A 144,179-nucleotide genomic window follows, 5' to 3' on the forward strand; every position below is an offset into this window, starting at 1 on the left:
ATCGTGCAAAAGTCAATTTATTTCAGTAAAGCAAATTAAAAGGAATTGCATTAATGCAGCTTAAATTTAGAATTTTGTGAAAAGGTTCAATATTCTAGGCTCAAAGTGTCACACTATAGTCGGCTAACTAATCCATACCCCCTGAGCAAAGGGGACCTGAGATTGGGACTTTGGGGTTTCATAAGCTGTAAGCCGTAATCATCCACATTATACCAAATAAAGGCCTGAAATGTCTCGCTTTGCATGTAATGGGTCTATCTCATATGTTAGTCTCACCTTTTAAGTTGCATTACTGAAATAAAGGAACTTTGTCCGAAATTCTAATTTGTCGCGTTTCACCTGTAAGCACCACAAAGTGACTGGTCCTTAAAAGGTGGGTTTTGGAAATTTTCCTCAAAACTTTAAGAATTACTTCTAAAATTCTAAGCCTTCTAACGTCCTAAAAAATAAAATGCTATTTTCAAAATGATGCCAACATAAAGTAGACATATGGGGAATGTTAAGTAATAAATATTTTATAAGGTATCACTTTGTTTTAAAAGCAGATAAAATTCAAACTTTGAAAATTGTGACTATTTCTGGTAAATTAAATTTTTTTCATAAATAAAGGTGAAATATATTTACTAAAATTTATGACTACCATGAAATACAATGTGTCACGAGAAAACATTCTCAGAATCGCTTGGATAAGTAAGTGTTCCAAAGTTATTACCACATAAAGTGACACATGTCAGATTTGCAAAAATGGCCTGGGCAGAAAGGTGTAAACTGACAGGGTTAATTCATAGATAAGGACTATACATTGCAACATGATGGCTCAGTGTAAAACAGAAACTAAAATACTCTGCAGCAAGGTTGGAATTTAACCCCATAGAACAAAAACTGCTGAACATTTCTGATAAAGACCAATTGAAATAAATTTTAGCAAACATTTAAAAAAAAAACTTGCCCCAAAGGTGTTTATTGATACAGTAATTTTAAGATTATTGCTAAGAGCTCAATGGCGGCAAAACGTCCATATCCAGGTGACAAGGGTCCTTGATAAAAATGTCACTAGGTGTGAAATGGATGTAGGCTGGGAGGACTTGTCTTGCGCCGTTTCCTTGCATTTGTGGGACACAATTGAAAAGCATTACCGAAAAGTGATATATACATAATTTCATAATTTAATGTCCCCGAATTTTAAAGTGATGTGGAATAGGTTACTGCTGTACAAACATTTTTATATGGTAGGTGTGAACCCTACAGCTGATGTTATGTCAAGTTGGTTTAGTCACAGTCCTGACATACAGTGAGGACTTGCTCTATTCCCTTTGCATATGAGGAAAATACATTTTCGGGTACATCCATTTTTGTTTTTGGAACATACGCCTCTCAAATATTAGCCTTTTCTTCCAATTTGATCAAATGAGAAGCATAAAAAATTAAAATAAAAAACACACAGCTTAAAATACACCCAAAACATAAGTGAATTAGGCCTCATTCAAAAGTCCACCAACAGTTTATTAATAAAGAACAGATTGATCCAGAAAAAAACAACATGACATTTCTACACCAGCAGCCGCCAGATATTCTGTAACAGTCTGAGATCTGCACAGCGCAGTGATTGAGGTCTCTTTAAACATAAAAGAATACAAAAGAGTAAAATATCTCCTTGGGGGGAACTCTCATGGCAGATTTGTTGCAAAAGGTATTTGGGACTGTCCCATACATCTGAATAGGGTTTGTAAAAATTACATCAGAGATATTTTAGCACGTGTGAATAGACTCTTAGATGTGTTCTCCTTTCAGGAGCCATTCCTGGCTTTGGCTATGGACAATATATTACAAACTACACAAAGCTGTGCTGAACTGTCCGTGCTGAAGCTTCTCTCATAACCACGGGATAGGACAGGTTTGTTTGTTTTTTAGAAGTTTGTTGTGAAGCAATTTAGGATGCAAGACTCTCAGAATCTGGGGCTAGTGCACATTGTGTGTACAACACGACTGTGGTGCGTTGGTCTATTTACAGGTGTAATACTTACGTCTATACAAGCCTAGCACACAAGGGCATTTATTATACAGGCGCACTGTGCGAGTGGTGTGCCCGTATCTCCTCGCCATGCAGCAAGTGCAAACCGTAGCCTGAACATGGTGTCCAGAGAAAGCTGCTATTGTTTTCTGCCACTTTTCTACTTCTAAAAATGGTGGAAAAAGCTTCTAAATAAGTCATAGTCAGTGCAACTCAAAGCCATGCTTACTTTTACCAGCAACACGCGTTTGGCCCAAGAAACCCAGAGTAAAAGCCCCTTTCCTTTGCTTCTTTTTCCCAGCATATTCTGTGCTATGCCACAGACTTCATCACCAAAGGGTTATGTGCACAGCACAATATCAGAAAGACATAAGGAAGACAAATGCCATACAGTACACTGCCAGATTTCACATTCAAATGAACAAAGATCCAACGGCCCAAACAGGCCAACATGTCAGGAAGCAGTTCTGTATGGAGCAGCACCTCCTATGACTCAGGAGTTAGGGGTTGTCTACAGATTGGACAGCGCAGATATCTGGAATCAGTTCAGATTAGCCTCCTCATGCTCCAGCCATCAGCCTGAGATGATGTGGAAGTCACAGTGAATTGTAGCGGATATGAAAGAGGCATCCATTGTCATTAAGCAACCAAATTTTCAATCTTCATCAGTAATACAGCTTCAGATTCTGCAAAGCAGAAAAGTATTTGGGATCAATTTCAGTACAATTCATTCAGTCCAAAACTAAATGTCCTCAGCCTCATATGCGCAATCTGCCCCATGCTGTAGGAGAGGAGTCCCAGACTCATCTCCAGTAAACCCTCTCCTCTTTTTCTACTTAACCCCAAAACAGAAGAAAGTGACCTCAGCTGCGTATTAGTATGCTGGGGACTTAGTGGTCCCAAAGCTGGCAACCAACTTCCTGTACTGTTTTCTGCCATACTTCAAAGTCATAGTAACTGGTTCCTATAAAGTAGATATACTGTGTTTGGGATGGAAAAATTTGATTTCAAAAGGTAATCTGTCACGTATGTGAGGGCAGTGTGACGTGGTAACAAATGCTCAGCTGTCTGCCAGTTTTGTAAAACTTACAGTCTATATGTAGGCTGCGGCGAAATGCAAGCGCAGTGACCTAATAGTCTGGTGATTCATGAGCTGCAGGCGCCCCTCACAAAACTGAAACTGCGCCTTCCCCCCAATGCCAATTTCTTAACCCAACCCCTTCCCTTCAGCCCTACTTGTAAAACATTACATACAGAGCTACAAATAATACAGGGTAATACAGCGCACCATGACAACTACTTTTCCATCCTCCCCAACTTCTGAACACCCCATCCTACCACCTCTAATACTGTGCCCACTGTGCTTTCCAATACTATACTGGAGAAACAGATAATCCCCCTATACAGTCCCACCAATAGTACTAATAGTAATAACCAATAGTAATAATTCTCTGTCAGAGTGCAACCAATAGTAACAATGTCCCTTATTTTGCCCCCAGAAGTAATAATGCCCCCAGTCGTAATAATTCCCCCTATGATGTGCGCCTGTACAAAAATATACCCTCTTATGTGTGCCAATACAATAAATGCTCCCTTATAACTTATGTCAGTACAAAAAAACTACCCCCTTTTAGTACCCCCAGTACAACGAATGTCCCCATAGTGGTCCCCTTATAATGTGTGCCAGTCCAAAAATGCTAATTTTTACAGCCGCAATGTCCCCATAGTGCTTTCTCCAATTACAAAATAATTAATCCCAAGACACACTGCTGAAATGAGTACGCCTGTTACGACTGCATGCTGCACCCAGCAGTAGATAAGTGGGGACAGATTCCCTTTAAGCCCTACTGCCTGAAAGAGGTGTGACGGGTATTCAGAGTATCATGGGTGCAGCTACAGCAATAGCATTGGCCGGTGCAATAACATTGTAAATTTTTATGGGGAAAAACTATTCAGCAGCTTTTTGTTATAATGTGGGTTTTCTAAAATATATTGGGGGACATTTATCTAGCCCTATACACCACAATTTTGACATAAAAAAGTCACATATTAAAGGAAACCTGTCACCGGGATTTTGGGTATAGAGCTGAGGACATGGGCTGCTAGATGGCCGCTAGCACATCCGCAATTCCCAGTCCCCATAGCTCTGTGTGCTTTTATTGTGTATTGTGTAAAAAAATGCGATTTGATCCATATGCAAATTAACGTGAGATGAGTCCTGTCCCTGAGATGAGTCCTGTCCCTGAGAGGAGTCCTGTACGTGAGGTGAGTCAGGGACAGGACTCATCTCAGGTTAATTTGCATATGGATCAAATAGGTTTTTTTTCCACAATAGAAGCACACAGAGCTATGGGGGCTGGGTATTGCGGATGTGCTAGTGGCCATCTAGCAACCCATGTCCTCGGCTCTATACCCAAAATCCTGGTGACAGGTTCCCTTTAAGGCACATGGCATCTGTGCACAACAATGTGCGACTTTTTGAGCTTTTCTGCACTTTCCCAAAGTGCCAAGAAAAAGGGGCATGGTTTAGCGGAAGGGGCATGGGGCCACGCAGCCGCCCGATTTACTATAACTTTCACCAGAAAGTGGCGGAAGTTATAGCTGAAGTCTAGGCCAGCCTGTAGCTGGCATAGACTTCCCTTTCTGGCACACAGCAGGGCTTCTGCCTCTTAACAAATCAGGCGCATCTCACGCCGGTGCAGGAAGATCAAGACTGGTGGATGGATCCGCCATTCTTGATATAGCTCCCCCATTGTGTTATTATACATGCCTATATTTTTATGATACTTATGCTGCTGTCTTTATTTAATTACACTAAGCAGTGGGTGCCCCCCATCTTATTTTGCTATAGGGCCCTATGAATTATAGTTACACCACTGCTGTGTATAGTACTTTGGAATATGAGGTTATAGGAATAGTTCTAGATGGACATTACACAACCTTCATATTTGTGGAAACTGACAAGACATCAATTTTCTTAAACCCTTTCACTGCGACAACACATGGTTGTGAAAACAGAAGAATTATACCATAGGTGAAAAGATCATACCTTCTTCTTCTCTTTTTCTAAAACACGCTCTAAATAAAAAGAAAAGAAAAGAAAAAAAGATATCAATAAAAGAATCACCCAGATCTACAATATAACCACATTAATTACAAGAGTAATACATGGAGGTAAGAGTTTCCTAGTGCCCAGAAAACTTCATCTTCTTTGTAACACCTCCAGCGGGAGCTGATATATAGTACGGTAGCCTGAATGTATGAGCTCAAGGAGAGCCGAGTACATTCATATGCAGTGAGCTTCCTCTGGTGGCATATCGTATCATACCCCTCTATACCTGGGGGTTGGGACTCGGAGCTATTAATGGGAAAACCAAACCTCCAACCCCTACAAACATTGGGACATATTTATCCTGAGCATAGGTCATCAATAAATATAACTTGGACAACGTTGTGAATGAAATATAAATACACTAATATGTTTTCATGATCTGAAATAGTATATGTTTTAACTGGAATAATAAAAAAAATATTGACAACATTGGACACATTAGGCAATAAGAAAAAACAGACACACAACAGGGCACTATATGTATGTAACAGCTTTTTTTCTTCAATGATTTCACTTATTTTCTTTATGTTGTAATTAACCCCTTCAAGACACAGCCTTATTTCACCTTAAGGACCAGGCCATTTTTTGCAAATCTGACCAGTGTCACTTTAAGTGCTGATAACTTTAAAACGCTTTAACTTATCCAGGCCGTTCTGAGATTGTTTTTTCGTCACATATTGTACTTCATGACACTGGAAAAATTAAGTCCCAAAATTAATTTTTTTTGCATAAAAAAATACCAAATTTACCCCAAATTTGGAAAAATTAGCAAATTTCAAAGTTTCAGTTTCTCTACTTCTGTAATACATAGTAATACCCCCAAAAATTGTGATGAATTTACATTCCCCATATGTGTACTTCATGTTTGAATTATTTTGGGAATGATATTTTATTTTTTGGGGATGTTACAAGGCTTAGAAGTTTAGAAGCAAATCTTGAAATTTTTCAGAAATCCAATTTTTAGGGACCACTACAGGTCTGAAGTCACTTTGCGAGGATTACAGAAACCACCCAAAAATGACCCTATTCTATAAACTACACCCCTCAAGGTATTCAAAACTGATTTTACAAACTTTGTTAACCCTTTAGGTGTTGCACAAGAGTTATTGGCAAATGGGGATGAAATTTGAGAATTTCATTTTTTTGCCTAATTTTCCATTTTAACCAATTTTTTCCACTAACAAAGCAAGGGTTAACAGCCAAACAAGACTGTATCTTTATTGCCCTGACTCTGCCGTTTACAGAAACACCCCATATGTGGTCGTAAACTACTGTACGGCCACACAGTGGGGCGTAGAGTGAAAGGTGCGCCGTATGGTTTTTGGAAGGCAGGTTTTGCTGGACTGGTTTATTTACACCATGTGCCATTTGAAGCCCCCTGATGCACCCCTAGAGTAGAAACTCCCTAAAAGTGACCCCATCTAAGAAAGTACACCCCTCAAGGTATTCAAAACTGATTTTACAAACTTCGTTAACCCTTTAGGTGTTGCACAAGAGTTATTGGAAAATGGGATGAAATTTGAGAATTTCATTTTTTTGCCTAATTTTCCATTTTAACCAATTTTTTCCACTAACAAAGCAAGGGTTAACAGCCAAACAAGACTGTATCTTTATTGCCCTGACTCTGCCGTTTACAGAAACACCCCATATGTGGTCGTAAACTACTGTACGGCCACACAGTGGGGCGTAGAGTGAAAGGTGCGCCGTATGGTTTTTGGAAGGCAGGTTTTGCTGGACTGGTTTATTTACACCATGTGCCATTTGAAGCCCCCTGATGCACCCCTAGAGTAGAAACTCCCTAAAAGTGACCCCATCTAAGAAAGTACACCACTCAAGGTATTCAAAACTGATTTTACAAACTTCGTTAACCCTTTAGGTGTTGCACAAGAGTTATTGGAAAATGGGATGAAATTTGAGAATTTCATTTTTTTGCCTAATTTTCCATTTTAACCAATTTTTTCCACTAACAAAGCAAGGGTTAACAGCCAAACAAGACTGTATCTTTATTGCCCTGACTCTGCCGTTTACAGAAACACCCCATATGTGGTCGTAAACTACTGTACGGCCACACAGCGGGGCGTAGAGTGAAAGGTGCTCCGTATGGTTTTTGGAAGGCAGATTTTGCTGGACTGGTTTTTTGACACCATGTCCCATTTGAAGCCCCCCTGATGCACCCCTAGAGTAGAAACTCCAAAAAAGTTACCCCATTTTAGAAACTACGGGATAGGGTGGCAGTTTTGTTGGTACTAGTTTAGGGTACATATGATTTTTGGTTGCTCTATATTACACTTTTTGTGCGTCAAGGTAACAAGAAATTGCTTTTTTGGCATCGTTTTTTTTATTGTTATTTACAACATTCATCTGACAGGTTAGATCATGTGGTAATTTTATAGAGCAGGTTGTCACGGACGCGGCGATACCTAATATGTATAATTTTTTTTTTATTTATGTAAGTTTTACACAATGATTTCATTTTTAAAACAAAAAAATTTTTTAGTTTCTCCATAGTCTAAGAGCCATAGTTTTTACAGTTTTGGGGCGATTATCTTAAGTAGGGTCTCATTTTTTGCGAGATGAGATGACGGTTTGATTGGCACTATGTTGGAATGTATATGACTTTTTGATCGCTTGCTATTACACTTTTTGTGACGTAAGATGACAAAAAATTGCTTTTTCTACACCGTTTTTATTTTTATTTTTTTACGGTGGTCACCTGAGGGGTTAGGTCATGTGATATTTTTATAGAGCCGGTCGATACGGACGCGGCAATACCTAATATGTATACTCTTTTTATTTATATAAGTTTTACACAATGATTTCATTTTTGAAACAAAAAAAATGATGTTTTAGTGTTTTCATAGTCTAAGAGCCATAGTTTTTTCAGTTTTTGGGCGATTATCTTAAGTAGGGTCTCATTTTTTGCGGGATGAGATGACGGTTTGATTGTTACAATTTTGGCGTACATGCGACTTTTTTGATCACTTTTATTACCTTTTTTGGGGAAGTAAGGTGGGCAAAATTTCAATTTCATCATAGTTTTTTATTTTTTATTTTTTTAGTCGTTCACCGTTCGGGAAAAGTAACATGACCGTTTTATAGATCAGGTTGTTACGGACGCGGCGATACCAAACATGTGTAGGGAATTTTATTTTTCTCATGTTTAATCAGTGATAAATGTGTTTTTTGATTTTTACTTTTTTTTCACTTTTTTCACTTTTTTTTTTGACCCAGACCCATATGGTTCTTGAAGATCCAGTGGGTCTGATGTCTGTATAATACAGTACAGTACAATATATATTGCACTGTACTATATTTTACTTACACTGAACAGATCTATGCTTTCAGCACAGATCTGTTCAGCACCATGGACAGCAGGACGCCTGAGAGGCGTCCTGTTGCCATGGGAACCTTCCCCGTCTGCTCAGTTATGTTCAGAACTGCGCAGACGGGGAAGGGTAAGGACGGGGCTCTGGGGGGGCTGTCTGGGAGCTCTCTCCCTCTCCATTCGGGGGGCTGCAAAGGCACAGCAGCCCCCCGATGGGAGAGGGAGGGAGCTCCCTGAGCTGTTAACCTTTTCCATATGGAAAAGGGTTAAACGGCTGACATCGCATCACCGATGTCAGCCGTTTATACCAGGGTGTCAGCAATGTGCTGGCACCCTGGTATACCACTGTACACCAACGATTATTATAATGGGAGGCGGGCGGGGGATCGCGATCCCGCCTGCCGCACCGCCCGCCTCCCGCAACTGCCGCACCGCCCCGCACCGACCACATACCGCCCCCCTGCACCCCGCCACATAAATGAATTCAGGGGTGCAGGGGGGGTTAAAAAAATAGATTTTTGCCAATTTTTAGGTTTCTGATCCCTGCGGTCAGGGACCGCAGGGATCAGAAACTACATAAAGCGCTGCAAACCGCAGGTCTGAATTGACCTGCGGTTTGCAGCGATCGCCGATATGGGGGGGTCACAGGACCCCCCTCGGCATTGAGCCTGAGTGCCTGGCTGTGTGTAACAGCCGGCACTCAGCGCTGTCACCATGTCTGCAGACATGGTGACAGTTAAATGCGATGAGGAGTATACTAGTCATGGAGCGCTAAGTAGCAGTGCTCCATGACTAGTATACATGTGATAGGTATAGTAGATTGTCACTCTCTCCTTCTCTGATCGCTTCCCTGACAGGAATGGGGACGATCAGAGAAGGAGAGGCACACAGTCCCTCCCTAACCCCCCTTACCTGCCCCGATGCGCTGCGATTGGTCCCTCTGCAGTATTGGACCAATCACAGCGATCGTGGGCGGGTCAGTGGGCCAATACAGCTCCTTCCGGCTTCTCTGGTTGCCTAGCAACCCCAGCACGCCGGCTTCACTGAATCTTCAGCGCTTCGGTCCCTGCGCTGACAGTGAAAGCCGATCACGTACATGCACGTGGGGATGCGGTGAGGCACCACATTCCCCCACGTACATGTACGTGATATTGCGTGAAGGGGTTAAGGGGCATTATTCTAGCCCTCCACCTCCTTACAGTAGCCTAAAAAAAATAAAAATAAAGTGTTGCACAGGTCTCCTGTGCAGAGTAGAGCAGGAGCCTGGTTCTCGCATTACAGCTGGGCTCCTGCTCTAATGGCCAAGACTAGCAGAATTGACGATTTCTGGCGTTTACAGGGGTTGTCTCACTTCAGCAAGTGACATTTAGCATGTAGACAAAGTTACAAGTCACAATGTATTGTGATTGTCCATACTGCCTTGTTTTCTGGCTAGATTCATTTTTCCATCACATTATACACCGCTCATATCCAGGAGTTACGGTCAGCCCAGATACGAGATGGCTGGACCGGGACCATGCTACTCCTATGGTCCCGGCCACCAGAAAGGACGTCTTTTACCGTCCAGGAATACCCATTGAAGAAAGCAAAAAATATAAAAATATAAAAATTTCTGGAGTGCTGCCCTTTTTTACAATATATATATATTTATTGTAAGAAGGTATAAGGAATCATCGTGGATGATAGGTACATGTCACCGAGGTTCCTGCCTCGGTGGAGTAAGAGCCGGCTTTTATGTTTCAGCAGCAGTTGCTGTTTGAAACCTTGATACTTAGCATGGCTGTTATAGCTTAACCGGGACGGCTCTTACTGGGAGTAGTCAAATTGCTGGGTGGGTGACTTCTCCCCATGTTCCAGGCCGGGTTTTGCCAGGCATAAAAGCCAGCCAGCACTGCCAGGTATGGTGGATTTACCTCCGTCTGACAGTGGAGCTCAGGAGGTCTGTGTGCTGTGATCTGAGGGCTATGTTGGGATCCGCGGCTTGAGCCGGGCTGGAGGGCTCAGACCCCTGTGAGGGCGAACAGGCCGTCTAATGCCTGCCTGTGGACTTGTCAAGGCAAAACTTCCAACAGTGTGTGAAGTAACACCAAGGAGAAAAAGGTGACCGTTTTGTATACAAACTTTTCATGTGTGTGAACAATCACCAAGCAACTTGCGTTTTTCTTTTTGCTTTCACTTGTGAACAAACACTGATGTTTTAAACCAAGAACTTGTACTTTGCCTCTGTGCTGCACCCGCTAATCCTAACTACCAGAGCGAATCCCCACAATAATATAATTTTATATATATATATATATATATATATACATACATATACATATACACACATATATACACACATATACATACATACATACACACACGCATGGACATACACTCACATACCTTCCACTACTTACCTCTGCATAAAAAAAGCCCATATTATGTGAATAAGAGCTACAACATCCGCTATTATCCAGATGATTAAATAATTATCAGGGTCCTATAAAGACAAGACAAGATTGTGACTTCCATAAGCCGCCACATGGTAAAAACTACGGTCAGTTTTATTCAAAATTGTCACAGTTTTGCAATTGGGTTTGTGCCTGTACAACCAGTGGAGTACATAGAGAAATAAGGGACCCATAGCAAGGATCAAACCAGGCCCCACCAGGGGACAGAAGGGTTTCTGCCTAAACCCTTTCCAATGACCCTTGGGACATTTTTCCACTTCCTCATTTGCTAAAAGTTGTTCCTTTACGCTGGGTTCACACCTGTAAAACGCACAACAGGCAAGAACCAATGATTCCCTATGGGAATGGTTCTCACCTGGGCGTTTTACAGCGCGTACAATCGCGCTGTAAAACGCCCGACGCTCAAACAAGTGCTTGAGCTTTTTTTTGGGCGTTTGTCGCGCGTTCCCGCACATAGAAATTCGGGAACGCGCGACAAAGTGTGAACGCCAATCTCTGTATGCGCGATTGTAAACGCCCGTACAATCGCGCATACAGAGCGCTCGTTTCCGAACGCTCAGGTCTGAACCCAGCGTAAGGGCTTGTTCACACGACCGTATGGCTTTTTCATTGTTTTGTGGTCTGTTTTTCACGGATCCGTTGTTCCGTTTTTTTGTTTCCGTTGTGTTTACGTTTATGTTCCGTTTTTCCGTATGGCATTAACAGTATACAGTAATTACATAGAAAAAATTGGGCTGGGCATAACATTTTCAATAGATGGTTTTGCAAAAACGAAACGGATACGGAAGACATATGGATTCATTTCCGTATTTGTTCTTTTTTTTTGCGGACCCATTGACTTGAATGGAGCCACAGAACGTGATTTGCGGACAATAAGAGGATAAGACTCAAAATGTAGCGGAACGGAAATGCGGACATACAGAAACAGAATGCTCACGGAATACTTTTTTTTTTTTTTGTGGACCCATACAAACGAATGGTTCCATATACGGAACTGAAAAAACGGCCCGTATACTGAACGCAAAAAACGTTTGTGTGAACAAGCCCTTAGAGGGTGGAGTCCTGACCAAGTTTTCAACTCCAGTAGAAGAGGCGATAATCCCAACTAAGACTGGGCCCCCTCTTGACTTGCGCCCCATAGCAGTCGCATGGTCTGCCGCTATGGTAGTTATGCCCTCGTGTACAGGGCATAGACTCAATATGTTTTATCTGTACAAGAAACATGGGCAAAACCCACATTGCAAAACTGAGGCAATTTGCTGTAAAAGAGCTATAAGTACAGGCACCTTAAAAATGCATGGAAATGTTTTCCTTACTATTTTCATTTACGTATAACTTATTTTACTGTGGAAGCAATGGAAACAGTACCACAATAGGGATTGAATATGTTGTTTTATATACTGTTTAGTTGTTTAGATTGTGATGGCAGCTCAGAAACATTGTGCTCTCCCAAAAACTCAATAATTAGCATAATAAAAGAGTAAATAATATCTTAACTCTTGAAATGTCTGTTGCCTTACAGGGCTTTCTAGCTCTAGGGGTAAGGCCACAAGGCTAGATTTCTGCATTCAGTTTTGGAACCAAAATCCGGAGTGAATTCAAAAGAGAGAAGTTGCATCTGTCCTGTATGCTTTCTCTCCTTTTATGATCCACTCATGATTTTGGCTTCTAGAACTTCATCAGGAAACTTGACCGTGTGGCTGTACTCAAGTTGTAATTTTTTGGCCTTTCCTGGAGAGACATGTTCAAGCAGGCTCGGACTGGCCCAGGGGAATCCTAGTCTCCCACCCCCTGCACAAGTGGCATATAACACAGTAGACTTACTGTACTACATACATACAGTGCTGCCCATAATTATTCATACCCCAGGCAAATTTTTACTTAAAGTTACTTTTATTCAACCAGCAAGTAGTTTTTTGACGGGAAATGACATAGGTGTCTCCCAAAAGATAAAAGACGATACACAAGAGGCATTATTGTGGGAAAAAAACATTTCTCAGCTTTTATTTACATTTGAGCAAAAAGTGTCTAGTCCAAAATGATTCATACCCTTCTCAATAATCAATAGAAAAGCCTTTATTGGTTATTACAGCAATCTTCCTATAATTGCAGACCAGCTTTTGCATGTCTCCACAGGTATTTTTGCCCATTCATCTTTAGCAATGAGCTCCAAATCTTTCAGGTTGGAGGGTCTTCTTGCCATCACCCTGATCTTTAGCTCCCTCCACAGATTCTCAATTGGATTCAAGTCTGAACTCCAAAACGTTAATGTTGCTGTCTGCTAACCATTTCTTCACCACTTTTGCTGTGTGTTTTGGGTCATTGTCATGCTGAAATGTCCACTGGTGCCCAAGGCCAAGTTTCTCTGCAGACTGCCTCATGTTGTCGTTGAGAATCCTCATGTATTGCACTTTTTTCATGGTGTCGTTTACTGTGATTAGGTTCCCTGGTCCATTGGCTGAAAAACACCCCCAAAGCATTAGGTTCCCACCACCATGTTTGACAGTGGGGATGGTGTTTTTTGGGTTGAAGTCTTCTCCTTTTTTTACACCAAATGAAGGAAACATCATTGTGACCAAACAGTTAAATTTCATCTGACCATAACACAGACCAGAAGTCTTCTTCTTTGTCTTCTCTGTCCAGATGAGCTTTTGCAAAGGTCAAAAAATTACTTGCTGGTTGAATAAAAGTAACTTTAAGTCAAAATTTGCCTGGGGTATGAATAATTATGGGCAGCACTGTATATTCAATGTATAGCACCTCAGCCAGCCTATGTTCCGGGCGTCCTACTGCCATCCCCTGCGGCCAATGAGGATGTCGGTAGTTGCTTTGAATGCTCTTGGTTTTGCTGACGAGACCCAGAGCATTCATGCTGCAATTATTATTTCGGCCACCAGATGGCAAACCAACATAAGAAATAAGCAATAGACAGTAAAAAAACTCATTTTAAAAATACATGATTGTTCAGAAAAAAAAATAAAAAAAATTGTATAGGCTCATATATGAGATTCAAAATCCTTACAAAAACTTTTAAAGTAAATATGTAAAAAAAAAAAAAAAAATATTACATTTTAAATCAAATATAAACATTATGGCTATCACTGCAACCAAAAACACCCGTACTATTAAAATATAAAAATATTTTTACAATACGGGGAATAGCGTAAAAGGAAAAAAGGGTAAAAATGGCAAATTTGCCATTTTTTCGTTGCTTCTCTTACCCCCCAAAAATGTAATAAAACGTGATCAAAAAGTCACAAAATTGTATCAATAAAACCTACCGATTTTCCCGCCAAAAATGAGCCCCCACACAGCCAGTAGATATAGCTATAAACATAGGGGTCAGAATATGGTGATGTAAATTTTTTTTTTTTTACACTATTTAGACATAATACTGACCCAGAGAAAGGGCGTGGGTCAGTTTTGCCGCAAACTATACACCGTGGGAATAAAACCCGTAAAAGGGTGGAGGAATTATGTTTTTTTTCCAATTCCAGACCATTTTGAAAAAAAATTACCACTTCCCACTACATTGTATGCCATAATTAATGGTGGCATTAGAAAGTTCAACTTGTCCAACAAAAAATAAGCCCTCATACAGCTATGTGAATAGAAATATAAAAAAGTTATGGCTCAAGGAAGATGGGGGAAGAAAAATGAAAACGCAAAAACTTCCGGTAGTGAAAGGGTTAAGGACAATGTATGTGGTGTGGATTGTGGGTCTATATATATATATATATATATATATATATATATGTATATATATATATATATATATATATTTGTAGAATAGCTGTGGAGATCATGCAAAGCAATTTTCTGGTCCCTCGATCACGCAATGTTGTTGCTTAAAGGGGTTGTCTCACTTCAGCAAATAGCATATATTATGTAGAGGACGCTAATACAATACTAATGCATTGTTATTATCCATATTGCTTCCTTTGCTGGCTTGATTCATTTTTCCATCACATTATACACTGCTAGTTTCCATTGTTACGACGTTTCATCACCCGTTCTTATATTAAATTGCAAGTTTTTTCAATAAGAGCCTATCATGCATACTTTGGTGGAATATAAACAGTGCATAAAGTTGCATGTTATATTAGCACAGGTGATATGGTATACCAGAAGGCATATTTTTAGTCTCCAGAAAGCGATATATAACTTTGCATGAGTTGAGGATATCCACACATCCACTGATACGAAATGGAGGATATCATACATTGTACAGTCCTGGTCAAAATCATATTTTACATTGTTGGATCTTAACAAGTAGAGCTTCAACATGCAACAAGAAGAAATGAGAGTGAGACAAAACATTTTTTGAGCATTCAATTTATTGAAAATAACGGTTAAACTGAAACAGGCTGTTTTTCAGCTGATCCAAAGTTTAGGACCACATGCCTTTAAAAGGCCAAATCTGTGCAAAGATGTGGATTCATTGTCATTTTCTGTCAGGTAGTCACACGTTGTGATGGCAAAGGCAAAAAAACTCTCCTTTTTGAACGTGGTCGGGTTGTTGAACTGCATAAGCAGGGTTTCTCACAGCGCGCCATCGCTGCTGAGGTGGGACGCAGTAAGACAGTCAATTGGAATTTCTTAAATGATCGTGAGGGTTATGGAACAAAATAGTCAAGTGGAAGACCCAAAAAAAATTCATCAGCACTGAGCTGGAGGATCCATTTGGCTGTCCGTCAAGACACTGGATGATCCTCGACCCAAATTAAGGCCCTTACTGGTGCTGACTGCAGCCCCATAACCATCAGACGGCACCTGAGACTAAAGGGCTTCAATAACAAAAAAACGTCTTCAAAGACCTCGTCTCCTTGGACGACACAGAACTGCTCGTTTGGACTTTGCAAGAGAGCACCAAACATGGAACATTCAAAAGGTGGAAGAAGGTTTTATTCTCTGATGAGAAAAAATTAACCTTGATGGTCCTGATGGTTTCCAACGTTACTGGCATGACAAGCAGATCCCACCTGAGATGTTTTCTACGTGCCACAGTGGAGGGGGCGCCATAATGGTCTGGGTGCTTTTTCCTTCAGTGGAACAATGGAGCTTCAGGAAGTGAAGGGGCGTCAAACAGCCGCTGGCTATGTCCAGATGTTGCAGAGAGCATTCCTCATGACTGAGGGCCCTCGTCTCTGTGGTAACGACTGGGTTTTTCAACAGGACAACGCTACAGTACACAATGCCCGCAGGACAAGGGACTTCTTCCAGGAGAATAACATCACTCTTTTGGCCCATCCTGCGTGTTCCCCTGATCTAAATCCAATTGAGAACCTTTGGGGATGGATGGCAAGGGAAGTTTACAAAAATGGACAACAGTTCCAGACAGTAGATGGCCTTCGTGCGGCCGTCTTCACCACTTGGAGAAATGTTCCCACTCACCTCATGGAAACGCTTACATCAAGCATGCCGAAACAAATTTTTGAAGTGATAAACAATAACGGCGGAGCTACCCATTACTGAGTTCATGTTTGGAAGCTGGATTTCTGTTTTGGGGGGCGGGTTTATTAATTTTTTTGGAGGTGTGGTCCTAAACTTCTGATCAGCTGAAAAACTGCCTGTTTAAGTTTATTTGTTGTTTTCATTAAATTGAATTCTCAAAAAATTATTTGTCTCACTCCCATTTGTTCTTGTTGCATGTTGAAGCTCTACTTGGAACCTTGTTAAGATCCAGCCATGCTAAATATGATTTTTTGACATTTTTCAAGTGGTGTTAAACTTTTGATCAGGACTTGTATGATGCTTTTGACAGCGTCCTTTGCTGCATCATTTTGCTGGAGTGTAAGAAATGTGTAAGAAATAAAGTCATTTAGACCTAGAGGTTTCAACGTTTGTTAGGTGAACGTCTAATGTCCTTCCTTGCACAAAAGCTTAATCTTGATGTTTTCCCCCTTGGAGGGGATCTCACGTGTTCCATACCCTGGAAACTGATACATGACATCTGCTGCATGGTGCTTCCATAAATGCTGTGAGATGGGGGTATCTTTCTTCTTATTTATGTCCGACAGGTGTTTTCCTATGCGCCTTCTGAACTACTATTTGGTTTGGCCACATATTGCTTGGTATATGCACACGTTGCTACGTACACAAGCCCTACGGTTTTACAGTTGATAAAATAACTTATTTTATAGGTCTGTCCAGTAGTGGAGCTTTTCACTTTGCTCCCTTTCCTTATTACCTTACACACAATGAAGCCTCCACACTTGAAGCTGCCATGTGGTCTTTTAGGGATCAAAGTTTCTTCAGTGGGAGTCCTGTACATGCTGTGAGCAAGTCTGCCCCTTAGATTCCTCCCCTGTCGGTATGTGATTGATGGATAATCTTCGACAAGGTGTCCAATATCCGGGTCCAATCTCAGGATGCCCCAATGGTTTTAGAGGACATGGCGTATTACTTTATTTGCTATATCGCATGTCCCAATAATACATATTTTTGTTATCCTCAGTGGCACGTTCTTTTGGATGCAGTGGGGCTTCTTTATTGCATGCTGCAGCAAGGTGGTTTGTGGGTAGCCCCTTTGCTCAAATCTCCTTTGGTGATCGGTTGCGCTTGTTTAAAGTCTACCCACTCTGAACAATTTTGTCGGGCCCTAAGGTATTGAACCTTAGGGATCCCATGTTTTAGTACTTTTTGGATGCCCACTTTCCCATCTTAACAGAGTTTCTGTCACTGTAGGTTTAAAAAACATATTCATCACTATCTTTCTAGATTGATTAATACGGATATAGATGTACAGAAAAAATGTAAAGAAAAAACACATATTGTTGTTTAGTGTTGAGAAAAATTTATCAAAACCATTTTTAGTGCTATTCACGGTACAATGGATGATGTGCATTGTTCCATGCCTTCCCCAAACACAACCTCTTTTTCCCACCAGCCCAGGTAGAGATTGGAAAAAGTGGAGGCGCAAGGACTCCCCCATCGACACTCCCCTGAACTGGTGGAAGATGCGACCATCAAATAAAAACACATTGTACTCCAAAATATATTGGAGTAAGATAATAACGAACTCTTTATGTTCTGATAGATGTGAACCTCTTTCTGCCAGGAAGGCTCTTACAGCTTCACATCCTTTGTTGTGTGGGATGGAGCTGTATAGAGCTTCCACATCAAGGCTAGCTAAGAGGGTGTTCCGTGAGGCCTCCAATACAAAATACTATGGGTCTGCCCTTTAGGGGTTTAATCCCTTTGTAAATTTTGGGCAGACTATAGAATGATGGTGTAACCGGGTATTGTGGCAGCAAAAATGTTATCTCCATCTTGCTAATGAGAAAGGGGACAGCCCTGACATGTCCCTCAAGATCAATTGGGAGGGTGTTATTACCACTAACTGTTCATACAGTGTTAGCTCATTCGTTAAGTGACTGCACCTAAGAGGTGGGTAGGGAACCAAAGTTTCACCAGGACAAAGATACATAGAGAAAAGGCTAAGAGACCTTGTCAAATGCCTTTTCCACATTCAAGCTGGGAACCATGGAAGGAGGCCAAGGCATAGTAAGGGCCAAAAGCATGGCTGCCACTGCTGTTTTGTAGGAAGCCCTGATGAGATTCATTGAGAATTGCAGGTAAAATCAACTGTAATCTGCTTGCCAGAATCTTGGATAAAAGCTTCTAATCCTGATTTAAGAGTGCAAAGAATCAGATCTCTGCCACGTTAAGTAGCAGTATTATATGAGCATCTTCAAAGTCTAGAGGCACTGTTTAATCCTTATACGCCAATATAGTAAAATTAGGAAAATGTTTTTGTGAGAGAAGCTTCTAATATTTATTGCATAAACCATTGGGGGCTGGGGCCTTGTTATTTGTGAAGGATCTTATAGCTTGTCTAACATCCTCCTGTAACTTTACTTTGGAGTGTCGTGACCGAGCAAGTTAAAAGCCCATCCTGTTCCCACAGGGATAGTCCTTGCTCTTTATGGCCGTACAATGCCACTGTTCCTGGCCCTGACTCTAGAGGGTGTGGTAAGTGAATGAGCACCTGTTGAAAGAGTGGTACTAATCCTTCCTAGAGTGAACATTCTGGTGGAGTTAGGATGAGCAGGTGTTAGGATAGTCCACATCCATCCCAGTGAGCGGCTGGATCTACCAAGATAAGTGAGCAACCATTGGTGCTGGAAAAAGAAGGGCTAAGAGGAAACAAAAATAAATTAAAAACAAAAGCATGATATATAATAACTCAAGTGAAATCTGTGAAATCACAATCTGCAATGACAAAATGCCATAACGGCAAACATCCCGCATTCAAAGAACACAAGAAAATGTGCAGAAGAGAACAGAAATAAAATAATGACGAAGAGCCACACCAAGTAAATAAAAATGAGGAAGATGTTCCATCAGTGAGAAGAGATTTCTATTGTTGTCTCACAGGGTGTAGTAGGCGCAGCTTAGAGGATCCGAAATCTGGAGATGCCATTGGGTTTCCCCTAGGTCATCCCAGGTGAGGATGTGATTGGCCACAGTGACCCAAAGCTTCACTGGGTACTGAAGCTTAAATTTATAGTTGTTGGGGCAGTGACAAAGGCAGGTGCAAACAATCGTCACCTTCGATTATTATACTAACTTATATAGCGCTGACATATTCCACAGCACTTTACAAACATTAGCATCAACCTGTCTCCAGTGGGGCTCACAATCTAAGTTCCCTATCAGTATGTCTTTGGAGTGTAGGAGGAAACCCACACAAACACAGGGAGAACATACAAATTCCAAAGTGCTGCCCACTTTGATACACTGAAGCAGAGTAATCTTGGAAAATAAGAATGGAGTAGACCTCTATTGGACTCTAAGCCTTGCATGCACAGTGGCATGAAGAATATTTTCCTTCATCTGGAAACGAAAAAAAAATCTTGCTATGACCTGACATGGGCACGTCTGTTAATCTCCCCCATTAGAACCTATTCTATAGATTCTCAGTTGTCAGAGGTAGAAGTTCTAATGTAAGGCTGCCCAGCATAGCAAGTATGAATGTTGCAATACATTTTGGCAGTTCATCTCCTTTTATGGTTTCTGGAATACCCAGGTATTATTTCTTCTATATCTGTTCTCCAGGCTGTCTAAGCGATCAACTCTTGGGAGGTGATCCTCTCAGTTAGTGTAGAAATTGTGTTTTTCCTCTCAAAAGCATGCATCTCCACCTCCATGATTTTCTGTGCACTGGTGACCTGGGCCAACGCTGTAGTTATGGAAGTATAAAGAAGACCCAGACGTTTGTCTAGTAATGGCATGAGAAGTCAAAATTCCTCCTGTGCCATGGTTGTGGCAGATGTGCCCTCCTCCATTAAGGGAATAATAGACTCTTGTCAGCATTGGTTAGGAGATTCCGGTGTATCATCCAAGTCAGATTCCAATAATTGTGGGGAGCTTGGACTTGGAGGAGCTGGAGAGGATGGATGTAGAGTGCCATATTTTCTAGTTGAAGATCTGGGTAGTAGCCCAGTTTGTGATGAGGTAGGCATTATAGAGGCTTTTTCTTTTTTAACCATACCAGAGGAGCAATTGAGCAAATATTTGTCTGTTGCAGGGAGGAATTAAACCAGGAGCAAAAGTGAGAGGCAAAGTTTGCTGACTGTAGAAGCTGAATTCAATATTACCTCAGGGTTACATTAGGTCAGACGTTGTGACTTGTAGCATCTCATACTGCACAAGGACCTAGTGTGCAAATTTTCAGAAGACATTTAACTAAATGAATTGGGTTTAATGGTTATTACACACATTGACCACTTGGTGGCACTATTAGCTCAATTATCTAGTTATGGAGCCAGGTGCCAAGATTGAAGTATAAGGTCAATATTGTAGTAGGAGCTCTGTAAGTAAGAGCTTTGAAAACTGCTTGTATACCTTGCAGAGAATGGTGCCAAGTGTGATGTATACAGAACTAATCTGCAGTGCACTCAGTGCTGCAGCAGAATGATATGGTGCATTCCAAGAACACCACCTCTGGGACTCGCTCCTATCTCCAGAACGGGCCACCCGAAGTGAAGGTGGAGCAGCCACTCTCCATTCACTGCTATGGGAGTTCCAAAAATAGCTGGGCGCTGGCAGTACCATAGCAGTGAACGGAGAGGAGACCGTGCATGCACGGTGCTCTCCCTATTCATGCTCAGTTGGCCATTTTCAGAACTCTCATAGCAGTTATAACAGGGGAGGGGCCCGTTTTGGAGATAGGGTTCCAGATGGAGATAGTTGCAGAGAGGAAGTGTGCTCAGCTATTTTTGTAAGTTCCATAGCGTCGATTGGAGTGCGTACCGCACATGCACGGCCACCTCTCTGTTCATCACTATGGAACTGCCAGTGCTCGGCTATTTTGGAACTCTCATAGTGGTGAATGGAGGATGGCTGCACATGTATGGTTGTTCTCCATTTACTTTGGGTAGTCCATTCGAGAGACAAGAGCAGGTACTACAGGTGGAACCCGCACCTACCTGATAATGACATATCCTAGCCAATAACGGAGATTAGAATACCCCATTAAGGAGTTACTACAGTCAGAGGAACGGATTGTGATAAGTTCTGCAGAGGCAAAACGGGGGATGTTCCCAGCATCATCAGGGTTTGAGAAGGTCAGTATCAGAAGTGCTTTCAGTAAGGAACTGTAAACCCCATCACTATTTTCAATTCCACAAGATGTCCAGCTCACCGGCTAGTTTTATAGCCACTGCAGATTAGGTGGACTAGGAGTAGAGGGATTGTGCTTCTCCAAGGTAGGTTTGCTGGTGACCAATCCTTGAACCTTGGGATGTAGATCACCACTGAAAGCCAGGAGAAGAATGCAAGAGGACTTCCAGACTTTAGTTTGCACTCTCTTCACCAGGACCCCTGAGAAATAAAAATGGCAGCTCCCCCAGATAATAGGGGAGAGTAGTGACACCTATTTGTACCGTGGGAGGTTTCAGCCCCAGATGGCTCCTTTCTTGAATGGATTCTTTACAGTGGGGAGTGAGAGCTCATGTATGATTCAGCCACATACAGATGCTCTGCCTCACAAGTCCTCCAAACAATGCAAACGTTTTCCAAAGTACACTGCCACTTTAAGTGTGACAACCAGTATATGACTGAAATTTCTGTTGTCACTTTGCAAAAATTGGCCACAAGTCCATCTAGTCTTCCCCTATATAATTTCCTTGTTTTTAATCTGAGAGTAGATGTATGTATCTGAAGGACGTTCAATTAAAATCACTCACAATAAAGTAGAAAAAATAAAAAATCTCTCAATCTTTTGATGCAAATCACTGATTTACAAGCATGTGGCCATTTAAAGTTTTGGAGAACAGTCTTATTTAAATCTGATGCTGATAGGAAAGGATCAGCTGAATGGATAGATATACAAATATCTTCTAAGGTTGTAGTAACAGTACAATCACTTACCAGCAGCCATATTGGTTGCTTGAGATCCTTAAGAAGATGGAATGTGTTAGAGGTGACAGACGTGGCTCCAGCACACCATACATGGGAGAACAACCACGGTTTGTTAACCACAAATAGATTCACTGAAATATTATCCTGACGATACGACCTTGGAGAGATGAAACATAAAAAGGAGCTCAAATGTATCTGTTAATAACGACAAGCAATTTCACAAGCTCAGCATACACTATATGGAGAAAAGTATTGGGATTCAGGCCTTTCATAAAATCCAGCCTCTATCCATGCAGTCAGCCTTTACAAACATTTCTGAAAGAATGGGTGGTTCTAAAGAGCTCACTGAATTCCAGTGTGGTGCTATAATAGGATGCCATGACTGTATCAAGTGGGTTCATGAAATTTCTTCCCTCCCAAATATTCCACAATCAGTTGCGAGTGATAATTTTGAAAAAAATGGAAGCATTTAGGAACCACAGCAACTCGTCAACAAAGTGGTAGACCACGTAAAGTTACCCCCAGCAACCCCCACTTCTGTGGCTTGTCATGATTGCTCTCTCAGACTAGTGCAGGCAGCAGCTCTGTCCGTTCCTATACGTATATTACATTTGTCATGTCAACGTATTTACGGTCATTGTATAATACTGTTGAGGGGGCCCGGACAATAAAAATCTTTTATTTTTCCTCCTCCTAGACGGGCCCCTTGTTAGTTCAGGCCCCATAACATCTGCTTCACCTGCATCCACTTTAGCTATGCCCCTTCTCCTCTGGCATTAACATGATCACAAAAACTATGCAGGAAGCTTCATGGCCTTACCTCACCAAGCACAATGCTAAGTATCAGATGGAGGGGTGTAAAGCACACCACCACAGAACTCTGGAGAAGTGGAAACATGATCTGTGGAGTAACTAATCACACTTTTTTAGCTGGCAGTGTCATGGATGGTTCTGGATTTGGCGGATGCCTGGAGAACGTTACTGGTCTGACTGCATTGTGTCAACTTTAACGTTTGTTGGAGGAGGGATAATGTTATGCAGTTGAATTTCAGAGGTTGGCCAAGGCACCTTAGTTCCAGTGAAGGGAAATCTTATCAAGTGAAGATTATGCACCCTTGTATTTTTTATTTTACTACATTTCTTAATTAGAAAAAAAATCTAGGAGGACATGATCTTCACATGATCCAGCAAACCTTAATGCTTCAACATACCTAAGCATTTTGAACAGCTGCATGCTTCCAACTTTGTGGGAACAGTTTGGGGAAGGCTTTTTTCTCTTAGACCAAGCAAGGTCCTTCAAGGCATGGTTGGGTGAGTTTAGCATGGAAGAATTTGACTGGGATTAAAGGAATTTTCCATTATTATTTTTTTTACTGAGAACCTATGAATACCAAGCACAGCCACTATACAATGTATGACAGACACCGTGCTTGGTAAGAAGAGAGAAGGCTGCATTGCTACTGTGAGAGTCGCTGCCTTCTCAATCTGCTGACCCCCACCAATCAGATACTGATTATCTATCCAGGGGAAAGGTCATCATAAAAAAAACACTTGGAAAATCCCCTGAGGAATTAAAGGGGATAAGTATGTATATGCTCCACAAAAACACTATTTCACTGCCTGAACATATCAAAATCAGGCTTAGGCCTAGTTCACACGAACATGTGTGACCCGTGCTCGTGCTGGGGCCAGCAAATAGCGGGCCGCAATGCGCAATCGCCGGCCGTAGGTCAGCCGCATTGGATCGTGGACCCATTCACCTTAATGGATCCGCGATCAGCCCGTTCCGCTAAAAGATGTTCTATCTTTTTGCGGAACGGAGGTACGGGACGTAACCCCACGGAAGCACTCCAGAGTGCTTCCGAGGGGTCCCGTCCCGTGTGGCCGCTCCGCGATTCCGGATTTGTGGACCCATTGAAGTGAATGGGTCCGCATCCGTGATGCAGAATGCACACGGAACTGTGGCCGTGTATTGCGGCCCGCGATTTGCGGGCCGCAATACGGCCACAGATCACACACGTTCATGTGAACTAAGCCTTAGAGGGAAGGGTGTGGAGAAGGACGACCAAAAAGATATGCACCATCTTCTATCCTCCAAAGAAAGTGTGAACAAAGTACCGTAGCTCATTCCGTAATGCCATATTTCAGGAGCTGCCTGGTCTGTGTAATTATACTCTGATTGTTCTGTGGCTGCCAGTACACCATTCAAGATCACTGCCTGAAATAAGGAGATGTCACAGACCTGATTTCCTCGCTATGTGCACCCTAGTGATAAGCTGTGTAGATTGTACAGAAGAGCGAACATGTAATGCCTATGTGCTGTAATGCTGCCATGTCTACTGACTGAGTTACTATAACCGATAGACCCCCTCATAGTGATCAACGTGTTTCCATGCCAGTGTATGTATACTGGCATTTCTTTAGAAGTGCTTGCTAGAACAGAAAACATAACAGTATTGTGCAGTCAGCTAAGCCAGCACCGCTGTGACTGCCAAGAATGGCCAACCCTGGATATTTATTGCGCACCCTACCTCCCCTGGGCATGCCTAATGTACGAGCAGCAAGTCAGGAAGGTAGGCATGTGAAATCATGGCCCCCCGACCCTTTCCTCTGCAAATACATTGGAATAGCCATGTGGAGGGACACAATGATGCATCACCAGTAACCAGGGGGTTCATAATGCCCTACATAAACGTCATTGACTAGTTTACCTCTATTAAAATGCCCAGTATGCAGGAACAATAAAGGAATATGACACATAGCAATCAATGGTAACTAGATCCCTATAGTTTGGTGATCAGAACACTATGGATAGGAAGTGGAGACACTGTAGGAGAGTATCTATGTAATTTGGTTTAAAGGGGGGGTATGGATAAATGTAAGATAAAAATAATGGATGGTATCTTATCACGTGAATTTTAAATTTCAGACCAAGTTGCAACTCAAGGAGCGTTGATATGGTTTCTTAAGGACCTCTTGTGGGTAATGCCTTTCTGAGAAACGGACATTAAAAACGTCCCTCTTCAACTGTATGGAGGATGTTGGTCTATGAGACAGACAAAATAGAACAGGTTTTATTTTTTCACAACCGTTAGTCACTGGCCGGATACTTATCCGCTTTAATTTCTGTTGTAACTACTTGCATCCCCCATGTAACAACAATTCTGAAACATCTATTCTTATAACTAGGTTGTCCCACACTGTCACTGGTAACACCCAGCAGTACCTTTACTGCAGACTGCAGTAAACTTATAGGAGCGATAATATAGGAACAGCAACAACATAGAGTTATGAGAATAGATGCTCCAGAATTGGTATTAGATGGGGAACGCAAGCAGTTACTAAAACCGACAGGTTAGGAGAGGCAACGCGTCCTCTTTATTAGAGATGTGTGATAGCCGTTAAAAAAAAAACATTCATCACATGTCCATTTTTCACGGTCGTATAAATGTATCCTAAATCTCTCTCCAAAGTCCTGTGCTGCATTTTGAAGTCTGAGGAACTTAGGTCTGTGACATCTCCTTATTTCAGGTGGTGATCTTGAATGGTGTACTGGCAGCCACAGAACAATCAATATAATTACATAGACCAGGCAGCTGAAATATGACATTACTCAATGAGCTTTCTTGTTCACACTTTCTTTGGAGGAACATGGTACATATATTTTTAGTCATCATCCTCTACTACACCTTTCCCTTTATGCCAGATTCTGATATTACCAGGGCACAAGGCCCAAAACATATATATTTTAGATTCTATACTAATCAGCAGTGATTTTCCTTTTAATATTCCGTTCAGGCAGTGAAATAAGAATAAGACCGGTCCTGACATCAACCTCATCGAACTCTGGAATAAACCAGTAACATAGTAACATAGTATAGGGCAGAAAAAAAGACATTTGTCCATCCAGTTCAGCCTCTTATCCTGCAAGTTGATCCAGAGGAAGGCAAAAATAAAACTGAGGTACATGCACGAAGATTGTAAGTCAGGCCTTCTCGTCCAACATCAGTGTCTGATTTGACCTCACAGATGCTTTTGTAGACGAATGGGCAAAAATTCCCAAACACACGTGGCAAAATCTTGCAGAATGCCTTCTGAGAAGATTAGAAGTTGTTTTAGATGGAAATGGGGAGACCAACTCCAAATTATTGTCTGTGTATTTAGAATGGTATGTCATAAAGCTCCTGTACATGTAACGTGTAGGTGCCCCCATACTTTTGTCCATGTAGCGTACCTAAAAATGCATCTAAGTCCTTGACTGTCATTATTGTCCACAGTAAAGAAGAAACTATAATACAACAAAATCTGTGAAAAGCACTGTACATGATTTCTTACCTGATTTCGCTCACACTTATATTTGTATAAGATAGATTCACAGCATCAAAGGTGTCGGTGTCATTTTTTTCCCTCTTTCTACCATAAATCTGTTTGAAACCTGGAGCTGTCTTTATAACCTGCTCCCGCTCATCATCTGGGAGCCAGAGTATCTGAAGGAAGCAGGTGACAAGTAAATTTTTTTACAATATTAGAATCTGTATATTTTATTTAATGTTGGCAACATTAGGGACCGTAAAGCTGTATTTAATTTAATACAGAGGAACCTCCTTATTGGTCCCAAGACATTGCAGAGCACAGAAGTCAACTCACCAGATCCTGGCGTATAGAAACGTTCAGAATTGTATTAAGAGTTACATTCACAAAGCTCTCTTTATATGGGTGTCCTGAAGGTGGCTCACGCAAGTCAAATATTATAGAGATGTTGAGGTCCTTGCATGCAATCAAAACATCCTCAAGAGAAGGAATTTTCTGCAGCTTAACCTCTTCACGTTCAGCTGGTGTCACTGATCCATCTGTTCCAAAAGGGTTTTTCTAAAAAGAAACAGAGATGGTTAAATACAAAAAAAATGTGTATAAGACTAAAAGGTAAGGAGCTTGGAAAAAGCATCATTTATAAAGACAGTAATACCCTATTTATTACCTGCAGAAACCATTCACCAGCATTCAGCTTCTGGAGTTCAGAAAAGGTAAAATTTGAGCTGTTTTGACTTGAACGGAATGGAAAAACTTCTCTCACGTTGGTTGTCCTCAGCAGAGTTTCATCATGCATTAGGAAGGGGATGCCATCCCAACTGAATGGTTGGAGTAAGGGAAGACTATTGATATCTGCAGCACTAGTGGTTGTTAGAGAGGAAAAAAATATATGTTCTCCTACCTCACCATGACATCAGTTTCAAACACCTTTCCTCCAGAATTCACCATCCTGTCAAATGACATCATTGTATTTTCTGGAGCAAGCTGGAAGAGAAAAGCCAGTGACTGATATCAACAACCAGTCAAATAATAGAACAATCTTGTTCTAAACTGGCCAGATAGTGTACCATTGGTGCCCCACGATGACCCATGATCCTTGGTTTGGGAGGAAGTTCTGATGCCTTCATGATACAGGGTGAGGAAATGAAGAGAGGACTCACAAACAGAGCACAAACGAGGATGATGTATACCAATGGAAGTAGACATTTCAACACTGCAAGGACAAAAAGAGGATGATAATACCAAACCTATATACATACACAAAAACTATAATACAAGTATCTCTCTTTAATCCCCCTCCAGCCCCCAAGTGGTGAAGAAATGCCAGCTGATTACCTTTACTCTTTGTTTCCCAAAAATAACGAGCAAGCACCCAGGCCAGTACAGACACACCGATCACAGCTCCTATGTGCAGAAAGGGACTTGTTGCCTAAAATAAAGACAATAAATATATGAAAAAACAAACAAAAAAAACAGTATGACTCCTCTAAGGGTACAGCTGTAATAACATGCATACACATGAACAATATTACACACCCAATATACATTTAACAGCAGAGAACATGCACAAGCATCACACATATACAGCAAAACCTCTATATGCTGACCAGCCACCCAAATTTACTGAGAAATGGGAATGGTCCTCAAAGAAGAAAGTATACAAAATAATGATCGGCGTGCAAAACCCCTTTTCCCACTGCTTGGAAACAGCCCAACTTTACATGACTCTAGCCTGTTTTTGTGCCCACCCATCCACTAGGACAACTGTGAAAATAGTACCTGGTACATATTTTTGTAAGCGAGCCGAGTCAGTACCATGAAGATATTGCTTGTTAGTGATTGGTCTGACATAATCATCACTATGTATATGTTCGGCATCACATCAGAATATCACACAGAACCACACCCATACTAGGACTAATAAAACAGGTGTGGTACTGTACACAAGTCACCCCAGTGCACACATATAATCACAGGTTGCCCCATTTGTATGGCAATCTCCATGGTGACACCTCCCTTTCCAACTTCAAGATAGCCCCATTATAATTGATCCCTAGAAATGCACCCCTCTAATTCTTGGTCCACCCACTAAATCCTGGTCTCCAACATGGCTCCCCTTTCATTCCTAGCTCTAAACATAGCTCACTTCTCTTTCCTAGTCCTAAGCATGGCTTCCCCCGCTTTCTCAATACAGATCATTCATTATGTCTATTAAGTAGGCAATATGGTTTATTTTTTTCAGATGCATAGACTTTTGCTTAAAAAGTACCAAGACACAATTCTGTTACATATTTTCATAATATACATGGATTATCCATGCAAGTTGCATATTAGTTAATTAAACCCCATTCCTTTACATAAAGCAATGGCATGACACGTTGGGCTCACAAGAGTGAGGAAGACCACACACAAAGCACATGTCACAAGTGAAGGGACCATTCTACTTAGTATATTTTTCTCATTCACATTTGCATATAGAAAGACAAGCAAAATTTGTGTATTCACAGACTATGCTACATGGAAAGATCAACAATCCTAGATATGCAAGTGTGACTAAGGTCTAAATTCATCCGTAACATCAGTGATATATGCCACAAAAATGAGAAGAAATGCAGTACAAACTTCATGCACATCTGTGTTTTTTCCCCATTGACTGTGGTTGTGTTGTTAAATGCACAAAGTGTCTTCTAGGCCTAAACTTCAAGAGTGCTCTAACATGGTGCAGACAAAATATCAAGGAAAGTATTCTGAAAGCGGTTCTGCAGGATCAACTCAAGCTTCCCAAAACACTATTCCTAACTAAAGCCCATCCACAATACATCTCACGCAACTCTCCCTCAACCTCTGCCACATTTTTCACATTTTGTTATGTTGCGGCCTTGTGCTAAAATAAAAACAAATTAAAGTTTTCAACATCATTCTGTACTACCGTAAATACCCGATAATGACAAAGTGAAAACAGAATTTTTGAAATATTTGCTAACTTATTAAGCACTTCACATCCATCCATAGGATATAAACGTCCTATGGGTGAATGTTTATCTCTGAATGGACGTTCTGGAACGTCCATTCAGAGATCATGGCTGCACGCTAATTGTGCAGCTGACGAGCGGGGGGCCCACTGTCAGTGACAGCAGGGCAACCCAGAGAGAAGGCAGGGATAGTTCCCAGGTGTCCCTGCCTTCTAAATCGCTGTATACACAGAACTCAGCTGTGAAATTAAATATCCCCCAGAGGTCTTGTATGACCTTATGGGGGACGCAAAGTGTAAAATAAAAAAACTAATAAAAGGTTTTAAAAAAAATTAAAAATAAAGGTTTAACATGTATTTGGTATTGTCGCGTCCGTAACAGCTGCCTCTATAAATATATATCACATGATCCACCCCGTCCGATAAACACCATAAAATAAATAAATAAAAACTGTGTCAAAAAAGCCATTTTATGGTACTAATAAAACTGTCACCTCATCCCGCATAAAATGAGCCCCTATGTAAGAAAATCGCTAAAAAATAAAAAAAACTATAGCTCTCAGAAAATGGAGACATTAAAACATCACTTTTTTTGTTACAAAAATGCTATTGTGTTCAAGTCAAATAAAAAAAAAAGTATACATGTTAGGTATTGCCGTGTCCATAGCAACCAGCGCTATAAAAATATCACTTTACCGTCAGGTGAACACTGTAAAAAAAAAAACTGTGCCAAAAAAGCAATTTTTTTGTCACCTTACATCACAAAAATTGCAACACCAAGTGATCAAAAAGGTGTATGCCCCCAAAATAGTACCAATATAACTGCAAAGAATGAGACCCTAACTAAAACAATCGGTAAAAAAATAAAAAAGCTATGGCTCTCAGACTATGGAAACATTAAGAAATCATTTTTTTTGTTTCAAAAATGCTATTATTGTGTAAAACTTAAATAAATAAGAAAAAGTATACATATTTGGTATTGCCACGTCCGTAATGATATGCTCTATAAAAATGTCACATGACTTAACCCCTCAGGTGAATGCTGTAAAATAAAAAAATAAAAAAAAACTGTGCTAAAAGAACCAATTTTTTTGTCACCTTGCCCCATAAAGTGTAATAATGAATGATCAAAAAATCATATGTACCTAAAAATGGTACCAATAAAAGCATCAACTCTTCCTGCAAAAAACAAGCCCCTGCACAAGACAATCGGCAGAAAAAAAAAATATGACATTCAGAAAATGGAGACACAAAAACATAATTTTTTCAAAAATGCTTTATTATGTAAAACTGAAACAAACAAACAAAGTAGACTATTTGATATCATTGTGTCCGTAACAACCTGCTCTATAAAAATAGCACATGATCTACCCTGTCAAATGAATGTTGTAAAAAATAAAAAAACTGTGCCAAAATAGCCATTTTTGGGTTACCTTGCCTCACAAAAAACGTAATATAGAGCAATTAAAAATCATATGTATCAAATAGTACCAATAAAACTGGCCACCTTATCTCCTAGTTTCCAAAATGGGGTCACTTTTTGAGAGTTTCTACTGTAAGGGTGCATCAGGGGGGCTTCAAATAGGACATTTACTTTATTTACATTTGACCCCCTAACGCGTGTTGAGACGTAACAATCGAATTATTTACAATTGGTCACTAGGACCATTAATTGTCTCTGGATTGACACATGTTATTGAAGTGCTAAAATTTTACATTTATTACTTGTCCATAAAATTAACTAGAACTGACGTGATCAGCTGTGCCTGCCCTGTCACTGGTAGTAATCTGAATATAGTCTGAATATTATGGTGAAACCACTAGAGGGCAAACTTCACTTTTAACTGCCTAGCTATCTCCACTACTTCCACATGGCATCTTCCGTGCTCTATTTGGTGCACACTGTTTGTTTCACAGTGCGCTACCTGCTGACAGCGAGTGCCCTCCTAGTGTTCACTTTACTACTTGTAAATGTATCAGAACTCCTTGCTTGGCATGGCACTTGCTGGCTAAAACACAAATATATCACCCTCTGCCCCCCGACATGTTTCGCCAAACACTTGGCGTCATCAGGGGTATGGGCAATGAATGTGTTGGGGGCGGGACCGGGCTTTTGAAACCTCCCTGCACGCATCAAAGTTACGCTGGCTAATGTGTATCTCTTTTACTGTTAGATACGGCATTCGGCCAATCCATATTCGCTTCTCAAGGAGCGCTTGATAAGTGGGTCCTCCCACTCATCTCTTTACCAATAAACATTTGGCTGCGCCTTACATGCTTGCGCTCAGACATAGTGCTGATCGCAAGTGTCGTCTGTTATTGCGCATGTCTGGGCACTTATTTTCTGATTTCACTCTCTCCCAATATAGATGCGCATGCGTCCGGTCTTAGATTGAATGAACTCTTCCTATCCACAGCGCGTACTAGTTCTTATACTTGTACGCCAGCTGAGTGCCTCTCATCAGCGCGCATGTCTGGATACTTAGTGTTATTCTCTTCTAGATGTCATGGTTTACTGCGCCTGCTCAGAGCGATAGAGCAGGCTAGTATGATCTACTATTGCACATGTGCTGGGACTTCGTCGCTGTCCCTGCTGTACATGACAGGGCTGTAGACCTGATGGATGCTTGATTGCAGAACTGTGCCTGCTTTCCTATGGCGACCTGATAGAATGGCCCCCTTCTACGCGCATTTGGGACATCCGATCCTCATCAACTAGTGATGAGTTGATGCTGAATATTCTTTGCCGTTCAACTGCCCAGTCCCATGGGCGCATGCGCGCTCATTGGGGCATGAAACCATATATTTTCCAGGATCCCTCATCTGTATATTTACTCAACAATCATAGGGTGCCCAGAGGTTTTACCTTACTAGTGTGTGTCTACATAATTGGTATAGCTATGGGATCTTCCTAATTATTTATATCTTGCATGCCATATCATAACCCTAATGGGGATAGATTAGATATTATTGTTCCCTCTCCCATCATTGCTGATCTTATTATTTCACGCTTAATGTGGGTAATGACATGCATCTACTGCTCAGCATAAATCCATGCTCTCTTCTATATTTTTGGCAGATACCCTGAAGTACCCAACCTCACTATATCCCATCTGTAGCCCACCAGGTATGTATATATATTTTACTATATTTTATTTTATACCATAGTAGGATTTTGGATTTTTCAAGATTTTTAAGAGGGATCCCTCTTGTGTCATATGGTTTCACTTACAATATAGAGATACATGTTTACTTAGTCATATTGCAGGTTTTACAGGACTGGTTGGCCGCCCTGCTGTTGGTCATCATGTAGTTCTATAGATAATTTATCTCTAATGTATTTTATCATTTTAAAAAAAGGTTATTGGAGGTTATTATATGTCTTGAAAGGGGTGTATCACTGATGGTATTTATGGTGCTGAGATGTTTGGAGATGCGCCGTCTAAGTTCTTGTGTGGTTTTGCCCACATAGATTTTCGGACACATTGTATGGCATATACTACTCCCATAGATTTACAGTTTATATATTCTTATATATTATATATCAACTGGATTTAAAAATTCCTTTTTTTGGTATCATTTTTCCGCAGAAACTGCAGTCGCCACATGGGTATGATCCTACCGTCCGGAGCCAGGTAGGTTTATCTTGTTTTTTGCCCTGGGTAAAGTGACTATGCACCAATTTTTACTTTATATTCTGCCCCCTCCTATATGTAATAGCTGGTCTAGGGGTAATGATCTCTTTCAGTTCATCATCTGAGAGTAGTATATGCCAATGTCGTCTTAAGATATTACGTATCTTTTCGTGTTGCCCATCGTAGTTGCCTATGCATCGTACTACTTTCTCATTTTGATTTCCAGGTTGTTTGCTGCCGAGAAGTAAAGTGGTTCTGTTGCATTTTTTGTCCCGATTATATGCATAATGCAAGGTCTTTTTCGAATATCCTCTTAACAGAAATCTATCATATAGGAGCCTACACTCTTCCTCAAACCCTTCAATTGTGAAGCAATTTGCCCTAAGGTATTGCCCAATTGGAATTCCTTTTTTAAGGGTGGTAGGATGATGACTTTGCCAGTGTAATAGGCTGTTTGTAGAGGTAGGCTTCCTATATATAGTAGTTTTAACGCTGCCGTCATCCTCCAGGGTAATCGTGAGGTCTAAGAAATTAATAGTTCTCTTGTCTATTTCAGCTGTAAACTTAAGGCCTAGTGAATTGTCATTAAGTTCCTTGACAAACTCAAGAAAATGTGTGCTAGTGCTATCCCATAAAATTAAAATGTCGTCTATAAAACGACCCCAGTATAGTATGTGATTTGTGAATTAATAATTATCTTCTGTGAAGACTGTGCGTTCCTCCCACCACCCTAAAAATACATTTGCAAAGCTAGGTGCACAAATCGTCCCCATAGCTGTCCTGGTGATCTGTAAATAAAACTTAACACATAATTATTTTATATTTAATGGTAACAGAAATTGTAATAGTGATAAAACTAAATTATTGTGCTCTTGAAACTGTGTGCCTTTGGTGTTTAAATAATATCTAATTGCTTCTAGGCCCAGATCGTGTTTAATGCTGGTGTAGAGGGCCTCTACATCCAGACTCGCTATCAAGGTGGTTTTGTTGACCTGGATGCCCTGGAGCTTGGTCAGCGTGTCCTTGGTATCTTTCAGGTATGAGTATAAACTGGATACAAAAGGGGATATCATCTGGTCCACATAGCTGCTGATCCCCTCACACAGACTTTGATTACCTGACACTATGGGCCTCCCTGGATAGGGTCACGTTTTTTATGCACCTTGGGAATAGCATAGAAAGTAGCTATGGTTGGATGGGGGTTGTAGAGAACTTTCAGTTCTTCTTTGGTGATGAGATCTCTCTCTTTCGCTTGATCTAGAATAGCTTTCAGATCTTGTTTGAATTTCTCTGTGGGATTTTCTTTCAATAATCGATATTTATTAGTATCCTCCAAGAGGGCCATCACCATATATACATAGTACTCTTTATTAAGGAGTACTATGTTACCACCCTTGTCTGAGGGTTTAATTTCTAGATTATTGTCTTTCATCAGACTGTCCAAAGCTACTTTCTCTTGTGGAGTTAGATTTGATCCCAAGAGTGCTCTTCTAGTTTTTATTTTTTGAAGATCCCTGGTGACTAGGTCTACAAATGACTCTATTTTCCCATATTTCGTGAATGGTGGGGTAAATCTTGATTGTGGAGTTAAAGTACTATGTGGTGCCCTTAGTGGCACTATTTCTCCTCTATGTTCTCTCTGTAAGTCTTCTAAAATTTGTATTGCTTGTACTTCTTTGGCACTTTGTTTAATTGGATCTCTCTCTCTCTTTTATGTTCTTTGTGTAGGGTCAGTTTCCTCGCAAACAAATTGATGTCCTTAACTCAACTAAAACAATCGAAATAGGGTATTGGTGTAAAGGATAGACCTTTACATAGCACGGTTTCGTGTTCTGGTGTTAGTGTCAGTTCGGTAAGATTTATGATTTGCATTTCTTTATTAACACGTGTTAATCCAGAGACAATTAATAGTCCTAGTGACCAATTGTAAATAATCAAATGAGACATGGCATCTAAAAACCAGTTCAGCAAAATCTGCCTTCCAAAAACCATACGGCGCTCCTTTTCTTCTGCGCCCTGCCGTGTGCCCTTACATCAGTTTATGACCACATGTGGGTTTTTTCTGTAAACCGCAGAATCAGGGTAATAAATATTGAGTTTTGTTTGGCTGTTAACCCTCCATGTGTTAAAGAAAAAAATTGATTAAAATGAAAAATCTGCCAAAAAAGTGAAATTTAGAAATCTCATCTCCATATATGTTTAATACTTGTGGAACACATAAAGTGTTAACAAAGTTTGTAAAATCAGTTTTGAGTAACTTGAGGGGTGTAGTTTCTACAATGGGGTCATTTATGGGGGGTTTCCACTATGTAAGCCCCACAAAGTGACTTCAAACCTGAACTGATCCTTAAAAAGTGGGTTTTGGAAGAAAAAAAAAATGACATTTACAAAATGATGCCAACATAAAGTAGACATATGGGGAATGTTAAGTAATAAATATTTTATGAGGTATCACTTTCTGTTTTAAAAGCAGAGAAATAGAAATGTTGAAAATTGCAAATTTTTTAAAATTTTTGGTAAATTTGGGACTATTTTATAAATAAAAGGTGAAATACATTGACTCAAATTTATCATGAATTGTCATGAAGTACAATGTGTCACGAGAAAACAATATCTGAATGGCTTGGATAAGTAAAAGCTATTACCACAAAATTAGGCCTGGTCAGGAAGGGGGTAAATGTCCTGGATGTGAAGTGGTTAAAAAGGAAAAGCTAAAATCTTCCAGTGTTTGGCGTCCCCTGCCAGCACTGCTATTGGCTGGAACAATGCTCCAGCCAATGGCAGCGCTATAGCTGCACAGGAAAGGGCTGAACTTCCCTGCATGCAGCCATTCTAGCTGGTAACTGCATGCAGAGAGGTTCTGTGCCCCTCTGTTCTGCTGGTTGACTTGCTGGGATTTGTGATGCACCAACACTGCGACTTCAACTGTTCCTGTAAAGAAGAAGAAAAGAAAAACATATGGAACTGCTGCAGTGATTTTTTTTTTCCATTTGCAGCAGTTTCTAGATCCCTAAACCGTCCCTGTCCCTTCCCGCCCTCCCCCTGTCCTTTTTTTTTACGGACGCCATTTAGTCCGTGGGTTTTTTCTTTTTTTTATATTCCAACTCTGCACAACTTTTTCTCTGTGCGAGCTGTAACCGCCAAGTGCTGTTCAGTGCATACCTGCCTAATCAGCACCTGGGGATTATTCTTTGCGCTTTTTTTTTTTCCACATCTGTGTTCATTTTTTGCCAATTTTTCTGTGTGCGTGTGTGCTGAAGCCCCAATAAATAGTTTGCTCATTTTTTTTGTTTTTTAAAAAAAAATAATTGGTGGGGAAAAAAAAAGTTGCAGTTAATGGTAGGTAGTTAGTTTTATATATATCTCAATTTCAGTTAGTGTCAGTTTAGGATTTTGCATGAATGCACCATCTGCGTGCGTGCATTTTGCAACCATTACTGATCGCGTCTGCTCAGTTTTCTCCTCTTTTTTTTGTGCAGAGAATCATTTATTTATTTTTGCTACTTTTTGTTCTATTTTTTTCTCCTAAATTTATTTTCCAATTTATTACAAGCCCCTTCACGTGTGAAAGCACCTCATACACACCCCACACTAAATAAAGTTTTACATATTTCACACATTACACCCCAATTAAATAAAAATGTTCCGTCCGTCCCAACGAGTTTACTCAGCTGAAGAGGCATACGCGTATCTTGCCTCTGATACTGAGTCGGCCAGTGAGGGAGAAGAGGATGCCACTTTCCTCTACTCCTCTATCCCCTCATCATCATCATCCGGTGATGAGGGACCCTCTAGAATGTGCCCCAGGGTAGCAGCGGAGACAGCCCCCCAGAGTGACCCCATATGGACCCCACCCACTCAGAATTATCACCCCCAAATTCCTGAGTTTGTGGGCAGCTCAGGAATTCAGATAGATTGTGTGGGCTTTACTGAAATTGAATTTTTTTAAATCTTTTTCTCTGAAGATTTAATACATTTGATGGTTACCCAAAGAAATTTATGCGCCCAGCAATTTATTTCCCAGAACCCCACATCGCCCTATGCTAGACCCCTAGGTTGGACCCCAGTAAATGCAGCAGAGATGATGACCTTTTGGGGGCTCTTGCTGCATATGGCCGTTGTTAAAAAAAGAATAATAATTACTCAATATTGAAGTGTGCACGTTTTTTACCACACTCCAATTTACAGTAGTGCCATGGCCCGTAATCGATTCCAAGCAATCCTGAAATGTTTGCATTACAACGATAAATGCACAGTGCCCACCCCAGAATGACCCCACATCTGTACAAAATTAGGCCCGTCCTTGACCACTTCAACGCAAAGTTTTCAGAAGTGTACACCCCATAAAAAAATGTCTGCGTAGACAAATCCCTATTACTTTTAAAAGGGAGGATGAGATTCCGCCAGTACCTGCCCAGCAAGCAGGCAAGGTATGGCATAAAAATTTAGAAAATCTGAAAGAGTAGCTCTGGGTTTACGAAGGGAGGGACACCTGGATTGAACCCCCAGAATGCCCCCGTCCCCGTCCTAGGAGTTAGTAAGAAGAAAGCGTGGGACTTACTGCACCCACTGCAGGATAAGGGTTACCATCTCTACGTGGATTATTACTACTCGAGTCTACCACTGTTCCGGTCACTAAGTTCCAGAGGTACTGTGATGTGCGGCACAGTACGCAAAGATCAGAGATTCCTCCCTATATCCCTGGTAGGGAAACCACTAAGAAAAGGACAAAGCCGTGCTCTCCTCAATGAGAACACGTTGGTGGTTAAGTACAAGGACAAGAGAGATGTCCTTTTACTGACCACCATTCACGCAAATACCAGCTCCCCCCCTGCAGCTGTACGATATACCACAACCACTGTCCCCAAGCCAGACTGCATCCTGGACTACAATAAACACATGAGGAGGTTGATCTTTCAGATCAACTTCTGAAGCCCTACAATGCCACACGAAAAACAAAAGTGTGGTACAAGAAGCTGGCCGTGGCCCCTTGTATAGATGGCGCTGTACAATGGGTTTGTGCTTCTAGAGAGCATCCAAGAACATTTCTACAGTTTCTAGAGGTGGTGATAAAGGCCCTTATTTTTTTTCTAGTCAAGCAATCGAGGGCCCCAGTACTTCTGCAAGTTACGGTGCCCGAGTTGCACCAGGACAACATTTTCCTGGTGAACTCCCCCAAACAGCAAAAAAGGGAAGGACCCAAAAAAGATGCAGGGTGTGTTCCAAAAGTGGGATAAGGAAAGATACCATCCACCATTGTGAAACCTGCCCTGAAAAAATGTATTTATTGCGACATGGCACCTAAAATCCATGTCTGCCAATTCAGGCCTGTTTTTTGCAGTTTGCCTGCTGTGCACCCATACAACAGGCTACAAGCACACGTGGGGTGTCTGCAAAAAGGGGAGAAAATAGGGAAACATATACTGGGGTGCATTTTCTGCTTTAAACCCTTGTGAAAGTGAAAAATTGGGGTCTGCTAGTAATTTTTCATTTTTACAAATGTGTGCTTTGAAATGCCTTCTCTAGTATTTCTGCCTTCTGTGAGTCACTTGTTTGCTGAAAAGTGCCCTTTCCACCACTTAAAATATTCGTACGGCGCTGCTCTTTCCGAAATGGGGTCACTTGCTGGGGTTTTTCATTTCTGGGGACTGGGGACCGGGGAATTTATTGAATGCGACATGGCACCTAAAATAAATGTCTGCCAATTAAGGTCAGCAAAATCCATATTTAACTACCTACAAGGAAATGCCAAACCGCTTACAAATCAATATGAATGTTATTACATAATCCAATACATCAATAAAAACATTAGTGCAGAGAAAGGCGACATCAACTGGTACCGTGTATGAAATACATACAAAGGACCAAGAACCGTTACCCATACTGTGTCTCCACCAGGATGGCGCCAGTACCGACGTGCATTTCGGCGAACCTTCGTCTAGGGGACTAAGTCTACTGTCACACTCGCGTTCTGGCTTTCAGTTTGAGAGATCCGTTCAGGGCTCTCACAAGCGGTCCAAAACGGATCAGTTTGCAATCTAATGCATTCTGAATGGAAAAGGATCAGCTCAGAATGCATCAGTTTGCCTCCGTTCAGTCTCCATTCCGCTTTGGAGACGAACACCAAAATGCTGCTTGCAGGCCCCATAGCAATGAATGAGGTTGCGTGAAAATCGCAAGCATCCGCAAGCAAGCGTGGATGCGGTGCGATTTCCACGCACGATTGCTAAGAGACGATCGGGATGGAGACCCGATCATTATTATTTTCCCTTATAACATGGTTATAAGGGAAAATAATAGCATTCTGAATACAGAATGCATAGTAAAATAGCGCTGGAGGGGTTAAAAAAAAAATAAACTCCGGTCATCACATGATCTTTTACCATGGTGATGGATCATGTGATGACCGGAGTGATGTCACCACAGGTCCTGTTCCTCCACACAGCACAGAAGACAGACAGAAGAGATGCCGTGATGCGTGAAAAACACGGCTCATGTACACAGCCCCATAGAAATGAATGGGTCGGGATTCAGTGCGGGTGCAATGCGTTCAACTCACGCATCGCATCCGCGCGGAATACTCGCCCGTGTGAAAGGGGCCTTATGTATAGCTTTGTGTGTCCAACATTAGCGCAGTTGTACAAGCGCCTGTATGACAGAACAGAGCACCACTGTATGGAGAAAGGTTCACAAGTATAAGATTTCGGACGTTTGTCGGAAATCCACATGCTAGACAACAGCCTCTGTATATTAGGCTGAGGAGTCTGGAGACCATGCAGTGTCCATCTACCGTGAGGCTACAGACTTACCTGCAAAGAGATGCCAACTACTTTCCACTCTATTTTCCACTTCACATTAAGGCCAATAATTCCAAGGGACACCAAAACAGCACAGAAGCAGAGGAGGATCTAAAAAGGTATGGAAAAAACATTACCCGTGTAAGGAAAGTGATCAAATGCAGGAGGATTGAAGAAAAGAACATGAGTGGACAAGGAGATCTCACCTTATGAAGCCAGTGCAGATTAAGAGGTTGAGAGCTCACTACCAGACACATCGAGATTAACTGCAGAAACAGAGCACAAAGGTCATGTAGATGATACAAAGCATTCATTACAGACGTTCAATCTCCTACATGACCAGCAGATGGCAGCAGGACAACATCAGGGTTTCCCAAACTTTTTCTCCTCGTTACCCATAACTGCTCATCAGAAAGTTCTTTGTATCCTAAAGCTAAAGCACAGAAAAGCATATACAGGTCCTTCTAAAAAAAATAGCATATTGTGATAAAGTTCATTATTTTCTGTAATGTACTGATAAACATTAGACTTTCATATATTTTAGATTCATTACACACCAACTGAAGTAGTTCAAGCCTTTTATTGTTTTAATATTGATGATTTTGGCATACAGCTCATGAAAACCCAAAATTCCTATCTCAAAAAATTAGCATATCATGAAAAGGTTCTCTAAACGAGCTATTAACCTAATCATCTGAATCAACTAATTAACTCTAAACACCTGCAAAAGATTCCTGAGGCTTTTAAAAACTCCCAGCCTGGTTCATTACTCAAAACTGCAATCATGGGTAAGACTGCCGACCTGACTGCTGTCCAGAAGGCCATCATTGACACCCTCAAGCAAGAGGGTAAGACACAGAAAGAAATTTCTGAACGAATAGGCTGTTCCCAGAGTGCTGTATCAAGGCACCTCAGTGGGAAGTCTGTGGGAAGGAAAAAGTTGGCAGAAAACGCTGCACACCGAGAAGAGGTGACCGGACCCTGAGGAAGATTGTGGAGAAGGACCGATTCCAGACCTTGGGGGACCTGTGGAAGCAGTGGTCTGAGTCTGGAGTAGAAACATCCAGAGCCACCGTGTACAGGCGTGTGCAGGAAATGGACTACAGGTGACGCATTCCCCAGGTCAAGCCACTTTTGAACCAGAAACAGCGGCAGAAGCGCCTGACCTGGGCTACAGAGAAGCAGCACTGGACTGTTGCATGTCATTCGGAAATCAAGGTGCCAGAGTCTGGAGGAAGACTGGGGAGAGGGAAATGCCAAAATGCCTGAAGTCCAGTGTCAAGTACCCACAGTCAGTGATGGTCTGGGGTGCCATGTCAGCTGCTGGTGTTGGTCCACTGTGTTTTATCAAGGGCAGGGTCAATGCAGCTAGCTATCAGGAGATTTTGGAGCACTTCATGCTTCCATCTGCTGAAAAGCTTTATGGAGATGAAGATTTCATTTTTCAGCATGACCTGGCACCTGCTCACAGTGCCAAAACCACTGGTAAATGGTTTACTGACCATGGTATTACTGTGCTCAATTGGCCTGCCAACTCTCCTGACCTGAACCCCATAGAGAATCTGTGGGATATTGGGAAGAGAAAGTTGAGAGACGCAAGACCCAACACTCTGGATGAGCTTAAGGCCGCTATCGAAGCATCCTGGGCCTCCATAACACCTCAGCAGTGCCACCGGCTGATTGCCTCCATGCCACGCCGCATTGAAGCAGTCATTTCTGCAAAAGGATTCCCGACCAAGTATTGAGGGCATAACTGAACATAATTATTTGAAGGTTGACTTTTTTTGTATTAAAAACACTTTTCTTTTATTGGTCGGATGAAATATGCTAATTTTTTTAGATATGAAATTTGGGTTTTCATGAGCTGTATGCCAAAATCATCAATATTAAAACAATAAAAGGCTTGAACTACTTCAGTTGGTGTGTAATGAATCTAAAATATATGAAAGTCTAATGTTTATCAGTACATTACAGAAAATAATTAACTTTATCACAATATGCTAATTTTTTTAGAAGGACCTGTATAAAACAGAAGTGATTTGAACACTTCTATATCAGCACATGGTTTCTCATTTTCATCTATCAAAATAATCTTTATTATTTTTTTAAATGATGGACATCTGGGGTGCACACAGATCTCATAGGACCCCACGGCAAAACTTAGCATGGCGCCCGTCCCACTCAGTTTCCCAGAATTCGTGTCAATCAGTCCCAGGCAATGCCCCAGATTTCTGATTAACTTATTACTAATATTGACTTCTGCGTTGTAGGCTCTGTTCAAGGCCTCAATCACGGCTTTTGTCAAAAAAAGCTGAACGAAAAGTCCCTACTTTTTCCTCTGCTTAAAAAAGTGTCAGAAACTGAATGGATCTTATTATAGTGAAGGGGATGTTTGGCTTAGTTCATCAGTTATGTGCCAAATCTGGATTTTGCATAATTTCTGCATATATATATATGAAGAAACACACCGCAGCACTTCCAGGAGGTGAAAAAATGTGGGATCCTTTTCAAGCTTGAAAATGGTCCCAGCAAGTGGACCAAAATGTTGCACGGGTGAATAAAGGATCCCACATTTTTTCACCTACTGGAAGTGCTGCGGTGTGTTTCTTCTTTTATTGATTGAACCGCTGGCACCCCCTCTGTTTACATGTTTGCTAGGTGTGCTGCCCTGGACTTTTGTATATCTATAGCCCTAAGCAGAAGAAATTTTAATTAAAAAAATTTAAATAAAAGAAAAACACTCTCGGCCGCACCCACATTATCCGACATTCATGTCAGAAAAAGAAATCCACATGCTTTATAAATATGGACCTCATTATGACGACCATATTTCTCAACGTATATTACCCCAGAAAACTGGCACAAATACATTGATAAATCTCCTACTTCCCTATTACAAAGCTGCCTGCAGCCACCACTAGGGGAGCTCTGCACATATGAATTATGAGAGACGCCCCAGACGAGGCAGGTGCCAAACCCAGGTCGGGCAGCATTTTATATGTATATACGATTGTGAAAGAGGAAACTCTGAGTATAATAAAAGATTCTGAATGCTTTTTACCAGCGGGTCTGCCCTATGTTGATTTCCTTTTTGAAGGAAAGGTGGCTGCGGTTTCATCTTGTATTGCGGAAGAAGGAGAATATATACGAGTTGCTTACTGCTGGTCGGTATAGAGGTTGAAGTGATGGTGATGAAGGAGAGCAACTGAGGATCACGTTGAAAGGAACACCTGAGGAATTATAAACTGTGCATTTTTCTACCCAATATTGTAGCGCGGTGCTAACATATATTTATTTTTCTGACTATTTTGGAAGTGTGGCCCTATCTTCCTTTGTTTTAGGACTGCAGCTGGTAATACGGAAAGAGACACCTTTTTTTATTAAACATATGAATTAATGCAGTTAAAAGGAATCTGTCACCTAGTTTTACCCAAGTGAGCTGCGGACATGCAGGGATAGATCTCCGCTAGCATGTCCGCAATATACCTGTCACATATGGGTTTATTTTGCTTAAAAAAATGATTTCATAGATATGTAAATTAGCCAAGTAAGGTGCCCAAGGCGTGGAGCCCAGCCATGCCCCCTGTGAAGGAGCCCAGCACCGCCTGCATCCAGGAATGTTCACTTGGTGAAGCGAGACAACCCCATTAAAGGGAATCTGTCACCTAGTTTTACCCTGTAGAGCTGCAGACATGCACGAATAGATCTCCGCTAGCATGTCCGCAATATACCTGTCACAGGAATCTCCTCCTTGCTGACAAAGTTACAGTGCTGTAATCTTGCGATGCGCGAGCTAGCGCATGCACAGTTCGTTCACTGAGGCTGATGCCAGCAAAGGGAACTAACACTTTGCCGGCACTGTGCATGCGCTAGCTTGTGCATCGCGAGATTACGGTACTGTAACTTTGTCAGCAAGGAGGAGATTCCTGTGACAGGTATATTGCGGACATGCTAGCGGAGATCTATCCGTGCATGTCCGCAGCTCTACAGGGTAAAACTAGGTGACAGATTCCCTTTAATGGGGTTGTCTCGCTTCACCAAGGGAAATTTATTATGTAGATAAAGTTAATACAAGGCACTAACTAATGTATTGTCATTACCAATATTGCATCCTTTGCTGGCTCAATTCATCTTTCATCACATTATATACTGTTTGTTTCCATGGTTATGACCACTCTGGAATCCAGCAGCGGTGGACGTGCTTGCACACTATAGAAAAAAGCTCCGGCCTATGCGTTCTCCCACAGTCTCCACCAGAGAGACCAGTGCTTTTTCCTATAGCGTTTTAAACACAACCACCACTGCTGGATTGCAGGGTGGTCGTAACCTCTGGATACGAGCAGTGTATAATGTGATGGAAAAATGAATGAAGCCAGCAAAGGAGGCAATATGGACAAATCACAATACATTAGTAAGTGCCTTGTATTCACTTTGTCTACATGATAAATCAAACTTGCTGAAGTGAGACAACTCCTTTAAGGTTGATTAGAAGCTGTAATAATCTGTTTGATTACCAATTACGGTATGTTTATTTTTTCTTCTTTATTTTTATATGTAAGACACATTTTTATTACTTTTTGGGAATTCATAAGTATTTTAAAAAAATATTTTCATCTCATATTTAGTCCGCCTAACCAGTTCATACCATATACTTAGCCCCCCTTGAGCAATTTATACCATAGCCTGTAATATTGTATTATTGTCTGTCTAAGGGGATTCTGCGATTTTGTCACAGGGGGGCTGTGGATAAAAGAGCCAGACCCCTCTAACTGCTTTGATGCCACAGTGGCTATTGAGGAGTTAAACGGACATTATTAGGTTAATCTCTGACTCTGGCCACAGCAGGCATGACAGCTATACAACACAGCCAACACCTGCCGTGTATAGAGTTCAGCCTCAGAGCGCTCTCCAGGTAGTCCATGATGTACCTGTGATGTAACAACTAACTCAAATGAGTGTTTATAGGCTGTCAGGAGTAAAGCGCTAAGGGCTACAGATCGAGCCCTCAGAGCAGCTCCATGACAGATTTGATTGAAAAGCAGAAAGAACAGTCGCCAGTCGGTCAAAACCTTAAGGCTCCAGAAGACAAAGAGATTACCTTTTTGAAATAAAGACTAATTGGAAAAATTTCATTTTAGAAAAAAGTAATCACAATGTGATAAGAGATGAGCGAAGTTCTCTAAAATTTCATTCAGGCTGCTTTGCCGAATTTTACTAATAAAACACTGTGTGACAATTTACTTTGCCACTAAGAGCATTTCTTTGTAAATAGAGGGTGCAATGACAGGGAACGGCAATTGCGCCGCCCCCCGTCATCGAACCCCTCAGATGCCACGTTCATCGCTGATCGCCGGCATCTGAGATCAATATTAAAGCATTTAAGTGTTTGCAAATAAAATAAAAAATGTTTCATTGTAATTACCTCATTCATTTGATCACGAGGAGGTCACCGTGGCCATCTTGCTTGAAGATCCAGCGAAAAATCTTGCACGGCATGTGATGATGTCACATCGGCCAGAGCAAACACGTCATACGGCACTGCGCACGAGATTAAGCAAGATGGCCGCGTCTCCTTGTTGTGCTCAAATGGATGCAGTAAGTATTATTATTATTTTTTTTATCGTCATTGCAGGGAAAATCGATTCGTTACCATAAAGCAATCACATTTTTCCTGAAATTTGGATGGAAGTCCACTTTGTGAATGCCGATTAGCTCAACACTAGCGATTACGATTAAGCTAGGCATTCGTTTTTGGGTTTTATCCTAATCCATTTATTCTTTTTGTGCCTACAGCATCAAACAGAACCACACGCGCACTAGGACTAATAAAACAGGTGTAGTACTGTACACAAGTCCCGGGTGGCCCCGTTTTTTTTTTTGTGGAACCTTTAACTATAGGGAACCATTTTCATTCTGATTTCAGCTGATAACATGTGACTAAGTTCCAGCATAAAATAGTGCTTTTGTATCAAGAATCGGTGGTGCAGGTTGTAGCCTAGTGAAAGCAAAACTGGTAAACTTGCCTTCAAGCAACATCAAAAGTTTGTTTTTTCTTCTCAGGAAGTAATTTGTTCACTTTGTGCACATTTAGTAAGGCGTCATAGAAAAGAATTACTCCAGGAATATGGAGGTTCTCTAGTGGTTAAACACTGCAGCTACTTGTTTCAGCATTAAAAGTTGCTGAATCTTTCTCCAAAGGAAGTCCCGGAGGCGGTTTTGTGCTGAAGTGTAGGTCTTGGTTTAGACTTGCATGCAATGCATTCAGCAGGCGGACAGGTTTTGTATGTGGAAAAGAAATATGCTTCCTATGATTAACCCTTTCTAGACAATTTTCACCTTCCTGACACAACCTAATTTAGCAAATCCGACATTTCACTATGTGGTAATAAATTTGAAATGGTTTTACTTATTACCTCATTTTTGGGAACTACATCCCTCAAATCATTGAAAACTGGCTTTAGAAACTTTGTTGACTCTTTAGGTGTTCTACATAAATTAAAGCAAAATAGAGGTGATATTTAAAAATTTTATTTTTTGTGCAGATTTTAAATTGTAACCCGTTTTTTTTTTTTTTTTTCTGTAACACAGCAAGGTTTAAAGGGTTTGTGCAGCCAGTACATATTGATGATCTATCCTCAGGATCAATATCTGATCGATGGGGGTCAGACTCCTGGCACCCCTACCTATCAGCTGCTTGAAGAGGGGGGCCAAACTCGTACAAGTACTCCTTCCTCTACAAGATTACACTGCAAGTCATCTCATTTGTAGCGGCAGCGCAACTGCAAGTGCTCATCCTATTCAAGTGACTGGAACAAGCACTTGTAATTACACTGCCCTGCCGCGACAACAAACAGTGTAATATTGAAGGGGACATAGTGCTTACACAAGTATCATGTCCTCTTCAAAAAGCTTATCGACGGGGTTGCCAGGACTTGGATCCCCACCAATCAGATATTGATGACCTATCCTGAGGAGAGGTCATGAATATGTACTGGTTGCACAGCCCTTTTAATAGCAAAAGAGAACTAAATATTTATACCCAGATTCTGCAGTTTACAGAAACACCCCTTATGTAGTCATAAACTGCTGCATGGGTGCATGGCAGAGCTCAGAAGGGAAAAAGCGCCAAATGGTTTTTGGAGGGCAGATTTTGTAAAATGGTTCTCAGTGCCATGTCACATTTGAAGAAACCGTGGGGTACCTCTATAGTGGAAACCCAAAAAAAGTGACCCCCATTTTGGAAACTAAATCTGTCACAGAATTTACCTAGGGGTATAGTGAATGTCTTGATGGGTTGGTTTATAGACGGCATGTTGCTTTTGAACAGTCTCAGAGATAACAGTACAGCTATTTTCTGACAACCATAAGTTTTTTTTATTTTTCTATTGACAGAGCTGTGTGGGGGCTTATTTTTCTCAGGATTTGTTGCCATTATCATTAGTACTATTTTGATATATATATATATATATATATATACACAACTTTTTTATCACTTTTTATTTTGCTTTTTTGGTAAGCAGGATGAAGAAATGGCTGCAATTTTGTCATTGCTTTTTGGGATTTGTTTTTACAGCGTGTATTTTGCAGGAAAAATGACACTAACTTTATTCTGCTGGTCAGTACAACTACAGGGATACCACAGTCTGACGGTGTTGTGGCAGATATTTGGGTCAGTATACTAGATTATCTGCTAGATATATGTTATTTTACTATGGCAGTATGTATGTTAATGTCCGGTGGATCCAGTATCGGAAGTCTGATTCTGTGACCATACATTGTGGACAGGATAACATTACTTGTATGCACTGATTGTATTTTCCCATATATACTGTTGCACTTGCACTTTATATGAATGAATTATAAATTGCCATACACCCGCAGTCTGATTAGAATTTTTAAATGTTCTTAATGTCTGTGAGGCCAGAAATGGTTATAACTCTGTGAGTACTAATAAAATTGATGATTATTTAAAATACAATTGTTGATGGAGTTATAATTTATTATTTTGAATTTGATCTATGTATCTTAAGATTGATTTCGCTAAAGGTGATACCGGATCGCTTACGCAGTAAGTATAGGGAAACAAGTGTTGGTTGTCCATGTACATATGTGCCCGCATTGCTGTTTTAATATATGCAAATGAGCCTCTAGGAGCAACAGGGGTGTTGCCATTACACCTAGAGGCTCTGCTCTCTCTGCAACTGCTGCGGCCTCTCCACTCTGATGGTCAGGTCTTATGATGTTTTCAGTGCTTAGCCCTGTCAAAGTAGAAAGAGCGCAGCAGTTGCAGAGAGAGAAGAGCCTCTAGGAGTAATAGCAACACCCCCATTGCTCCTAAAAGCTCATTGCATATATTAAAACATTTTTCTCAGCAATGTAGGCACATACGAACATGAGACCAACACAGATGCCTTCAACTGCCAAGCGCACATGTAAGAGGCCATGCAGTGTCATAGGTACAGATCTGCTGACAGATGCCCTTTTAATGTCAGATTAGGTTTCAAGCTCTGCAGTTACTGAATCAGCAAAGTGCTGGCAACTTTTCTACACCTGTGACAATGGGACTGAATTCAACTATAAAGTGTTCTAATACGTTTGTCCATATAGTATATGTGTGCAAAACATAAGCAAAAATTCAGTGAGAACATTTTCAGCAAAATGCATAATTTTTGCCCGTGCAATAGTTTCTAAATATTGGATCGTGGAGAATCCAATTCCTGGGACCCCTGCAATCCCAAGTACAAGGGGTTCCCAAGTCCAATCTCTGAATGGAGCTGTAGTACACATGTTGGGCCATCTCTTTACTCCATCAGTCTCATTTAAAAAATGGAAGCGATGGACAGAAGTACGTACTACCATTCCATTCAGTGAGGGAACTCAGTGACTACCATTCCCTGGGAGTCCCAGCGTATGGGCTCCTGGCAATCTGACATATAATACACAGAAAGGTGATACATGCCCAAGTTTAGAATGAACAAACCACACGTACGAGGAGCACAAAGCAGTAAGAGACCAACACGGCAGCCACCATAATTAGGACGATAGACCAGTCTTGCCATAAACCTGCGAGTCGGAAGATTTCCCTATTTAAAAAAATAAATAAGAAATATTATGAAGACATCTTAAAGGGAACCTGTCACCCAAAAATCGTCTATCAAGCTGTTTACAGTACCTTATAGTGCTGTGTCCTCGTTTCTCGATGCACTTTTTCTTCGTTTTGCCGCATGTCTGCTCATTCAGAAATCGTAGTTATATTCAGCTGCTGCCCCGTGCTGCAAGTCAGGCTTGAAGTCACGGGGGCAGCGGCCTCGGCGTCTTCCATGGCCCTCTCCCCGCCCCCTGCCTCTGTGACTGACACCCGAACATCCGAATCCGGGACCGCGCTCAACGGCCGCATGCGCAGTAAAGGGCGGCAGGAGCGCGGTCCCGGCTGCCGCGCGTACTACGCGCCGTCTTACTTTCGCCGCACTGCGCATGCGCCCGACATCCTGTATCAAACGCGCCCGCGCCCAGATGCCGGGCGCGGGCGCGTTTGATACAGGATGTCGGGCGCATGCGCAGTGCGGCGAAAGTAAGACGGCCCGTAGTACGCGCGGCAGCCGGGACCGCGCTCCTGCCGCCCTTTACTGCGCATGCGGCCGTTGAGCGCGGTCCCGGATTCGGATGTTCGGGTGTCAGTCACAGAGGCAGGGGGCGGGGAGAGGGCCATGGAAGACGCCGAGGCCGCTGCCCCCGTGACTTCAAGCCTGACTTGCAGCACGGGGCAGCAGCTGAATATAACTACGATTTCTGAATGAGCAGACATGCGGCAAAACGAAGAAAAAGTGCATCGAGAAACGAGGACACAGCACTATAAGGTACTGTAAACAGCTTGATAGACGATTTTTGGGTGACAGGTTCCCTTTAACCCACATTTTGGCATGATAAGCTAAAGGGAGTCTGCTGACAGCATTATGCTGGTGATGGAGAGGACAATCAAGACATTACTAGAACGATGGTTATGCAGTTTGCAGGACAGAAAAATCTAACTCTACAATGGCGGAGCTTTCATGTTTAGTGTCCTGGGCACTCTGCACTGCTTTCTGGCCCTTGTCCTCTGAGCAACTAAACAGGAGACTGCTAGAGGCTGTCACTTCTATCAGAGGAAGGGGGGCTGGGAAGCGTCAAGCACATGGAGCCCAGGGCTCTGGACATGAACCCTCTGCCATCTTAGCACTTGTGGGCAAGGCATCATTGGGACTGCACCACCACTCTGGATATGCAACCTGTATGACCATCCCTTGGTTTGTCTTCTCTGCCCTCCCTCTCACCTCTATAGCGCTGCCAGACCCTTCTATGAAGCACAGAGAACAGAATGGTACTTACTCATTGAAGTTGTGTATATCATTTTTCAGGATCAAGGTGACATACAGCCATATCAAGGTAAAGAGGAATCCACAGAGAATCAGGAGCACCCAGACACAGCCACACTGCAAGACAGTGATGAAGACTCAGCATTACCCACAGGACATCTGGAAAGACCTTATAGACTTGTACTAAAGGGAATCTGTCAGCACGGACATGCTCTCTGAGGTCAGCATGAAGTTGTGACAGATGCACAGATTTCAGCAGGGCATCAATTACCGTATGTGAGGTAATGGTGTAATTTTGAGAATAGTAGAATTTAGTAGTTGAAGCACACTTGGAGTGCTGTGAACTAGGGATCTGCCATATTTCTGAGCTGCATACTACCCCTACCGTCCCACCAGCTTCCTCCTTATTATGGTTCATCTCTATGCTACCTGTCACCTAGTTTATAGCCACTATACCACCAGCATGCCATTGTGCGTCTGTATACCACCAGCTACAAAAAGTGTTTCTCTGTGTATTGTGTTGTGTTGCTTAATTATCAACCTGCACATAGCCAACCCATTTGTCATCACAAAAGAAAGTAAATGAAATTCAAACTTGCCAAGAGAAGAGTCTGGGACTCCTTACCTGCAGCATAAGGGGTATGCGTACTACAACATTGAAGCCGAAGACGTTAGACCCAGCTTCACTGCACATCAGACCGAAGCGCAGTAAAGTGAAGTGCATCATCCTTGGCGTCATCCTGGCTCTTCTCCCAGTAAGTTTGATTTTCATTTACTTTCTTCTGCTTGGATGGATGTGTAGCACGCCAGAGTGGTGTTACCACTAATGCACCTTGCTACTGTCTTTATTGGTCTAACCTCATGTCATCTTATGCCTTTATTTCAGGTCCTCCACACTGTGCATTTCTAATGGTATGTAACTGTTAATGTAATGTGCCTGGTTCACCAGCAGGTGGCAGCAAACACAGCAGAGCTTTACTTAGAGAGAATGGAACTTTCCATTCTAACCCCCTCTGTAGGGGAGTAGGCCTGTCCCACTACCTGCAGGAAGGGTGGGGACCAGTTAGCTTCAGTCTAGTTCACCCCCAGCTAGGGGAAGGGTGTGCAGGGGCACGTCTCTGCTGGATGTGCCCAAGCCAGCCAGAGCACCCTAAGCTCTGCTGGCCATGGAGGCCAAAGCTTGAAGCCTTAGGAGACAGGAGGAAAGTTCCCTGGCATAACCTAGAGTCAGACTACAAAGTGAAATGCAGCATACAGAAGAAGCTGAGTTATACAGCCAGCCTGTCAATACAAATGAGTCAGAGAGAAACAGATATAGCAGAGTGGAGTTTGCCTGACAGTTTCATGCTAAAGCCTGCTGAAGCCAAGACAAAGCCTGTAAACCGTTTTGGAGAACATTTATGCAAAGGAAAGCTGCCATTGAACTTCATCAAGGTCTGGACTCCAGTAATTCTTTTATCCCTGAATTATTCTCTTTATTTATTGCTTCGGATCCAAAGCCTGGGTTCCAGCGGTATCCAGGTAGGAGCAGCATGACACACAAAGAGACATTTTAGGCCACAACATAGAACTCAGCATTTCCTACACCTGGGGCATGTGACATAGAGGGCCCTAGGGGGAGGCGCCCGTTGCAGATGTTTTTGCCATAAGCAGGTCTGGGACCCTAAACCCCAGCTATATAAAATGGCATGCTAGTGGATTACTGGCTCCAAACCAGGTGATAGTTATGGTTTAAAGCAGAGCCATGGTTTGCGGCTCAGAGCCATGGTTTGTGGCCCCCGTCCTGCTGGGCAGAAACACAGCTGATCCTGCGATCAGCTGTGTTCCTGCCCGGAGCGCCACACATCGGATGGATCACAGGTTTTGCTCCTGCACTGTAGCAGGAGCGGAAAGGGTCCCCAGCTGTTAGTGTTCTGCCTTCTCCTCTATGAGCGCTCTGCAGTGTGGACCCGGCGATCACGTCTCGGGGGCAGAGGAGCACAGAGCTGCAGGGTCAGTAGACCCTGATCGGCTCTGCCTTGGTACAAAGCCACCCCAGCAGGCTGGTTCCCCTGTAACCGAGGCTCCTTTGGATGCTCCAGTTACAGTGGAAATAGTACCAAAAAGAGTCACTAATTGTCTCCCGAAGGTCTTTCAGTGATCTCTTGGGCACAAATTATGTGGTAAAAATATATTTTAAAAAAGTTACAAAATTATTTTACAAAAATTGAAAACTAAATAAAGAATGTAATAAAATATAAATAAAAGAAATAAAATATGAAATGAGAGAATTCTAAAATAAAATACAATATAAAGAAAAAAGTGCTAAATAAAAGAGTGTTCACTGAGTACATATGTGGCAAAAATATATAAAAAAAATAGAAAACTCTAAAAAATAATAATAAATAAAATACATATAAAATGAAAAGGAAATAAAATAAAATTTAATCAAATAAAAAATAACAAGGAAAAGTGTTCATTGTCCTCCAACCAGGGGCGGACATAAGCCAGTGCAGCTGGTTCAGCTGCACAGGGGCCAGGCGTGTGAGGAGGCCCATTGCGCACTATGACCTGACGCTGTACGCAGTCAGGTCACGTGACTGTACAGCGCGGGCTGTTGGAGACCAGCAGGGCAGGGACTCACATCAGGACACGGAGAACAGCGGAGCAGGAGAGATAAGTTTTCATTATTTATTTTTAGTCTGATCTGAGGTCTGATGGGGCCCTGGCAGTCTGTTACATTGATATGGGGGGCCTGAATGAGCATACTGGGGGCCTGACTCTGGGGTTCCTGAGCCAGTGACATTAGGGGGGCCTGAATGAGCAACTGATATGACAGGGGGTCTGAGCAACTGATATGGGGGCGTGAATGGGCATCTGATATGGGGGGGCGAGCAACCGACATATGGGGGGGGCCTGAATAAATAAACAACTGATATTGGGGGGGTCCTGGGCAACTGACATATGGGGGCCTAAATAAGCAGCTGATATGGGAGGTGGGTCCCCCTGAGCAACTGATATGGGTGGGGGTCCTGAGAAAGTGACATATAGGGGGGGCCTAGATGAGCAACTGATATTGGGGTGTGAATGGGCATCTGATATGGGGGGGTCCTGAGCAACTGATATTGGGCCTATCTGAGCAATTGATGTATGGGGGGCTGAGCAATTGACATATGGGGGGGGCTGCCTATTTTATATACTGGCAGACATGGGGGCCCCATCTTGTGTACTGGAACACATGGGGGGCACTATGGAGGGGGGAGCAATATGGGGGCCCTATCTTATATACTGGCCAACATGGAGGGGCACTATGGAGAGGGAGGAGCATTATGGGTACCCTATCTTATATACTGGCACACATGGGGGGCACTATGGAGAAGGGGGAGCACTATGGGGGCATCTACTGGGGACCCCAACTTATATACTGGCACAAGTAGGGGGGTACTATGGAGAAGGGGGGAGAGGAGCACAATTGGGGTCATTATATAAGGGAATTATACTGGCACACATTAGGGGGGAATTTTATACTGGCACATTGTCAGGCACCATGGGGATAAAGGGGGGCACGATATAGAAGTATTTTATACTGGCACAAATTATAGGGCACTATGGGGACCTTGTCTCAACGGGGGGCACTAAGAGGGTTTTTTGGGCACACAGTAGGGGGCATTGGCACACATTATGAGGGTACTATGGGGACATTGGCTCTACAGGGGGCACTAAGAGGGGGTATTTTTTATACCGCCACACAACAGGGCATTTTTATTTTTACTGTAACACATTATAAAGAGAATTATTACTACCGGAGAAATTATGGTGGGCTTTATTACAGTTGAGGGACTATGAGGAACATGAATACTAGTATGAGCACTATGGGAGCATTATTACTTCTGGGACACAGTGGGAATTTATTACTGTAGGGGCACTATTACTACTATGTGTTGTCTGGTAGATAATTATTTCTATTGGTGGGACTTTGGGGAGCAGTATTACTGCGGGGGGCACCCTGGCACGGTATCAGCTTAGCACAATAATTTTTGGGGAACATTATTGTTGTATCTAAGGGTTTCTGCTGACTATCCTTGTATGTCTTTGAAAGATGAGGAATCCGGATTTAAGCAATGGCTTATTTAATTAATAAAAGTAAGGTAAAAGGTTACAAAATAAATGGATAACAGAGTATAAAGCAAACCTTCCTTCAATGTCCTATACTTGAAAAGAATATAAACATACTAGTACTAGCTTCCTAACAATCACTACATATCTAACTGACTAACTACCATTGATCTAGTGTATATTATATATCAAATCGAACCACATTCACACCCACAATTCCACCCCTTACTCCAGTATCTTCCGGCCTCCTTCATTACCATTCATCCAATGAACTTGCAGTAATCTGATCTGAGTCCACTCCTTCATATTGATGCAGTAACTGCCACCTTCCTGTGGATGGCGCTGGTGTCCTTTTAGTTTACCTTGGGCCTGAGGCATGGCATATTGTTTCATCTATGTCAACAGCTGTCCTTCCAAACCTCCTTGAGAATCAGACCTTTTAGGGCCGACAGGATGCCTACACCATTACAAATGCGCAGTCCATTGTGTATAACACCGCAGGGGCTGGTTTCAAGTCTTCAGGACAGGGGAAAACAGGAACCCTATCTCATTTCCATTCTTATCAGACAGATGTCAAGCTTATTCACATTGCTATTGTTGCAGCTTTTACGAAAAGAAATAGCAAACTGTTCAGTCTTATTTAGATGCTGTTTACGACAGGATGAAAACAAGATGTTCAGGCTTATTCAGATGTTAGGCCTATTGACATTGCTATTTACACCAGGATGACAGTAGTCCATTGCTCCCTCATCAACACATCCAAGTCCATCAAAGTGTATCAACTTGTATCAAACTTAGGTTGACTTCCAACAATTATGTTTATACTATTAGTGTCAGGGACACTGTTTCCTGGGCACAGTTATTTTTTAGGACACTGTGTGCTAATATTGAATGGGAACTATCTGTGTGTAACCTGTATAGGGAGCACAGCGGGCATAATATTGGGGGTGGCAGGATGGGGTGTTCAGAAGGTGGGAGGATGATGGAAAAGTAGGAAAAGATGTCTGTCAAACTCTGCAGAGAGAAAAGATGGCTGAAAGAAATCATCATGGCGGTCTGGTGTGAAAGGAGAAGATGAGGACAGAGAACATCTACATCAAAGGAGACGTCACTGGATGGAAGAGGTATGTGGCGCTGTATTAGGCTACTTTCACATCTGCGTTAGTGATTATGGCAGGCTGTTCCAGCTGAGAACAGCCTGCTGGAATTCACTGTATCCAGCACTGCTGGATAAAGACAGAATGCCCGCCGGCCCCATTGACTATAATGGGGTATGGCAGAGATCCGGCCACAATCTGGCAAAAATGCAAAGAATCAGCGGGACACAAACCGTACGGAATGCCATACGGTTTTTGGAAGGCAGATTTTGCTAGACAGTTTTTTGGGACACCATGTCCCATTTGAAGCCCCCCTGATGCACCCCTAGAGTAGAAACTCCAAAAAAGTTACCCCATTTTAGAAACTACGGGATAGGGTGGAAGTTTTGTTGGTACTAGTTTAGGGTGCATATGATTTTTGGTTGCTCTATATTACACTTTTTGTGAGGCAAGGTAACAAGAAATAGCTTTTTTGGCATTTTTTTTGTTGTTATTTACAACATTCACCTGACAGGTTAGATCACGTGGTATTTTTATAGAGCAGGTTGTCACGGACGCGGTAATACCTAATATGTATACAATTTTTTTATTTATGTAAGTTTTACACAATGATTTCATTTTTTAAACCCAAAAAATATGTTTTAGTGTCTCCATAGTCTGAGAGCCATAGTTTTTTCAGTTTTTGGGCGATTATCTAAAGTAGGGTCTCATTTTTTGTGGGATGAGATGACGGTTTTATTAGCACTATTTTGGGGTGCATATGACTTTATGATCGCTTGCTATTACACTTTTTGTGACATAAGATGACAAAAAATGGCTTTTTTTACACCGTTTTAATTTTTATTTTTTTACGGTGTTCACTTGAGGAGTTAGGTCATGTGATATTTTTATAGAGCCGGTCGATACGGACGCGGCGATACCTAATATGTATACTTTTTCTTTATTTATGTAAGTTTTACACAATGATTTCATTAGTGTTTCCATAGTCTAAGAGCCATAGTTTTTTCAGTTTTTGGGCGATTATCTTGGGTAGGGTATGATTTTTGCGGGATGAGATGACGGTTTGATTGGCGCTATTTTGGGGTGCATATGACTTTTTGATCGCTTGCTATTACACTTTTTGTCAGAAGTAATCAGAAGTAAAAATCAAGTAGTACATGACAACCCCTTTCTAACAGAGAAGCTAGAACCAGCCCTGTCCCTCACATGGATCCAGAGATCTCCCCATTCATTGTTCTGATAGATTTATATCAAGCTGGCAGCTCATGGGAGTGTCTTTTCTGCTGCGGCTAAGGGGGCGTGTCCATGCTCTGCCTATCACCACTCAGGAGGCAGCTGAAGGATGCGGCCATCTCAGTGATCAGGACAAAGAAATAAGAAAAAGCACAAAACAGCAGGTGGCACTATACAGATACATTTTATTGAATAGCATTTTTAATTACATGCAATTACAAAAGTGTTCAGATCCAGGTGCTGTTTGAAAACTGTAGAATATTTTTCGTGTAACAACCCATTTAATGTGCTCGGGTCTTATACCAGTATAAACCCCATAATTAATACTGCTACACACTTATGTGGTTAATAGCAACAACTGGTGGTCTAGGGCAGTGAAGGGGTTAACTGCAAGGGTTGAATCATACCTGCCAATAGTCCCATTTTCACAGGACTGTCCCATGAATCCAATCTCAAAGTGGGTGAGGCTTATGTAAATCTGCATAAAAAGAGGCATTCCAGGCTGTTTAGGGGCAGGATTTAATGTTAGACTCTAACATGGGTGTATAAGTTTTATGGTCGCTTCCTTAATGGCCCAAATCAGTGGACACTTCATCCCTACTTCTTTGGTGATCTATGGTAGTGTTGGGCTTAATAGCCATTTCCCTGATAGTATAAGGCCTAGGTTCTGACTCTGTGGTAAGTGTAACTAAGGGAGTACATGTGGTACTGGTATTACTGCGGTTATATGAAGTTTTCCTCTGTTCGAGCACTCTACTTGGATATTTGCACAATTCCTAAAGAAATGAATGGAGCAGCTGCATGCATTTCCAACCACCATTCTGATCATTTAAGGTAGGCTCCATGGGATTCTCATGATCGGTGGAGGTCCCAACAGCATGACCCCTACCAATCTAATATTTATCACCTATCCTGTGGATAAGGCATAACTCGATATAACCAGAATACCTCCTTCGACTTAGTCTAAAGCTAGACCTGATTTGTCACAGAGGCTGACGCTAAATTATAAATCTGTTCTATTTTCAATTGGTTAGTCTAATTTTAAATAATGTATTATTGGGCTTACTTCACTGCAACATTGGTGCCCAGTATCTTCACTCACTTACACCACATCCCTTTCCACTAAGCCATGCCTCTTTTCTGTTAAACCACACCCACTTACTCAGCAAGGTGAAAAAAGTGCAAGATACTTAAAAGGGTTTTGCCCGTGTTCATTTTACTGATGTCCTATGTTCTGGACGGGTCATCCTTATCTGACTGGTGGGGCTCCGACAGCTGGGATTCCAGACAATCAGCTGTTTGAGAAGGCACCGGTTCTCAGTTCACCAAGCACAGCACTGTACATTCGATAGCATCAAATGGTATCACTACAATAGGGCTGAGCTGTGTCTAGGCCAAATGACAAATAAATGTGATGTCACAGTCTAGGGAAGGCTGTGGCACAACAGCTGATCAGATACTGATGACCTATAGGTTAAAAATTAGCAATCTCTGTGAAAAACCTTTAAATAAATATCTCAATTTGAGCCAAAATTCTGGTGAATTTTCATTAATAAACCTACCCCACTAAGCAAAAAAATAAAATAAAAAAATTATATATATATATATATATATATATATATACACACACACACACACATATACATACACAGTGGATATAAAAAGTCTACACACCCCTGTTAAAATGTCAGGTTTCTGTGCTGTAAAAAAATTAAACAAACTGTACCACTCAATTGAAAAACAAACTGCAATCTTTTAGGTGGAGGGAAGAAAACAAAAAAAACTAAAATAATGTGGTTGCATAAGTGTGCACACCCTCTTATAACTGGGGATGTAGCTGTGTTCAGAATTAAGCAATCATATTCAAAATCATGTTAAATAGGAGTCAGCATACAACTGCCATCATTTAAAGTGCTTCTGATTAACCCCAAATAAAGTTCAGCTGCTCTAGTTGGTCTTTCCTGAAATTTTCTTAGTCGCATCCAACAGCAAAAGCCGTGGTCCACAGAGAGCTCCCAAAGCATCAGAGGGATCTCATTGTTAAAAGGTATCAGTCAGGAGAAGGGTACAAAAGAATTCCCAAGGCATTAGATGTACCATGGAACACAGTGAAGTCATCATCTTGGAGGAATACAAATTATATTATACATTCTCTTAACGTGTCGTCATGGATAACACAGTTTCTGAACTTAAGGAGAAAGTGCAATAATTCAAAAACATTGCTCTGGAGCACAAAAAGGGGAAAAAAAGGAAACATAGGATTCAAAGGGAAATACTATATCGTAGATCTGGAGAGTAGGAGGAAGATAGCCATGGTTCCCATACCCTCTCGAAGGCGTGGAATGTGTCAGTGCGGATAGCCGACAGCTTTTCAAAAACATCAAGATCTTATTAACCCTATCCACAACAGCTTGAAAGGAAAGTGTGTCAGTTCGCCATTAAAAGGCAATGTGGATTCTCGCGGCTAGTAATATATAATGAGAAAGCTTGAATCTAGCATAAGTTAGCCCGTGGGGTTTGTCCTCTAGTAGGCATATTGGCAATGTAAGAGGGAAGCTGAAGTCTAACACAGACAAAATCAAGTTTGTTTTTTGGACCCAGAACCGTTTCACCACAGAGCAGGACCACCAAGTATGTAACATTGACCCTTCTTCATTACAACCTCTAAAACACATAGGGGAAATCTCGGGGTATATGCAATGCAATCGTGTTGGAACCATGTAGGTTCTGTGTAGCACTTTTATTGAGGTTTCAGGCAGTGTAACTTGCCAGGAACCCTTCGTAAGGGTCTGTGAGCGCTGGGACCATTTGGAATGTGAGTATTCTTGTTGCATGTCTTCCTCCCAAGCTCTCATATAAGCTAGTTTGTGACCTTCAGGGAAAGAATTGAGGGCCTCATACATTCTTGATAGGAGACCCTGTCTATATAGTGAATAGGTAATAAAGCGCTCGAATGGAGTAAATTCCACAGTTCGGTTGGGCACCTGAATAGATCTTAAATATGAAAATATCTGATTTATGAGGAGGTATTCCCTCAGGGGGAGAGTGTCTTTTTTTTAAATCTGCAAGGGATATCAATTTACCTCTAATAAGGAACTTGTGCAGCGTACTCAATTGATTAGTTGACCACCAATTAAGGTTGTGACCCTGAAGGCCTGGTGAGAAAGCTGGGTTTCCTATGAGGCCTAGCAATGGTGATGGTTTGGATTGGAGCGCGAATTTGTACCTAACTGATCTCCAAAGATAAGTAATAAGACAGGGGGGAATTGTTACGTAAGGCCGGGGGGATAGGTGCGGTATTCCATATCAGGGCCCTCCATGTGGAGGGGTTAAGAATTGAACGCTCAAGTGAGATCCATGGAGGATGTGCACGTGACTCTAAATGGGTCAGGAACATCTGGGCCAGTCTAGCTGCTTGATAATATTTCACAAAATCTGGTACTGACAGCCCCCCCGGAGACCTATGCCTACACATGGTTGATTTAGATATTCAAGGACGCTTGTTAGCCCAGAAAAAACCCCATCACATCTCTCTGAACAGATCTCAGATCCCTCATTCGGACTGGAATTGGTAGAGCCCTGAATAGGTAGACGAGTCTACCTATTGATGTTTATTCTACCTACCCATGAGGTCTGCAAGGATTGCCAGGTCCCCAAATCCTGACGGATTTTTCTATACATAGGTAAGTAATTAGTTCTATAAACTAGGGATCGACCGATATTGATTTTTTAGGGCCGATACCGATACCGATAATTTGTGAACTTTCAGGCCGATAGCCGATAATTTATACTGATATTCTGGGAATTTTCATTTTTGAAAAAAAAATTAAAATTCCCACAAATCTGCTGAAAATTAATGTTTATTGTTAATGTGTATTTTTTATTTTTTTTTGTAAATCTTTCTTTTTCATTTATATTTAATATTTTGGTGTTTTTATTTTTATTACTTTTTTTTTTTAAACTAACTTTTAGCCCCCTTAGGGACTAGAACCCTTGTCCTATTCACCCTGATAGAGATCTATCAGGGTGAATAGGAGCTCACACTGTCCCTGCTGCTGTGTGCTTTGTGCACACAGCAGCATGGAGCTTACCATGACAGCCAGGGCTTCAATAGCGTCCTGGCTGCCATGGTAACCGATCGGAGCCCCAGCATTACACTGCTGGGGCTCCGATCGGAGGAGCAGGGGAGAGGGAATCCTGTGGGGGGCGCACTGCGACTGGGGTGGGGGGGGTGGGGGGGAGGGGCCGCACCACTGCTTAATACTGGGGGGAGGGGGGGCGCACTGCGCCACCAATGCTTAATACTGGGGGGGCTTGGGGGGGAGGCGCACTGCGCCACCAATGCCTAATATTGGGGGGGAGGGGGGGCGCACTGCGCCACCAATGTCTGATACTGGGGGGCTTGGGGGGGCGCACTGCGCCACCAATGAAGCTTAATCTCTAATTTATTCACATACAGGAGGCGGGAGCTGGCTGCAGGATCACATAGCCGGCTCCCGATCTCTATGAGCTGTAGCTGCGATCCGCGGCACCTGAGGAGTTAACTACCGCAGATCGCAGCTACAGCTCATAGAGGCCGGGAGCCGGCTATGTGATCCTGCAGCTCCCGCCTCCTGTATATGAATTAATGTGAGATTAAAGGGGTTGTCCCACTTCATAAAATAGCTTTTATCTAACCTATTTACCCCCAAACAACAAATCTTCCTATTCATCTTATAACCCAAAAGCTACCTTTCCTTCAAAAAATCTTGAAAAGCGATTCCATTGTTGATTTCTGTCTCCCTGGGATACGGCCACTTTCCTCCGGCCGAATCGCTGTGCCGCGCCTGCGCACAACGGCACTACAAATTATCGTGCCGCCTCTCCCTTCCTCTGAGTACGCGCACGTTCGCGCATGCGCTGTTTATCCCGTGTGTCGGAGATAGCGCAGCGCATGCGCGAACATCCGAACAGTTCGGGAGAGTCTGCGGAGCGAGAGGACGGACGTCGGAGGCTCTGGATATTTCATAAAAGGTAAGTATAAGATCTAGTTGCCCACTCACCACCGAATATCGAGTATTGGACAATAAAGGGGGCATTTTTAGTGACACTGTGGGCAACAATATAGGGTTTTTAGTGACACTGGGGGCAACTATCTTAATTTTAGGGACACAGGGGGCAACTCTATGAATTCTAGGGACACTGGGGGCAACAATATAGGGTTTTTAGTGACACTGGGGGCAACTATGTATTTTATGGAGACTGGGGGCAAATATATGTATTTTATGGAGGCTGGGGGCAAATATATGTATTTTATGGACACTGGGGGCAACTATATGTATTTTATGGAGGCTGGGGGCAACCATACGAATTTTTGGGACAATGGGGGGAAATATATGAATTTTATTGAGGCTGGGGGCAAATATATGAATTTTATTGAGGCTGGGGGCAAATATATGAATTTTATGGAGACTTGGGACAACTATATGTTTTTTATGGAGGCTGGGGGCAAATATATGTATTTTATGGACACTGGGGGCAACTATATGTATTTTATGGAGGCTGGGGGCAACCATATGAATTTTATGGACACTTGGGACAACTAAATGTATTTTATGGAGGCTGGGGGCAAATATATGTATTTTATGGACACTGGGGGCAACTATATGTATTTTATGGAGGCTGGGGGCAACCATATGAATTTTAGATATTACAGGTGTAGGACTGACATAAAATGCATATGTAGCAGAGCTAGGTATGCGCTGGTACTTTCTTAGTGATTGGTGAGGTGGGGATTATCAATATATGTCATATAAAGAATGGTGGAGAGATAGTACAGGTGTAGGACTGACATAAAATGCATATGTAGCAGAGCTAGGTATGCGCTGGTACATTCTCAGTGATTGGTGAGGTGGGGTTTATCAATATATGGCATATAAAGAATGGTGGAGAGATATTACAGGTGTAGGACTGACATAAAATGCATATGTAGCAGAGCTAGGTATGCGCTGGTACATTCTTAGTGATTGGTGAGGTGGGGATTATCAATATATGGCATATAAAGAATGGTGGAGAGATATTACAGGTGTAGGACTGACATAAAATGCATATGTAGCAGAGCTAGGTATGCGTTGGTACATTCTCAGTGATTGGTGAGGTGGGGATTATAAATATATGTCATATAAAGAATGGTGGAGAGATAGTACAGGTGTAGGACTGACATAAAATGCATATGTAGCAGAGCTAGGTATGCGTTGGTACATTCTCAGTGATTGGTGAGGTGGGGATTATAAATATATGTCATATAAAGAATGGTGGAGAGATAGTACAGGTGTAGGACTGACATAAAATGGATATGTAGCAGAGCTAGGTATGCGCTGGTGCATTCTCAGTGATTGGTGAGGTGGGGATTATCAATATATGTCATATAAAGAATGGTGAAGAGATAGGGTAATACACTGATATGTGGCCGAGTTCCATATAAGCTGGGTAATAGGTCAGTGATAATATCAGACACCGGGAAAGCTGGGTAATAAGTCTATAAGACTTATTACCCAGCTTTCCCGGTATCAGATATTATCACTGACTTATTACCCAGCTTTCCCGGTATCAGATATTATCACTGACTTCTGACTTATTACCCAGCTTTCCCGGTGTACAATATTATTACAGACTTATTACCCAGCTTTCCCAATGTACAATATTATCACTGACTTATTACCCAGCTTTCCCGGTGTACAATAATATTGTACACCGGGAAAGCTGGGTAATAAGTCAGTGATAATATTGTACATTGGGAAAGCTGGGTAATAAGTCAGTGATAATATTGTACACCGGGAAAGCTGGGTAATAAGTCTGTAATAATATTGTACACCGGGAAAGCTGGGTAATAAGTCAGTGATAATATTGTACACCGGGAAAGCTGGGTAATAAGTCTGTAATAATATTGTACACCGGGAAAGCTGGGTAATAAGTCAGTGAATATATCTATCTATATCTAGCACAGATCATATGGCTACTAGCTAACATGCATTTGGGCTGTAGTGATTTATTGTTTTTGCTGCACAGAATGGGTTTGTAACACAGGTTTTATGTGTAAGTGTATTAGAATGCAGGACAGCCACAAGTTACTCCATTAGTTCACTAGCATTGGTCAGTGGTCACTGAGTGATTCCCCAGCAGGGGGATGGGCTTTACATACTCTGCAGGCTCCATGTGGATGACTCATCCACATGAACGAGCACGGACTGAGCTCTGAGGGTGAGTCATGAGGGGGCGTGGCCTTCACTCAACTGCCTGAGAAGCAGGAAGTTATCAGGACATTTACTGCTGGTAAGATTGAAACAGCAAAGTGGGACAACCCCTTTAAGCTTCATTGGTGGCGCAGTGGCCATAGCTCCTCCCCTCCTCTTGTCCCCTGTCCTCCCATTGGCTGGAGCGGCAGCAGCAGCACAGGGGGAGGAGACACTGCTCCTTCTCCCCTGTGCTGCTGCTGAGGGAACACGGAGAGCGCTGTCAGCAGCGCGATCTGTGTTCCCAGGACGTTATCGGAATATCGGCAAAATAAATGCCGATACCGATAACGTTCAAAATCCTGAATATCGGCCGATAATATCGGTAAATTCGATAATCGGTCGATCCCTACTATAAACCATGTCAAGGGCCTTAGGTAACATAACTCCTAGGTAAGAGATGTGCTGGGGTCTGTGCTGGAACGGGAAATTTTGAATTAGTGATGATTTAGCGGAAGGAGGAGTATTACAAAGGAGCATTTCAGATTTGGTGTGGTTACACGGACAGGCCTGATGCTTCAGTGAAGGATCCTAACAGTTTTAATAGGGAAGGAAAGGAAATAATGGGGTTGGCAATAGACAATAGAAGGTCATCAGCGAAGAGACTTAGTTTATATTCCGTTCCCCCAATTGTCAAACCCTTAATGTCGGGGTGGGATCTTATATGGATTGCTAGGGGTTCGATGGCTAAGGCGAATAAGGCTGGGGAAAGGGGGCATCCTTGCCTCGTACCCCTTCTAATTGGGATATGGGAGGCCCTTGTAGTGGGTAGTTTAAGACAAGCTTCCGGCTTAGAGTAAAGATTGGATAGCTGCTAGGAAGGGGCCCTTAATTCCCATTTTTGAGAGGACTTTGTACAAATATGGCCAGGTGACAGTGTCAAAAGCCTTCTCAATATCAAGGGCCAACAGGGCTAAAGGGACTTTAGTTTTGTTGGAAGTTTGGATAATGTTTAAGATTTTTCTAATATTGTCAGGGGCTTCCCTACCTGGTATGAAGCCGACCTGATCCTTATGGATAAGGCTCGGATGGAATCTATTGAGTCTCCCTGCCAGGATGGAAGTGAAACGTTTGTTGTCAATGTTAAGTAGTGAAATTGGCCTGTAGTTGGATGGGAGTAAAGGGTCTTTGTTGGGTTTAGGAATGACTGTGATGGATCCATATGACATCCATATAGCGTTCCTTGCCGTGTGCCCTTACAGCAGTTTACGACCACATGCGGGGTGCTTATGTAAACTGCAGAATCAGGGTAATAAATACTGCATTTTCTTTGGCTGCTAACCCTTGATGTATTACGGGGAAAAAATGAATTAAAATGGAAAATCTGCCAAAAAAGTGGAATTTACAATGTTATCTCCTTTTTCTTTTAATTCTTGTGGAATACCTTAAGGGTTAACAAAGTTTGTAAAAATAAAGTTTAGTTTCTACAATGGTGTTATTTATGGGTGGTTTCCACTATGTAAGGCCTACTGCACACAAATGTTTCTGTTTTCCGTTTACGGAAAAAGACAACTTTTGCCATTTTTTTATACAAAGTTGGCATTTGACCGAGATATTATCTCACCCAGCATGGGTATATGTAAAATGACACCCTAAAACACATTGTCCAACTTCTCCTGAGTACGGCGATACCACATGTGTGACACTTTTTTGCAGCCTAGGTGGGTAAAGGGGTCCACATTACAAAGAGCACCTTTAGGATTTCACAGGGCATTTTTTACACATTTTGATTTCAAACTACTTCTCACACATTAGGGCCCCTAAAATGCCAGGGCAGTATAACTACCCCACAAGTGACCCCATTTTGGAAAGAATACACCCCAAGGTATTTCGTGATGGGCATAGTGAGTTCATGGAAGTTTTTATTTTTTGTCACAAGTTAGTGAAATATGAGACTTTGTAAGGAAAAAAATAAAATATAAAAAATCATCATTTTCCGCTAACTTGTGACAAAAAATAAAAAGTTCTATGAACTCACTATGCCCATCAGCGAATACCATAGGGTGTCTACTTTCTAAAATGGGGTCATTTGTGGGCGTTTTCTACTGTCTGGGAATTGTAGAACCTTAGGAAACATGACAGGTGCTCAGAAAATCTGAGCTGTTTCAAAAAGCGCAAATTCACATTTTTGTACCATAGTTTGTAAACGCTGTAACTTTTACCCAAACCATTTTTTTTCTTTTTACCCAAACATTTTTTTTTTACCAAAGACATGTAGAACAATATATTAAATTTGAGAAAAAATTATATAGAAATGTAGTTTTTAAAAAAAATATTACAACTGAAAGTGAAAAATGTCATGCTGCTGACAAAAAAAGGAAAAATGTCAGCAGCAATGAAATACCACCAAATAAAAGCTCTATTAGTGAGAAGAAAAGGAGGTAAAATTCATTTGGGTGGTAAGTTGCATGACCGAGCAATAAACTGTGAAAGTAGTGTAGTGCAGAATTGTAAAAAGTGTTCTGGTCATTAAGGGTGTTTAAGCTAGGGGGGCTGAGGTGGTTAAAATAAATGTTACTTTTTTTAAAGCATTAACTTTGATTTCTTTCAACATATTTTTGGTTATATGGCAAAGAAATTATTGCTTCGGGGAAGGGGGGGCGGGATCCAGGGGGGCCAAGTAAATTCTTGCCCAGGGTCCAATCAATATTAAAGACGGCCCAGCACTCAAGACCATTGCCAGTAAAATTTAAGAGGTGGGGTTTAAGGTCCTCTCCAGGTAGTATAGGGTACCATCTAAACTACTTTATTTCTTCCCTGGGGTCTCCCAGCTGTGTTGGTGATATGGAGAAGCCCGAAGAATGATCTTACTTATCTTCTGGGTGTGCCCTTTGATAGCCGGAAGTATGGCTTACCACATCCAAATTCACTTCAAGTTCTTCCTAAGACGCCTTCTTTCTGCTCCATCACTATAATATCCCTATGTGGTGCATCCATCCATCTGTGGTGCATCATCTGGTCAATAACACAAGAGCACGTACCCCTTGTCTATGGAAACAGATGTTGACCTCCACAATGGCGCTCTGGTTTAGTAAAATTCAGGAGGTCAAGAGAATGGAGGACCTAACTGCATCTGTGAGGGGTACACCTGCCAAATTTTATAAAACATGGCGACACTGGATATTGTTCCAGGGCTCTAAGGAGTTTACAACTTTGCTGGCAGCCTAACCAGGACAGGGTTACCACCCTTCCCTCTTTTTTTATTTTATTTAATACCATTCTCGTCCCTGACTTTCTAACTTTGTTCTTCCTTTATTCTTCTATCCCATCTTAATGTTCTAACCTTCATTAGGCATTATTACATATTTGTGTTGATTATGCCCAGGTCTTTGGTTTTGATAAATACATCAGTTTCACTAGATTGACTATTGACAGCATGCTCACAGCCGGGATCAGTGTTTTGAGGATCTGTGATTTGTGGACCAATACACATTGCAGTGTGTATGAGGACTAATACAGAGAAAAATGGTTACAAATTTCTCTAGGCTCTGTGACTTGGGTATATTATTTAATTAATCAAAAACACATATATAGATTTTTTTAAAGGGATTAGGGTACTTTCACACTAGCGTTTTTCTTTTCCAGCATAGAGTTCTGTCCTAGGGGCTCTATACCGGAAAAGAACTGATTAGGCATATCCCCATGCATTCTGAATGGAGAGCAATCCATTCAGGATGCATCAGGATGTCTTCAGTTCAGTCTTTTTGACTGTTCAGGACGGAGATAATACCGCAGCATGCCACAGTTTCATCTCCGGCCAAAAATCCGGAACACTTGGTGGAATTTTTTTTACATAGGAATGCATTAGTGCCGGATCTGGCATTCAAAATGCTGCAAGGCCGGATCCGTCCTTCTGGTCTGCTCATGCACAGACCGAAAAAAAATGTGAAAAAAAGAAATGCCGGATCAGTTTTTCCGGATGACACCGGAAAGACGGACCTGGCATTTCAATGCATTTGTAAGACGGATCTGGATCCTGATCAGTCTTACAAATACCATCAGTTGGCATACGTTTTGATGGATCCGGCAGGCAGTTCCGGCGACGGAACTGCATGCCGGATTCCTCTGCAGCAAGTGTGAAAGTAGCCTTAATATGTTCTGATATTCTGGTCTTCCTATACAGGATGTTCTTCCTGTACGTCCTATATACTGTTTAGTACATGGGCACTCTATGATATATATTACTGACGTACTGCTGCATGTTAATGTTTCTTTAATTTCCCATTTAAATATGTTTACTTTCGATATTATTGTGGTTGTTTTTCTATCAAATTTAGTGATTCTACAGTTGCTACATAGACCACACCTATAGAATCCTTTGAGATTTTCCCATGGTGTAATTATGGACCTTTCTTTCTGTCTTTTTATTTTTGGGGCTACTTGTAGTTCTATATTAGGGGCCCTTGTATACACTATAGGCAGGGCCGGTGCCACCATTAGGCGAATTAGGCGTTCGCCTAGGGCGCCCGCCTGCCGGGGGCGCCCTGGTGGGCTCCCCCTGTCTGGGGCTGCAGCCCTGGGCGAGCGGCTCTTGAGCCACCCCCAGCGCCATTACAGGGGGGCCAGGAGGTGGAGGTCCTTCTGAAATATGGCAGAGCAGGCATCTGCTTACCCTGATGGCAGGTGCCTGCTCTGCCAGTAAATAATCGGAGGAGAGGAGGCGGGCGGCAAGGGAGGCTGTTCTAGCAGCTCCCCACTCCTCCCTCGCGTGTCCTCTGTGATGCAGGAATATGACGTCATTCCGGCCCCAGCATACTAAACGGCGTGCTGGAGGACTGAGGAGCTGCACCACACTGGACCCCAGGGAGGTGAGTGTTTAAGTGTTTGACTAAGTGAGTGTCTGCCTGTGTGTGTGTGTATGTCAGTGACTGGGTGTCTGTCAGTAAATGTATGTGCGTCTGTCACTGAGTGTCTGTGTGTGTGTATGTCAGTGAGTGTATGTCTGTCAGTAAATGTATGTGTGTCTGTGTGTTTGTCAGTGAGTGTCTGTCAGTGAGTGTGTGTATGTTTGTCAGTGAGTGTCTGTCAGTGAGTGAGTGTCTGTCAGTGAGTTTCTGTGTGTGTGTGTTTCAGTGGGTAGGTGTATGTCTGTCAGTGAGTGAGTGTGTGTTTGTCAGTGAGTATGTCTGTCAGTGAGTCTCTGTGTACGTCATTCAGTGAGTGTCTGTGTGTGTGTCTGTCAGTAAGTGAGTGACATGAGGGGGCGGCAAAATGGATCTTTGCCTAGAGCGGCAAAAATCCTTGCACCGGCCCTGACTATAGGTGGTCTTTTTGGGATAGTTGTCGCCAATATTTTATCTTCTTGTAATAAATGCCAATGTTTTCTTATAATAGTGGATATTTTTTAATATTCCACATTAAAAGGCAATATTAATTTAGATGAATCTTCTATTTCTTTCCGCATTTTTTGTTTGATAGAATGTTTGTCTAATCTAATTCTCTTACTTTGTTTAGTGAATCCACTAATAGAGATAAGGGATATTTTTTCTCTAAAAATTGGACCTTCATGGACTCTGCTTCTGTTTTTAAATTGGTCGTCTTGTGTACCTTTTGAGTCGATGGAACTGGCTGAATAGTATATTTAGCAACCAACGAGGTAAATGATAGGTGGTATTTAATATGGAACTATTTTTTGCTACTGATTTTTGGCAAGTACTGCATATAAATTTCGGTCCCTTGACCTCTATATTGAGATCTAAGAACTGTATTGATTACATGCCCACATTTACATACAAATTTTTAATTGAACTGGTTATTGTTCAGATCCTCTATGAATGCCATTAGTTTCTCATACGTGTCTTTTCAAATTAAAATATCGTCGATATACCGTTGCCAGAGCACCAGACTCGTCCCCAGCCTATGTGTTATATCTACCTGTTCCCAAGCAGCCATAAATAGATTGGCATAGCTGGGGGCGAGTCTGGTGCCCATGGCGGTACCGGTCATCTGTAAATAATAATTGGATTTGAAATAAAAATTATTGTGGGTAAGAACGTACTTAAAGGGAACCTGTCATGTGGATATTTGATTATAATCTAACTAATTATATACAATCATTAACTACTAAAAAGTACCTTAGATGTATTCACTTACTGGTGTGACAGATGGTTACCTCATAATATACACACAAAGATGCCACATGCCACATGCTAATGAGCTGATTTGAGTCCAGCTTGATGTCAGGGAATCCAACGTTTTTTTAATTCAGAGCTATAGCCACTCCCCTGCCCACCTGCTGCTGATTCCTATGGAAAATAACTGTCAATCAGCAGCAGGTAGGTGGGGAGAGTCAGGAGCTCATGAATACTCAGGACTCATCATTATGAGCTGGAGCTTTTCAATACAAGATGTTGGCAGATTGACTGGGTCAATTAAAGAAAGTGACCCAGCATTTTGCTAAGAGAATCAGTCACTTATTTATGTTGCTCTTAGGACACCATAAAACTGGTGACAGGTTCCCTTTAATGTTATCCAATATAAAATGTACTTGTTCTATTTTTAAATCGTTTTTCTGAGTTAATATGTTGTGTTTCAAGCAATTTGCTCCGATAGTCACTGCTCGGGTTCCTCAGGAAGGCACTTTCCTTCTCAAGAATATTTACCTGTAATTTTGTTCTGGTCACTCGTAACTCTGTTCTGTGGGTCACTATAGCATGAATCAGCTCCACATGCATCACTACCTTGAAAGCATCCCATTCCATTATCGGATTAGAGGTACCCTCATTCTCATTACAGTAACTAGTAATTTCTTGGCGATTCTGAATCACTACTGGGAAAACATCTAGTAACCATATAGGGTTCAAGTGCCATCCTCTAGTAGGTGGGGTTATGGGCTGGGTTATCACCACTAATAAAGGGGCATTATATGAAATGGCACTGGGAAGATAATCACTGGCAGTTATACATGGCAGCAAATGCCAGATCAGTGTGGGAAAGAGAAGTGGTCATTACAGGGTGGCTGGAGAATTGCAATAAAGTGAGGTGTCAATGCCTCTATATCTTCACCAGATCATAAGCCTCTGCCCAGCACTGCAAGGATTTTTTATGTGCGGGTTGTGGATATAGGCGTGTGTCAACTGCGGTACTTTAAAAACCAGAAGAGTAGGTCCTGTCAATGAGAACTTAAATGCTTGCCATTCAAGGGGCTCCAGAGATCTTACTACCATTTAAACTCTGAGAACGAGTCCCAACCTGTGTAGGCCAAAAAAAAAAGTCCGAAAGCATATGTAATGCTAGCGTAAAGCATTATGAAACAGCAAACATAAGAAACTCCACTGAGTACTGGATAGCCATATACACGTCAGACTTTCAGGGTTCAGCGTGGACTGGTTGGAGTTTTTTGCCTAGCTAGTCAGATGCGTCCTCTGGAGTGGTGAAGAATCGTGTCTTCTCGCCGTCCTGTAGTCTCAATCTTGGGCGAACTTGGGTAAATTCTATTCTTTGTCACTGCACCTCAGTGGTGAAGTCTGGAAAATAGAAAAGTTCCTTTCCTCTACCGGTACATGGTGACACTGGATATTGTTCCAGGGCTTCCAAGGAAGGGGTTACCGCCCTTCCCTCCTGTTTTTGACTCCGATCTCCTCCCTGACTTTATAACTTTGTTCTTCCTTTATTCTTCTATCCTATGGCTATCTTAATGTTCTAGCCTTCATTAGGCATTATTACATATTTGTGTCGATTATTCCAAGGTCATGGGTTTTGATACATACTTAATTTGCGTTGTCCGTCACTGCACCTCAGAGGTGAAGTCCAGATAAAAGAAAAGGCTAGTATTTGCAAACTTGATTTCCCCCTTCTTATGCGTAGCAGCCAGAAAAGCATCTCTATCCCTATAGTTCAGGACCTTCATAACAAAGGACATGGTGCAGCTCCCACCAGCAGAGGTTTAACAGATATGTGGTGACAAGATAACCCTCAAACATGTTGGTTACAGTTTTCTGCATCCTCTGCTCTCCTGTAACACAGTTCATTTGCTGTTGAAGTGTGTGAGAAGCGTATCCCCCGGCGTATGCCACATCCTTCATATTACCTAATGTCTTCTCAACTTCACTGGTTCTATCCTTTATCTTGTCAATACATCTAAGAAAGTTCAGATAAGATTGCACGTGGTCGATCTTGGCTGTTAAATCCTTGGTTGACAACAGAGGAAAGCCAAGCAGTGCAAATGCTGCGGAGGTTGTGGATACTGCTAAAATGATGTCTACCATATCATCCGGTTAAGCAGTTATAACACCAGCAGGCGTGTACACTGAGCTAATTGTGCAGTCCACATGTTTAGCTTATATATGTAATCAGAAGCAGACCCCCAGACTAGGGATTTGTATAGAGCAGGAAATAAGGGTTAGCAAGAGTCCAACCTACTTCAGTTACTGGTGGGGCACCCCGTAGGCTATAATTCACAGCAAGTCTGCAGAATAGGCGCTTGTAAATTGTAGACAGTAAGGGGTTAAGTGAAAGGTTAATAAGAGCACCTTAAGATTAACAGCACATATGCAGGGCATGTTGGAGAGGGAGGTCACAGAGCAGGTTCTTCAGCCTTCACTGTCCATCAGAAGAGGGAGACTCTGTTAGGCTAATTCACCTGCAATGCAGATAACCAGCAAAGGGGTGAGAATGCCAGTGTCTGGAATGAGGTCAATATGGCACCCACCTATGAGATATAGCAGAGATTGTTCTCCAGCTCACCACACACAGTTTCTGAGGGTCAGAGATCCGGCTGTGTAAAGTGCAGAACGTCAGGAGAGTCGGGCACTGATGGCTACTTCCTGCCCTTTAGGCCCGGGTCTCCTACTCTTGTATGGGACAGAAAAATCCAAAGTGGGCAGTCTGCATCCACCTCAGTATCTCCAATTTTAGGATCAGAGCTCCCAGGTGATTAGATCAGCTTTAAGAAGGCAGATGATCCGGATATAAGCAGGATTCCACAGGCACTTAAAGCTAGCGTGTCCTTACTTCAGGTGCTCCAGGCCACGCTCCACCTGTAACCGATTTTTTTCCCCCCAATAAATTTTTGGATGTGGGGCAAAAAAACCTGCAATTCAGTTTTTTTCCCTCACTTTCGGATGCAGCAATACCAATTATGTTTATTTTTATAAATTTGATGAAAACATCTGTAAAGCGCTGTGGAATATGTTAGCATTATATAAGTGAGTAAAATAAATGTTACTGTTAAGGGGCTTGAACCTGTGATCATTTGAGCACTTGTACTTCTGTATTATCGTGAATAGCAATTTTACCGATATTCTATTATACCCTGCCACCCAGTGAATATATGACTAGAGTCCTGATTGGAGGAAAGAGGGAGCACGCTCCCTCTGTCTAACCACTCAGATGCCGTGGTCACTACTGACTGCCACATCTGAGGGGTTAATGGCTAGAAACTGAGCTATGAAGCTCCTGGTTCCACACCACATATGTAAATTATTGGTCATTAAGTACTATTTGGTCAGAAGAGGTCAAATAAACTAAATTGTATTGAGAGCATTAGGTGTTAAACTTGCACAGTATATTGAGCATGCCCACGGCATTTGGAGAAATGGTCACAATTGCCCCTTATCGCTCTACCTCATCACCCATTATGGCGCTACCTTTTCTCTACCCTTGTGCTTGTGGTTTGGAATTTTTAGCTGGCACCTGAATTTAAAAAAAAGTACTGTATATCAAAGTGGTTTTAGGTTAGTGCTGCCGTTAAAAGTCTCTGGAAACGGCTCTTCAGCCTGAGGGTACATTGCTGAAGTAGAATGTGCAGATGTCTCTGAAGAGGTCTTTCCGTATCTGAAGCACATGCATGTGGCTTATCTAGTTCTTGGAATGGCTGCCACACTTGTCCCTGCCATTTTTAAAGTTCTCTGTAAGAAAATGACGCGACATTGTGGTAGGTGTGGATTAAGAAAAAAAAAGGAAGAAGTCATATTTGTCCTTAATACTTTTTCTTTTTTATGATCCACTACTGATTTTTAATTCAAAAACTGCATCTAAGAAAGTGAACATGTGGCAGCACTCTTACTGAAGCTGCCGTGCGTTCGCAATCTGAATAATATAAGACTCATCTTGTTTATTCATTTTTGGCTTCCACATTTGCCCACAAAAATAACGTCTGCCTGGAATTTTTTGCTAAGTTTTACAAAAATACAAAACAATTGGTCTGCATCGCTGGATCTGTGGCTTTATAATGGACTGCAAATAATCAGCTCCGATACATTTGTAACAACTATACAATTAATCTAAGGCCACATGCACGTGATCGTAGCCTGTTTTGCCGTCCGCAAATTGCAAATCCACAAAACACAGAGACTGGCTGTGTGCTGAATGGAATGTCCAACCCATAATAGAACAGTCCTATCCTTGTCCGTAATACGTACAAGAATAGGACATGTTCTATTTTTTTTTGCAGGTGCCGCTGAATGGACATACAGATGCGGGCAACACACTGTGTGCTGCCCACATCTTTTTCGGGACAATTAAAGTGAATGGGTCGGACCTAATCCAACCCACAAAACATGGGGATCAGACACTAACTAAAACAACGGTTGTGTGCACGAGTCTACAACTTGCTGTCACCTAACATTTTTAGAGCTGTGATTTAGCTGTAACAACACGGCGAAGTTGCGTATTGGGTAAAAGTGTGCAACTTGTGACACAAAATCCATCAAGTCTGGATGTTTTGAGACTGTCCCATCACAGTATGTCGTGTCTCATATTGTGGCATCATTGATAATCATTATCAGCCTCAGTTTTATAAAACAAGCCATGGATGGATATATAATAACGTATACATTACTAGCCATGCAGACAACAGTGCAGAATATCATCTAGAAGTCAAACACATGACAAATAACACATAACAAGCACATGGAGCGCAGCACGCATGACCACCTCTATATTAGAAGGGAGGACAAAGACTCCCCATACTTGTGATAAGCAGGGGTCCCTGCGGTCAACCCCCTCCCTGATCAGACATTTATCACCTATGGACAGCTGATTAGTGTTCATTATGAGACAACCCCTTTAAGATACAAAGAACCTCCAGAACTAAAACTGCATTATCTTCAGAACAGATACAATTGTAATGACTTACTGTGCTTTGAATCTCCCTCTTGACTCTTTCACAGGAGCAGCTATAAAAGCACCTTAAGCAAACAGAGCATGATGAGCAGCAACTGCGCCGAGGCATCTTTTCTGCTGATAGAAGGAAATAAGTAAGGTTTAATGGTTGTAATTTCCATATGACAGAAGAGAATGGTTACAGGTAGGACCTCACTCACACTCAGCCCAGTATCATCGCCAGTCACAGCGTGACAAGACTTCTGCTGGTGCAGATCAAAAAAAGAACTTTACAGAACAAGTTAAACCAGACTGGGAGGGTCACAAGCAAAAATGTGACAATAGTCCAAGGAAGCCCCTCTCCTGTGTGCGAGACAATACAAATATAAGGAAGACCCACTGCAGCCTATGTTTGCCTTATGAAGTCCGTCATCTGTGTTCTTAAGAGGAGGACACTAAGAAGAGACTGACTAATAGCCTAGAGCTGACTGGAATGGTTAGGAATGCATGTTTTGGCGTGATGGTACAAGGTGGCTCAATACTGCTGTGCGTCATTATGACCTGAAGACATTTCTACCTAGACATCAAGAAGATCACACTCAGTTTCTGTAGAACATCAAAATGTAGTAAACCCATAAAAATATTCCAAATGAAAATGCCATGTACTCTCCACACCCCGCCCATGGAGACAAATCTAGGGATTCACATTCTGACCTTACAGCTATAGTATTTTGTGGCTTAGTCAAGGGTGTCATCCCTTCTTTAGAACTCAGCATCCAGCTCATAAAATGTGCAGATATTTTAAGATACAAGTAGTAAATTGTTTAGGCCTTGTCCACAGTTGTGACATGGCTGGTCCTGAGAAGAAAAGAAGTAACACACCACTTAGCATGAAAAGAACCCAAAGATGCCAGACCATGGTTGAGTGTACTTACTGTCCACAGAAATGGATCACACAAGAACACTATGGGGCAGATTTATCATTGGTTTATACCACTTTTATGGCTATAATTTGTGGCTTTTCACACTTATGTAAGCTGTCAAGAAAAATGGGTGGGGCTTAGTAGAAAATTGTGTGAAACCGGTAAATTGAATGAGTGGGGCTTAGCGGGAAGAGGTGTGACACAGGGGTAAATTAATAGTGGAAATCTACACAAGCTCATAGCTGGCATACATTTAAATTCTTGACGCACAACCTCCCAGAAGATGCACAATTTATTAAAGGGGTTGTCAGGTATCAGGATGCAACTGATGTGTGTGGTGGGTGTCGAGAGTGAGACCCCCACCAATCTAAAACAGATGACCTATCCTGATAAGTCATCAATTTCATGAAAACAAAAATATCCCTTTAAATATTGCAGCCCCAGGAGACTTCATAAGGCCCCAGGCTGTCACAGCACAAAAACGGCTCCTGCGATCCTGTAGTGCGGGAGCAGTATGACACCAAAATGACCACTCAGATGCTGTGGTTGCAAGTCAGTGCGGTGTAAAACAGTAGGTACCCACTGACTATGGTGCCCACATAACTACTGAGCAGCCGCCATTGCTAAAGACCAGACATCGGCTGTACATGTATGGTGGATGTTGGGAGTGGGTTAAGCGGGTGCCCCAGGATTTAAAGGGAACCTGTCACCAGGATTTTGTGTAAAGAGCTGAGGACATGGGTTGCTATTACCGCTAGCACATCCGCAAATTAATCTGAGAGGAGTCCTGTATGTGTGATGAGTCAGGGACAGGACTCATCTCAGGTTAATTTGCATATGTATCAAATCGTTTTTTTTACACAATAAAAGCACACAGAGCTATGAGGACTGGGTATTGCGGATGTGCTAGCGGCCATCTAGCAACCCATGTCCTCAGCTCTATACACAAAATCCCGGTGACAGGTTACCTTTAACAATTGATGACCTATCCCTAGGATAGATCATAAATATCAGTCTGTTGTTCGGTAGAAGCCTTGGTGCTGCAAATAGGCTCCGCAACTGCACAACTCTGCCCACTATGTAGTGCACGGAGCTGGTCATCGCTGTGCCTCTCCCATGCATTTCGGTAGGGGCAGCACTACAGTAACTAGATCCATCCACTACACGATGGACGGAGCAGTGTAGTTCCGATGCCGGAGCAACTCCCAAACAGCTGATCAGTGGAGGTGCAGGGTGTTGAACCCCGCCAATCTGATATTTGACCTAATCTAAGGATACGTCATCAACTATTCTCTTTAAACTATTCTGGAACTCTGTAGGCCAACTGTACTGAAAACTGGAAAAGACACCACAAAAATACTAAACCATTAGACAAACACTTTTTTTATAACAAATATTTTTGCATACATGACCACCACAGGGCAGTGCAGAAGCTGCTGTCAAGGGTGCAGGCAGGTAAGGTACCTTTTTAATATAAATGGCCTAAATTCACCTGTAGAGGTTTCCAAGGATGTGCATTAGCCCAAAAACATAATGGGGCACATTTACCAAGACCGGCTTTTTATGACGAGGTGTGTGCCTCATCAGAAATTAGGCGCATCTGTGGCAGTCCTTGCAGCTGGTGTGAAAAATTTGCCAGCTCCTGGATGTCCTTGTTTTTTTGCTAACATGTACACCTGTTTCCAGGCGGCATGCCCCCATCACATCCAACTGGTGGACATGTATTAAAACCGGCAGTGCAACTAAATACTGTCACGCGGCTGGTTAAAAAAGGGGACTTGTAACTATTTTACTACTAAAATAGTCACAAGACCCTTAGTGACCCAACGAACACCAGTTATGTGCCTTGTAAGGGCTCATTCAGATGGCAGTAGTGCTTTGCGGATCCGCACATTGCTGCAACCATAATAGAAAATACCTATTCTATCTTTTCCGCGGAGCCGTGGAACGGAATCACGTATACGGACAGCACACAGTGTTCTGTCCGCATCTTTTGCAACCCCATTGAAATGAATGGGTCCGCACCCGATCCGCAATACGGCCGTCTGAATGAGCTCTTAATGAGATCAGAGCAATCAGACTGGTCCAATCTGAAGCTCAAATAAATGTACATTACAAAGATGGCAGGAGCAACAGCTTGTCAGAACACATAGCATACCAACCCCCCAATATATGGGTTTTCAAAGAGCAACATAAGCATGGGAGTTTTCCAGTCAGGCTCTATTCACACTGGGGAGATTACACCAGTTTTGATAAAAGGAAAACAGGCTTACTTCCCCATAGCAACCAATCAGATTCCACCTTTCATTTTTCAGCACTCCTTTTCAAAATGAAAGGATGAATCTGATTGGTTCATCCCTTTGATAATCCTCCCCCGCTGTGTCTTCAGTGCACATCTGTAGTATAGAGCAGGAACGCTCCTGATGCACACATGATACGTATCCATTGGCCTCAATTCACCCAATGATGGCTTTTTATGGTACAGTAAAGAACAGTCCACTGTGCTTTTCTATGCAGACACACAGTATGTCCTCACTGGCCACTGATACACCAATCAGCCATAACCTAAAAACCCTCCTGCCTAATATTGTGTAGGTCCATTTATGCCACCAAATCACTCGGAGAGGCATTGGGTCCACAAGACCTCGGAAGGTGTCCTGTGCTATATGGCACCAAGATGTTAGATCTGTTAAGTCCCGGTGGCGCCTCTATGGATCGGGCTTTGGAGGCCAGGTTGACATCTTTGTCATGTTCCTTACACCATTCCTGGACAGGTTTTACAGTGTGGAAGGACGCGTCGTCCTGCTGAAGGAGACCACTAACTACCATTAAGGAATACTGTCTAGGTGGGTGGCGTGTGTCAAAGTCACATCCACAGCAGAATTTGCCCCTCAAAGTCAGATTTTACACATTTTTCCACTTTATAGCACGACAACAAGAACTGACTGTTCACTGGCTTCCTAATATATCCCACCTCATGGCCTCAGGTGCCATTGTAATGAGAATCAATGATATTCAATATTTTTATGTTATGGCTGGTCAGTCAGTGCATAGTCACAGAAATATCTGCACCTAATGTGACAGGCAAGTCCTGGCTTTATATCACAGCACATTCCCCAACCGGCTTCTCAGGGTACTGCCGAGGGGATGCACGTCCTGTCACCAGCTTCCTTTTCCTTTACTTACAGTAGTATTGGTGCGGGTGTGATATTCTTTGTATTTAACCATTACATTACAAGGAATGAGGAACTTCACAAGCCCCCCTAGGCAAATACAGGAACGGACAAGTATCCACAGCTACTGTGCTGCATAATTGTAAGAACAAGGCCGAATTATTTGCTGCTAATTCTCACAGTTTTATGTGTTTTTGTCATATTTAATAAAGACATTTTACTATTTTCAATACGGAGGTTGTGTTTACTTGATATCGGTTATGGTGATTTAGCATTTAAAATGTCTCTGTCCGAATTTTGTTATTTGGTGCTTTAACATATAGGACATGACAATCTCATTCTAAGGGCTCATGCGCACACATCATATAGGACATGACAATCTCTTTCTAAGGGCTCATGCGCACAAACATATTTTCTTTCCGCTTCCGTTCCATTTTTTTGCGGACCGCATTCGGAACCATTCACTTCAATGGGTGTGCATTCCGTTTCCGTATTTCCATTCCGCAAAAAAAGTAGTGCATGTACTATTATTGTCCACAAATCATGGTTCGGGGCCCCATTCAAGTCAATGGGTCCACAAAAAATACGGAATGAACACGGAACGCATCTGTATGTCATCTGTATTTTGCGGATCCATACTGTAGAAATGCTATGCCCAGCCCATATTGCTCATGTGTTTGGTGATTAATAAGTTACTGTTTCTGATCCGCAAAAAACGGATCACATACAGAAACCATATGGATATGTTTTGTGGAATAACGGAACGGAACAGGACTTAAATCAGAGGGAAAAAAAACTCAGATACGGAAAGGATCTGTGAAAATGGACCGCAAAACAACATCTCCCCCTGTAACTATCACAGCTTCTAACAGTATATATGGTTGTGGCAGTTGAAGGATGGAACTGAGACCAGCTCAGTGATTTCTTAAAGTGGACAGAGAAAGGAAAAAAAGAACAAACAGCAGGTGGCGCTATATATCATTTTTAATCACATACAATTACAAAAGTATTCAGCTAGAGGTGCTGGTTTGAAATAGTAGAATATTTTTTGTAGTACAACTCATTTTAATCGGGTTATCCCGCCTCGCTGTTTCTACGTCCCTAGGTGCCCAGGACTTCGGAAACAGCCAAGCGACTCCCATCGTAGTAAATAGGAGCTACACTAACATAGCAGAACAAACTACGCTGCTGTTCCCGAAACTCCAGGAGTAAGCTGATAAGCTGCGATATCATCTATTGTGAATGGTGCATCCTGTATTATCTACACAGAGGTGTTACTTGTCTTTGCAATTCTGCCTGTGGTGATAGTGATAATGTCTACTGAAAATGTACCTGTACAGAACAGGAAATCGTCAACTGAAACTGATTGACTGCATTTTAGATGCTGTCCAGATCACAGCAATGGCCTCTGCTTAGCGTGTAGGCTAGAAAAAGCTCCTGATGTCCCATGTGCTAATCATGTCCATCGGGCTCCACTTACCAAACAGACGCCAAAGTATAATGTTAGCATCCATAAGGCCAGTATACGCGGGTATGCTGAGGAAAAGGGGTATGGAATAGGAAAGTAGGCTACACTGTTGTATACACTGGTATCCAGTAAAAGCCTATCTTACCATGGGACCCACCGGCCAACTTATCCCACTGTATGCCTATAGAGCGGGGTGTGTCACAGTGCTCGGTCTCAGTGGTGGTAGCTTGGAACTGAACCCGAGTTCAGGAAATGGTTTTGTACAGTACAAATTCATTTATGCGAAGTCTCGCGAGACTTGAAGCAATAACTTCGACTCATCGGAGCCAATACATTCTAATACTGTATGGAGCTCCTGCTCCGTACATTATTAGAACAAAGTTTTATGCGAATCGACTTCGGATGTTTCATCCAAAGTCCATTCACTCATCCCTAGTGATCAACATCAGGTATGTTCAACTGAATAGGAAGGAGCCCACATAGGAGTGAATGGGAGGACGTGATTACAGCAGCTCACTGCTGTAGTTGTGACAGCGAGTGTTGAGGATGGGTTGAGACGTATGCATATATATATCCATACATGCATGAAAATAAGTGCGTGCATGTGTGATATATATGCATGCACTGGCTGCCACATCATAGGATGATGTGCGCAGGTGTGCCCAGCATCTGCACACGTCTGCCCCTAGTGGTCCACAGGGACTCATTGTGGCCCCTGTGGAAAATATGTGCCCTCAAATAGGTATTTGTATATATATATATATTTATATATATATATATATATATATATATATATATATATATATATGTGTGTATATATTTTTATATGTAGAGGGAAGTGTATTCAATTCAACTCTTATCAACAGTTCATCCCCATGTTTAGAGTAAAACTTGTGCTGTTAGCCTGTAGGATAACAGCTGATTAATATCTAGTCCTCTTTTGTTCAGGCCCCAAACAATCAGACTCTCTGGCACCGTTCGTCAGGGGGCTTTCTAACCAAAGACATCATAAACCTGTTTTCAACACCTCTGCCCCATGGCCATGCCCCTACTCCCAGCATTTTGGGACTGGGGGGAGGACTCTGGGGATTTGAGGAAGGCACACTATGATGTCACATGCCTGATGAGGGGGGAGGTGGGCTGTTTCTGTGGCTGATATAGGAGCCCCAAGCTAGGAAGAGGGTCTCTTGCAGCCAGACTAGAACCAGAGACACATGGGAGAGAGCAGCTCCATGACAACCACCTGGAAAAGGACTACTAACTCTGGAAGCCTTAAGGCCTCGTGCAATATGCAGGCACCGGCCATGTGCTGCCCGCATTACGGATGTGTACCTATTCACTTGAATGGGTCCGCAATCCGGAGTTATGGTGCGGAACGGAGGCACGGAACCCCATGGAAGCACTACAGAGTGCTTCCGTGGTGTTTCTGTCTGTGCCTCCACACCGCAAAAAATAGAACCTGTACTATTTTTTTGAAGTGCGGACGGATCACGGACCTATTCAAGTTTTTTAATATAACAAGAAAAACGGTCCAGCTTCACTGAAGATACTTGAGGCTTTATTTAAATCCCGTGCAGATAAAAACCAACATACAGCAATGCAGAAAATCGACCGGTTTCTGATCACTACAAGTACGGATCCTTAGTCATGATGTCAAGATAGACTGCTTAAAATGAATACCATATTTGATGTGGATAATAAAGACATGCAGGATACTCTGAATTTGAAGATTCAAATGTCATCCCTGGAAAAACTGCTCACTAAGGAGATGAGAACCTGGTGGGATTTAACATCTTTGAGGCACATCATGACTAAGGATCCGTTCTTGTAGTGATCCGAAACCGGTTGATTTTCTGCATTGCTGTATGTTGGTTTTTATCTGCATGGGATTTAAATAAAGCCTCAAGTATCTTCAGTGAAGCTGGACCGTTTTTCTTGTTATTTTGGAACTTGCTGTGCACCAAGGTTCAGGACGAGGTCCGGGCTCCTGGTTCCCTGTGGATGAGCGCGACATTTTCCAGTGTTGTTATTCAAGTTTTTTAGAATATTACGAATATTCTAAAAAGCGAAGTTATAGCAATATAGCGAATATTCGTAAAATACACATATAGACTGCAATTTAGATAATATAGTGCTATAGCAATTTTTTAACAGTGTACATATTTTCCAAAACTGAAGTTCAGAAGAGGCAAAAATAAATTAGACAAAAAAAAAGATTATAGCACTATATTAGCTAAATTGCAGTCTATATGTGTATTTTACAAATATTCGTAATATTGCTCTAACTTCGTCTTTTAGAATATTCGTAATATTGCTCTAACTTTGTCTTTTAGAATATTCGTAATATACACGTAAAATACACATATTAGCCTAGCCATAGTCATAGGAATGTTGCCTTATACTGTCAAAAGAAAAATCGCAATACGCAGATAATTAAATTGTATATTATTCGCAATAAATAGAATAATGACGAATATTCGATTTCAACGAATTATCGCGAAATCGAATATGGCACCTCCCGCTCATCACTATGTGCAACAAATATTGTCACAAAATAGGGGTAGTGAAACAATTTTACACATAAAACTGTTAGTAAATGACCCTCACTGACTGTGTGAGAGTGGCCAATGCTATGCAGCACCATGCATGGTAAAATCACAGGATAACGTGGCCTCAGAGTTTTCCTTTTCGACCACTGCTGAGAATCCCACTTTGAGTCACTGCGTTACCTTACCACCCATACAGGATAGGTTTTTCTCCGCTCCAGTCCTCAGGGACCCGCAGCAGGTCATGCTTTCAGACTTGAATAGTTGCAATTGTAGACGAGACCCAAAAATTACCACCTGCTGGGTTTCTTTCAGAATTGAAATTGAGAAATGCGCAACCTGCACATGTTGCGGAATATGTGCGTTTTTTCTGCGCTGACTTGCAGAAAAACCGCAGTGTAGTACTGTACCAGCAAAGTGTACAGAAATTTGAGTGGATCTTATTTGCATTTATCTGCACCCATGTGCATCTGGCCTTAAGATGGTTAATAAACAATCTCCCATTTACTAAAATTCTGTTCAAATTGATTAAATGAAACTAGAGGAAAAAAACTATTGAAATGAATGGAACAATAACCAGGGAGTCTCTATAAAGTCTCATTCACACGTCCGTGTCCGTGCTGAAATCCATGAGCAGGTGGTCAGTGATGCATCCATGAGGATGTCCATGAAGGATCCGTGTTTGGTCCATGTGTCCGTTTTTTGCTGTCCAGGTGCCATCCGTGTTTCACGGACTCTGAACAGCTGTAAAATAATCTTCAAAGCATCTCTTCTTAATGATCCGCCAAACACGGATGGCATCTGTGGTTTTTATGGACCCATAGACTATAATGGACTTGATGGATCTGTGAACACGGACAAAATAGAGCATGCATCCGTGCTAAAAACACGGACCGTGCTAAAACCCTGACATGTTGTTTTTCTCGGCCTCCGTTCCGTTTTTTTTTTTTGCGGATAGGATGGGGACCCATTCATATCAATGGGTCAGCAAAAAAATGCTGATAGTTCATCCGTTTGTGTTCCGCGTCCGTTGTCCATGTTTCCCTTCAGTAAAAAAAAATAGTGCATGTCCTACTTTTTTCACATTTGCGGACAAGGATAGGCATTTATTACAAGGGATCTGTGGAAAAAAAACGTATCCTCCCCAAAAAACGGATGCCGCATCTGTTTTTTTGGGCGGCCGCACAATTTGCGGACGCAAAAAAACAACTGTCATGTGCATGAGGCCTTAAGCAAAAAAAAAAGAAACAGAATACGGCCTCATGCACACGACAGTGTTTTTTCACTGTCAGTGATTTGGCTTCAGTGGTCCGTGTCCGATTTTGCTTGAGTTGTGTCTCCTTGTGTCTTCCTTTTTTTTTGTCTGACAGGGGAAAAAAAGGAAGGTTAATGAAAAGTGTAATTTTATTGCACCAAAGGACACGGACACAGATGACATACCAGTTGTGCATCCGTTTTTTTTGACTGACCCATTGACTTGAATGGGTCCGTCCTCCGTTTTCCACTGACAAGAATATTTTTTTGACGGACTGGAACCACGAATCACGGATGCAGAGAAAAAACGGAGGACTATAATTTTTTTTTCACAGCTCTATAGAAATGAATGGGACCTCCGCTAAACTGTGAAAAATGACGGAATGGACGCGGATGCACACAACGGTCGTGTGCTTGAGGCCTAAGGCCTTTTTCACACAGTGAATCAATGACATATCCTGTCCGTGGTCATGGAAGATTTATCAAACTGTATGTAAAGGAAAACTGCCTAAGTTTCCCATAGCAACCAATCAGATTCCACCTTTCATATTTCAGAGCTCCTTTGGAAATGAAAGGTAGAATCTGATTAGGTGAAATCTCCCTCATTGGGGCACATTTACTAAGGCCTAGTTCACACTTCAGTGTTTGGTCAGTGATTTCCATCAGTGATTTGTGAGCCAAAACCAGAAGTGGAGCCTCCACAGACATGAGGTAGACGGGAAAGATCTGCTCCTGTTCTATGTTTAGAGCTGCACCTGGTTTTGGCTCACAAATCACTGATGGAAATCACTGACTAAACACTGAAGTGTGAACGAGGCCTAAGTGTTACCGCCTGTTTTCATGAGTAAAAAGCCTGTTTCTGTCTCTTGTTTTTAAAGTCTCATTTACCAACCGGATTTGCACATGTTTTGAAGGTATTTACACCTTTTGCGCCTATTTTGAGTTTAATTTCCATCCTATTTATGTAACATAGGGAATCATTTTCTGTACTGAAATCCACCTAAATTAGGTGTATTTCAGGCGCAGATGGCGGCACTACGGTTGGTTGCACCACTATCTGCGACTTCGCCCCGCTTACGATTGTAGGCACGACGTGGGCGAGACAGTAGGCCCGTCTCTCTCATTTACCATTTTCTACGACTGTTTCAGGCCTAGGAAATGGTCTAAATGTAAGACAACTCGGAAGCGGTCTTACATTTAAAACTGGCGCTGGATGCGCCGAAGTTATGGAGAGGCCAACACCTCTTCATAACTTCGGCGGAACCACCGCCAGCTTAGTGATTTATTAAGACTGACATCGAAAACACTGATCTTAATAAATGTGCCCCATAGTCTGTACGGGTGAAAAAAGACATCTGTCCATCCAGTTCGGCATCCTAGGCCTCGTGCACACGACCGTATGCCCTCCGAGATATACGGTCCGTGAGCGGGCCATATGTCCCGGGCAGCGCTGATCGGGAGCACACAGCATCATAGATTACAATGATGCTGTGGACGTCGGGCCGCCCGCGGGGCTATTGTCCCGCACTCATATGATCATATTTACTCCAAAAAAAGTTGAACTAGAGTAAGTCCTCATGCACACGGCTTGCCCGGCTGTGGCCGCATTGCATCCCGCATACAGCGGGTCCACACGGACACCGGCCGTGTTCCCCCCTCATCACGGATGAGGACACATTCACTTAAATGGGCCCACAATCCGGGAGTGCGGTGCAGAACAGAGGCACGGATCGGAAGCCCACGAAAGCACTATCGAGTGCTTCCATGGGTTTTCTGTCCGTGCCTCTGCACTGCAAAAAAAGTTTGCATACACTGTTATTTTGTGGTGCAGACGGTCGGATGCGGATCAAGTGAATGGGTCTGCGATCTGCATGTGGCAGCCCCACTGTCGGTGCCCGTGCATTGCGGACCACAATTTGCGGTCTGCAGCACAGGCCCGGCCAGCACACGGTCATGTGCATGAGCCCTAAATGTGTTCCAATTTGGACAGTGATTTCTATCAGTTAGGCCTTTTTAACATGAACAATACGGATTGGCTCCGGATGCGTTCAGGGGGCATTCAGTGAAACTCGCACCATCTTGCAAGGAAGTTCAGTCAGTTTTGTCTGTGATTGCGTTCAGTTGCTCGTGAATTTTTTTTTAAGGTTTACAAACATCTCCTAGCAACCATCAATGAAAAACACATTGCGCCCAGACTGCGTTTTTCACTGAAGCCCCATTTACTTCTATGGGGCCAGGACTGCGTGAAAAACGCAGAATATAGAACACGCTGCGATTCTCGCAGAACTGATGCATGAAAGAAAAAACCGCTCATGTACACAGACCCATTGAAAGAAATGGGTCAGGATTCAGTGCGGGTGCTATGTGTTCACTTCACGCATCGCACCCACACGTAAAACTCGCTCGTATGAAAGGGGCCTTATAGGGGCACATTTACTTTACATTGGGGCCTTTTTTTGGAGTAAGACCGATACCGGCCATATGCTCCCCACATTTTACTCTTCCACAGGTTCCACACTGTTACCAATGCCTATTCTTGTCCACAAAAATACAAGTATAGGACACATTCTATTTTTTTGAGGGACCGCGCAATGGTGTCACGGTCATATTGGTGTTTGACCGTGACGCGGTTGCCATGCAGACTGGTTGCCGGTGGCAACGTGTTGTTGGCAGTTTGCATGTGCACTTCCCTTTTAAGGTTTGCCTCCCTGCTGTTTGGTGAGCAAGGGGTTAATATTGTTTCCTGGGTGTGGCTGCGGGCTTGATTTATACCTGTGGCTTGCTGGCTGGGTGTAGTGGTACTACAGCCTTGCTTGGTGTTGGAGCTCTGCTCCTTGCCTGGGTGTTTCTGCCCAGTCCTTGAGGACCACCTTATGTACCCTCCTTGTTCCTTTAGGCTACTTTCACACTAGCGTTCGGCTGTCCGCTTGTGAGCTCCGTTTGAAGGGGCTCACAAGCGGCCCCGAACGCTTCCGTCCAGCCCTAATGCATTCTGAGTGGATGCGGATCCGCTCAGAATGCATCAGTCTGGCGGCGTTCAGCCTCCGCTCCGCTCAGCAGGTGGACACCTGAATGCTGCTTGCAGCGTTCCGGTGTCTGCCTGGCCGTGCGGAGGCGTGCGGATCCGTCCAGACTTACAATGTAAGTCAATGGGGACGGATCCGTTTGAAGATGACACACTATGGCTCAATCTTCAAACGGATCCGTCCACCATTGACTTTCAATGTAAAAGTCTGGACGGATCCGCTCAGGCTACTTTCACACTTAGAAAATTTTTATACAATATAATGCAGACGGATCCGTTCTGAACAGAGCCACCGTCTGCATTATATGAGCGGATCCGTTCAGAACGGATCCGCTCTGAACGCTAGTGTGAAAGTAGCCTTACCCTCACTTGTTGTATGTGTGGTGTGGGTTTATGTTCTGGGTCTGTGAAGCGTTTTGTTGGTTGTTTCATGTCTGGGCTGTTGTTGGTGTTGGTCCCTGCTACGGTGTCCTATTTGGTGTGTGGGCAGTCGTGGTGGCTGCGGCAGGTAAGTGTGTTTCTGGTGTTCTTACCTGCCGACTCTGTTGCTGCATATGGTCTTTTCCGTTCCCTGCATCTAGGCCATTTGCGACTCCTACGTATCTTGGAAGAACAGGTCACCTCTCCCCTGCTCCTATGTGAGGGATTATCAGGGCGACTCTGGGCCAAAGGTATCCTGGTATGAGCCGTCCTACCATCAAGGTCCGCTCATACGGTGAGGATTAGGGAGGCTTTAGGAGGTGACCTGCTCCCTGATTCCGGTGTTCTGGCCTAGCTGCTTCCCCTTTATCCCTTTTACATTGTACTCCCCACCGTGACAAATGGTCAGGATGTAAACAGTACAAAGTGTGCTTTCTGCATTTTTTTATTTTTTGGTCCTGTTGAAATGACTGGGTCCACATCTGATCCGCAAAAAAATACAGATCCCATGCGGACCAAAACTAAGGTCATGTGCATGAGGCCTAAGTTGGATGTGTTTTTAATGTGGCATACAAGTTGTATCTTAAAGTCCATTTATGCATATATTCTACCAATGAAATGTAAGGTTATATTCACAAAGCCGGATATGATCATACACCGCCGGATCCCCATTCACTGAAACCGGATCCGTCCACTTTCCGTCATATGCCAGCTTTCGGACGAAAAATGCTGTGTGTGTGTGTGTGTGTGTGTGTGTGTATATATATATATAATATAATATATATATATTTTTTTTTTTTGTCCGTCCGAAATGTGAACGCGGTTTTAGCATTTTTGATTATTTTCAGCCTTGGAACAGTAAGAAATAAGAAGCTGGATGGCTTATAAAATATATATATATATATATATAATTTTTTTGGCACTTTAGGCCTCATGTACGCAGCTGTTCCGTGCATTGGGGACCACAATTTGCAGTCCCCAATGCCCGGGCAACATCCATGCGGCAGCTGGGACAGATCGAGACCCATTCAACTTGAATGGGTCTGTGATCTGTCCGCACCCTAATGCTGGGTTCACACCTGAGCGTTTTACAGCGCGTTCCTACGCGCTGTAAAACGCACAACAGGCAAGAACCAATGATTCCCAATGGGAAGGGTTCACACCTGGGCGTTTTACAGCGCGTACGATCGCGCTGTAAAACGCCCGACGCTCAAACAAGTACAGGAGCTTTTTTTGGCGCGTTTGACGCGCGTTTGGGCCATAGACTCTTTGGACAACACTGCTGTCAATCACCCAAACGCGCGTCCACTATTAAAAAAACGCGCATAAAACGCGCATAGAAACGCGCGTTTGAGAAACGCCTAGGTGTGAACCCAGCGTTATACAATTGAACATGTTTTTTTTTTTTTTGCGTTGGGGAAGCACGGACAGAAGCACTTGCTTCAGTTCCGCACCGCATCTCCAGGATTGCGGACCCATTCAAGTCAATAGGTCAATGCAGGGTGCACACTGCCGGTGCCCATGTATTGTGGGCCACAATACGGCCGGGCAAGGGCCATGTGCATAAGGCCTTAAATTGGCGAAGTTCACAGTGTGGCATATTACTGGGCTTGATTTTTGCGGGGCATTTTGAATAAGGCTCTTTATTATATGGGTTGCAGCAAACACAGTGTGACATCGTATGTTCGCGTGTGTGTTTTTTTTTTACCACCTTTATAAAATAAAACCACTTTTTTTAAAATAAACTAGTGCATTGCTTTAAGGCTACTTTCACACTAGCGTTCGGGGCTCCGCTTGTGAGTTCCGTTTGAAGGCTCTCACAAGCGGCCCCGAACGGATCCGTACGGCCCCAATGCATTCTGAGTGGATGCGGATCCGCTCAGAATGCATCAGTCTGGCACCGTTTGGCCCCGCTCCGCTCAGCAGGCGGACACCTGAACGCTGCTTGCAGCGTTTTCGTGTCCGCCTGGCCGTGCGGAGCCAAACGGATCCGTCCAGACTTACAATGCAAGTCAATGGGGACGGATCCGTTTGACGTTGACACAATATGGTGCAATTTCAAACGGATCCGTCCCCCATTGACTTTCAATGCAAAGTCAGGAGTCCCCATCAGATCGGAGTTTTCTCTGATCCGATGGTATATTTTAACTTGAAGCGTCCCCATCACCATGGGAACGCCTCTATGTTAGAATATACCATCGGATTTGAGTTACATAGTAAACCTCAGATCCGACAGTATATTCTAACACAGAGGCGTTCCCATGGTGATGGGGACGCTTCATGTTAGAATATACTGAGAACTGTGTACAGACCCCCCCCCCCTCCTCCTGTAATTAACTTATTGGTGGCCAGTGCGGGCCCCCCTCCCTCCCCAGTATTAAATATTACCAGTGCGGCGGCCTCCCCCTCCCTCCCTCCCCAGTATTAAATATGACCAGTGCGGCCTCCCCCTCCCTCCCCAGTATTAAATATTACCAGTGCGGCGGCCTCCCCCTCCCTCCCTCCCCAGTATTAAATATGACCAGTGCGGCCTCCCCCTCCCTCCCTCCCCACGTCCCCAGTATTAAATATTACCAGTGCGGCCCCCTCCCTCTATATTTATTGGTGGCCGGGCCAGTGCGGATACAAGCATTATACTTACCTGAAGAGCTGCGATGTCTGACCGGCCGGGCGCTCCTCCTACTGGTAAGTGACAGGTCTGTGCTATAGGCAATGCGCCGCACAGACCTTTCACTTACCGGTAGGAGGAGCTCCCGGCCGGTCAGACATCGCAGCTCTTCAGGTAAGTATAATGCTTGTATTTATTGCCAAGTAACCATGGCAGCCAAGACTGCAATAGCGTCTTGGTTGCCATGGTAACCGATCGGAGCCCCAGCGATTTAAACTGGGACTCCGATCGGTACTCTCCGCTGCCACCAATGATGGGGGGGGGGGATTTTAATTAGGGGGGGAGAGGGGAGGCCGCACTGCTCACAATACTTGGAATCCGCACTGGCCCGGCCACCAATAAATATAGAGGGAGGGGGCCGCACTGGTCATATTTAATACTGGGGAGGGAGGGAGGGGGAGGCCGCACTGGTCATATTTAATACTGGGGAGGGAGGGGGGGCCGCACTGGCCACCAATAAGTTAAATACAGGAGGGGGGGGGGGTCTGCCCCCTGCTGCCTGGCAGCATCTGCCAGGCAGCAGGGGGCAGTCGTGTACACAGTTCTCAGTATATTCTAACATGAAGCGTCCCCATCACCATGGGAACGCTTCTGTGTTTAGAATATACTGTCGGATCTGAGTTTTCCGAAGTGAAAAATCAGATCTGAAATAAACAGTTATGCAAACGGATCCGTTCTGAACGGATGCAAGCGTTTGCATTATAGGAGCGGATCCGTCTGTGCAGACACCAGACGGATCCGCTCCTAACGCAAGTGTGAAAGTAGCCTTATAATGCACTGGTATACCTTGTATTCCAAAAATAAAAAGTTAATAAAATACATATACAAATAAACAATAAAAAATATAACAGGATTGCCACATCTGAAAATGTCTTAAAGGGAACCTGTCATCACCTTTATGCTGCCCATACTAACAGCAGTATAAAGTACAGACAGGCGAGGTGATTTCAGCGGTCTGTCATTTATAAGTTAAAAGTAAGTGGTTGCCGAGAACCAGCTTCATAATCATTGCAGACTGGACCTGGAAAAGAGTCAAATCCACCTAAGAAGAGTCCTGGTTACTCATGAATTCCTGCTCTCCTGCTGACTGACCGGCTTCTACCTAGTTTTCTCCCTTTCTGTCTAGGAGAGAACTGCCAATCAGCAGGTGGGCAGGAGAGCAGGAGATCATGAAAAACCAGGACTCTTCTCAGGTAGATTTGACTCTTTTCCAGGCCTGGGCTGCAATGATTGATGCTGGTTCTCGGCAACCACTTACCTTTAACTGATGTATGACACACCGCTGACATCAGCATTTCTGTCACTACGTTATACTGCCCTCATTACGGTCAGCATAAAGTTGATTAATTAGTATTAAAATATGAAAATATTTTTCCTGTGTTCTGAATGCTGCAACGTAAAAAAATTTACTGTGCCAAGGTGTAGTCACCTTGACCCCTCAAAATATCGAGAGAAAAAAAGTGACCATAAAGTTGGAAGTAACCCAAAAAGGTAGCCATAACAAGAACAGCCCCCCCCCCCCCCCCCAAAAAAAAAAGGCTCTAACACAGCTCTATAGATTATGGATGTCAGAATATGGCAAAGAAATTTTTTACTTCTTCAAAGGTTTTTATTCTTTTACAGTAATAAAAAGTACATAAATTTTGTACTGCAGTAATCATAATGACCAGAGGAATACGGTTGTTGTGTCATTTTTAGTGCACAGCAAATGCCATAAAAACTAAATCTAAAAAACTATGGCAGAAGTTTTTTTTTTTCTTGTTTTTTTTTTTCTTGTTTTTTTTTGTACAACCCACAAACAATTTTTGCCTACCTTCCAATACAAGATATGGTTAATTAAATGGTGCTATTTAGAAATACAACCTGCCCCACAAATGTAAGCCCTCATATGTCTATATGAATTGAAGCTCTTGGAAGATGGGGAGGAAGAATAAGATCAGAAAAACAAAAATTGACCTTGTATTTGAACCTCTTCAGAGCCTTGGAATTTTCCTTTCTTGCATCCTCATTTTTTACTCTGCCTTGCCGAAGCCATAACGTTTTTATTTTTCTGTGCACATAGATGCATGAGGGCTTGTTTTTAGCAGGAAAAGTTGTACTTTCTAATGGCACCATTTGATATTACATACAATATAGTAGGTAGCTGGGAAAAAAAATCTAAATGAGGTGGCATTGTAAAAAAATGCAATGCCTAGTAGTGTCCGTGGTATATGGAGGATACACAGAGAGCAAAACACAGACCAAACACTGATTCTTCATGGACCACTAACCAACAGCAGTACAGATGATTCAATTAACAGCAGCAGTGTGAATAGGAACTTTTATTCTACCAGGCATCATTCCCACCCACTCCCCACAGGTGGGCACTAATGCTGAATTGCTGCCTGCTCTGTACAGTGAATGATTTCACAAACCTCTCCCATCTGAGTGGCAGCTGAATCATCCAACCAGGAGACCAATGCTCTCACTTAGAGGGGAAGGACTTATTAGCAGCTCAATGGGCCTTCTGGGCACTTGAAGAAGCATAACCTGGCAGAATAAAAGTTCATACTCAGATTACTTCTAATAATAAAGGCACGCAGAAATTCGAAGTGGACCTGCCACATGTGGCCATACCCTCAAATTTCTTTTTACAGCAAATGAAACTATTTAGCATTACACCCTTCTCACAAGCACAGGTTAGTACATCCTATACGTGAAACCAGACACTTAACCCGTGAGTACATCCTACACGTGAACTCCAGGTCTGTACATCCTACCAGCAAACCATGGTCAGTCCATGCCGCACGTGAGCCAGGGTCAACATGTGTTACATGTGAACCAGTACACCCTATGCATGAACAGCAAGTAAGTACATCCAACCTGAGAATCCCAGGTGAGTAAATTCTACCAACAAACCCCAGATAAGTACATCCTATAAGCAAGCCAGGGTCAATACATCCAACCTGTGAACCCCCAAGTTCAGTACATCCAACCTGTGAACCCCCAAGTTCAGTACATCCAACCTGTGAACCCCCAAGTTCAGTACATCCAACCTGTGAACTCCCAAGTTCAGTACATCCAACCTGTGAACCCCCAAGTTCAGTACATCCTACCAACAAACCCCAGATAAGTATATCCTATAAGCAAGCCAGGGTCAATACATCCTACATGTGAACCAGCATCAGTACATCCAACCTGTGGACCCCAAGTTCAGTACATCCAACCTGTGAACCCCAAGTTCAGTACATCCAACCTGTGAACCCCAAGTTCAGTACATCCAACCTGTGAACCCCAAGTTCAGTACATCCAACCTGTGAACCCCAAGTTCAGTACATCCAACCTGTGAACCCCAAGTTCAGTACATCCAACTTGTGAACCCCAGGTGAGTAAATCCTACCAACAAACCCCAGATAAGTACATCCTATAAGCAAGCCAGGGTCAATACATCCTACATGTGAACCAGCATCAGAACATCCAACCTGTGAAACCCCAAGTTCAGAACATCCAACCTGTGAAAGACCAAGTTCAGTACATCCAACCTGTGAACCCCAAGTTCAGTACATCCAACCTGTGAACCCCAAGTTCAGTACATCCAACCTGTGAACCCCAAGTTCAGTACATCCAACTTGTGAACCCCAGGTGAGTAAATCCTACCAACAAACCCCAGATAAGTACATCCTATAAGCAAGCCAGGGTCAATACATCCTACATGTGAACCAGCATCAGAACATCCAACCTGTGAAACCCCAAGTTCAGAACATCCAACCTGTGAAAGACCAAGTTCAGTACATCCAACCTGTGAACCCCAAGTTCAGTACATCCAACCTGTGAACCCCAAGTTCAGTACATCCAACCTGTGAAATCCCAAGTTCAGTACATCCTACCACTGGTCAGTACATCTTAATCTTGACCATGGGTTTATCCTACACGTCTTGATCCTACCCTTGACCCGAAGGGAGAACATCCTGCATATGAATCCCAGGTCAGTACATCCTAAATGCGAACCCCAGGTCAGTACATCCTGGAAAAGCCGCTTTTGCCCTCTGTTTGTGCCCCATGCGATGTGAGTCCCAGAGCTCCAGAGCATTATGGCTTCTAGTAGAGCTCGAGTTCATCCATTGTTAGCCGTGCTCTGGAGGAGCACATCATGTCCTCCCTCATCCACAGGAAAGCCGCACATGTACCTGCAGACAGCCTGCTCGCATAAGCCCAGTGTCATAGAGTCCACGTGTAGTGCCTTGTGTCCTCATCCCTCATGGTCACCTGCCTGTTCCTCATCTCCTTCTTTCACTTTGTTTGCAGTCTCTTACTTCTTACTTCTTCTCATCAATGCATTGACCGACATCCCACATGTACAATATTGACACCTAGTGGCGGAGACGAGTATAACAGCACGGTTAATCAGAACCTTGCAAAACTTCGTGATATTATTGTCCTGCTTAGTCATCATCAATTAAGCAATTCATGAAATTTAGCAGAAGTCACTGAAGACAAGGAATTCGTAACGAATAAGCCTGCTTTCCTGGATGTGATGTTAGAGGTATTATGCAAGAAAACTTAGATTGGTGCGTATTATGGAATGGTATAAATAATCTAATGGTACAGCCTATAAGGCCTGATGCACACGGCCGTTGTGCATCCGTTCCGTGCTTTGGGGAACGCAGCTTAAATGGGTCCATGATCCCTCTGCACCGCAAAAAAAATAGAACATGTGGAGGCACGGAGAGAAACCCCACGGAAGCACTCTGTAGTGATGCGGGGAGCAACGGCCGATGCCCACATATTGCGGACTCGCTGTTTGCAAGCCACAATACAGACACGAATGGGCAATGGCCGTGTGTATGAGCTCGAAGGCCTTATTCACACGCCAGTGTTTTGGTCAGCGATTTCCATCAGTGATTGTGATCCAAAACCAGGATTGGAGCCTCCACAGAGATAAGGTATAAGGGAAAGATATGCACCTGATCTGTGTTTAGAGCCGCATATGATTTTGGCTCAAAATTAGTGATGGAAATCATTGACCAAAACACAGACATGTGAATGAGGCTTTATTCCCACATCCGCGTGCAGTGTCGGACTGGGGTACCTAGGGCCCACCAGAAAAACTTATTTTGGGGGCCCACCATACAAATAGATTCAAATATAAAAAATAATCTAACACGTTTTTTATATGAACATAGGCTGGTTGAGGTGCTGTACATTGATTAAATGTATGTGTTATGTGCCACTTGTGCAGAGGGTGGGATACTAGGGGCCCACTTTACCCAGGGGCCCACCGGGGGATTCCCCTGTACCCCTCTGGGCCAGTCCGAGCCTGTCCACGTCCATGGTGAAATTCGTGACAAGATGGTCAGTGATTCATTCGTAAGGATTCCCATGAAGAATCTGTGTTGGATTTCTGCTCTCCATGTGTAATCTATGTTCCACGGACACTGCACGGCCATATACACGCGAGCATGTGCATTTCAGTGCACAAATTGTATTGTGCATTGCACCACATACGTTTTATCTCAATAAGGACTGAACTTGTTTCCATAACCGTATCAGGGCTTGTTTTTTGCAGGACAAGTTGGGCCCCTTGCAGACGAGTGTGTCCGGATTAGGTCTGAACGCGCTGCGTCTGCGATCAGTAAAACTGAGCGAGTTCGCAGGCAAAGTCATTCAGTTTTGCCTGCGTTCGCGTTCAGTTTTTATTGCGCGGGTGCAATGCGTTTTGCACATGCGTGATAAAAAACTGAATGTGGTACCCAGACCCGAACCCGGACATCTTCACTGAAGTTCGGGTTCGGTGTTCTGTAGATTTTATTATTTTCCATTATAACTTGGTTATAAGGGAAAATAATAGCATTCTGAATACAGAATGCAAAGTCAATTGAGGGTAAAAAAATAAAACTAAAAACATTACTCACCCCGTCCACTTGATCGCGCAGCCGGGATCATCTTCTTTGTTCTTTTTGAAGGACTTGCAAAAGGCCATTCGCTGATGTCATCGCGTGAGCGCAGTGACGTCAGCACAGATCCTGCTGAATGAAGATAGAAGGACCTTCTATTTTCATTCAGCAGATCCATTTGCATTTTTTATAAATAAAAAAGTCTAAGTCAAAACGGATCTAATACAGCTCATTGCCATCAACCGAGAATTGTGCCGGACTGGGCCCCGACCTGAGTCAGTTCTAAGAAGGTGATCGTGAGGTAGCAGCACATGGTGGTCTTACACGACCATGTTCTTTTGGACATACAGCCCTGTTTTGTATATCACTTCAACAAGCGTTAGACTGTCCAGGACTCTTATGATCTCTATCCAGGGCCGGGAGATACCTTTCCTGTTCCAGTATTCAATTTTTTTGTTCCCTGTTTTTTCTGTTTTATTTTAGCTTTTTTTCAGTGGTGCAGACATATGGAACTCCTCAACTGATACCTTCACCCAGCCTTATGATGGCCATCTGGACATGGCGCAGAGACGTGGTCTCCCATCTAATATGGGGTTTAAGGTACTCTCTCTTAACGCAAAGAGTTTAAACTCCCCCTTTAAAAGGGGACAATTGTGGTTGGAAGCCTTCAGCTCACACCTAGCATTTACCTGCTTACCTCAGGAAGAAGGCAGTTTTTTGGGGGGCTATCAAGCATTCTATCGCTGTTAACGTGTCATCTGTGGTAACGGACGCTAGAGGACGTTTCCTAATTATGTGTCCGTTAGATAATGTGCCATTCACTTTGGCAACAGTGTATGCTCCCAATACCTGCCAAATCTCAATTCTCGGGCGGTTTTTTCAGGAAGGAGATTGCAGTCAGTGTCATCTGGCTCAGTTATTATAGGTGGGGGCTATAACATCCCGGTTAATATATCACTTGATTGTAGTAGATCTGCCACGATAGCTAGACCGGAGCTGCAATCCCTTTTTGAAAGAAACACCATTCCATGATATTTGGCGTTATCAGCATGGCGGAAGATGGGGGGGGGGGGGGATGGTGGATTTCACCTTTATGTTTCAGTGTTGCCTATCTAGTCTGATCTAGGATTGACTACTTTTTGGTCTTGGGCTTTAACTTGCGTAAAATCAAGCAATCCAACATTGGTCGGATGAGTCCCATTAGCCTGGTGGTAGACACCAATTTGCCTAACCCTGGCCCTCCTCAAGGGAGACTGAATCCATACCTGCTGAAACATAAAGATAAATTCCAGGCGTCACTAGCCGAGTATTTTGAAATAAATGATAACTCTGAAATGTCAATCCCCATTCTTTGAGGGGCCCATAAGGCTTACATGCGAGGCTTACTACTGCAGACGACTAAACTCCTGCAGGACACTCTGGATAGGTTGTCTTCTCTTGAGACCGCCTATAAGAGTTATCCCACTCCCACATTATGTTCTCAAATATTTCAGGAACGCAACCAGTGAGTGGTCTGCTTTTATATAACTATAAACGTTCCCTGCGACATACAAAAGACACTTATCATTGGGAGGGGAGCGAAGCTGGGGCTATTCTAGCTAGAAGAGTAAAACGTAAAATAGCGTCAGAAAAGATATCCCTTCTGCACCAGCCAGATTTATCTATACCTAAGAATGGGACATATCCATGCCTTCAATGCATACACTGCTCTAGTGCCATTAAAGGAGAACACGTCACTCACCCATACACAGGGGAAAAATTTAAAATAAATGGCTTTTTTACCTGTAACAGTAATTTTGTGGTCTATCTCCTGAAGTGTCCCTGTGGACTTGTGTATGTCGGTGAGACCTCCATGAGGATGAAAGATCGTTTCTGTAAACACAAATCTACCATTAGAAAGAAAAATGTACTACTTCCCATCCCATATCATTTCGAGAAACACCGACATGCCATCTCCCGGCTGCGCTTCCAGATAATAGAGCACGTATCACTACCCAGGAGAGGAGGAGACCGGTGTAAAAAGCTCAAAAAACGAGAAGCCTATTGGGTTCATCGCCTGCAAAGCCTAGAACCGAAGGGGTTAAATCGTGATTATGATTTAGATAGTTTTCTGTAGATACAGTGTGCAGTAACCCTTTCAACATGTTCCCTCTCTCTTTCTTCCACAGAGAACTTGATCCCAAAAGCCATGTCATTTAGTGCTTGATCAGGGCGTAAGTCTCACCACACAATATTGTAGCACTGTTGCATTCAGTATTTTGCATTATTATACTATGTTTAGCAAAATGTGGCACTGTAAAGCATGGTGCACTGAGAATTAATGATGTTTTCTTTTTTCTACAAGTTTGCTACAGTTTGTAGCATCCAGTATTGAGTACTATATTACAATATAACTATGATTAGCAGAATGTAGCACTGCAAAGCATGGTGCCCTGTTAACTAATGACATTCACTTGTTAATTTACTTGTTAAGTCATTATCTCAGCATTGTTGTGTTCTTTGTTTATCTCCTAGGTTCCAGTTTACGCATTTCAGGCGACTTAGCGTCCCTAATCATAACTAGGAACTAATGGTATGTGAGCCCAATATATACTAACCTCAAAATGGGTGCCACCCACTAGCGGTGGGAAGGCATCCAGGTGGAGCTAAATTTAAAAGCATTGAAAATGTGGGCTCACATAACATTAAGTGATTCAAAACACAAACATAGTAATATGAGGGTACAAAACAAGTGAAAACCCCATAGGGCATATGTTTGGCAATTAAGAACATTTAATGAGAAGAATAATAAAATATCATTTGCAACAATGGAAATACAATAAATAACACAGCATTATGATCTAAAAGTCCATTGATGCAGATACCGCGCTCTATGCAAGACAAAGTCAGTACTGATGCATTAGCTCCTTGCGAAGGTTTAAGCCATTTGGAAATCTTATATTGAGACGAAAAATCCAAAAGGCTTCCTTATCTAACACCAAACGTCTGACATCTCCCGCTCTAATATGATCAATAGCATATGCGGCAAAACTTTTCGTCGATCTAGCACGTGTGCAAATGAAATGCTTCGCTGCATTAGAAATGTTCGATTGTGCTGGATTCTCTATATAATTAAGATGCTCAAGGACTCTATTTTAGAATTTCCTCACTGTGATAAAGCAGGCTGCACGATGTACCCTCGATGATATATACTACATTTTCTGTTACAATTAATATAATTAGGTATGTGGAACACAGTCATCTTAGGCCTCACGAGCAGATGGCTCCAGATGCGTTCAGTAAAACTCGCACCATATCCCAAGCAAGTTCAGTCAGTTTTGTCTGTGATTTCGTTCAGTTTTTTCCGCACGGGTGCAATGCATTTTGATGAGTTTTTCACGACGTGCTAAAAAACTGAAGGTTTACAAACAACATTTCTTAGCAACCATCCGTGAAGTACACATCGCATCCGCAGTTGCTTGCAGAAGAGTAAAACGAGGGGCGCATATGGCCGGTATCTGTCTTACTCCAAAAAAAGGCCCCAATATAAAGTAAATGCGCCCCTATAAGGCCCCTTTCATACGAGCAAGTTTTACGTGCAGGTGCGATGTGTGAAGTGAACGCATCTCACGCGCACTGAATCCTGACCCATTCCTTTCAATGGGTCTATGTACATCAGCATTTTTTTCTTTCACACATCAGTTCTGCGTTGCGTGAGAATCGCAGCATGTTCTATATTCTGCGTTTTTCACGCATTCCTGGCCCCATCAAGTGAAAGGGGCCTCAGTGAAAAACGCATTGCATCCGGATTATATACGGGCCAGTGCCCGTGTACTGTGGACTCGCTGAATGCGGGCCGCAATACGGCCACAGCGTGTGTTGCGTGAAAAATGCACCATGTTCTATAAGCCTCATGCAAGCGACCGTTGTTTTGTTCCGCATCCAAGCCGCAGTTTTTGCGGCTCGGACGCAGACCCATTCACTTTAATGGGGCCGCAAAACATGCGGACAGCACTCCGTGTGTTGTCCGCATCCGTTGCTCCGTTCCGTAGCCCTGCAAAAAATATATAACATATCCTATTCTTGTCAGTTTTGCCGACAAGAATAGGCATTTCTACAATGGGCCTTCTGTTCCGCAAATTGCGGAAGGCACACGGGTGGCGTCCATTTTTAGCGGATCCGCGGTTTGCGGACCGCAAAAAACAGAACGGTCGTGTGCATGAGTCCATATTCAGCGTTTTTCACGCAGCCCTGGCCCCATAGAAGTGAATGGGGCTTCAGTGAAAAACGCATTGTATCCAGAAGCAGGTGCGGATGCGATGCGTTTTTCACTGATGGTTGCTAAGGGATGTTGTTTGTAAACCTTCAGTTTTTTTATCACGCGTGTGAAAAACGCATCAAAACACATTGCACCCGCGCGCATAAAGCCACGTGTTCTTAATGCATTGTTTGGAAGAAAAAAAAAATAGGGCAATAGTGAATTGCCTAGAGAGAAGGAGCGTCGGGAGACCACTCTGCAACCACGTTGTAAAATCTTGGCCAGTAGAGATCATCCGAAGGGTTAAATGTCCGCGACCAACATTATTGCCAGTCACAGACATGAGCGGCATGTGTTGGGTGTATGAAACAGCAGGCTCCCCACGGCTATGGCGACCACTCATTCCAGGGCTCCATCTTTAAAGACCAATGCTCGTAATATTTTTCATGATGCCAGAAGAACCCCATATGTGTGTATACAGTGCAGACTTCGGGTTTGACAACGGAAATTGATGTGGGTGCGGATGTGACACCTGTGCCTGCATCATCATTGTGACATAAGATTACAGCATGTTGCAGTAAGGAAACCTCCAATTCCCACCAGGTCCAGATGGTTTGCATTCGACAGGACAAAATGTGGAAATTATTTTGTCAATAGGGACAAAAAGTTTGTATCCGTACTGTTTTGTAGCGTTTTGGTGCCGGACACAAAACCAAAGCTTGCAGCTAGATAGAACGGATCTAGCTGAAATGGAAGCATTAAACGGCACGGATCCATTAATTCTGGTTCTGAGATCCTCTGCCGGATCTGAACACCAGAATTAACAGCACGGATGTAAAAGCAGCTTATGTCTTGCACACAGCTTCTGCTTGACTGGGCAGACACAGAGAAAGCCCGCTCCAAAGTCTCCAGAATATGGGCGGGTGGTGGGGATTCTCCGTGTCTATGCAGCGTCACCGTCACAGGCATTAAGGGGCCATGAACAGGTCAGGAGGCAGGGTCCACAGTTGTAGAAGAAGGGCCCTGCTGTGCTGCACAGCACAAGCGATATAGCCCAGGGTATGTGAAGTGGTGAGTCAAGATCATCTACCCACTTGCTACAGTCTGAGCGCTTACCAGCGGGAAGCTAGGGCTTCCCGCCACTGACTAATCATCGGTAGGCATGCTGGTAAGGGCCCACCTTCAGCAGGCTAGTCCAAGCTTGATCTTCTATTTTGATCTTCTTTTTGCGGGGCCACAGAACAGAGCAACGGATGCGGACAGCACACGGAGGGCTGTCCGCATCTTTTGCGGCCCCATTGAGGTGAATGGGTCCGCATCCAAGCCGCAAAAACTGCCGCTCGGATGCGGACCAAAATAACAGCCGTGTGCATGAGGCCATAGTGAGCCAAAACCAGGATTGGAGCCTCCACAGACATAAGGTATAAGGCAGGCATCCTCAAACTGCGGCCCTCCAGCTGTTGTAAAACTCCCACAATGCCCTGCTGTAGGCTGATACCTGTAGGCTGCTCGGGCATGCTGGGAGTTGTAGTTTTGCAACAGCTGGAGGGCCGCAGTTTGAGGATGCCTGGTATAAGGGAAAGATCTGCACCTGTTCTGTATTTATAGCTGCATCTGGTTTTGGCTCAAAATCACTGACCAAACAGTGCTGTGTGAATACGATCTCATGCGCATGACCGTAGTTTCAGTCCGCATCCGAACTGCATTTTTTGTGGATCGGATGCGAACCCATTCATTTCAAGCTGTCCGCATCCATATGTCCGTTCTGTGGGCTTGCAAAAAATAGAACATGTTGGCCCAAAAGTATGCCCATCACACCCAACTGCCAGACATGGCATAAAACCATCTATGGGACTAAATATTGTTGCACGGTCGGTTAACACAGGGGTTTTGCAACTATATTACGCCTAAAATAGTTGCAAGTCCCATAGAATATGTGCCCCTATGGGTCCTATAAAACCACAGACAAAACTTGGATGCCATCTGTTTTCTGTCCGTTTTTCAATGATCCATTGCATAGACAAATGTTGTGAAAAACACTTGCCTTCTTTTGCAGATTCAAAAAAATAAATCATTTAGACAAGTCCTGAAACTGGAACTGTGAAACAGACATGGACCTGTCTGACAGAAGAAAAGATGGAAAACACAGGACTGATATAAACTGAAAGACCACACCGACTGTAATAGTTAATGGCCGTATAATCGTTTCAGTTAACACCACAGCTTTCCCCGCATAATTGTGACATAGCGTTTGAAGGTTCGTAAAAGACATAGGTTTATGAAGTCCAACCAGTTTTCCGTCTGGTATCAGGGTTTCTCAACTCCGGTCCTCGGGACCCACCTAAAGGTCAGGATTTGACAATGTCCCACAGAATGAATACTTGTGGTAAGTCCTGATGCATGGACACTATTTATATCACCTGCTCAATACTAAGGAGATCCTTGACATGCTAGGTGGGGCCGCAGTTGAGAAACCCTGGCTTTGGGTGAAAAACTGGTGTAAAGGAAGGCTGTCTTAGTTGCCCATAGCAACCAATCAGATTCCACCTTATACTTTCCAAACAAGCTCTGAAAAATTAAGGTAGAATCTGATTGATTGCTATAGGCAACTGAGCCAGTTTTCCTTTTCACCAGTTTTCCTTTTCACCAGTTTTGATAATTCTCACCCAATGCCTGCAGTAAATGCATAGGGGCACATTTACTATAGTGCCTGCCGGTTTTAGACTGTCCTGTTTTTTAAGTCTCATTCACCAACTGATTTTGTGCCTGTTTAGGAGGTATTTGCACCTGTTGCTCCTATTTTGAGTTTAAAGACTAGTTCAGAAGTTTTTAACATTTACACCTATTTTAGAACCTATTTATGAAGGGGTGCCTTATTTTGTGCCAGATTTTGGTGTAAAACTGTCTAATTTGTACTCCACCCCAGGGCTGACATACTTTTCTGACTCTGTTTTGAGTGGTGAGTTGCACCACAATTTGCCTACTTTCATCGAGACGTGCACCTATTTTCAGTTCACTTGTGCCACTTTTTCATGTGCATACTAATCAGACCAGTCTTAGTGAATATGAACGGGTCTTACAAGAAAACAACCACTAGATGTCAGACTTAAACAAAAAAAAAAACAAACAAAAAAAAAACGGATTTATTAGGCCCCTTTCACACTGGCGAGAATTCCGCACTAATGCAATGTGTGATGTTAATGCATTGCACCCGCATTGAATCCTGACCCATTCATTTCCGTGTGTCTGTGTACATGAGCTTTTTTTTTTCACGCATCAGTTCTGCGTTGCATGAAAAACGCAGCATGTTCTATAGTCTGCGTTTTTCACACAGCCCTGACCCCATAGAAGTGAATGGGGCTTCAGTGAAAAACACATTGCATCCACAAGAGATGTTGTTTGTAATACTTCAGTTTTTTATCACGCACGTGAAAAATGCATCAAAACGCATTGTACCCGCGTGGAAACAAACTGAACGCAATCGCAGACAAAACTGACTGAACTTGCTTGCAAAATGGTGTGAGTGTCACTGAACGCATCCAGAGCCAATCCATCACGCTCGGTGAAAGAGGCCTAAGGCACTGGCGTAACACCCATATAGGCAGACTAGGCAGTTGGGGCTCATGAGTGTGAAGGGCCCTGCGTGCTCAATGGCCCCGCCCCCTTTCTGACCTAAATGTACAGCCCCCTTCTCCTGGCCCCTGCAGCTGCTGCCATCTACTCAAAATACCGAGCTGGTCAATAAGCATGGAGATGCTGTGTTCCCTGCTCTGCTAAGGCTACTTTCACACTAGCGGCAGGATGGATCCGACAGGCTGTTTATCCTTTTGGATCTGTCCTGCCGCTATTTCGCCATGCCGCCAGACCGCTGCTCTGTCCCCATTGACTATAATGGGGTCGGGGGCGGAGCTCCGGTGCAGCACGGCAAAAGGCCGCCGGACTAAAAGTACTGCATGTCCAACTGTAATTGACTATAATGGGGACGGAGCAGCAGTCCGGCAGCACGGCGAAAGAGCGGCAGGACAGATCCATCCTGCCGTTAGTGTGAAAGTACCCTTATTGACCATCTGAATTTTGGGAGCCATGACCTGACCTGACCTGTCCTCCAGTCTTCACTCTGCTGCTTCACTGCCTGATGCGTCTAGCATCATTACAGCAGCAGAGCAGTTACAGAGAGGGGCCCAGCAATTTCAGCAGAGCTTCACTGCTCTGACCTCCCGACCACCGACCTGCAGAGGTAGGGATTAACTGTTCCAGACCCAGCAGACAGTGAGCTCACTACAATAATCATGCTGTGTCTGCTGGCTGAGGCTAGGTGTGTCATATACAGTACAAACCAAAAGTTTGGACACACCTTCTCATTCAAAGAGTTTTCTTTATTTTCATGACTATGAAAATTGTAGATTCACACTGAAGGCATCAAAACTATGAATTAACACATGTGGAATTATATACATAACAAAAAAGTGTGAAACAACTGAAAATATGTCATATTCTAGGTTCTTCAAAGTAGCCACCTTTTGCTTTGATTACTGCTTTGCACACTCTTGGCATTCTCTTGATGAGCTTCAAGAGGTAGTCACCTGAAATGGTCTAAATGATGGCCCAACTAAACGCAAACCGGATGGAATAGCATGCCGCTGCAAGATGCTGTGGTAGCCATGCTGGTTCAGTATGCCTTCAATTTTGAATAAATCCCCAACAGTGTCACCAGCAAAGCACCCCCACACCATCACACCTCCTCCTCCATGCTTCATGGTGGGAACCAGGCATGTAGAGTTCACCTTTTCTGTGTCGCGCAAAGACACGGTGGTTGGAACCAAAGATCTCAAATTTGGACTCATCAGACCAAAGCACAGATTTCCACTGGTCTAATGTCCATTCCTTGTGTTCTTTAACCCAAACAAGTCTCTTCTGCTTGTTGCCTGTCCTTAGCAGTGGTTTCCTAGCAGATATTCTACCATGAAGGCCTGATTCACACAGTCTCCTCTTAACAGTTGTTCTAGAGATGTGTCTGCTGCTAGACCTCTGTGTGGCATTGACCTGGTCTCTAATCTGAGCTGCTGTTAACCTGCGATTTCTGAGGCTGGTGACTCGGATGAACTTATCCTCCGCAGCAGAGGTGACTCTTGGTCTTCCTTTCCTGGGGCGGTCCGCATGTGAGCCAGTTTCTTTGTAGCGCTTGATGGTTTTTGTGACTGCACTTGGGGACACTTTCAAAGTTTTCCCAACTTTTCAGACTGACTGACCTTCATTTCTTAAAGTAATGATGGCCACTCGTTTTTCTTTACTTAGCTGCTTTTTTCTTGCCATAATACAAATTCTAACAGTCTATTCAGTAGGACTATCAGCTGTGTATCCACCTGACTTCTCCACAACGCAACTGATGGTCCCAACCCCATTTATAAGGCAAGAAATCCCACTTATTAAACCTAACAGGGCACACCTGTGAAGTGAAAACCATTTCAGGTGACTAACTCTTGAAGCTCATCAAGAGAATGCCAAGAGTTTGCAAAGCAGTAATCAAAGCAAAAGGTGGCTACTTTCAAGAACCTAGAATATGACATATTTTCAGTTGTTTCACACTTTTTTGTTATGTATATAATTCCACATGTGTTAATTCATAGTTTTGATGCCTTCAGTGTGAATCAAAAATTTTCATAGTCATGAAAATAAAGAAAACTCTTTGAATGAGAAGGTGTGTCCAAACTTTTGGTGTGTACTATATGTGTAGCGGGGACAGGGTTAGTAAGAGTGCTGGCATGTGTTTATATACTGTGTGTATGTGTATATATACTGTGTGTGTGTGTATATATATTTTTCCACAGTCGTCTCCATGACAGCACAACCTGAGATTGACTTCTTCTGATAGGACAGGAAAAAACACAGAGAGGTTGAGAACCCCACCCCTTCCCCTCATCACCAGTGTTTTTTCCTGTTCTGTCAAGGAAGGAATACCAGAGAGGTGTGCTGGGAGCTCGTCTGGGTTCCTAAGCTTAACTCTGCAAGTTGTTTTTTTCTCCGCTTTACCAGATTGTTGTTCAGGCCTGAGGTCGGTTCCGAAGGTCTGGCTCCCCCCTCCTCTGTATGCTGCCTGTGCCCGGGCCCCTCTGTGTTTGGTGGCTCCGGCAGTCCAGTGGGGCTTGATGTGGAGTGGAAAGGTGGCCGTAGCAAGGCTAGGACGCTCTTCCCTCCGGCCCCCGGGTGATGATGTTGGACGCGAGGGGGCGTGGCTTAGCGTCATGACGTCACGCATGGCGTGGCCGGAGGACTGGCTGGGACGTTTAAAAATGCCATGGCGTCCTTCATAATGTGCCCAGCGTCTCCTCACCTGTCTGCAGTGCTTTGGCAAACTGCTGTGGACCGGACCAACGATGAGTTCCCCTACCACCGCCGGCTCTGGATTTGAGCCCCCACTACTTTGGGTTCTGTGAGTAGCCTGTTTCATGCACCCCTTGTATGTTTGTTTACCCTGTAGTGGTTGACCCTTCTCTCCCTTGTGTATTGCATGGTGAAAAGGAGTCCTCCTCTTCCACTAAGGTTAAACCCATGAAGTGTGGCCTCTGTGCTAAGCGCTTACCTTCCTCTGTCTAAACTGCTATGTAGGGAGAGTACCGCCTCAGTAGTCAAGTCTGAGACATCCTTTTTGTTTGACAAAATAAAATCCATAGAGTGGAAGTCCAGTCTGCCATGGCTGCCCGGGAGACCTCCCCCACATAGACCGAGTTCTTCTAAAGATATTAGGAATGTTGGTAGTGATTCCGACTCCCTTAATCCGGAATTCTCAGACTCTGAGATATTGGAAAAATCTCAGGAGTCTGATGAAGATAATGAATACAAAAAGTTTCTCTTCAATCCTGAAGATATCGATGATCTAATTAAGGCCACGATCAGGATGGAAAACCTAGGTCTGTTCAAGAAGAAATTTGTGGGGGGCTGGGGGAGAGGCAGAGATCTGTTTTCCCTGTTCCTGATAATGTGCAGAAACTTATCAAGGCAGAATGGGATAAGCCTGAAAAAGGTTCATTTATTCCTCGTGGCATAAAAAGAGGGTACCCCTTTGAAGAGGCGGATTGCACGGACTGGGAGTCCATCCCCAAAGTCGATGCTCCAGTGGCCAAGGTCGCTAAACGTACGGTCCTGCCCTTTGAAGATGCAGCCCAATTAAAAGATCCCATGGACAGAAAGGTAGAGAGCTTACTCAAAAAACCTGGGAAGCCACTGCAGCCTTATTAAACCAGGGGTAGCTGCGACCTGTGTAGCCCGCACCTTAGCCGTATGGTTAGAACAGTTAGAGCTACACCTAATTAACAAGACCCCTATGGAGCAAATCCTAGATAGTCTCCCCTTACTCAGGAAGGGCACAAATTTCCTAGCTGATGCCTCCGCTGAGTCGGTCAGACTGTCGGCTCGCACTGCAGAGTCCTGTGGTTAAAAGCTTAGTCGGGAGATATGGCTTCTAAAAATAAGCTGATATCTTTACCATTCCATGGACAATATGTGTTTGGCCCTGATTTGGACAAAATTTTAGAGCAGTCTACTGACCGTAAAAGAGGCTTCCCCGAAGATAAATCTGGAAATAGAAAAAAAAAATTTTGCAAGCAGCAGCAGGATTCCAGACCTGATCGTGGAAGGTTGGAGGGATGGAATTATACCAGGGGGAATAAAGGGAAAAGCTTTCTCTTTAATCCCAACAAGGGTGGTCCCTCCGCCTCCTCTTCCAAACAATGACGCCATCCGAGTCGGGGGAAGGCTCAGTCTATTTTTAAGTTTCTGGGAACAAACTATCACAGACCCGTATATTATCAGCATCATAAAAAACGGGTATTCTTTAGAATTGGATTCCCTTCCCCCGCAAAAGTTTGTAATAACCCAACTCTAGGGATCTCTAAGGTCCTCCCTGTCAAGAGTATAAGAGAACTCCTGTCCCTAGGGGCAATGGAAGACGTCCCCAGGGAGGAATGGGGGAATGGTCACTACTCGCCTCTATTCATGGTCTGGAAACCAAATGAGAGATTCCGAACCATTATAAACCTAAAACCACTCAACAAACGCATTTCAGATCACAAATTCAAAATGGAAACTGTCAAGACGGCAGTAAAACTTATCAAGAAGGGGGCTCAGATGATTACAATAGATCTCAAGGACGCTTATTTCCACATTCCAATACATCCCTTCTCCAGAAGGTACCTGAGGTTTGATGTAAAGCTGAAGGAAAAGATCCGCCACTATCAGTTCACCTGTCTACCTTTCGGAATTGCCTCAGCTCCTCGTATCTTTACCAAGGTTATGGCAGAAGCTGTGGCCTCTCTAAACCACAGGGGGATTTTAGTGGTCCCTTATCTCGACGACTTGGTAGTGGCAGAAACGTCAGATCTCCTCCTCATACATCTACAAGTGGTCCTCTCTCACCTTCAGAACCAGGGATAGATCAACACCGGAGAGTGTTCTTGGGCATTCTACTGGATTCGACACTCCAGAGATCTTTTCTTCCTCCAACAAAGATCCAGGATCTAAAACTAAGAATCCAACACTACCTAAAGATGCGTTCCTGTTCTATCCAGCAGGCCATGTGGATTCTAGGTATTCTATCCTCCTGTATCCCAGCCGTTGCCTGGGCCCAATTTTACATGAAACCTCTGCAGAGCCTTGTCCTCAAAAGGTGGAACAGATCCCAGTTGACCCTAGAAGAGAGGATGCCGGTAACCAGAGACATGAAGGCCTCCTTAATATGGTGGCTCTCAGACAGGAACCTGAAGACGGGGGTTCCCTGGAGCCAAGAAAAGGTACTATCACTAACAACGGATGCCAGTTCCTGGGGTTGGGGTGCCCTTGCTGCCACTGGTTCCTTTCGGGGTGCCTGGTCCGAAACTTAGAAGAGAATGTCATCCAACTACAGGGAGCTCTATGCCATATGGGAAGGAATCAAAGCAATCCAGATTCAGGCCAGAAACCATCATGTTCTAATACATTCAGACAACTCCACAGCCGTATCGTTCATACAACATCAAGGAGGGACGAGGCACGGTCATCTTCAGAACCTCGCAAGACAGATATTCCTCTGGGCAGAAAGGAATGTGAAATCATTAGGGGCGGTACATCTAAAAGGCTCACTCAATATTCAAGCAGATTTCCTAAGCCGGCAGAGGCTGGATCCAGGTGAATGGTCTCTGTCACAACCAGCCTTCCAGAAAATACTAAATCAGTGGGGAATTCCATCTCTAGACCTATTTGCCTCAAAAAGAAATCACAAAGTACCACTTTACTTCTCTCTCAACCCGAGGGATCCGTGTGTGGCAGTGGATGCCTTCACCCAGAACTGGACGTCGGGGCTGGTGTATGCCTTCCCCCCCAATTCCGATGATCCCAAAAGTCCTCCAGAAATTCCAAGCAGAGAGATGTGTCCTGATCCTAGTTGTTCCCTTCTGGCCCAGGAGAGGCTGGTTCGGTCTCCTGAGATCCCTCCGTCAGGAGGACCCAATCCTATTTCCCCTGGAGAAAGATCTTCTGATGCAGGGTCCAATCCCTCACCTGAATCCCAGATTCCTCAGTCTATCAGATTGGTTACTGAGAAATCCATCCTCTTAGGCCGAGGCCTCTCTCAAAGGGTAGTAGATACTCTCCTACTTAGTAGGTAAACAAATACCTGTAGGTCCTACCTTAAAGTTTGGAAGAGGTTCGCTGCCTGGGCGAATTCAAGGTTTAACCAATCCTCACCAGATATCCCTCTCATCTTGGAGTTTCTCCAGGATGGGTTGGATATGGGCCTCTCTCCTAATACTCTTAAAGTACAGGTTTCTGCCATAGGAGCCCTTTACAACACCAGTCTTTATGAGAATGCCTGGGTTTTAAGATTTTTAAAGGCTCCCTGGAACCTGAATACCGTACTATCAGGCCTATCGGATACTCCCTTTGAGCCTTTGGATTCCCTGTCCATTAAATGGTTCACCCTCAAAACCATTTTTCTAGTGGCCATTTCTTCTGCAAGAAATGTATGTGAACTTCAGGCCCTGTCGATTCAAAAACCCTTTCTCTCCATTTTAGAGAACAAACTCATCTTTAAATTAGACCCTGGGTTCCTCCCCAAGGTGGTGTCCACCTTCCACCGGTCCCAGGATATTGTTATTCCCTCTTTTTGTCCCAATCCTAGGAATGATCAGGAAGTAAAGTATTATAACCTAGACGTTAGGAGTTCTTCATTATATGGAGGTCACAAAAAGTTGGCGAATCGATAAGAATTTATTTGTGCAGTTCTGTGGCCCCAATAAGGGAACAAAGGCAGCAAGGAGCTCTATATCCCATTGGACTAGGTGTGCCATCTCTGAGGCCTACATTGCTTCCGGAAGGGAACCTCCTCAGTTTCTCAAAGCCCATTCTGTAAGATTTGTTTCCACCTCTTGGGTGGAGAGGGCCTCTGCATCACTAGAGTAGATTTGCAGAGCAGCCACGTGGAAGAGGGCCCATACCTTTAATAAATATTAGAGTAGATGTTTTTGTTAATGAAGACATGACCTTTTGACGAAAGGTCCTGGGTGCTGTTACCCCCCCCCCCCCCCCAAATAAGGTTACTTTGTTAGTTCTCAGGTTGTGCTGTCAGGGAGACGACTGGGGAAATGAGTATTATACTCACCGGTAATCCGGTTTCCCGGAAGTCTCCATGACAGCACACATATATCACACCCTATTTTTCTTTATTTGTTTCAAATTTCTTTAATAGTTCCTTTCCCCTTTCCTGGTTCTGTTAAAAAATACACTGGTGATGAGGGGAAGGGGTGGGGTTCTTAACCTCTGTGTTTTTTCCTGTCCTATCAGAGGAAGTCAATCTCAGGATGTGCTGTCATAGAGACTTTCAGGAAACCGGATTATCGGTGAGTGTGTATATATATATATACAGTACAGAAGAAAGGTTTGGACACACCTTCTCATTCAAAGAGTTTTCTTTATTTTCATGACTATGAAAATTGTAGATTCACACTGAAGGCATCAAAACTATGAATTAACACATGTGGAATTATATACATAACAAACAAGTGTGAAACAACTAAAAATATGTCATATTCTAGGTTCTTCAAAGTAGCCACCTTTTGCTTTGATTACTGCTTTGCACGCTCTTGGCATTCTCTTGATGAGCTTCAAGAGGTAGTCAACTGAAATGGTTTTCACTTCACAGGTGTGCCCTGTCAGGTTTAATAAGTGGGATTTCTTGCCTTATAAATGGGGTTGGGACCATCAGTTGGGGTGTGGAGAAGTCAGGTGGATACACAGCTGATAGTCCTACTGAATAGACTGTTAGAATTTGTATTATGGCAAGAAAAAAGCAGCTAAGTAAAGAAAAACGAGTGGCCATCATTACTTAAAGAAATGGTCAGTCAGTCCGAAAAATTGGGAAAACTTTGAAAGTGTCCCCAAGTGCAGTCACAAAAACCATTAAGCGCTACAAAGAAACTGGCTCACATGCGGACCGCCCCAGGAAAAGGAAGACCAAGAGTCACCTCTGCTGTGGAGGATAAGTTCATCCGAGTCACCAGCCTTAGATATCGCAGCTCAGATTCGAGACCAGGTGAATGCCACACAGAGTTCTAGCAGCAGAAACATCTCTAGAACAACTGTTAAGAGGAGACTGTGTTAATCAGGCCTTCATGGTAAAATATCTGCTAGGAAACCACTGCTAAGGACAGGCAACAAGCAGAAGAGACTTGTTTGGGCTAAAGAACACAAGGAATGGACATTAGACCAGTGAAATCTGTGCTTTGGTCTGATGAGTCCAAATTAGAGATCTTTGGTTCCAACCACCGTGTCTTTGTGCGACGCAGAAAAGGTGAATGGATGGACTCTACATGCCTGGTTCCCACCATGAAGCATGGAGGAGGAGGTGTGATGGTGTGGGGGTGCTTTGCTGGTGACACTGTTGGGGATTTATTCAAAATGAAAGGCATACTGAACCAGCATGGCTACCACAGCATCTTGCAGCGTTTAGTTGGACCATCATTTATTTTTCAACAGGACAATAACCCCAAACACACCTCCAGGCTGTGTAAGGGCTATTTGACCATGAAGGAGAGTGATGGGGTGCTGCGCCGTATGACCTGGCCTTCACAGTCACCGGACCTGAACTCAATCGAGATGGTTTGGGGGTGAGCTGGACCGCAGAGTGAAGGCAAAAGGGCCAACAAGTGCTAAGCATCTCTGGGAACTCCTTCAAGACTGTTGGAAGACCATTTCATGTGACTACCTCTTGAAGCTCATCAAGAGAATGCCAAGAGTGTGTAAAGCAGTAATCAAAGCAAAAGGTGGCTACTTTGAAGAACCTAGAATATGACATATTTTCAGTTGTTTCGCACTTTTTTGTTATATATATAATTCCGCATGTGTTAATTCATAGTTTTGATGCCTTCAGTGTGAATCTACAGTTTTCATAGTCATGAAAATTAAGAAAACTCTTTGAATGAGAAGGTGTGTCCAAACTTTTGGTCTGTACTGTAATAAAGACAAAATAGGAGGCAGCACCGATTAAGATTTGAAATGACCGGGTGCACACTCAAGGGAATAAAGCTCACCTGAAATATAATGTGCAAAGAAAAGTTCAATTGTGGAGCCGAAACGTCGCTACACCATGGATGAATAAACTTTTTGTATTTCATTTTATCCTGCGTTGGAGTGCTGCTCTTTTTTGCACCATACATTATATATATACTGCTTACTGCCTCCATATGCTTCCTTCCACTTGATTGAAATTCAGGGAATTCAGTCTTTGCCCCTCATTGCCCTATTATGAATAGCGTATTTCTAATAAGAGACAGAGACAGAACCCTCTATATATATTTTTTATAGATAGATATAGAGAAAGAATGAGTTGTTTTTTAACTCCAGAAAAAGGTGAGCTTGATAAATGTGCCCCATAGCTTCTGGACTGAATCAGGGGGCTGGATCTCACAGGCTCGTCACTGGAAGGCAGCGTGATTCCTTCCTTAGGCATCGCGCTGCCTTCCATGCCATCGGGTCCCCCCTACAGCCGCATAGGGACCCGATGGCACCGCCGATCGCCGCTGCAAACCGCAGGTCTGAATTCACCTGCGGTCTGCGGCAATCATCGACACGGGGGGGGAGTCACGGGACCCCCCTTTGCATTTAGCCAAGGTGCCTGCTCAACAAGGTGCCTGCTTAAGTACCAGGACATCAGGGCGTACCGGTACGCCCCGTGTCCTGAAGGGGTTAAAGGACTGCACATGCGCAGACCGGAAGAACGGATCCGTCAATGCGGCAATTTTTATGCCGGATCCGGCACTAATACATTCCAATGGAAGAAATGCTGCATCCGGCAAGTTTTGGGGATTTTTGGCTGGAGAGAAAAATGCAGAATACTGCTGTTTTTTCTCTGTCCAAATACTGTAAAAGGACTGAACTCAATACCGGAGAGTACCCTAACAAGTCGGACATTTACTACGAGCCCTGTAATTCACAAACATTAATGTATGGCTGAAAATCTCTGTCATAACAAACCTAGAGAAAGCAACTACCTAACCCAACAACAGTCCAGAGATCTCTACCCTGTAGACTGTGCTTACATTGTTGTACATTTCGGTACACCTAAATGTGTGTCAGATGGTATTCGTGTGGCTAGCAGTGCATGCCATAAGTGTCAGACTGATAAATAGAGGCCATTGTGCTCTGCCTATTATCAGAGTGGTCATTAGAGGGGATTGAAGGAATCTTATCTAAAGAAATTAGTGAAACTAAGAAGGTCTTATTATTCCAAATCCCATATCAAAAGAAAAGCTTCTAGATGTGATGGCAATATCTCCATGGCAACATCAAGTGTGGGGGTCACACCATTGTGTAGATTGCTTTAAAAAGAACTTCAGTGGATAAAAAAAATAGAATGAATAGTGTTATGTTACTCAAAGAGGCAGGACTCCTCCCCAAACACAATAGACCCCGTCCACTACTTCTCCAGACACTCTGTCACAATATATATATATATATATATATATAAAACAGAATTCCTTAAAGGTAAAATTCACCAGCACACAGCTTTAGAAAGGTCAGTGATGGGTGTGCCATGTGTTCCCCTTCAATGGCTGGACTGAAACAGCACTAGGGCTCTTATGAGCAATGAGCCCTTTAATTTTCCGTATCAGAGATTTTAGCATATTTTATGCTTTCTTTTTTTCTAGTCTCTTAATTAAAAATTGTCAAAACAACCACTGAAAGCATTACAACCAGATATTCATAATAACACAATTTAACCCCCACCCCATCCTCTACCAGTCCACCTTTGAATCCAGAGGAGAGTAACAAGCAGGCTGGTTTGAGATCTGCATTTATACAAGCAGACAAACAACGTGAGTTTGTGAGCGTTCACATGTTTGAGATTAAGTGTGTGACTTTATATTACGTGACTTGAGATTCAAACTTTAGGAGGGGACTACAGTAAGTTAGGTTCTTATCACTGCACTATATTGTATTCTTTCTCTTTTCTTGCGTAATCCCCATTTAGTATGTGTTCCATTATTGACAGCGCAGTCCAGTGCACATCTTGTCTAATGTATGCAGTCCTGGAACAGCCCTTTGAGGAAGCATATCTTTGTTCAAAATGTGAGCAAATTGCTTGTTTGGAATCGCACATCGAGTATCTAACCAGGCAAATTATATCTAACACAGCAAGAGTTTTCACCAATCACAGCCAGCCTCACACACAGTCTGTCTGGGAATTCCCCTAGCAGGAGCTGGTAGAATCATTATTCACCAGAGACAGGAGCTGAAGAGACATTCACTTCACTGAGAGCTGTGTTTTTATGGAAGCAAGAGAGGCCAAAATAGGTATTTAAAACAGTTATATAATGTTCCTGTTGTTAGTATTGTGATTGGAACTGAATATTGAACCAGTTATATGGGTGTTTACTTACAGTTCCACTAATTGCAAAGTACAAATACAAATTGCAAGCTACAGTTGCAAACTGTGAACTACTACAAATACCATACAAACATATTGCAATCCAAATTGCATACAACCATACCAGATCATACTCAACCAATCTGCAAATAGTTACTGCTAACTGCATACCGCCATTTTGTGATATGTTTTTAACACGTGTTTTGTACATGGACTATCTGCTGCGGAGGCGGCAGTGTTATATATGAAGAAAAGTTGAAGTTAATAAAGAAGTTATTTGAAGCATTTGGTGTGCTCTTTAGGCCTACTGTTTCCATAGACTGGCCCTAGAGGAATTACAGAGTAGCAGACAGTCTGGTTAGACTAAAATTCAGAGATATCAAAATTCTTCTAATGCCACAGCGCAAAAGGCACTTGATAGTGCTGCGCCTGCCACAGTGAAACTATTGCCCTTAGAGGGTGAGGTGATAGCGCTCCTCAACTTGCACAGTAAAGACACCTCAGCAGAGATACCATAAAGGCCATAGAGCGTGTCCCTAGAGAGAGGAAGAGACGCATGGTGGGAGGCCATAGTCCAGAGCTAGAGTGCCTACACCGCTATCCGCGGAGAGACCACGTACTACAGTCAGCTAGTTTCCCGCCACTAGGCCCAAAGCCTGCAGCAGCGTATCCAAGCCAGTGCATCGCAAGTCATCATCAATTCAGTGCAGAGCAGAGCATCACATCAAGAAAAGACAAGTCTCCTCTAAAACAGACATTTGTTCCAGCAACCTTCAGATCACAGTATCCTGCTCTTCAGAATAAGGTCCTAGCTTTCCTTTTATTACTTATCATTGCATATAGGCTTTGGCATAAAGAGACATTTTTGTATTCAGATAAAGACTTTAAAGTAAAACAAAGGACAGTTTGTATTGCACGGATTCTATTGCATTTAAATTGAAAGTCTTTTATTGCCTGCATTTGTCGCTGTTACATTGAAAGGTATCGTATTATTCGTATTGATTGTGATAGCATTGAAAGTAAAATGTCTGAGCCTAGTATTACCATGCTATTGTTAGATGATTCAAAGATAGAGTAGAAGTTGAAGAGCAAGGGAACCTGTCTGAGGTAGAAGAGTCTGATGCAGCATTAGTCTTGCCTCAAACAAATATAGCCCAAACAGATGAACTAACATGTTCATCACATGCCAGAAAACCGACTTCAAAGATGCTGTAAAATTTGGAGCAAGAAGCAGCATTAAAGGATAAAAAGTTTACCCGGATGTATGATAGGTGGAAATCATAATTTAAAGACATTCGTAGAAAGCTAAAGCAAGAAAGTATAAAAAGGAACTTGAGTGATATGGTAGAGACGGTAGAAGAATCTGAATCGGAGCTTATGGCAGCATATGTCAACCTGTGGTCGTTTACAACACCTTCCCAGGGCATTGTAAGGGACATGGACACATGTACTGCGGTCACTAAAGATTTGGTTAACCTTATGAGAGAACTATCATCTGTGGAAAACTATGATGAAGTTGATGCACTTGTAAAGAAAACCGCAGCACTCTCCAGTCTTCACGTTCCAAAGGTTTATTCACCAACACAATGCGACATTTCGACCTGTGTGGTCTTTTTCAAGCAACTGATAATGTGAACAAAGCCAAATGCATATACCCTCTCAGATGGGTCACATGACCCAATTAAGTATGTTAATTAGCAATTACATATTCAAAATATGTGCCACCTCTCTCTGTGTTTCCCAACTATGGGGACTATTAATCACCTATTACCAAACATGATTCTTTATAATACATTAAGAATGTACAGTTCAGACCAAAAGTTTGGACACACCTTCGCATTCAAAGAGTTTTCTTTATTTTCATGGCTATGAAAATTGTAGATTCACACTGAAGGCATCAAAACTATGAATTAACACATGTGGAATTATATAAATAACAAAAAAGTGTGAAACAACTGAAAATATGTCATATTCTAGGTTCTTCAAGTAGCCACCTTTTGCTTTGATTACTGCTTTGCACACTCTTGGCATTCTCTTGATGAGCTTCAAGAGGTAGTCACCTGAAATGGTTTTCACTTCACAGGTGTGCCCTGTCAGGTTTAATAAGTGGGATTTCTTGCCTTATAAATGGGGTTGGGACCATCAGTTGCGTTGTGGAGAAGTCAGGTGGATACACAGCTGATAGTCCTACTGAATAGACTGTTAGAATTTGTATTATGGCAAGAAAAAAGCAGCTAAGTAAAGAAAAACGAGTGGCCATCATTACTTTAAGAAATGGTCAGTCAGTCCGAAAAATTGGGAAAACTTTGAAAGTGTCCCCAAGTGCAGTCACAAAAACCATCAAGCGCTACAAAGAAACTGGCTCACATGCGGACCGCCCCAGGAAAGGAAGACCAAGAGTCACCTCTGCTGCGGAGGATAAGTTCATCTGAGTCACCAGCCTCAGAAATCGCAGGTTAACAAGAGCTCAGATTAGAGACCAGGTCAATGCCACACAGAGTTCTAGCAGCAGACACATCTCTAGAACAACTGTTAAGAGGAGACTGTGTAAATCAGGCCTTCATGGTAGAATATCTGCTAGGAAACCACTGCTAAGGACAGGCAACAAGCAGAAGAGACTTGTTTGGGCTAAAGAACACGAGGAATGGACATTAGACCAGTGGAAATCTGTGCTTTGGTCTGATGAGTCCAAATTAGAGATCTTTGGTTCCAACCACCGTGTCTTTGTGCGACGCAGAAAAGGTGAACGGATGGACTCTACATGCCTGGTTCCCACCGTGAAGCATGGAGGAGGAGGTGTGATGGTGTGGGGGTGCTTTGCTGGTGACACTGTTGGGGATTTATTCAAAATTGAAAGCATACTGAACCAGCATGGCTACCACAGCATCTTGCAGCGGCATGCTATTCCATCCGGTTTGCATTTAGTTGGGCCATCATTTATTTTTCAACAGGACAATGACCCCAAACACAGGCTGTGTAAGGGCTATTTGACCATGAAGGAGAGTGATGGGGTACTGCGCCAGATGACCTGGCCTCCACAGTCACCGGACCTGAACCCAATCGAGATTGTTTGAGGTGAGCTGGACCGCAGAGTGAAGGCAAAAGGGCCAACAAGTGCTAAGCATCTCTGGGAACTCCTTCAAGACTGTTGGAAGACCATTTCAGGTGACTACCTCTTGAAGCTCATCAAGAGAATGCCAAGAGTGTGCAAAGCAGTAATCAAAGCAGAAGGTGGCTACTTTGAAGAACCTAGAATATGACATATTTCAGTTGTTTCACACTTTTTCGTTATGTATATAATTCCACATGTGTTAATTCATAGTTTTGATGCCTTCAGTGTGAATCTACAATTTTCATAGTCATGAAAATAAAGAAAACTCTTTGAATGAGAAGGTGTGTACAAACTTTTGGTCTGTACTGTACTTACTGCAGTACTTGATGAGAACCTGGGGAACACATTGCTAAGGAGATCATTCACTTAGTATATATCCAACGGAAGTACATGCTCCGCTCGGCGTTCCTCTATACCTAGTGCGTAGAACATACCCTGCAGGTGTCAAGGGAACCGGACGTCATGCAACCCCGCGTCTCCATGCGTGCAGTGTGCCTGCGCGTTCGACACACGAAACCATCGGATCTGATGTCAGGCTCCCTGTTCCTGCGCAGTTCATCCCCAGCTGGCGCCATGGAAACGTAATAAACAGTCCTGATGTCACTCTCCTTATAATGTATCACCGCAACATTTCTCTTGGTTTAATCAGTGCGGCATTCATATTTTTTAATAGCATGTTCTATTATATTTTATATAAATCTCTCAGTTGGTTATACCATTATTAGTGCCATTCTTATTTTTCACCCATATTGACAAGGGCAACCCTGCCTTTCGTCCACAGGATCCATGGGGGCTAGTTGGAAAAATAATCCAAAAACTAGGAGTCCAAAATTTGAGCATGATTCAAGGGTAGAGTACCTAGTCCCATTTTAATAAGATTAGCTTAATGGTTAGACAGTAATAGAGGGCTCATATGTACATTCTATAATGGGGGCGTCCCCGACCCTGACCGAGTAGGGGTCATTAACCCCCCTTGATCAAGTGTGGGTCATTACCCTCCCTCACAGAACCACTCTAGTGCCAAAATGGGTGGCACATTTCCCCACATCAGACATATGGGTTAGATGTACCCACCACGGGCACATAAGTCAGTTCAAGGAGGGTGTATCCTCCATTTGATAAGAGGAACGCCCCTCCTCTAATCCAACCACAGCTGACCTGCCTAGTCGGGTGGTTGGGTTACCCGTAGCCGGGTTAACCTCCAAGCCCCGGACAGGCCGTCCTATTCAAACAAGCCCTTTTTGACACCATATAGGTAATGGGCTAAAATAGTGTAACTCAAACTCCCAATCATGGCACAAACTGCAGAATCCATATAATAAGAAACGTTTAGTTCTTAGTTATCTCTAGGCCCCAAATAGAACCAAAATGTCTCCAGACTATATGGCTGCCCCTCCAAAGGGGTGAATGGATAAAACAAACCAAGGTATTTTTAGGTCTCTTTCAATTTAACACAAATAAGATAGCTACTGTATTAACTTCCTGTGTCTGGGTCTCTTCTCAGTTTATGTCCCCAGGTCACATCAGTAATGCAGATTTCTATAAAAGATAAAAATATTATTAATAATAAATTACATCCATAAGGTTGGGTACAGAACTTAATTAAAAACATACATCCAATCAATGGATGGAGTACAGTATTCACAAACCAGTGATGTAAGGACAAGAGCCCGTACAACTTAGTAGAGTGGACCAATCTTGAACTCCCTATTGAGGCCTCTAGGTTCGAGCGTTTGTAGTTTGAAAATCCACCTCAACTCCAACCTCTTTAGTAATTTTTCCTAGTCACCTCCTCTCCAATTGGGGAGCTACTCCATCGATCACACGGAAAAATGCTCTGATACAGGTAGTTCAGTCCTTGAAGTATCAGTCTCTCTTTCTCCTGAGAGTAATTTCCGTATTTGATAACGGTGCTGATTTAATCTATTTCTGAATTCCTGGGTTGTTTCTCCCACATAAAAAAGTCCACATGGACATTGCAACACATAAATCACAAATTCTGATCTACATGTGTAGTAATTCCTAATTTGGTATCTCTTCCCTGTCCTGGGATGTGTAAAAGAACTCCCCTTTAATATTCCATTACAATTACAACAGCCCAGGCAGGGAAAGCAGCCTTCCCTCTGGACCTTAGGCATAGCAAGATGTTTAGTGTCTGCATGTATTAGCCTATCTCTCAAAATTCGTGGCCTTCTATAAGACATGAGGGGAGTGGTATGAAATGCCTCAATGTCTGGAAATGATTGTGCAAGAATGTGCCAGTTAGTTTTGAGGATATGTGCTATTTGCTTGCTACATGCTGACAAGTTGAGACAAATGAGACCCTCTGGTTCTCCTCTCGCTGTTTTTTACTCTTTAATAATTCTTCTCTTTTCAGCTCATTAACCCTCTGTCTATGTCTCTCTGTACCATGGCTCTTGGATAACCTCTATCATAAAATATATTTCACATCACCCTCATTCTAATGTCAAGCCTCTCTTTATCCGTTACTATCCGTTTCACCCTAAGTAATTGGCTATAGGGTAATGATTCTTTCATGAATTTGGGGTGGTCACTCTTAAACAATAGCATATTGTTTCTATCTGTGGGTTTTACAAACAGATCTGTCTGCAACGTCCCCTAAACACACTGCACTGTCGTATCCAAAAACTGCATACTTGTCTGTGAGTAAACTGCCGGGAACTGTAGTTCTGCATGGATCAAATTAATGTGTCTCTGGAACTCAAGTAAATCTTCCAAAGACCCTGTCCAAATAAAGAATCTATATAGCCCCTCACAAAAGTAAAGAGGCTGGATGGGTATATAAAGGACTCCTCAAATCTACTCATGTATACAGTATATTTGCGTATGTTGGGGCCACATTGGACCCCATTGTGGTCCCACGCTGCTGTATATAGTAAGTATCCTCAAATAGAAAATAAATACAGGTTAGTACTATCTCTAGTAGGGAGAGGATAAATCTTGTGATGTCTGGTTTGATCCTATCCGTAGAGAGGGCCAAATTCCACTGAATCTAGTCCCTTGGTGTGGTCAATACTCGTATAGAGACTGACCACATCAAAGGAGACCAGATATTGTCCCACTTCAACATGTAATGTTTGTAGTTTATTAAGGAAATCCGTTGTATCTTTCAAATAAGACCTTGCGGACATGGTGTAATTTCTCAAATATTTATCGAGAAAAGTGGCTGCAGGTGAAAAAATTGAATCAATCCCAGAAACTATGGGACTGGTGGATTCATCAGACTTTTGTGTATTTTTGGCAATATATATAGTAATGGTGTTACCGGTCTTTCTACTAGCAGATATTCATGTAACTTATCATCTATCAAGTCTGAGGCATAGGCATCATCAATTAATAATTTCAACCTCCTCTTAATAGCAAATTTAGGGTCAGCATCTAATGGTCAATATATTTCTCTGTCACCCAATTGTCGTTGTATTTCTACTATATATTTATCTGTATCCATAATAGCAGTTGCCCCACCTTTATCGGCTTTTTTAATAGTGATCTCTTTTCTACTGCTTAATGTTTTTAAGGCCCTTTTCTGTCCCTGGCTCATGTTGTTTTTACTATCATTTCTATCGACATTAGTTTTGATTCTTTCTATAGAAGTATATATATCTGTTTACTGCATCCTTAATCACAGGGGTTGGAAATCACTTTGTAGATACAGGCCCATATCCCTCAATTTCATCATATCGGTTTTACTAATACCCTGTGTGTTAGTACGTATAGTCACATTCTGAGTATCCCCCCCAAAAACTTGGAAAAAAAAAAATTTTGCAAATCAATCTCACAATTGAACCAATCAATATCAGAGGTCGGACAAAAAAGACAGCCCCTTTTTTAATAAAGATATTTCATCATTAGATAAGTCAATGGATGATATATTTACCACTAGTGTTCTTTCTTCCTTTTCTAGTTCCATTGTCCTTACTTCCCTTTTTGATTCAGAGTAGTCTGTCCATGTCTGTAGTCCAGTGGCGGCTTCCTTGAGCGAGTCATCCTTGTCATGTCGCTTCCTCCACCTATGGTGTTTACGTCCCCCTCTTCTTGTTGTTTTTTTCTGCTTTATATCATTTTCTGCTCAAAAAAACTCTGATCCTCACTTATTTCTCCAGAAGATTCTGTGTCCGTGTTATGGATCTTCCTTGTCTGTCGTCTCATAAATCTTTGCCTCCCCTGGGTTTTCTTCCTTTTTCCACCTTCAGTGGGATTTCATTTATATATATATCGCCCTTCAGATAATCTTCCTGGTCCTGGAACCACTTTTGTCTTTTTGAGGTCTCAATATTAGCCCTGTGACCTATCGGAGAGGGTATATGTATTTGGCTTTGTTCACATTGTCAGTTGCTTGAAAAAGACCACACAGGTCGAAACATTGCATTGTGTTGGTGAATAAACCTTTGGAAATTGAAGACTGGAAAGTGCTGCAGTTTTCTTTACAAGTGCATCTATGTCTGGGGGAGCTCAGGACTGACTCCCGACACGGCTGGCACCACCACATTAAGGAACAGTATTTAACCCTTTCTTCCGTTGTGCTGCTACACCTTTTTTTTTTTCATATGATGAAGATGAGGCAAGAAGGAGAATGAACAAGCTATTTATAAGAGACTATGCTAGGTCCTTAGGTGGAATCACAATCTCAAGTGTGACTTCCTTCGCTAGCTGAAGTGCCACCCATATATCAGAGTCCTCAAATACTTCAGCCAAAAGAAAGGAATTAGCTGAACAACTTGCTGTCAAGAGAGCAGAAATTGAGATGGAAGCTGCTATCGAGGCGCAGCGCAAACTGATAGCTGAAAAGGATGCACAACGCTATCAAATGGAGGCACAACGCCATCAGATGGAAGCTGAAATTGAAGCACAGCGCCATCAAATGGAAGCACAGCGCCAACAGATGAAAAGTCTAGAAAGGCAGAAAGAATTTAATCTTAATTTAATTTGATCATAGAAGCCAGACTCAGAGTACACAAGGAGGATATGAGTCAGAGTAGTCATAGGTTCAAATCTGTACTAAGTGAAAAAAAGACTCCTATTTTCCTTCATGCGCTCAAGAGAATTAAAAGAAATCCCCAGCACTTAGTGAAGAAATAAGTTATTATCCTTCCATCCCTGCTCAGAAAAACAAAGAGAGGCCTAGTCCAGTGTTAGGAAAGAGGTGTGTTAATTTACCCTCTATCTCTACTGGAAAATTCAGAAGTAAGTGAGAAAATAGAACTAGATGATTATATTCCTAGATGCCATGGCAATGCTCAGGAGAGTGTTACAACCATTGTCCCAGCAAGACAACAGAGAACAATCCTAGCTAGACTTCCCGTTCTGGAACCCACTGTATTTTTAGGCGACATACTGAAGTTCATAGAGTGGATGGCAAGTTTTGAAATGATCATTGAGCATCATTGCTTTAGTCCAGTTGACACGTTATCCTACATTAGAGATATGTTGGTGGAGAAGCCAAGGAAGTTCCTGAAGGTAACTTCTATAGAAAAGACGAAGTAGCCTACAAACAAGCTTGGGAAAAATTGAATGCAAGATATGGTCATCCTTTCTTAGTACAAAGAGCCTTTAGAGATAAACTGAATAACTGGCCGAAAATAAGTCCTAAAGAGCACTTCAGACTCCAAAAGTATGGTGACTTCCTGCAAGCATGCGGCAATGCCATCCCACATGTTCAAGAACTGGAAGTACTGAATGACTATCTAGAAAACCACAGGATGCTAACTAAGCTACCTGAAGAAGCGGCTTTAAGATGGAATCGCTATGTGACTAAACAGTTAGATCTAGGTAAGAACTTCCCAAGTTTTAAAGAGTTCTCTGAGTTCGACAATGAGGAAGCCAGGATAGCATGTAATCCAGTAACATCATCTTATGTCTTAAAATCCTTAGAAGAAATGCCTGTAAGAGAGATAAGACATGCAAGAGCAACTAACTTTGCAACCAACACAGCAGCTAAAGGTCCAGATACCTACGAGAGCAAGTTCAAAGTCACTACTGGGATCAGTAGAGAGACAGAACCGACAAATATCCAGACTACCTTCAAGTGTATGTTCTGTGGAGAGAACCACCCCGTACATAAGTGCCAACAATTAAAGGTGAAGTCCCCAGAAGAAAAGAAAACATTTGTGCTGGATGTCTAAGAAAAGGCCATGTTACTAAGGAGTGTAAGAAAAAGGCCACATGCAGAGTTTGCAAAGGATGCCATCCTACACCACTACATGAAGAACGTCCAAAGAATTGCCAACTGTAAGTCCAGCAAAAGTAATCAAGATCCTGGAATCCAACTTTTCAGATATAAGTTCTAAAGAAAAGAGTGTATCCCAAGAAGACATAAAGTTCGTACACACTCTAGAGAAAATATTCAGCAGAATCAACAAGGTCATCTTGAAATGCCCTAACCTTTCAGAGAACGACCAAGTCTGCCAAATAACAGAAATCTTACCCTAGCAAGATTGAAATGTTTGAAGAAAAAGGTGGGAAGAGATCCCAAATTCAAGCAGGATTATTTGAAATTCATGGAAGGCATCCTCAAATAAGGACAAGCAGAGAAAGTTAATAACCAACCTAAAGACGAAGTGTGGTACATCCCACATCAAGGTGTTTATTACTCAAAGAAACCAGATAACATTAGAGTAGTATTTGATTGCTCAGCAAAGTACAATGGTGTTGCATTGAATGGTCATCTACTAAAAGGACCAGATCTTACAAACGCTCTGCCTGGAGTACTCTGTAGATTCAGAAAGTATCCCGTAGCGGTCATGTGTGACGTTGAAAAGATGTTCCACCAGTTTCATGTAAAAAATGAAGATAGAGACTTCCTGAGGTTTCTATGGTAAGAGGATACAGATACAGAGGCAGCAGAATACTGATTGAAAGTACACTTGTTTGGAGTAGCATTATCTCCAGGTTGCGCCAATTATGGTATGAAGTACCTGGCCAATCAGAATGAAAAGGATTGCCAATCAGCAGCAAATTTTCTGAAGAAAAACTTTTATGTAGATGATGATGATCTCATAAGTCTAGAGTCCACAGAAGATTCAAACTAGTGAAAGAAAGCCAAGAGTTATGCGCAAGAGGAAACCTGCGCCTTCACAAATTCATCTCAAACAACAGAGAGGTACTGTAATCCATCAGTGACTCTGAACGTGCAGCAATGAATAATGTAGATCTCAATTATGATCATCTTCCAGTTCAGAACGTACTTGGATTGGGATGGAATGTAGAGAACGACAAGTTCTTCTTTGAAGTATCTAACTAAGAGAAAGTTGCAACTAGATGAACCATTCTTTCTGCAGTGGCTTCTATATTTGATCCATTGGGATTCTTGGCCCCAGTAATGCTCAGAGAAAAAGAAATACTGCAAGAATTATGCAGACAGAAGTTCGGATGGGATGAGCCCATTCCCTTAAAATTTGAGGACCAAGGTGGGAAAGTTGGATAAGAAACTTGCAAAACTTAAGAGAAGTTCGGATACCCAGATGTTTTGTACCTCATGATTTCAGAAAGTACAAGAAAATAAAACTTCATCACTTTTCAGATGCCAGCAGTTATGGTTATGGTCAGTGCTTCTACATCAGAGTAATAGGAGACGAAAAGATACACTGTGCCCTGATTATGGGGAAGGCCAGAGTTGCACCTACCAGTATTCAGACAATACCAAGACTTGAACTGACAGCAGCTGTTTCAGCATCAGTAAGCAAATTTCTGAGAGAAGAATTGGAATTAAAATTAGATGAAGAATATTTTGGGACAGACTCACAAGTTGTCCTAGGATACATAAACAACGAAGCTCGAAGACTCCATCTCTTTGTCGCCAACAGAATTGAGAAAATTCGGGAAATAACAAATCTGGAACATTAGCATCACATTGACACAAAGCATAACCCAGCAGATCATTCTTCAAGATGCCTGAATGTAACAGAATTGAAAAATTCAAACTGGTTCACCAGTCCAGAGTTCCTTTGGGAAAAGGAAATCACGCCCAGTAAAGGTTACACAGAATTTTCTATGGGTGATCCAGAAGTAAAAGTTGTACAAACATTGAGAACTGCTATCAAGTATCAAGATGACATACTTGAAAGACTAGCCAGACGTTCAAAATGGAATACAGTCATAAACGTAGTAGCTCGAATTCAACTCGAATTGGCACAGGGAATCAGAAAGAAAGAATTGTTGAATGTACAGGAAAGACTGAAAGCTGAAGAAACAGTCATAAGACTCATTCAACAGAGATTCTACAGTGAAGAGTTAAAGAGACAGTCAAGAACCTAAAAGGCTTCCAAACAAGCATAATCTTGTTCTGCAGGATGGTATACTGAAGGTGGGAGGGAGACTGGAAAATGCATCATTACCTAGCAGAGTGAAGCATCCAGCAATTCTACCTAAAAACTCTACCTTCACAAGATTGATTATTGATCACTACCACAACATATCCTTGCATCAAGGAAGAAGCTTTACCCAAAGATGTTTGAGAGAAGGTGGTTACTGGATTGTGAAAGGAAGCAAAGTTATAGCAAAGTATATAAGTAAATGTGTAGTCTGCAGAAAGGCACGTAAACCTACCGAAGAGCAAAGAATGGCAGATTTACTGGCAAATCGTGTAAACCCATCACCACCACTTCTTTATCGTGGAATGGATTGTTTTGGCCCATTCATCACCAAACAGAACCGCAATGAGTACAAGAGATATGGACTAATATTTACATGTCTGAGCTCCAGATCAATTCACTTGGAAATGTTAGAGGATATGCCAACTGAAGCATTCATCAACGCCGTGAGATGTTTCATAGCCATTAGAGGTACCGTCAGAGAGCTTAGATGTGACCAAGGATCTGATTTTGTCAGAGCAAAGAATGAATTGAAGAAAGCTCTAAAAGAGATCGATAAAGAAAAAGTAACTGAGTATTTGTTTGAGAAACAGTGTTATTTTCATATCAATGCTCCACATGCAAGCCATACAGGAGTTTGGGAAAGACAAATCAGAACTGTGATAAATGTGTTAAGTTCAGTATTGAAAAAGAATGCCGGAAGAATAGATGATGCTTCACTTTTTATTCTATAAAGTAATGTCTATTGTTAACAGTCGCCCACTTACAGTTAATAACATCAACGATCCAACAAGTTTGGACCCTTTAACTCTCAACCATCTACTTCACCTTAAGTCGGATTACATACAGCCACCGCCTGGCAAGTTCACCAAAGAGGATTTATATGCTAAAAGGAGATGGCGAAGAGTTCAATATCTATCAGAGCAGTTTTGGAATAGATGGAGGAAAGAGTACTTAGCCAATCTTATGCTAAGAAGTAAATGGCAAACACCCAGAAGAAATTTCCAAATTGGTGACCTAGTGTTAGTGAAAGAAGATTTACCTAGAAGTCAGTGGAAATTAGCCAAAGTTCTAGAAGTTCAAAAGGATGAAGACAAACTAGTAAGAAGAGTGTGGTTACAAATAGGAGACTCAAAACTTTGACAAAAAAGGAAAACTTCTCATTACTCCACTCAAGTTGGAACGTCCTATACAGAAGTTAGTTGTTCAACTTGAGAGTGATAAAAGACACTTGGAAGTTGAAAACCTGATGGAAAATTCCTAAAATTCACTAAGAACATAGAATTATAGGTAGTTTTGGTGGGAATGTAGCTGGCCAGCTAAGACCTATCCTAGGTTGCTAATATAGCTTACAGACGTGGACAAAATTGTTGGTACCCTTTGGTCAATGAAAGAAAAAGTCACAATGGTCACAGAAATAACTTTAATCTGACAAAAGTAATAATAAATTAAAATTCTATAAATGTTAACCAATGAAAGTCAGACATTGTTTTTCAACCATGCTTCAACAGAATTATGTAAAAAAATAAACTCATGAAACAGGCATGGACAAAAATGATGGTACCCCTAGAAAACACAGAACATAATGTGACCAAAGGGACATGTTAATTCAAGGTGTGTCCACTAATTAGCATCACAGGTGTCTACAACCTTGTAATCAGCCATTGGGCCTATATATATGGCTCCAGGTAATCACTGTGTTGTTTGGTGATATGGTGTGTACCACACTCGACATGGACCAGAGGAAGCAAAGGAAAGAGCTGTCTCAAGAGATCAGAAAGAAAATTATAGACAAGCATGTTAAAGGTAAAGGCTATAAGACCATCTCCAAGCAACTAGATGTTCCTGTGAGTACAGTTGCACATATTATTCATAAGTTTAAGATCCATGGGACTGTAGCCAACCTCCCTGGACGTGGCCGCAGGAGGAAAATTGATGACAAATCTAAGAGACGGATAATCCGAATGGTAACAAAAGAGCCTAGAAAGACTTCTAAAGAGATTCAAGGTGAACTTCATGCTCAAGGAACATCAGTGTCAGATCGCACCATCCGTCGTTGTTTGAGCCAAAGTGGACTACATGGGAGACGACCAAGGAGGACACCATTGTTGAAAACGAATCATAAAAAAGCAAGACTGGAATATGCCAAACTACATGTTGACAAGCCACAAAGCTTCTGGGAGAATGTCCTGTGGACAGATGAGACAAAAATCGAAGTTTTTGCCAAGGCACATCAGCTGTATGTTCACAGACGAAAAAATGAAGCATATCAAGAAAAGAACACTGTCCCTACTGTGAAACATGGAGGAGGCTCTGTTATGTTCTGGGGCTGCTTTGCTGCGTCTGGCACAGGGTGTCTTGAATCTGTGCAGGGTACAATGAAATCTCAAGACTATCAAGGAATTCTAGAGAGAAATGTACTAGCCAGTGTCAGAAAGCTTGGTCTCAGTCGCAGGTCATGGGTCTTGCAACAGGACAATGACCCAAAACACACCGCTAAAAACACCCAAGAATGGCTAAGAGGAAAAAATTGGACTATTCTAAAGTGGCCTTCTATGAGCCCTGACCTCAATCCTATTGAGCATCTTTGGAAGGAGCTGAAACATGCAGTCTGGAAAAGGCACCCTTCAAACCGGACACAACTGGAGCAGTTTGCTCATGAGGAGTGGGCCAAAATACCTGCTGAGAGGTGCAGATGTCTCATTGACAGTTACAGGAAGCGTTTGATTGCAGTGATTGCCTCAAAAGGTTGCGCAACAAAATATTAAGTTAGGGGTACCATCATTTTTGTCCATGCCTGTTTCATGAGTTTATTTTTTTACATAATTCTGTTGAAGCATGGTTGAAAAACAATGTCTGACTTTCATTGGTTAACATTTATAGAATTTTAATTTATTATTACTTTTGTCAGATTAAAGTTATTTCTGTGACCATTGTGACTTTTTCTTTCATTGACCAAAGGGTACCAACAATTTTGTCCACGTCTGTATATGTGTATAACCTAAATACAGTTCTTATGTTTATGTGTTAAAGACAAAAGCAGAGTTATTTACTGTGAAATCATGTTTTGGATGTCATATAACTGTTATATTTTGTGTTCACAGAAGCAAAAAAAGATAATATGCCTTTAGGATTAATTTATAGTGTAAGTTACGCTCAGTGACACAGCAGAAACAACAGAAAGCATAGTGTTAACCTGTTGTTGCTGGGCAGAGGTCTAGACCAATCACAGGCAGCTTCTCACACAGCAAGAGTTTTCACCAATCACAGCCTACCTCACACACAGTCTGTCTGGGAATTTCCCTAGCAGGAGCTGTAGAATCATTATTCACCAGAGACAGGAGCTGAAGAGACATTCATTTCACTGAGAGCTATGTTTTTATGGAAGCAGGAGAGGCCAAAATAGATAAATAAAACTTATATATTATATAATGTTCCTGTTGTTAGTAATTCGATTGGAACTGTATATTGAACCAGTTATATGTGTGTTTACTTACAGTTCCACCAATTGCAAATTGCAAGCTACAGTTGCAAACTGTGAACTACTACAAATACCATACAAACATATTGCAATCCAAATTGCATACAACCATACCAGATCATACTCAACCAATCAGCAAATAGTTACTGCTAAATGCATACCGCCATTTTGTGATATCTTTTCAACACGTGTTTTGTACATACTATCTGCTGCTGAGGCGGCAGTATTATATATTAAGAAAAGTTGAAGTTAATAAAGAAGTTATTTGAAGCATTTGGTGTGCTCTTTAAACCTACTGTTTCCATAGAACGGCGCTAGAGGAATTACAGAGTAACAGACAGTCCGGTTAGACTAAAAGTCAGAGATATCAAAATTCTTCGAATGCCACGGCGCAAAAGGCACTTGATAGTGCTGCGCCTGCCACAAAAAGTGCCAAGTTTGCACGGTTGGCAGATGAGGGGGATGTCAGTTCAGGGAGAGCACTGCTGCAGCCGGACCCTTCCTCTACCAGTCAGGGGAGTGTCAGCTCCAGTAAGCAGGGGACCAGGAGAGCAGGGCAGGCTAGACGGGTGCTGGTAGTGGGAGACTCAATTATTAGGGGTACAGATAGGGCGATCTGTCACAAAGACCGGGATCGTCAAAAGTTGTGTTGTCTTCCTGGCGCTAGAGTTCAACACATTGCGGATCAGGTTGACAGATTACTGGGAGGGGCTGGAGAAGATCCAGCAGTCATGGTCCATATCGGAAACAATGACAAAGTTAGAGGCAGGTGGAGCACCCTAAAAAATTATTTTAGGGATTAAGGTCAAAAGCTTAGGACAAGGACCTCAAAGGTAGTATTTTCCAAAATACTACCGGTACCACGAGCCACACAAGAAAGGCAGCGGGAGATTAGGGAGGTTAACAAGTGGCTCAAGAACTGGTGTAAGAAGGAGGGGTTTGGGTTCCTGGAGAACTGGTACGACTTCTCTCTTGACTACAGGCTCTCTCATATTGATGGGCTGCACCTCAATGGGGAAGGAGCAGCTGTGTTCGGGGAGAAGATGGCTAAAGGGTTGGAGATGTGTTCAAACTAGGGACTGGGGGAGGGTAATTACGTTATAGGATGGGAAGATAGTGCAGATAGCGACCGGGGGCAAGGTAAAATATACATAAACCTCTTAAATGTATGTATACTAATGCCAGAAGCCTGACTAATAAAACTAGTGAACTGGAATTAGTGATGTGTGAGGAGGACTATGACATAGTGGGAATAACTGAGACATAGCTGGATGATAGCTATGACTGGGCAGTTAATGTACAGGGGTTTGCTTTATCTAAAGTCCTGTCTAAAGCCCACAGTCCGAGAAGATATAAGTGAGGGACATGAACATGTGGAGTCACTGTGGGTAGAAATACATGGAGGCAAAAACAATAATTAATTACTAATAGGAGTTTATTATAACCACCCACTATACCAGAGTCCACAGAAAATCTGCTACTAAACGAGATAAGGCGGCAAATCATAATGAGCTGGTTATTATGGCGGACTTCAACTACCCAAATATAGACTGGGAAACTGAAACTTGTATAGCTCATAAAGTAAACAGGTTCTTGGCAATAACCAAAGACAGTTACCTTTCCCAACTGGTTCAGGACCCGACTAGAGGGACGACCATACTGAACTTAGCATTAACCAAAAGACTTGCCATAACAACATATGTGCAGGTTGGAGGACACCTGGGAAATAGTGACCATAAAGTAATAACCTTCCAATTGTCATTGTCAATTTAGCTAACTAAAAGAGGCCATAGGCCTAACTAACTTACATAAAAATACAGCCACAAAATGGGTTATTTTTAAATACATCCTAACATCTAATTGTGAGAGGTACATACCTTATGGCAATAAAAGGTTAATGAACAAGAAAAAAAACAATGTGTATCAATAGAAATGTAAGGAAAGCAATAAATGACAAAAAGAAAGCATTTAAATCACTAAAACAGGAGGGTAGCGAGGAAGCGCTGAAAAACTATAAGGAAAAAAAATAGAATATGTAAAAAACAAATAAAAGCCGCCAAACTAGAGACCGAGAGATTAATTACTAAAGAGAGCAAAACTAATCCTAATATGTTCTTCAATTATATAAATGGTAAAAAGTATAAATCTGAAGGTGTCGGCCCTCTACAGAGTGATGAGGGGGGAGTTGCAGAGAGCAATGAGGAGAAGTCAGTTGAAATTCAGAATGTAAAAGTTAATTCCCCATTAAAAGTGCCCTGTCTGACCCAGGATGAAGTACAGCGGCGTCTTAAAATGATTAAAATAGGCAAATCGCAGTCGGGGGCGTGGCCTGAGCGCATCATGGACGGACGTGTTTAGTTGAGCTCCGTCTCTGAAGCCCTGACTTTGCCATCATCCTGAACCTACCGACCGCAATCATATCGCCCATGGAGGAGAGGAGATCGGGACGTTCCCGTAAAGCAGGGATGGCACGCAACAAGGTGCAGTCGGCGACCGAAAGGCTCAGAAAGTTTGCCAGGTCTGATCCCCAAGATGGCGCCAGCCCTGGACCGCGTGTACAAGCGGTTCCCTCCCGGAGTGCATCTCCTGCTCTTAGTGAGGACGATATACCAGACGCCGAACCCTCACTTAAGCAAGTGACCGAGCAGTTGCTCCAGGCGATAGCTACTTGCCACTCTTCTTTGTCCGGGAAGATTGAGGAGGTGAAGATAGATATTGGCCTCCTGAGACATGACATGCAGAATATGAGTGATCGCATTGCGGAGGTGGAGAATCGTGTATCCACGGTTGAAGATCAGCTGAACCCATTACCGGCTCGCTTGATCGAATTGGAGAAAAAAGTGGATTATTGGCAGCAAAAATGTGACGACTACGAAAACCGCTTGCGTCGCAACAATTTGCGCATAGTGGGACTTCCTGAACGTGCGGAGGGAAATAACCCATGCGATTTTGTGGCAACATGGCTGCAAGCCACCTTCCCTGATGCTGTCTTCTCCACTGCCTTTATTATAGAGAGAGCGCATAGGGTGCCTGCTAGGCCTCTGCCGCCTGGAGCACCACCGCGGCCATTGTTGGCGCGCCTCCTGACATCGGCGGATCGTGACCACATTCTTCAGTTGGCTCACCGCAAGCAAGAGCTGCGCTTTGAGAACACAACGATTATGCTCTTTCCGGACTTCTCCGCAGAACTCCAGAAGCGCAGAGCGACGTTTACGGTGATCAAGAGGCGCCTCAGTTTCCTAAATCTTCCGTATTCTATGGCCTACCAAGCCAGGCTACGGGTAGTGGATGGGGACTCCATTAAATTCTTCAACAATCCTGCTGAAGCTGCGGCTTGGTTGGATGGACAACCACGCCCTGCAAGACCACAGAGATGAACACTATATGCTCCGTTTTCGGTGCTATCACTTGCACAGGTTTTTCTTATGCACCGCTTATGTGCCTCACCCATTATATAGTACATTGCTATTCCTGTTAATGTTTTACACCACTTGATATATGGTCCCTTTGCTATGGAGGTGAGGTGGTATGATTGTTGGTACAAATTGAGGGAGCTTCCCCTCAGATAACTGTGCTTATACAATGCAAAGTTGGGGCGCAAGCTTCTTTCTTTCTTTATCTGTTTACAGTGCAAAAGGTTAGGTTAACCAGTAGCACACCCCGTATACTGTTGTGCCACACTGGATTTACCGCCGAACATGTCGCTGCATACTTGCAATGCCCTGGATGTTTGGTGCTAGATCCATTTCTAGGATGTCCTTTCTGGAACTAATGTTTACTGTTTGTTTTTCACTAGTTCATAGCTACTTTCACATGCTTATCTATGTACCATCATATTGCGTGAAGGATCTGCAGGGTTATGGCGTGCAGGGTTATGGCGGGAAACGGCTGTATGTGATTGTGGGTGGGAAGGGATACGTTTATTTCACCGCGTCACAATGGCAGAAATACGGTTGATGTCTTGGAATGTCAGGGGCCTTGGGAGTGTTAGGAAGCGTACTATGGTGTTTTCAGCGATTGGGAGGTTTAATCCCCATATTTTGTGCTTACAAGAGACCCATCTACTCCATGATAAGACTAGGAGATTGTGTAGGCCATGGGTTCAATGGTCTAGTCATTCATGCTACTCCAACTTAGCTAGAGGAGTGTCTCTCGTGGTTCATAAATCTCTAAGGTGGGAGGTGGAGAGATTACAGGTAGACAGCGCGGGAAGGTTCATTTTTGTAGCAGCATATATTAATTGCGTGTTATATGTCATATTGGGAATTTATGTTCCTCCCCCTCCTCACTCCAAGTGATACATCAAGCGATATGTTTTGCTGCCACATTTCCCACAGCGAGGGTGATCTGTATGGGGGACCTCAACATGACCCTGCACTCCCAGTTGGATAGATTTCAAGGGGTAGGATTATCACAGGACACGTCTCAGACGGAGTCACCCTTGTCCAGACTGATAGCGGAAGTGGGGTGGGAGGACTTGTGGCGCCTTAAATACAGAGATGTTAGGGCCTACTCGTGCCAGTCAACAAGTCATCATTCCTTGTCTCGCATCGACTAAGTTTTTGGTAGCTCCACTGTGGGTTCACTCTCCTATCAGGTGGAGTATGGTGCTAGAGGGGTATCAGACCATAGCCCTATCCTGTTGTCCATACTAATGTCCGCTAGGGGTGTGGGCCGTTCCATTGGGGGGTCCACCCCTTCTGGCTTACACTGTTTCCACCCTCAGATCGTATCCCGGACCAATTATCTATGTTTTTGTCTGACCATGCCGCTTATACAGATAAGTCAGTAGTATGGGAGACGTTGAAGGCCTATCTGAGGGGGTGTCTGAGATCGTCTATCTCGTTTATTAAACGGAATTCTGCCAAACAAGAAAGAGACTTGGCTGAGGTTTGCGCTGAGAAGGAGAGGCTGTATGTTGCGGACCCAACGTCTCAGAATAGGGAGGAGTGGCTACAAGTTGGGAGGCGTTACCTTACGCTGTTACAGGAAAAGGCTCAGCGCAAAATGTTTTTCACTAAACAATCTTTTTTTGAATTGTCAATCAGTCTAGCAAGTTGCTGGCACATATTGTTCACCAGAACCAAGCGTCTCCTGCTATCCTGCGTATTAGAGATGGGGAGGGCACTGTTATTGTGGAGCCAGAGGCTATTGCTCAGCGCTTCAGGGAATTCTATCAAGATCTGTATGAGGCCCGTGCTGATTATACTACAGAATCGGTTAATACTTACCTGCAGGAGTTAGATTTTCCCAAGCTTTCACAAGAGTTAGCTCATTCTTTGGAAGGTCCAATATCGGAACAAAAGATAGTGGATGCCATCAAATCCTTAGCGAGAGGGAAATCCCCTGGCCCAGATGGGCTGCCATTAGAAATTTACTCTAGATATGCTGATCAGTTAGCGAGGCCCTTATTGCAGATGTACCATGACTCTTTCTCAAAAGGTCTCCTACCGCCTTTATTGTATGAGGCTACTGTTGTGATACTGCTTAAACCAGGCAAGGATCCGAGTGTGGATCATATAGACCCATATCACTATTGAATTTAGACTACAAGATCTTGGCTAAGATTCTGGCGCAGAGGCTGAATGGGGTTATAAGGAATCTTATTCATCCGGATCAGCCTGGTTTCTTGCCTGGTAGATCTATGACAGATAATATTCACAGGGTATAGGTTGTCACACATTGGCCTTCAATGGAAAAAGCATTGGGCCCTGTGATGTAAATCTGATACGAATGTGTGTATGACTGGAGGGCTATAGGAAAAGGGCCCCCCATAGTTATATAAAGGATAGGTAGACAGGAATTCCTTTTACATCTTAGGTAATGCTGATCGTCTCATAAGAAACCATTCTACAAGAATATTAGGTTACTGCAGTTCATAAAGACATGTTGTGGGAACTGTAATCATCTACTGATAACGAAAAATAGCTCATACCAGCAATCATACAATTGGTTCATAGGGACACCGCCCGTTGAAAACAGAGTACTGAGCATGCGTAGAACGTGATACTCTTATATAATAGTATGTTGCAATGCGCGTAATAGTAAGCGCGCACAAACAGTACTTAACTATAACTAGTGCTGTTCATGAGGAAATGGCTACAAGCCATCCAATCATAATGAAGCTCATGACTGAGCATCCCCAGGATGCAACAAGATGATGGGTGGAGTTATGGGCATATAGGCAGAGGATCTTTCCCATTTGGTTGGGACTGTTCCACTGCTGACGAGCCGTGTGATGTGTATGCGCTGCCTCCTGATGAATCGCTGGTCCCCCGATATGGAGTGATGATGCAATATCCGGTAATGTATTGATTCTTACTCTATGATTGATTTATCCACGATTTCACTGTATACTCTAGAAAACTGTATAGTGACCTAAGTATTCATATAATAAATCATTAATAACAGAGAGAAGTTGTATGCTGTGTGTTTCCTAGTTGGGAAGCTAGTGAGAGGAAAGGTGAGGCCTTAGCATCGCCAAAAACATGGCAATACATTAATTGGCGACGAGGATGGGATTTGACCTTTTATAACATATTGTTTGGGGCAGGGGAATCCAGGGGAGTAATTTGTAGAAATTTGGCATGTTGCCAGAAGTAAGGGGCAATTGATACATAAGCTCGTAAAATTGCCCCTGAAGGATATTTTGACTTGAAACTTGGTATCTGAACAAATCATCCGGTAATGCACCGATTAGATTAAGACAGGAGTAGGAAGCTCCTCCTTTCCAGTTTCAAAGCAAAATATCTTGGAAACTAAAAACAATTTATCTGTCGGAGGTTGTCTTAAAACGTTCCAAGTAACAAGGGACACCTCTGAGCACAGCCCCACCCATTTTGGCAAAAAGCCAAAAATATAACAGTATGTTTAAGAAAAAGGCCAAATCCCAGAAAGAACCCGTGGAGATCCCCGGCTGGACCGAGGCTCCCTATAATATAATAGCAACAGAATTAGCTGGTCACGGGTTAGCGGAATCATGGGATAAACAGTTAAAAGAATCAAATCCGGTGGATGTAGTTCAAGTACTTGAGAAACTCCCAGCGAAAGCTGGTGATGCAGTTACCCTGGCTCGAAGGAGCTGGGTGTTGGCATCTGCATATCGTGGAGTGCACAGCGATTGCAGAAGGCAATTCAAGATCAGAGGCGCGCGGAACAGGCTCCGTTGGAAGCCGAGGGGCGTGCTCTGATGTTGGAATGTAGTGGAAAACTGTTGAAAGACAAGTTGACCCACTATCAGACTATAGCAGAGAACTCTGCTGTATACATAGCGGCGAATAAATATAAGAAAAGAAGGGGTAGGATTAACAAGAATAAAGTTTATAAACATATAGCTGCCGCTAGTGTGGATCGGGACCCTAGTAGATGGGATGGGGATATCTGGGATTCAGACTCGGATGATTGGGATGATTGTCCCGATGGTCCTGATTGTCCTGATCCAGTGATGGATCCCCCATCTGCTAAGGCATTTCCGGTGCTACGTAGGAAGGAAAAAACTACCTTAGGACCGGAAATAAGGGAAAAAAATAGGGTAAGAGTGTGGCATACAACCCTCGGTTGTCTGCTACACTCACAGCAGAAGGGGATGGCATGAGTAGTCAATATGCGGAACTCATGGCTGTTTTCCTTGCCCTGAAAAAAGAACAGGGAGATCAATGTCATATTTTCACAGACTCATGGTCGGTAGCTAATGGCTTGGCTACTTGGTTAATGGGCTGGAAAAAACATGATTGGGTTATACATGGAAAGGAAATCTGGGGAAAACAAATTTGGCAGGAAATAGAGGAGATAGAACTAACACTACTGTTTTCCATGTTGATGCTCATATGCCGATAGACTCTCTTAAACGTTTGTTTAATTCCCAAGCAGATGCGGCAACGGCCATATCCACTATATCCAAGTCAGAGGATAGAGAGACTGAGTCATGGCTGGAAGGTACAGCCGTTTGGGCTCACCAAAAAAGTAGACATCTTGGAGAAAAGGCCACTTACAGGTGGGCGCAGGAGAGAGGCATTCCACTAACAGGAGACATGATCAAGCAGGTCATACAAACAGATAATGGGTCTCATTTTACAGGGAAGGAAATAAAACAGTTTGCTTTAGAAAACAACATTGAATGGGTATATCACATGCCCTATTACCCACAGGCTGCTGGTCTCATTGAGCGAATGAATGGGTTGCTCAAAGGAGCATTGAAAAAAAATGACCTCAGATGGTAAATACGGGCAATGGAGAGATAATCTTTCCTCGGCCCCTCAGTCGCTCAATAATAGACCACTAACAGAATCCACTACCCCTTTAATGAGAATGTTGACGCCAAGTCTTACTATAGGTAAATTAACTATAGAATTTATTGAATATTGGACAATTAATGAAGAAGCTCAGGTCCCTTTTAGGGGAACATCAAAATCTGCAGGGTTGGACCTGCACTCACTGGAGGTGACGGTAGTAAATCCAGGAGTCACTAAGATAATTCCTACTGGAATCGGGGTAAAAATTCCCTCAGGACATTATGGACAGTTGGCCACTAGATCCAGTTATGCTCTAAAAAGTTTAATAGTGGTTGGAGGGGTAATTGATGAAGACTACCAAGGAGAAGTCAAAGTTGTACTCATAAATCTGGGTAAAATGGATGCTATAATATCAAAAAGAGATAGGGTGGCACAATTGCTATTAATCCCAATATATATAGCACAGATAAAAGAAACAACAGCCCCCAAGGAACTAACTATGAGGGGACAGAAAGGATTTGGATCCACTAATGAAATTAGTGTAGGTGCTAAAATTTGGATTCAAGATGTAAACGGACCTCCGTCACCTGCTGAAGTAATAGCGGTTGGCAAGGACCGTGCTCTACTCGTGATGAGGCCTGGAGTAGAGAAGTGGGAATATATCCCACAGGAAAAATGCTACTTAAGGGAATAATGCTGTATTCTTGACTTACAGAATCCACTAAGACATTGTGGCATCGCCCTTGGTCTCCTTGGTATCGTGTGGTTGGCATCCTACGCAGACGGTAATACACCCGGACACAAGCTGAGCCTGGCTGAATCCAGAAATTGGACGTGGGGATGGAGAAACTATTCTAAAACCAGGAAATAGGACAGTGTTACATGTGAAGCCAATTGACTCTGCATTTGTTCTTTGCAAACCCTACAGCAGCAACAACAGAAAGGGTTGTTCCAAACCATGTTGTTGACGGGGAATGAGGAAGTTTGGAGGACCGTGTTTAACTCTTTTGTAAGGGAAAAACACTGGCTGGACACCAAAGCGCCTAAAATAAGGTGTAATGATACGTCCTGCACCGGTAAATTGGTCTACTACAATGTGACTAAAAGTAATATAATGTGTAAGTTTGTAGTATTACCAATGTTAATGGGCCCAGAAGGTAATCAACATTTTTGGGTACCTACATTTTATGGACAAGTAATTGATAGCAATAATAGCACACATGATTTAACTTTCTGTGATGACACTCTTGAAGGTAAAATCTGTAAGTTACAGTCTGCTGTATATGAGCCTTGCTTGTTACAGAACACTGTAAATAAATGCGAGTGGACCATAATGCCTACGTCATACCGATGGATGGTTGAAGTAGCACCCCAGGTGATATGCGTAGTGACAGATCGTCAGGTGGTCCCTAAAATGAGGGTGCCTTTTGCAGGATACATACACAACATCACGGTTATTCAATGGGAAAATGAAACTTTTATGTTAAATCCAGATAATGAGCTAAGCACCAAGGTGTTATGGCAAGACACGGCTTTAGAAGTCCCTAATTGGGATCTAAATTTGACTAGACTGAAAGCAATTACAAATTTGAACAGGAGTATCACGGGACACAAGCTCTTTACTATGGTAGTGTCTGATAAAATAGTAAAAGTAGGATCCGCCATAGCGGACGCTACATCCCATCATTGGTGGGACATATTCATGGGGTATTCCCCATCAGCCAGGACTACCATGGATTGGGTGGTTCACCCCTTGTTGGTAGTCATGATAGTAGTAATTGTACTATCTATTTGGAATTGTTATGTAGCCTACGGTATATGTTGTAAAAAACGAAAAATGATAATGGTTTCCTATACCAACGGTCAGCATTAAGGACCGAATGTGATGTAAATCTGATACGAATGTGTGTATGACTGGAGGGCTATAGGAAAAGGGCCCCCCATAGTTATATAAAGGATAGGTAGACAGGAATTCCTTTTACATCTTAGGTAATGCTGATCGTCTCATAAGAAACCATTCTACAAGAATATTAGGTTACTGCAGTTCATAAAGACATGTTGTGGGAACTGTAATCATCTACTGATAACGAAAAATAGCTCATACCAGCAATCATACAATTGGTTCATAGGGACACCGCCCGTTGAAAACAGAGTACTGAGCATGCGTAGAACGTGATACTCTTATATAATAGTATGTTGCAATGCGCGTAATAGTAAGCGCGCACAAACAGTACTTAACTATAACTAGTGCTGTTCATGAGGAAATGGCTACAAGCCATCCAATCATAATGAAGCTCATGACTGAGCATCCCCAGGATGCAACAAGATGATGGGTGGAGTTATGGGCATATAGGCAGAGGATCTTTCCCATTTGGTTGGGACTGTTCCACTGCTGACGAGCCGTGTGATGTGTATGCGCTGCCTCCTGATGAATCGCTGGTCCCCCGATATGGAGTGATGATGCAATATCCGGTAATGTATTGATTCTTACTCTATGATTGATTTATCCACGATTTCACTGTATACTCTAGAAAACTGTATAGTGACCTAAGTATTCATATAATAAATCATTAATAACAGAGAGAAGTTGTATGCTGTGTGTTTCCTAGTTGGGAAGCTAGTGAGAGGAAAGGTGAGGCCTTAGCATCGCCAAAAACATGGCAATACAGGCCCTTGCTTCTTTAGACACAGCTAAGGCCTTCGATTCAGTAGAATGGCCCTACTTATTGGCAACTCTGGAATGTTTTGGGATAGGCCCCGCATTTATTAAGTGGATTTCAGTACAGTATAAACACCCCTCGGCTGGTATTCTGGTGAACGGTATCTGCTCCGCGAACTTTGAGTCGTGGGACCAGACAGGGATGTCCGTTGTCGCCATTATTATTTGCTCTAGCGATCGAGCCTTTGACTATTCGAATCAGATCTGATAAGCTATACTGGGGAATATATATAGGGGATCAAGAGGACAGAGTGGGACTATACGCGGACGACATGATATTGTTCATGTCAGAGGTGGAAAATACACTACCTCTAGCTACTCACCTCATTGAAGCATTTAGTCGGTTTTCTGGTCTCAAGATTAACTGGACTAAATCTGTTCTATTTCCGCTGTACTCCTTACCCTCATCCTCTCTGGACACGGAATTACCTATAGTGTCTGAGTTCAAGTATCTGGGAATTCACATTACCAAAGACGCAGCATCTTTCCACTCCCTCAACATACAGCCTCTCTTGAATTATAGTGCAGACAAATTCAGGGTTTGGAGTGGGCTTCCCCTGTCAGTCCCGGGGCGAATTAATTTGATTAAACTGATTATTTTGCCTAAGTGGTTATATGTTTTAGAGCATGCTCCCTTCCTAGTGCCTAAAAAAATATTTCAACGTTTTAGATCTCTTCTTTCTCCATTAATATGGGGCAATAACAGACGTAAATTGTCCATTGACGTGCTGTGCAGACCTAGGGATGAAGTTGGTATGTCCCTGCCTGATCTCTATCTGTATTATCTGTCGGGGCAGTTGAGGCAGTTAAAGTCATGGATCTCCTCGGACGGTACTCTAGCTAGGGCGGAAAAGCAGTTAGCGGTGTTCTTAGATATCCCATCATTGTGGCCGGTGCTGGAACAACCAAAACTGTTTGGCCGACTGCTTCTACCTGTACACAAGCTAGCTGTCCAAGTTTGGGAGGATGGCAAGAAACTGCATTTTCACATAGGGCTGACAACTGAGGTGCCTTTGTGGGATAATCCTATGTTTCCTTCTCTTCGCACAGGGATAGATGGGCGGTTCTGGGAGAATCATGGGATTGGTGTTCTGGGAGACTTATATTCCAGCAATGTATTTAACTCCTTTGAGCAATTGAAAGAACGTCATGATCTCCCTAGAACATCCTTTTTCAAATATCTCCAGGTACGACATGCAATGAGCACCCACTTTGGAAACACTGTAGTATCTATCTCTGACTATCCACTGATAGGCGTCATACGCTCCCAAGGCCCCAAGGGATTTATCTCAGCTCTCTATACCCACCTGTTGAATACTAAAATGCATGGTGCTCCCCTCTTGGTTTTATCTAAATGGGAAACGCTGATGCCAGGTATTATTAATGAGGATATTAATGATATATTGGAATCCCCTGTATTGGTTTCCCCATCTATCAATAATAGATTTATTCAGCTATGTATTGTGCACCAAAGTTATCTATCACCCATGCGGCTACATAGGATAGGCAAGTTGACACATTCTAAGTGTCATAGATGTAACGCAGAAGGGGCAAATTTTTGGCACCTTATATGGGAATGCCCATACATACAAACCTTCTGGTCTGGAATTGTAAGTTTCATTAATACACTCACGCAACCTTCGGTGGCATTGACCCGACAGGTATGCCTATTTGGTATATTGGATGAGGAAGTATACCCTCATCATTGCAGAATTTTCCTGAGAGAAACACTACAGGGAGTGCAGAATTATTAGGCAAGTTGTATTTTTGAGGATTAATTTTATTATTGAACAACAACCATGTTCTCAATGAACCCAAAAAACTCATTAATATCAAAGCTGAATATTTTTGGAAGTAGTTTTTAGTTTGTTTTTAGTTTTAGCTATTTTAGGGGGATATCTGTGTGTGCAGGTGACTATTACTGTGCATAATTATTAGGCAACTTAACAAAAAACAAATATATACCCATTTCAATTATTTATTTTTACCAGTGAAACCAACATTTCTGACATTCCAAAACAAAACAAAAACAAATCAGTGACCAATATAGCCACCTTTCTTTGCAAGGACACTCAAAAGCCTGCCATCCATGGATTCTGTCAGTGTTTTGATCTGTTCACCATCAACATTGCGTGCAGCAGCAACCACAGCCTCCCAGACACTGTTCAGAGAGGTGTACTGTTTTCCCTCCTTGTAAATCTCACATTTGATGATGGACCACAGGTTCTCAATGGGGTTCAGATCAGGTGAACAAGGAGGCCATGTCATTAGATTTTCTTCTTTTATACCCTTTCTTGCCAGCCACGCTGTGGAGTACTTGGACGCGTGTGATGGAGCATTGTCCTGCATGAAAATCATGTTTTTCTTGAAGGATGCAGACTTCTTCCTGTACCACTGCTTGAAGAAGGTGTCTTCCAGAAACTGGCAGTAGGACTGGGAGTTGAGCTTGACTCCATCCTCAACCCGAAAAGGCCCCACAGGCTCATCTTTGATGATACCAGCCCAAACCAGTACTCCACCTCCACCTTGCTGGCGTCTGAGTCGGACTGGAGCTCTCTGCCCTTTACCAATCCAGCCACGGGCCCATCCATCTGGCCCATCAAGACTCACTCTCATTTCATCAGTCCATAAAACCTTAGGAAAATCAGTCTTGAGATATTTCTTGGCCCAGTCTTGACGTTTCAGCTTGTGTGTCTTGTTCAGTGGTTGTTGTCTTTCAGCCTTTCTTACCTTGGCCATGTCTCTGAGTATTG

General features: G+C 42.8%; 3 protein-coding genes across 7 annotated transcripts; 2 read left to right on the forward strand and 1 right to left on the reverse strand.

Annotated features, from left to right (window-relative positions):
• Window positions 1–1,482: 1,482 nt before the first annotated feature.
• Window positions 1,483–94,845, reverse strand: GDPD2 (glycerophosphodiester phosphodiesterase domain containing 2). 3 transcript variants are annotated; one of them, XM_044268796.1, is made up of 16 exons: window positions 94,717–94,845; window positions 75,108–75,211; window positions 50,348–50,451; window positions 48,972–49,065; window positions 40,189–40,248; window positions 39,995–40,093; window positions 27,915–28,008; window positions 27,647–27,792; window positions 27,481–27,563; window positions 27,247–27,397; window positions 26,916–27,137; window positions 26,604–26,755; window positions 22,278–22,425; window positions 10,848–10,930; window positions 5,061–5,089; window positions 1,483–2,697 (listed from the first exon to the last, which is right to left on the reverse strand). In XM_044268796.1, exons 2-16 carry the CDS (start codon window positions 75,201–75,203, stop codon window positions 2,651–2,653), a joined length of 1,608 nt encoding a protein of 535 aa, XP_044124731.1. In that variant the 5' UTR covers window positions 75,204–75,211; window positions 94,717–94,845; the 3' UTR covers window positions 1,483–2,650. The 3 variants fall into 3 exon arrangements, with proteins under 3 accessions (XP_044124731.1, XP_044124730.1, XP_044124728.1); XM_044268795.1 differs by lacking the exon at window positions 94,717–94,845 and adding an exon at window positions 75,295–75,551 and having other exon boundaries at window positions 75,108–75,208; XM_044268793.1 differs by lacking the exon at window positions 94,717–94,845 and adding an exon at window positions 75,295–75,551.
• Window positions 94,846–136,194: 41,349 nt separating this feature from the next.
• On the forward strand, window positions 136,195–143,275 carry LOC122946001. 3 transcript variants are annotated; one of them, XM_044305265.1, is made up of 3 exons: window positions 136,195–136,779; window positions 138,346–138,469; window positions 139,423–143,275. In XM_044305265.1, the coding sequence occupies exon 3, from the start codon at window positions 141,699–141,701 to the stop codon at window positions 143,178–143,180; it is 1,482 nt and encodes a 493-aa protein (XP_044161200.1). In that variant the 5' UTR covers window positions 136,195–136,779; window positions 138,346–138,469; window positions 139,423–141,698; the 3' UTR covers window positions 143,181–143,275. The 3 variants fall into 3 exon arrangements, with proteins under 3 accessions (XP_044161200.1, XP_044161202.1, XP_044161201.1); XM_044305267.1 differs by having other exon boundaries at window positions 139,423–141,290; XM_044305266.1 differs by lacking the exon at window positions 138,346–138,469.
• Window positions 138,784–139,401, forward strand: LOC122919805 (deoxyuridine 5'-triphosphate nucleotidohydrolase-like). Its single transcript, XM_044268994.1, has one exon. It carries the CDS (start codon window positions 138,784–138,786, stop codon window positions 139,399–139,401), a length of 618 nt encoding a protein of 205 aa, XP_044124929.1.
• Window positions 143,276–144,179: the final 904 nt, after the last annotated feature.

The sequence above is a fragment of the Bufo gargarizans genome, chromosome 9 (genome assembly GCF_014858855.1).
Source record: "Bufo gargarizans isolate SCDJY-AF-19 chromosome 9, ASM1485885v1, whole genome shotgun sequence".
In the NCBI taxonomy this organism is placed as follows: Eukaryota; Metazoa; Chordata; class Amphibia; order Anura; family Bufonidae; genus Bufo; species Bufo gargarizans.

What these genes read in the sequence shown, in the direction of transcription:
- GDPD2 (XM_044268796.1), bottom strand. Translation starts at nt 75,203, where the DNA reads ATGCCTCGGCGCAGTTGCTGCTCATCATGCTCTGTTTGCTTAAGGTGC. An exon ending in TGGGCTTTTTTTATGCAGAG is followed by an intron (nt 5,090 to 10,847) that starts GTAAGTAGTGGA and finishes CTTTTTATTTAG; the next exon opens with AGCGTGTTTTAGAAAAAGAG. An exon ending in TAGAAAAAGAGAAGAAGAAG is followed by an intron (nt 2,698 to 5,060) that starts GTATGATCTTTT and finishes TCTGCTTTGCAG; the next exon opens with AATCTGAAGCTGTATTACTG.
- LOC122919805 (XM_044268994.1), top strand. Translation starts at nt 138,784, where the DNA reads ATGTTGACGCCAAGTCTTACTATAGGTAAATTAACTATAGAATTTATT.
- LOC122946001 (XM_044305265.1), top strand. Translation starts at nt 141,699, where the DNA reads ATGATATTGTTCATGTCAGAGGTGGAAAATACACTACCTCTAGCTACT.